Source organism: Pantherophis guttatus, chromosome 7 (assembly GCF_059756535.1).
Source record: "Pantherophis guttatus breed Tessera chromosome 7, ASM5975653v1, whole genome shotgun sequence".
NCBI lineage: Eukaryota > Metazoa > Chordata > Lepidosauria > Squamata > Colubridae > Pantherophis > Pantherophis guttatus.
The window spans coordinates 22,552,744-22,674,639 of NC_142069.1; the positions used below are offsets into that span (position 1 = coordinate 22,552,744).

The following is a 121,896-nucleotide window of genomic DNA, read 5'->3' on the forward strand; positions in this document are numbered from 1 at the left end:
TGTCGAGGGCGCCTGTGGCAGCCCAAGTGCTCTGCCAGCGAAAACGGGCTCCCAAGCTCCCTCTGCAACAGAGGTGGATTTCAGCAGGTTCTGACCAGTTCTGGAGAACTGGTAGCAGAAATTTTGAGTAGTTCAGAGAACCATTCTGAGGTAAATACCACCTCTGACTGGCTCCACCCCCATCTATTCTGATCAGTCCCACCTGATTGGGAGGAAATGGGGATTTTGTAGTAACCTTCCACTGGAGTGGAGAGGGAATGGAGATTTTATAGTATCCTTCCCCTGGAGTGGGGTGGGAATGGAGATTTTACAGTATCCTTTTCCTGCCATGCCCACCAAGCCACACCCACCAAGCCATGCCACTCCACCAAGCCACACCCACAGAACCGGTAATAAAAATTTTTGAATCCCACCACTGCTCTGCAACCCTCTGCCAGTTCTATTTTTGCTGGCACAGGCACCTCGGGCTAGTCTTTTGCTATTTCCAGGACAGCCCCGCGGGCCAGATCTAAGTACCCCGCGGGCCGAATCTGGCCCCCAGGCCTTGAGTTTGACACCCCTGATTCAGAAGGTGAAGACACTACAACCACCTTCTTTTAAATGTGGCATAGAAGTTTTGATATGGAAAAGTGCCAAAGACACAACTGTTTTTGACTTTGTACTTTATGGTGAAAAAAGGAGTAGAGATAAAGAAGCATCATTTTTGACTCAATCATTCAAACTGAGAGCCTGGTCGGTCTAGTGGTTAAGGACCAAACTAGGACACTGTGAGTTCTTGTCCTCCCTTAGGCATGAACGTTGGCTTGGTGACTTTGGGCCAGTCACTCTCAGCCCATGGGATCTGACTCAGGCAAGAAACTGGTGAGTCGATTCCTGTCACGACCAATGGATCAACCACTTGGTTGATCCAAAGAAGTGGCCCTGCACTCGTGGGAAAACATTAGGAAGAAAACATTTGAATCAATCATGCTTACTAAGGGCATAGATTCTATAAGTATTTAAATCACTGACAACATATTGGCCCAGTTGTAAAATTCCATGTTTAAAAGAAGGAAATGCAAGTAAGGGGATATAAGCAATACAGTGCTAATATACAAAATCAATAAAAAAAATTGCCTTCTGCGTTCTCACTTTATTGGGGGACAAGCAAGAACTGTTAACAATACAGGATGAACAAATGAAACAAAACCAAAGACATCAAATGATTATTAGATGAGCAAAAATAAAATAATATTTTTAAAATAACAAAGAACGCAGGGGAGATCAGACAAAAAAAGAACCGAAGTAACATTTACTGACATATGAATCCACTGTTTATAAGAGTTTCTTTTTGAGGAACACTAATTGATATGAATTTCTGTTCAGTAATATTCATGCCCTGCACTCAACAGAAAGTGTTGGCTAGTTTACAAATTTTCCTTGGGAAGCTAATAAGCAGTTATCCAAGCTCATATGACTGATGATTTCAACTACGTGCTGTAAGCCATGAATAGCATGAGAAGAAGCATTGAAGGTTTTTTTTCTAGTTCTGCTGAAATATTTGCAATAGCATTTTCTAGGAAGATAATACCAACAAAGGGAACAAACATCTAATTCCAATGTAAAATCGAAACCTATACTGTGCTAGAGGATTGGCTTTGCATTTGAAGCAGTATTTATGGGATGAAAAGCTGATCTCATAATTGATAGAAACATCAGGAAAAATATAGATCCAAGAGAATAGTAGCAATAGCAATAGCACTTAGACTTATATACTGCTTTACAGTGCTTTACTCTCTAAGCGATTTACAGAGCCAGCACATTGCCCCCAACAATTTGGGTCCTCCTTTTACCCACCTCGGAAGGAGGGAAGGGAAGGGAGCCCAGCTGACAAATACAAAAAAACCACAGTGACAGTGTTTGACCTCGGGGAGCCAGGGTGGGCGTGGCCAGGGTGAGCATGGCCAGCATGACGTCATTCATGTCAGGGGCGCCTGTGGCAGCCCGAGCACTCTGCCAGCGAAAACGGGCTCCCAAGCTTCATTTCTGGGATGGCTTCCTGCAACCCTCTGCCAGCAAAAACAGAGCCTGGGAAGCCACGCACGGCCCTTGCAAGCTCTGTTTTCTCTGACAGGCCAGTCCTTCGCTGTTTCCAGAGCAGCCCTGCAGGCCAGATCTCAGCACCTCGCAGGCCGGATCCGGCCCCTAGGCCTTGAGTTTGATATCCCTGCATTAGAGCTTCAATTTCAAATCAAGGGTAAATTTGAGATTGAGACATCTCCAGAGGAGTGCATTTCATAAGACCTAATGACTAAAGATGACAAACACAATAAGCCTTGAGCTTAATATTGAACATCTATTAGGGGTACTAATGAAATGGATCGTAGTACACCAAAGCAGGGTATCAGCTGATACAAAAAGTATCAGATATATATTGATGGTCGTGCTCATTTGGTTCTATGAGGAAGTTATTTGGTCAATACAGCTTCAGGTTCAAAAGGTTGTTTTTATTATTTACAAATGTATACATGCATACGATAATGAGCAGGATGTCCTGTTACATTTTTACCCTAACTGTATGACTCAGATGTTGAGAGGAGAGAGAAGTCCACGTGTTGTCTCGCTGAGAGATAGATGAGAGAGAGAGAAAAAAAAGGGGAAGATGTCCAAGTGGTTTCTAGGTAAGAGTCCAAAAAGAGAGTTCATTGGCTGATATAGACACATGTGATGTCTGTAAAGACTTAACCCCTTCTAATCTCTGGTGCATCATATGCAGGCAATATCTGACAAAAGGGTCTTAAAAACAGCAGAAGCATCTGTCTTTCAAATAGGAATTGCCTCAATTCTTTTTTAAGGGAGTAGGCTAAAACTGAGTTATTTATCTCTGGCATAAATTATGATTGGTATTATTATGATTTATTGTTTTGTATATTTTAAAAGTTTATGTATGAAAATAGGAGACATAACCCTCTTTGATACAGTATCTATTAGGCTAGTAACAAATAATAAATATTAATAAGTAATATTTTATTATTTTGCGCACTTTTCCTTGGCTCTGAAACATTGCACCATAAGTGTCTGTAAGACTGCAGTTTTACTACCAGGGAATAGAATCTACTCATGGAATTATTCCAAAGCAAATTTATGTAGGACTGAGCTAATTGGGAGCTTTACCAGGTTAGATCAATCTACAGTATAAAGAACTGTGCGCTCTGTGCATTGTAGCCATTCTGCTTTTATTTCTGGATCTCACATTTTTAATAATTATTCATCCAATTATTTAGAGAAGGTTCTTATTCATCTAATGATTTATTTCGCACTCTGTGAAATGCATACAAAGTGTTTATGATTGAAGGAAGAGAATATAATTCCTAGGATTGAGAGGATTGAAATAGTTTGATTTTTCTCTAATGAATGCTCACCTTTCATTTGCTCCATTGTCATTTCAGGTTGAACAGGATTTTTAGATGTTTGAAACAGCCCAAAACTGGTTAAACTGGTTTCCCAAAAGTAAATGTCAGAATAAGTGTACACATTAATGTTCCTTCATTGTTCATTTATTGGATTTTGAAACAGTGCCACTAATACGGCTAGTTTGTTTCAGTAATCTATTCTTTGTATATAGTTAGTTCTGCTAAACATGTTTTCCAGTATGGATTTGCACACTCAGACATTCTTATATACACTTACTTATCTGTGCACATATGCATCATTTTAATTTGGATTTTCCAGCCAACTACATCTGTTTCATTGTTGCAATCACTTTCAAAATACAGTCTGATTTTATGACTGTTGATTTTGATGATTACCAAAAAAACCCTGGATAATAAAAAAGAATGAGCTTTGGTTTGTAACAATAGAGAAAGAGATAGTTTTATTGTACCCATATTTACTGCAAAGAAATTTGGAAGCTTCTTTTTATTTCCTTTTATTCTTTCTGCATTTTTCTTTTTATTTCCTTTTCTTTTCTTACTGCTTTTACTGTTTACCAGTTTGTGTTAGTTTTATGTTCTTCGTAAAACTTTAAAATAAATAGTTTATAGCTATTAATTATGATTAATTATGATTAGTTATTATATATTTATATTTTAATTATACACTTATATTTATGAATTATTATATACTTATTTATATTACTTATATTTAATTAATTAGCCAATTAATTGTGTAGGTTGAGCTGACTGAAACTCTGATACTGCAATGGGGTTTTATGCTATCATTTAATATATAGTGAGAATGAGGGGAAAAAATTTTCCCCTGGAGACTGCTTCTTTGCACTTTCACTTCTTTGAACATTTCTCTTTTAACCAGGAGGAAGACATGATTGAATTAGCTGTATGGGGCATCTGCTGGTCACACATATCATTCCATTAATCTCAATGGCATGTGAAATCACACAAGACTATCCAGATAATAGGCCAACTCTTCTTTTGCTCCATAATCAATCCAAGGGAGGTTTGCTTTGCAGGAAGGGAGAGAGTGGACAGTGAAGAATGCAGGGTGCAATGCAAAAGTTTGAAGTATCCTATATAAAAGGTTGCATAGGGCATCCTTTGAAAGTGAATGCAGGCCTTACAAAAGATGAGAGAAAAAGGGGGATAGGGAAAGAGCTTACCACTTCATGCCAAGATGTGACACGCATACAAAGAAAGGTTGCTAAGGTAATACAGAGAGCCATCTTCCAAAGAGTACTGAACTGTAGGTAATGGAATCCAGGCAGCCAGCTGCCAAAGCATTTTGATGAAGAGCAGACAAGGAAATGCATTTATCTGAAGAGAATGTGGAGGGAGGTAATGACACTTAATGTATAGATTATTGCCACAATTTAATGCATATTTTATTCAACCGTTTTAGTACTGATTGCAGCTAATGGCAGAAGATAGGTATGCTTTGGGGTCTGTTTAAACCAAGCTTCGTAGTTGCCTTTTCACATAAAACTATTCCATTATTTCTTCTGTGGTGTCAAATCGTAATATTCTAGAAGTAATATTCACAGCTGATTAGACTGACCAAATAGTCGTACTTTCCAAAGTGGGAAAGACAAGGAAATGACTTCAAAATAGTGGACAGAATAAGGTTTACAGTCTCCGTATTATTATACTCAATAGACATGTGTCTTTTTTCTTAGAGAGAAGATGTAGAGCAGGGGTACCAATCACGTCGTCACAGCACCATCACGTGACGTATCTGAACTTTTCCCCCCTTCACTAAACCAGGCATGGGCGTGGCCAGCGCCCGACGCATCCGGCCCACAGGCCAGGAGTTTGACAGCCTTGATGTAGAGGAACAATTACAACATGCACTGAGATGATACAATAGGAAAAACTGGTCCATTAGAGAGAACAATACATTATCTACAAGGCTTGATTGTATCTAAAAGTGGTTAAGAAAGTAAAAGTTTGGTGGAATTTATGTCCTTTGTGTGTGAGTGAACTGTTTCTTCCACAACCCCCCTACTGTCTACTCATGAGAAAGTCACAAGACTTCAATCTACAATCTCCTCATGAGGAGCAGCAGTTCAGGGTGCCAATGGGCAATCTTTTGCTTTCTCCTTTTATCACTGCTGGCCGCTATTCACTGCTGCAAAAGCATCTCCACGGTTTTTGAGATGTCTTGTTCACCATAGAACCTCACCCAGAAGCCCTAAGATACTGTATCTCTTGATTATTTGTCTACCATAAAAATATATTAGTCTCTAGCACAGGGGTGCTCTAGTACAGGGGTGTCAAACTCAAGGCTAAGGGCCGGATCCAGCCCACGGGGTGCTTAGATCTGGCCTGCGGGGCCACCCTGGAAACAGCGAAGGACTGGCCCATGGTGCCTCTGCCAGCAAAAATGGAGTTGGAAGGGCCGCATTTTTCCTGGCAGAGGGTTGCAGGAGGCCATCACAGCTGAAAACGAAGCTCGCGAGGGCTGCATGCGGCCCTCCCAGGCTCCATTTTCATTGGCAGAGGGCTGCAGGAGGCAGTTGCAACCATAAACGGAGATCAGGAGCCTGTTTTCTCTGGCAGAGCACTCATGCCACCAAAGGCACCACCAACACGAATGATGTTGAACTGGCCACACTCACCCCAGCCCCCTGAGGTCAAATACAACTCTGATGCAGCCCTCAATGAAATTGAGTTTGACACCCCTGCTCTAGCAGATCACCTGTCCTATTAAGTCTAAAAGCATGAATTCATTAATTAGTATAATTGAGCCAACACACTCACTGAAAATTAGAAATACAAATTACCTCTAAGTTGATGCTAAGAGGGGAATCTTTGTAAAAAAAACTTGATAGTGAAATTGCAAAATAGTGCAATATTATATCATACAATTTATAAAATGCTGATATATAATTTGTGCTCTGTAGTCAAGAAAAAACTGAACACCTACAAAATATGATCTTCATTAAGTATTTTTCCAAGTTGAAAATCAACGTAAAACAAACCAATTTATAGCAGCACTGGTTCAGCATTGAAAGCCAGTGACATTGTTAAATAAACTGGCTGTTGCTGATTAATATAATGGATTTTCTTCTTTCTTCTAATTATTGCTTAAATAATAATACCTGAAGCAATGCTTTATGCAGAAGCTGAAAAATATACAGTATACATCTATTGCTCATATAAAATGAATTATTTATCACTGAGCTCTGAGCAGAATTTTTTGCATGAATCTTCTAGTTTGGATAGGTAAATTTTAGTGGGAAGTTATTCTAGATATGTTTTGAGATATATTGTTTTATAAGTGATGCCACCTCCTAATAGCTATCATTTTCCTGCTCAGTGTTGAGGTGACTTTATATTGATATGATTGCTTTACCATGAATTAATTAGCAATCAAGGAACTTTTCATACTAGCCAAGCTTACCATAACCCAATCCTTTCTATCGCTAAACAAAGATATGCTGGCATAATGCTACTGTGCTCATACTCACTTCTATTCTATGTTTTCTTTTTTCTTTTTCTTTTTTGCTGGCTAGCAAAATTAGTTGGCCATAGGTATGGAGAGCTACAAATTCTGAGAACATTGGTTGATGACATGTGTTTTCTTCTCTCTCTCTTAGGCTATAGCAGGGGTCAATTTCATTGAGGACTGCATCAAGATTGTGTTTGACCTTGGGGGCCAAGGTGGGCATGGCCAGGGTGGGTGTGGCCAGCTCAATGTCACTCATGTCAGGGGCGTCGGTGGTTGGCCTGATTACTCTGTCAGCAAAAACAGACTCCCGAGCTCCATTTCAGGCTGCGACGGCTTCCTGCAACCCTTTGCCAGCAAAAACAATGCTCAAGAAGGCCACCCATGGGCCGGTCCTTCAGTGTTTTCAGGATTGATCTGTGGGCCAGTTTGACATCCCTGGGCTATAAGAACTCTTTATTTTCTATGTTGTTCTATTATATGTCCTTCATGGCATGGGCCCAGGGTACTTGCAGGACCACCTCCTACCGGCCTCCCAGCGCTCACATAGGACTGCCCTCCTCCGGGTGCCATCAGCCAGACAATGTCGGGTGTGGATGCCCAGGATGAGGGTGTTCTCTGTGGCCGCACCGACCCTCTGGAACGAGTTACCCACTGGGCTCCGATGGCCCCTGACCTCCGCTCTTTCCGCAGTGACCTGAAGACATGGATTTTTCAGCAAATCTTCTGATCTGTTTGGGAACTATAGTTTTAATTTGGGGATTTTAATTGGATTTTTGGCATTATTTATTATTTTGTTTTATTGCTGTGAGCTGCCCCGAGTCCTTTGGGAGAAGGGCGGCATATAAATATTATCAAATAAATAAATAAATAAATAAATAAATAATCTGAGCAGTGGTGAGTTGCTTGGAAGTTGGACGGTGCTTAAATGGAATGAATGGATCAATCAATCGATCAATTTTTATTACAGTCATAGACTAGCATTAATGAATAAATAAATATCTCCTTTATGCTAGCATTACTTCACCAAAGCAGTTTACTGGAATCTTCATGAAACAGAATAGGGTTTTGTTAGAATAATTAATCAGTGCAACAACTTATCTCCAGAAGTGGTGAATGCTCCAGCACTGGAAGTTTTTAAGAGATTGGACAACCATTTGTCTGAAACGGTATGGAGCTTCCTGCCTGAGCAGGGGGTTGGGCTAGAAAACCTGCAAGATCCCTTCCAACTCTGTTATTCTGTTATTCTGATTTGTGTGTAGCTCAGAACAGCCTGATGAGGAATATGCCACTGGAAATTAATAAGTTGGCTGCATTCCAAAGGAACAAAACTCAAAATAGGTGAACATACCATGTTTCTTATTAAAAAAAAAAAAAAAACTTAACACATTTTGAGTGCAGTCATAAGAAGCCACAGAAATTCAGAATGAACTCCCTGATCTCTTTCATTCCAAGGCTGGAAGAATAGCTAAGGTAACAGCCTATATTGTCTGCTACCAGCCAGCCAACTTGCAGAATAATTAACAAAAGTATACTGTTGAATAATTTTGAAAATATCTATGATATAAACTATGAAAGCAATTGTTTCCTATACAGTCACTCAGATGCCTTTGCCCTAAAGCAGGGGTGTCAAACACAAGGCCCATAGGCTGCATCCGGCCCACGACATGGTCGGATCTGGCTCATGGGGCCATCCTGGAAAATGAAACGGTCTGGGCTAGTCTACCCAGTGCAGCGTCAGCCCGGTCTACCCAATGTGAAGAGGAAACATCAGGCCAGCGTGGCTTCGGCCTGGTCTACCCAGTGCAAAGACAAAACATGCCAGGGGTTTGGGGAGTGGCGTTAAGATGGCCACACCCACCCAGTTGGCCACACCCATTCAGTTGGCCACACCCGGTCAGCCCCCTGAGGTGAACTACAGCCCTGATGTGGCCCTCAATGAAATTGAATTTGACACCCCTGCCCTAAAGTATATGAATTGAAGTAATATGAAAATTAAAAAATCAGGGTGATCTCCACATTCTTTTCAGTTTTCTCCAGAAAAGCTATGGCAGGCATAGTTGGCTATTTAATCCCAAGCATTTAAATGGCTGACTAACTCACCCAACTAGTCAGCGTACAATGAAAAGGAGTATTGATAAAAAGAAAAAGAACAGCCATGTATAATGAAAAGATAACCCAGGTGTGTAAAATGGTGAAGTGAACCAATTAAATGGAAAGATTGCTTGAAAGTCAAACAATCAAGATGAAGATGAATCCATTTATACACTCCAGAAAGCTTGAATTATGGCGATTGGAGATTTGACAAAACCATGTGAAATCCAGAAAGGAACAAAACAGGGCTGCCCTTTGTTCCCTTTGGTATTTATCTTGGTGTTGGAACTGCCAAATAGGGACATCAGACAAGAAAACAGAGTAAAAGGATTGCAAATTAAAACACTTCAGTATAAACCTCATGCTTCTCCTGATGGCTTGGGTTTGATTTTGCAAAGCCCACTAGAGAATATTGAATATGCTATGAGGAAGATTAAAATATTTGAAGAAATGGTGGGTTTGAAAATAAATAAACAAAAGACGGCAATACTGACCAGGAATATGAATGTGGATGAGCAGAGGAAATTGGAATGTAAAATTGGATTTAAAGTTGTGGGGGGGAAATCCATCCTTCCAGCTTCTTTTGGCTTGCTCAGTATATAACAGAGCAATGTTTCTCAACTTTGGCAACTTGAAGAGGTGTGGACTTCAAGTCCAAGAATTTCCCACCCGAGGACAAGTCCTGTGCTTAGGTGTATTCTATTCTTATCTCCACCACTTTCTCACCAAGTTTTCACTGAGGGATCATCACTGTAAATAATTGCCCCTTTCACCCTTAAGTTACCTAGGCTGAGAGCATCAATGTTTGCACAGTTGCCAAAGGCTCTAACACAGCGATTCTCAACCTGGGGGTCGCGACCCCTTTGGGGGTCGAACGGCCATTTCACAGGGGTCGCCAAAGCCCTCTCTTGCCCCCCCCCCACGCCTTCACTCACCCTCACTCTCTGCTCTGTTGGATCGCCCGCCGTTCGCTTACCCCGCCCACTCCCAATCTATTGCTGCCTCCGGAGTCCCAGCTGATGGCTAGAGGGAAAAAAACTTTAAATTCTTGCCGCGAGGCTTCAAAGAGCTAACTGCAAAGAGGTAAATTCCTGGAGCAAATTTTTTTCCCCCTAGCTATGCTGAAAAAGCAAAATTGAAAGCAGGGTCTTTGCTGCAACGTGACAAAATGAGGCAGAGAGATTTCTTTTTCTTTTTCCTCACCAAAAAAGGTAGGTGCAAAACTGCAAACAATGGGAAATTTAGGGCAAAAGAGGAGGTTCAAGATTTTAAAACACAAAAGAAAAAAAGCTCTATTTAATTAGGGAATTGTAATAATTGAGATAGTATTAATTGTATATTGTGTTGACAGCAGAAATAGTTAAGTTGTGGTTTGGAGGAATATATGGGGGAAATTATTTGGTTTATTATTATTGGTAAATATAATTAATTGATTTGTAAGAAATTGAATTGCATGGAAATAATTGTAATATTCATGTTCATATTGATTAATATACAAAAAAGATAGTTATATAACTAATTGATTTATATTAAAATGTTGAATTTGTATTAAACAACTGTATTACATTGAGGTAGAAATGAGGTAGAAAAGAGGTAAATAAAAGGTGAATAAAAGAAATAATCATTCCAAGTCAGGTACATAAAGTCAGATCAAATCCATGAACTCGGAATAAACTTTGAGTGAACTTCTCTATTCACATTAAGTATATGTGCTGGCTAAAGGCAGCTGGACTCCATTATTGGTAAATATATCTTCTGAGGAGGCCCAGCTGCCATCCATCAGGAAAGCTAAAAGTAGGGTTCTAGTGAATGACTGACTCGGATAAAGAGAAGAAACTAAGCAATTAGTTCCTGGATGTCCCCATAATTACTTGACCTATGGCCCTGTGTCAAACCCACTGATTCTATACATCTTCTTAATAGAATCAAATGTGAACATCTGGACGGATATACATGGGAGACAGAAGGTTACTTATTGTTTAAAGTATAGCCATAATTTCTGCATTTAAACATTACAGCACTTAAAGGACAGTTGTAAAACATAAAGTGATGGGTTAGTAAAAGTTGTAATAGTTTAATTATGAGTAAATGATGGAGTAGTAAAAATGTGTAGCCAAAATAATTTTATTAAATAGTATGTAATGGTTTGATAATTAGTAAAGTGTAATGTAAGTATAATGTAAGTATTTTTAATGTAACCATATATGGAAGCCGGAAAGGCTCATAGAACTCTTTGTCTTGAAAACGTATTTAAATTGTGGAATCATAATTATTCCTTGTTCAGTTTGCAAGAATCAAACAAAGCACTGAACCTTTGCGCAAATAAATGTATCTGTCTGACCCAGGAATGTATTTCAGCTTCTCATTTTCTACAACAACATAATTACATAATTAACCAATGTGAGGATGGATATAAAAATAGATGACAATGCGAAGGGGTATAATATAGAATAGAAGGGAAAAATTGAATTTGATTAAGATTAGAGATGAGGATGAAGGCTCCATGGCATAGGACCCGGGTACCTCCGAGACCGACTTCTGCCACCAATAGCCTCCCACCGACTAGTCCGCTCCCACAGAGAGGGTCTCCTCCGGGTGCCATCAGCCAAGTTATGTCGGCTGGCGACACCCAGGGGGAGGGCCTTCTCTGTGGGAGCCCCAGCCCTGTGGAATGAATTGCCCCCCGAAATACGAAAGATTTCCGACCTCCGGGTGTTTCGCTGCGCTCTGAAGACCCTGTTGTTCCGCCAGGCAGGGCTATTAACATAACGTTTTAAATTGGGGTATTTTAAATTTCTGGGATTTTAATTGGAGCCTAATTATTTAATGATTTTAAATTTTAAATTGTTGTCGTGTTTTTTGTGTTTTTAAATAGGCTGTACACCGCCCTGAGTCCTTCGGGAGAAGGGCGGTATAGAAATAAAATTATTATTATTATTATTAATAATAATAATAATAATAATAATAATAATAATAATAATAATAATAATAATAATATTGGTTTTTTTAAAAAATAGATGAGGAATAAATATGGTAAAAAGGAAATATAGATATTGTAAATTTAATTGAAATGACTAAACACTGTGTTGGAAGAAATATCCTTCTGGGTTCTGCTCCAAGTGGGGAAAAAGACACTGGAAACATGGAGACTGCTTGGAAAGATGGTTTAATGGTGGACAGGATCACATGGCTTGAGTTCCTGAACAGAAAAGGGGCAGATACAGTAAATCCTCGGGTTTTTATGCTCTCTCTGGCTTTGCATTTCTTGGGGCCCCGAAAGAGTATCCTGATTGGTTGTCAGACTCCCAGGGGGTGGGGATCTTAGCTAGCCTTGCTGGCTGATGGTCACATGTGCTTCCCAGGTCACATGCTTCCCAGGTCACGTGTGGTGAGTTTCGGTTGCTAGATGGGGCCCATTGTGTTAGTTTCTGTTGCTATTGTGTTGCAAATGTCCTTTGACAAAGGATTGACTTTCTGCCTCTGGCCCATTAACAAAGGGTGGGGGGCAGGAAGGTGGGAGTTGCTTTGTCTGTAAAATATGCTCCTCCATTTCTCATCCAGGGAAATATAATATTCTGCCTTTTTAATATTTCCCAAAATACTTCATTCTTCTAGGAAAGGGGTGGGTGCTAACCTCCTACAACTGTTTAAATTTGTGAACCGGCCAAATACTCTGTTCAAAGAAAATACGCTGTATGTTTGTATGTGTGTTTCTAATTGTTGCTATTTATTGCTATTTGTTCTCTTTTATTCTTTAAAGTTTAACAATTCATTCTTTATCTTAACATCTTTATATTTGTTTGGGGTTGGCTTTCTTCCCTTTCATCTTTTTTATCGTACAGCAATCTTTCTCCTCAAACCTACCACCTCTGTCTTTTCTTTCCTTCTTACTTTCTCTTCCCCCCCTCTTCTTCTTCTCCCTACTTCCTCTTCCTTTCTTCTTCTCCTCCTCTCCCTCTCTTACCCTCACTCCTACTCTAATTTCCCTTCCCTTCCTTCATCCCTCTCTATTGCTGTATCCTTTTATGCATATGGACTACTCAGAGGGCTGAAAAAGTTATTTTTGACTGGTCCTCGCACTTTTGACCAGTGTGAGGACGAACTTACAACTGTCCTCACAATTTACGCTTTTGCCCTATCTTGTCATCATGTTGAAGAGAAGCAGTTGTGAAATGAGTGACATGGTTGTTAAAAATGCTGCACAGGCATAAATGTGAGGATGGTCATAAGTGTGAGGACCAGTCAAAAGTCCGAGGACCTGTCAGAAATGACTTTTTTCAGCCCTCTGAGTAGTCCCTATACACATAGTCATGGCCACCCGGTCACATGACCAGCTAGCCACGCCCACCCAGTCACATGACCTCCAAGCCACGCCCACAAAATAAGCCACGCCCACAGAACCGGTAGTAAAAATATTTAGAACCCACCCCTGGTTGGGGGTCACCACAACATGAGGATCTGTATTAAAGAGTCGTGGCATTAGGAAGGTTGAGAATCACTGTTCATGGTGTCGCCAATCTTAGTAAGACTTTCTGCACTTAAGAGGCTTATTAAAGAGAACAACTGAATTACAGAAATTGATTTAGCCTTAGCCTCCCTTGAGGAGTCACAGGGTTTTGGCCTATCAAGCTTTGCCACCTGCTGCTCAGGTGTTAAATAATGGGCTCATGAAGTTTTACTGGACAGAAACGTCCTGAAGGATTAAATATTTTACCCCTTTAAGCATTCATTTTATTAATCCTGTTTATAAACGAAATTAAATACATGTGAATTTAGTGTACAGTAGTGTATAAATGAACTAAAAACGCACAACCATACTTAAAATTGAACTATGGGTGTAAACTTTGCCTGAGGGCCAGGCAACCACTTAATTTTCCAGTTCCATAAGAAGCAGAACTACCAACAGTGAGTCAAATCCAGAGCAGATCCCTCGGAGCTGGTCTTTGTTTTGAGGCCTCTCTCACCAATATTACATAAATCCAAAATGGTTCCCTCACTCTTTCTGCTGATCAATGAACTGGTGCTTTACACCAGAAACCCACCTTATAGTGGGCCAGCAATGTCAGGGTAATGGTTAGTCCAGTTTCCACTGCTGGACTAACCCAAACAAAGGAAATCCAAAATAAATAAATAATATTCTACTTGTTAAGAGGCAAGACAACACTTGGCTCTCATTATTCAGAATGCTCCTACAGTACATAGCCCTGCTTAAAATGGTTGTATTTTGTTCTGTAATTAAAACAAAGCAGCATGTTTTGTTTTGCGTTCAGAACAAGAGCTGAAACATGCACATGCTGTTCCAAATATTAGACATTTGAAATGTTTTGAGCTTAAAAAGGGAAAACTATTGATTTTTCTCATTATAGCACTGAGGCAAGGTCGTGGTTGCTGGAGAAGAAAGGGACAGTATAGTTTCTTTCCTACAATTTTGAAGTACAGAATACAGTGGGATAAGACAGGGTCAGCAATATGTGAGCAGGAAATAAAATTGGGGTTGCCATGCCATTCTGATTATGCTGTATATCATGGCAACCTTAAGATATATGGATCTCAAATTCTCCAAATGGCTGGGGAATTCTGCCAGTTGACATCCTCACAATTTAAAGTTGACAAGAATGGGAAACACTGCTGTATACACTGGAGAGACTAGACTTCTAATTTGGACATTTTGCACTAATTGAAGCTCTCAGTGGTTTATCAAGAATACTTCACATCAAGTACCAGCCTTAGCTGAAATGAACTCATTCCACTCCAATAATATGACATGATAAGTTGGGATAAACATGAAATAATCATGCTTCATGCCGCTCAGATAATTATTTAGCTGGTTATTCCAATGCCTATGTTTTGAATCTTAAATAACATGTAGAATTCAGCATGATGCTAAAGATTTCTATTTCTGCAGTAAACCAATTGGTTTGGGCTGGTAAGAGCACCTGGAATGTTGAAATGGTGTCATGAACACTCATGCAAAATGTTTAATACTTACCTTTGGCTTTTTTTCTCAAAAGGTAAGCAGACTTCTATGTTTAATAAAAAAAAAAGAAGGACTGAGCTTCAGCCAACCACCATTTAATTTCTAAGCATCATTGGATGTCTGTCAGGGTTCCAAGTAATACTCCCAATAATGTGAATAAAATAGGAATCATACAGAGTCAGCTACATGAACTCTAAAGGACCCTCTCTATTCACATTATTATAAGAGAGAAAAGTGCTTGTTTGGAGATTATATTAAAAATCAGCTAAACCCCATTAGTGGTAATATATCTTCTAATGAGGCCTAGCTGTCATGGAAGGACAGCCATATGGAAAACCTCTGAAGGGCCTCACTGTCCAAGACACAAAGAAACAAAGAGTTACTCATTACCTCTTTTTACCCAAGGACAGCAATAAATCTCCCATTAGCAACTACAGCACTTAAGGAAAAGTTGTGTAGCTAAAGATAATCTTATAAACTAGAAACTAATGGTTTAGTAATTAGGAAGTATGTCAATTATCATATAACAAGTGTATGTTAACCATATATGGAAAATGTATGAGCTCACCGAATCCTTTGTCTTAGAAATGTATAAAAACAGTGGGATCAGAGCTCTTTCCTTGTTCAAAGTTTCAGGTACAAATCTGGCTCTGAACCTTGCGCAATAAACTGACTCTGGCTGACCCAGGAATGTTGTTCAGTCTCAACTTTTCCACAACACCAATGAAAGAAAATTCCAAGGCTTGAATTTCCTCAAAGTTCCATTTTATTAAAGATGTCATATTGGCACATCTGGGAAAACCCGAATCTGAAAGTTTTCAGGCTTTCCCCACCCAAATGAAAGTTCAAGTTCCTGCCCAACACCCAGTGGTGGGTTTCTACCAGTTCGCCCTGGTTCGGGCGAATCGGTAGCGGTGGCAGTGGAAGGCTCCGCCCACCCGCCTGGACATCATCATGGACACTCTGCGCATGCACAGAAGATTCTGCGTATGCGCAGAAGCGCCGTGTGTGAGCAAAGCAAGTGTGCATGTGCACGCTCACAGTTCTGAACCAATAGCAAAGGTAAGTGAAAACCACTACTGCCAACACCCACATGTCCATCACATGGTCCAATCCAAGCACCGTCCCAACTGGAGATGCCTCCCAGTTCCAGCCATCCAGGTGCAGGTCAAGATGTCCTTGACTCTCTGAGAAAGGAATGTTATTATGACTACATATCACCCATGCTCCATACAATCCCCCCTCCCAGTTTCCCACAGTAGTAAATGTGGCAGGCCTGAAGGCCTAATGAAAAAGATGGCTTCCAGGCCTGACAATGTCTACCTACGAAGAAAATACTTAGAAACAAATATCATAATTGAAGCTGGGATTTGACTTTATTGCACACTAGTTTCCCATTTGATTTTTTAAATTAAACGAATCTCTGTGAAATAACATTAGGGACAAGGAGCCTGGGGGAACAAAGGAAGGCAATCCCACAAAACCACAATGCCTGTATTGAGGTATTAGGGCAGTGGTGGGTTGCCCCCAGTTGGCACCGGTTCTATAGAACTGGTAGTAAAACTGGCGGGAGGCTCTGCCCACTGACCCCAACATCATCAAAACGCTTCTGTGCATGCCCTGCTGCGAACCAGTAGTAAAGGTAAGTAGAACCCACCCCTGCATTAGGACAACACAAGCTTTTGTTTCTTCTCCCCTCTGTGGTCTTCTATGTGCTTTCACAGTCCACTCCAGGAAGTTAAGAGATCATCTGGAGCACATTTTAAAGCTGCCTAGGAAGGTGAAGGGAAAGGAGAATCACTATTTCCAATTCCATAATGGGAGCCACTTTCACTACATCCACCATTGCATGTAATATTATAATTATAAATTGGTACCATGTTTTTAACAGTGTGTATCTTATGTGAGAGCAGCCATTTGTGCACATGTAATTGATAGATTAATAGAGACTCATTTAAATAATCAGTTTCCATTTATTTAAGAGGTTGCTGTTCCTGCATTTGTAATAATATATAATTAAGTTGCTTTCTTCTGTGTAATTATTAAAATTTGAAAAATCAAAGGAGCATCCCCCAGCACACACAGACCAAAATCAGACTCAGCTCTCTGCATTTGCATTCCTTTTTAAAATTATGTATTTATCAGAAAGAATCTTAAGCAGGAATTAGCAACTTAACTATACCCATAATATTACATTGCCTTTGCTTTTATTAATGAAAATGGAAAAGCCACAATGGCTCCAAGCTTCATAATATCAAAGATACATGAGAGAGCATCTACCGTTATGACAGAATCATAAATCATCACACTGAAATCCTGACATATTTTCTCTGTGATGGGACTGTTTTCAAGATGAAACAATTGACAAATTGCTTAGATGGGAATATTATTTCTTGCAAAATATTGTCTTTAGGCATGACAGACTCTCCAGATTTTATTCATCTGCTTCAGAGTGATCTATATGAATACTGTCATTGAGAACCGAGGAATGAATAGTTTTTTTTATATAAGAAAAAGCAGGTGTATCTGCAATTTTTTATAGCAACAGCGATAGCATTTAGTTTTATATACTGCCCCATAGGGCTTTACAGCACTCTCTGGGTGATTTACAATGTAAGCATTATTTGCATATTGCCCCCAACAATCAGGGTCCTCACTTTACCGACCTTGGAAGGATGGAAGACTGAGTCAACCTTGAGCCCCATGAAGATCGAACTCCAGGCTGTGGGCAAAGTTTGTCTGCAATACTGTATTCTAACCACTGTGCCACCAGGACTCTTTGTTCCCCTCAAACTCTAGGCATCTCTTTTATTATCATGCTTCAATTGGTTACTTCATCCACTCCAAACTGGTTTATTTCCAACAACTTTTTAACTTCTGATACAGAGATTGGTTCACTTAGGAGTCATGATTCTTATCAGTATCAGTCTGTATTCCAAGAACTGGGATGGAAAATATAGCTAAACCATGGTCAACTCCCAATGATATCTACCTTCCCAAAAATCCTGTTTACACCTTCCTAATCTTCAGTTTTATCTGGCTTGCAGAGATAAGTTTCAGTTTTCCACCCTGCACTGTGACAATCAGGCACACTTACTTACTTACGCCATAAGAGGGAGGATCAAGGAAAAGGGAGGCAGATAATTTTGTTTTCTAATAGAGCATAATGCCCTACAAAGCCACTTTGATGTAGAAGTTAAGGCATCCGGCTAGAAATGGGAGACTGAAAGTTCTAGTTCCGGCCGGGGCTGAGGCACAAAACCAGTTGAGCAACCTTGAACTTTCTCTCAGGCCTAGAAAAGAAGCAATGGCAAATCAGGTCTGCAAAAAAATTGCCAAGAAAACTGCAGGGACTTGTCCAGGCAGCCTCTAAGAAATGGATGCAATTGAATGGAAGAAATAATAATATCCTACATGCACTGGATACATAATTCCCATTGGCTTTTACAGTAGCACGCAAAACCCAGTTTCCATCCATACCTGACGCAACCTGATGTCTGTGATATGGCATACCACAAGCATGATATAAATAGACCTTTCTCTTTACAGCAGGGATGTCAAACTCCATTTTGTTGAGGGGTGCATCAGTGTTGTGTTTGACCCAGGGGCAGCTGTAGGGGGGCATGGCCAGGGTGTGTGTGGCCAACTTGATGTCATTTGTGTCAGGGGTGCCCAGTGGTGGGATTCAGCCACTTCACACCACTTTGGGAGAATTGGTTGTTAACTTTCTGAGCAGTATGGCAAACTGATTGTTGGAAGAAATCATTAGGGCAGAGAACCGGTTGTTAAATTACTTGAATCCCACCACTGGGGTTGCCTATGGTGGCCCGAGCATTCTGCCAGTGAAAACAGGCTCCCAAGCTCCATTTTCGGCTGCAATGGTCTCCTGCAACCCTCCCGAGCTCTGTTTTCACTGGCAGAGGCATCATGGGCCAGTCCTTCACTGTTTCCAGGACAGCCCTGCAGGCCAGATCTAAGCACTCGGCGGGCTGGATCCAGCCCCTGGGCCTTCAGTTTGACACCCCTGCTTTATAGGTTGCTGATCTTTTCTGAGCAAGGCCAGCCACCAAACAGAGGAAACAAAAGGCTGCTGTTACTTGAAACTACCTAACATACAAAATAGTATGGCCATACACATTGGCAGTTTCCCAACAAAATGTATGATCTGCAGTATGTGATATCGTGTTACTCTGTCCTTGCAAACAAGATCCAGTGAAATAAAGCAAGGTGAGAATAATCACAACTTTACCAAGTCCTAATATATAGGTAGTCCTCGATTTATGACAGTTCATTTAGTGACCATTTGAAGTTAGATAGCACTGAAAAAAATGATTTATGACCATTTTTCACACTTAAGACTGTTGCGGCATTTCCATAATCGTGTGGTCAAGATTCAGAGTCAGCTTGGCAACTGACTCATACTGATGATGGTTGCAGTGTTCTGGGATCATGTGATCCTTTTTTGAGACTTTCTGACAAGCAAAGTCAATGTGGAAGCCAGTTTCACTTAACAAGCGTGTTACTAATTTAAGAACTGCAGTGGTTCACTTAACGACAAGAGGCAAGAATGGCAAGAAAGGTCATAAAATGGGACATAATTCACTTAACAAATATCTCACTTAGCAGCAGAAATTTTGGGCTCAGTTGTGGTCATAGGTTGAGGGCTTCCTGTATACCAAATAGCTTAATCGAGGTAGATCAAATACACAAATGCTTTTATTCATAATCTTTAAGATATTTCTAATGTGTCTCATGCAAGGAAGGATCCTCAGAAAAAATACAGTATGTCATCTAAATATAATACTATATAACTATTTAAAATATCTGAAAATATACAACTGTAGCAAAAAAAAGGTTGTAAATAGGGCAAAATTCACTTAATAACTGTCTCACTTAGCAACAGAAATTTTGGGCTCAATTGTGGTCATAAATTGAGGACTATCTGTATATTGTTTTATTAGACATTACTTCAGGAAGGGAAAGTTAGGAGCTCTGCTTTCTCTGCATTGGTTAATTTTCTACTTATTCTTCTTCATCTTCCCCAGATTAATAGATTTCTTTCAATAGTTTGCTCTAAACATTTTGCTTTTTTCCATCCCTCTCAACTTGCTTTATGTAGTGTATAAAGGCTTCAAGATGGCAGCTAATCTTATTTCAGACTTGACAAGATTATTCCATCTGAGGATAACAGGGTATATTATTAGGGTCAGTGGAGAAAGTCATGTGATATAAACTGCCATCCATTCCACATCCCTCATTCAGATGGCTGAAACCATCTCCCTTTGTCTAATGGTGGGACTGATCCTGCTTCCTTCAGTCTTTTACCAATGAGAATAGATCTTTCAGAGATGAAAGCCCTTCTCTGAAATTGTTCTATGGAAGCAGTCAAATGAATAATAAAAAGGCTGAGGGGATTTTGTTCCCTCTAACTAACTGCAGTTATGAAATTGTCTGAGATTTGTGAGCTAGTTTTGCCAGTGTAGAATTTTGCAAACTATCCATGTCATACAAAAACAGGTGTGATTAAGTGATTGCTATGCACACATGAAGACATACACCAAGGGGATTAGGGAATTCTATATTTGATTTCATGGTGCTGTGCCCATTTTTCATTTTGAGGAATTGAAAAGAGAATATAATGGATAAACAAACACTTAATATTCAGCCCCATAATGTATTTCCTCATTAATAAGGAATGAATATCATGCATCCAGGGTATTAAGTGATACTCTAACTTTTTAATCCATCATGCAATGATGAAGAGATGCAATTATTTCTATTTGAATCAGAAACTGTGTGGTAATACTTCACTTGTCTAATATCAGGACATGGTTTTGAAGACAGATGATAAATCTTGGTGAAGCTAAACAATCTGATCAAATCTGAATTGGAGATTGTTTGGGAGCTTCCATGATTAATTTATGGAATTTGAATCTGTCTTTTCCACCAGTGGATGAAACTGATGCCCTGACTTCCATAATGGAAGACAGGAGGGATGGAAACATTTCAAATACGGTGTTATTTCTGGGTTGCTGAATCAATCATTGTAGCTTACGTCAATGCTATTTCTCTATCTGACCATACCTGACTTAGTTAATGGTCCATTAGTTTTTCTGGCAACCTGGCATTCTGTGCCAAGTCTTTTAGCTTATTGAACCCAATCATGTTCAGCTGTGAATAACTGAGTGTCCAGTACACCTATTCCCAACTCTACCAAATATTATCAATATTATATGCTCTACTTTTCTCCTACCACATCCCTCCACAAAAATATAAATATTTTTTCCTAAAAATAATGGAAAAAGACTCTAGAACAAAAATGAATTTGAGCAAGTTCTAAATTTGTCCTCTGGCGAATTTCTTTCTCTTCCTAATCAGTTTGTCTGTAGAGGCAGCAATCCAACTGGTAGACCCATTTGACAACAGAGTGCTGGACTAGATGGGCCAGGATCTAAACTAGCTGGGCATTGCTTATGTTCTTATGGTAATAATGCCATTTGATTCTGGCCACCCTTTTAATTTCTCACACTGTTCCAGCAATGTTAGGCTGGAAGGCTCTTATTTCTTTTTTGCCAAGATTTTGCCTGCTAGTGACTTTTGTCCAGAAACTGATTATATCTGCTTATTTTGGCTTCTTTGCAGTCACCCCCCCCCCCAGATGGGTTACAGTTCATCTTTATGAATATACTCATGCTAAAATCACAAGAAAGGTATAATATCTATGGATTATGCCCACAGTGGGCACTAAATTTTTAGACATAGATTTTTGTGGCAAGCAAAAAAGGAACAAGACGGGGCGGCGGGAGGGTTTACCCTATAATAAATTCACGAAATTCAGTTCTAGATTTAGTTTCCCAGCGTGTTTGAAGTACTGGAACAAAGGAAAACATGAGTTAAGACAGACAATAGTTGAACAGTTGAAAGAGAGAAACAGGAATAAACAGTTGAACAGAATCCTGCAGTTGTAAAGAATGTCAGCTGTCAGTTTTGTTGAAAAATTTAGGTAAATAATGAAGCAATTACTAGCTGCCAATCTGAATGTTCACATTCATTTAATGTATTTTTAATTTGACCTTTAACATTATAAGAATGAACCCTGATCAGCACTATATTTTTAGGATATTTTCATGTGGGCAGCAGCTAGCAGTATCAGTCAAAATAGATGATATGACTATTTTCAAATATTTTTCTTACTGAGAAAAGAAAGAAGAACTAAAAACAATGAGAGGGTCATGAATATAAAACAATATTGTTTAACTTATAAACAGAGAGAGAGAGATGGAAAAAAACTAAAATTCCACCACCGAGAAAGAATAATCTTTTTTAATAGAAAATTTATGAAAGATTGCAACTAAAAAATAAAAGAATTAAAATAAAAATAGAAGGTGCAGAAAAGAAAAATTAGAAAAAGAAATAGAAAAGAAAGAAAAATAAGAATATGATAAAGAAAAGGAAAATAAATACATCAAGAAATGACTTCCCCTTTCATCACATATAAACAATTTTATTAATGTATCACCCTCTTAAAATACAACAAATGATCTCTTTTCCCCATGTCAGAACTCGAGTCTACAAACAAATCCATAAATCTCCTCATTTCAGTCCTGACAGCAGCAGAAGTCCATTAAAGGTTATCAGAGACCTTTATTTATTTTAACCTTGATCAAATAAATCAACTTTATATTCCATCCTGTTACTTCTAATAATCTTGATTTTGGTTAATTTTGATTTACTTATTCTGTTAATCAGGCTAATTCTGGCTTTTTCAACAAAATATATACAATGTCAACTTGCAAAGCTTTCAAGTTGCCATGAGCAGGAGGGAGGGAGAACTGATAGAGCTGATTGATTTCCCTAGCTGAAGTGCATTCCATACATTCTTCCTGACTGCAATCAGAAGGAGGGTGTTGGATTTCACAGCCAGCCAAAGTGGTTAATTGGAGAATGTGATTTATGACATGGCCAGAGAGGAGGGGAGAGACAGGGTCATAGGGGAACGTAAATCTACGTGGGATTAGTTCTAACTGCATCCGAATATTGCCGAAATGGTGTTCCTAATAAATGACTGTATTTCTTTTGAAGTTCGGCTCATGGCTCATGAATTAATTAGGACATCTTTTGGAAACTTCACATACAAACATATCTACTGTACTAGAGTATTCAATTTCTGTGTTGATAACATTATGCAAAATGAAGAACAAAAGTAAAAAATAAGTAAGCTAAGGCTATTAAGGAATGGGACACTAAAAAAGAAAAATATAGGTAAATCTAATTGTATTAAAATAATTACCTATAGTTCCCCATGCCTTTTTATTTTCATAAACTATCCTTGTTTTTACCACATGCAGATGCCAATTCATGTTTTCATTTCTCTTTTTTGAGAATCTCAATTTTGTTCACTTGTGACATTTCATCCTTTTCTTCCTCTCAATACTTTAATCCTTCTTCTTTTTTTGTTTTATAATATAATCCAGATTCATAATTGTCCAGATGACCAAGCCATCTAAACATGCTTCTTTCACTTTAGTCACTGCCTTTTATATTTAGCCCATATTCAGTCAACACCCATTCAGTCCTCACTTTCTCTCTCTTTTTTAAATCATGCACATTTCTTAAATTACCCATTCCCACCACATATAACGATGTTTATACTGATATACATAACTCTCATTTCCATATAACAAATGGAGCAGAAACACATTCTGATACATAACATTTTGTTTCTTTTCGCAAATATGTATTCCTTGCAACAGATTGCATGCTATTACTTTTCTTTCTACATTTGGTAACTTTAAATGTCTTTATTTATTTTCTCATCTCTACAGGAATTTAAAAGCATAAAAATGCCTATTTACGCTAAATGTTTATTATTTATATATAACTTGCAAATCTTAACTCCATTTTCCCTGTCAATCAAACAACCATGGTTTTTGACATATTAATTTTCAGATATATACACTTTTCTTGCATTAGACAATTTTTCTAGCACTTTTCTGAAATTAATCAGGATTCTCTGTGAATAATGTATCACCTGCATCTTACAATCTTCTAACAAGCAAAATCAATGGGGAAGCCAGATTCACTGAACAACTGTTATTAACTGTGTTATTAACAACTGCAGTGATTCACTTAACAGCTGTGACAAGAAAGGTCATAAAATGAGACAAAATTCACTTAACAGCTATCTTGCTTAGCAACAGAAATTTTGGGCTCAATTGTGGTTGTAAGTCAAGGACTATTTGTACTTCAGTTATATTCAGTTCATTATTGTATTTAATAATCATTCAAGTCTGTGTTTGTGTAAGACCTTCCAGAGTTTGTGTTTATTCAATATAAAATAGAATAGAATGGAATGGAATGGAATGGAATGGAATGGAATGGAATGGAGTGGTGTGGCGTGGCATGGCGTGGCGTGGCATGGCGTGGGATGGGATGGGATCGAATCGAAATAGGATAGGATAGGATAGGATAGGATAGGATAGGATAGGATAGGATAGGATAGGATAGAATAGAATAGAATAGAATAGAATAGAATAGAATAGAATAGAATAGAATAGAATAGAATAGAATAGAATCATGGGACTGGAACCCTCTGCCCAAGGCAGAGGGTTCCTTATACTATCCCAGACAAATGGTTGTCCAATCTTTTCTTGAAAACCTTCAGCGATGGAACACTCACAACTCCGGGAGGCACACTCTTCCATTGATTAATTGTTCTCCTTGTCAGGAAATTTCTCCTTAGTTCCAGGTTGGATATCTCTTTGACAAGCTTCCATCCATTGCTTCCTGCCCTACCCTCATGTGCTTTGAGAATAAGTCAACACTCTCTTCTCTGTGACAGCCCCTCAAATACCAGAAGATAGCTGTGTTATCATACACACCCCTAAACCCAGCTCTTTCTTAGACTAAACATAAGTTCTGCCCCAGCTCCAGATTTCCAAGGATATTGACACACACCAACGGTCCTTATCAAATTTATTAAGTAGCAAGAATAAACAAGACGGGCAAAGGTTGGCAACCAGCCCAGAAAACAAGATATGATAAACCAAAATACTCTGATAATAATACAAGTTGTTTCCAGCAAGAATGCACTAGCTGCGTGCAACTTAAATAGGCTAAGGAAGTAGCCAATTATCCTCAAGCCCTACTCTCGAGTACACCTCCTCCTCCTGAGTAGCCACTTCTGCCTTTTGGCAGCCCTGCGTGCCCGAGCATTGAGGAGAGGCTCCTCCACTTTGCTCTCTCCACTGGAAGGAGCCTCTGGAGGTTCTGAAGGCCCTGGCTGAGTCTCTGCCTTTGGCATCACATCCTCTTCAGCCTCCTCGCTGTCCGACATGAGCGCTGGCTGTGCAGGCGGCTGGCGTGACACCACACCAGCCTCCTCTTCATCGGGATCAGCCACAATCCGCGCAGACCGCTGGCGGGCCACAACAACATACCTAATTTCTTTAACCATTTGTAATGTGCTCCTGGCTACTTTCTTTCGTGACCAGAGACAAACTCACCTGACCAATAACCAGACAAGACTCAGTGAAGGCCTTTTGTTTCATATATTGCAGTAACAGGAAGAGAAGCTTTCAAAGCTCGGCTCTCTTCAACATTTCAACTCAAACCATTCCCTTCTTTATACACCCTTGTCCAGGCTACCATTTCTTTCTCCGTTGGCTCCCCATTGGCTGAGGTACTATGAGGTTTTTTTTTTTTATTATTTATTTATTTATTTATTTATTTATTTATTTATTTGTATTGTTTGTCAAGCATGTATTTTATGACAGATACAAATGTAAACATAATTATAAATACATGAAATGGATACGAATAAAAGAAAACATTAGGACAGGGACGGTGCGCTTATGCTTATTTTGTTGCGAGCAGAGGAGTGGAGGACTCTTCTTGTGAAATATCTCTGAACTCGTTTGATTGTATTAATGTCTGATATGCAGTGCGGGTTCCAGACAGATCAGTTGTATTCAAGAATTGGTCTGGTAAAAATTTTGTAAGGCCTAGTTTGCAGTTCAATATTACTGGAGAAGAAGCTACGCAAGATTAGATTAACAACTCTTAATGCTTTTTTAGCAATGCTGTTACAGTGAGCTCTGGCACTTAGATCATTTGAGATGAGTACTCCAAGGTCTCTTTTCACCTGCCTCCTAAATGCTTCTTGAGATCCTTCCCAAACATACTAAATCATACATCACATGTATATTATAATTATCAGATAATATAATTAATATGTAGTATTCTATTAAGCTTGCACTTTGCTTACTACTATGACTCACTTCTTACGTCTCAGAAAAATCACTATTTCCTCTTGCAGTTATTTTGCAGCTTAAATCCTCACTCTGAAGCCTCTTCTGGTAGTTATGCTATGGGCCTTTGGAGTTGTAGGCACTTTCCTGTTATTCTAATTATTTACTTTGGTAGCTAGGCTGGCTATTTCCTCTTGCAGTTTGGTACTTTCCGAGGACCCTTCACCTATATTCTCTATCACATTCATCCTATGATTTAGCCTCCAGACCCCTTATTATTTCTATTGCTCTTCTCTGCATTCTTTTTAGGGTCTCAGGATCTTTTTCTGCGACCAGAATTGGACACAGTATTCCAAGTGTGGCCTCACAATGCAGTATAAAGCAGTACTATCACTTCTTGTGATCTTGATGCTATCCTTTTGTTGATGTAGCCAATCATACATAATTACGATACAATACAATTCATACCATGTGTATCACTTTATTATTTCTCTAAATTGATGTATAGATATAATAATAATAAACTGTTTTCTCGAATATATGTTTCTCAATTATCTGCTGGAAAACATAAATGTCCTTTGGATAGACACACTCTGTACTTCCCAGATGGTTCTTCTCATTGCCACCTCTCATACCCATTCATCAGAATTTATTTATTTATTTATTTTATTTTATCATTTTATTTTATTTATTTATTTTGTCAATCATATATAAGATAACAGGTAAAAGTATAAACATAATTTGGATACATGAAAAGAGTAAATAAAAAGGAATATTAGGACAGGGACGGTAGGCACGCTGGTGCACTTATGCACGCCCCTTACAGGGGTCTTAGGAATGGGATAGACAGTTTAAGGTTAAAGTTTTGGGGGTTTGGGGAAGAAACTACAGAGTCAGGTAGTGCATTCCAGGCATTGACCACTCTGTTACTGAAGTCATATTTTCTGCAGTCAAGTTTGGAGCGGTGTATCTTGAGTTTGTATCTATTATTTGCTTGTGTATTGTTGTGGTTGAAGCTGAAGTAGTCATTGACAGGTAGGACATTGTGGCAGATAATTTTATGTACTATGCTATATATACTGAACATTTTGCTAGGCACAGTTAACAGACTAACTCCCTTATAATTTTTGCATATATTGGTGCTACAACTTCCTCTCAACCTTTACAACTTCCCTTGTATCATATTTTTTTAAGATATGTACAGGAAAGATTGCCTGGGAAAGTAAAGGAAGGAAGTGTTCATATAAATAGCCGAGGAATGTTCATTGGCAACCTATCTTCTAAATGTGAAGAAGTCTAAGAAGAAAAGTTTCAAAAACCCCGTTTTAATGAATTCAGCATGAACAATGGTTAGAAATTTCTCTTATGATTTCCAGTAGTCTGTATTTCCCTGAAGATTTACCCTAGAATTGCCTTTGGAAGGGTGTATAGTTCTTGTTTCTTTGAGATTGCTCAGCTCTGTGCAGTCTGACAATAGCATTATTTCCATTCTGTCACTGCCATATAAATCTCTAAATATTTATATAATATTTAATATTTATAAATCTCTAAATATAAATAAAATTCCATCATTCCCCCACATTAGTTTCATTCAAAAACATTACTATTAGTAATCCAGTTATTTTGCTGAAGGGTTCTTTATTTAATCCTCTTCATCTATTTCCAGTGTAATGATTTTCCATCAAAAGTGTTCTCCATATTCTCTGCCTCTTTTAATATCAATTGTTTCCTGCTATAGTCTTTTCAAGTACCTTTATTTTTCCATATATATTATATCATATCTTTATCTCAGCTTCTTCTCCCTTTTTTTGCAGCAATCACTTTTTTGCATGTATTGTTCCCTCAGCCACAGCTTCTCCCTTTATCATTTCACCAATCTTCTTTTTTCATATTTCCCATTAGGATAAATCCATAAACTCCACTGGTGCTCTGCAATATAATTCTTTTCACTCTGTTTGAAGCAGCTTCCACGTTCACTTTCCATTTATTCTGTTGGGAAATTAATCCATCTTTTAATAATTTTTCATACATGACTCACATCTTCTCTTCCTGCAGTCATTTGTATTGTTTGTTTCTCTTCTTCCAGATCCTGTTTGCTCCAAATCTGTTCTTATTGTTCTACTACAAAACAAGAGCCTGCCCTACATGCATAATCCTTACTAACAGTGGTAGGATTCAATTTTTTTTACTACCGGTTCTGTGGACGTGACTTGGTGGGTGTGGCATAGTGTGGCTTGGTGGGCGTGGCTTGGTGGGCGTGGCAGGGGAAGGATACTGTAAAATCTCTATTCCTACCCCACTCCAGGGGAAGGATACTGTAAAATCTCCATTCCCACCCCACTCCAGGGGAAGGATACTGTAAAATCTCCATTCCCACCCCACTCCAGGGGAAGGATACTGTAAAATCTCCATTCCCACCCCACTCCAGAGAAAGGATACTGTAAAATCTCCATTCCCATCCCACTCCAAGGGAAGGATACTGTAAAATCTCCATTCCCTCCCCACTCCTGGGTGAAGGATATTGCAAAATCCCCATTCCCTCCCCACCCCACTAACCTGCTTTCCAGTTCCGTTCTCCTGTGCAAGGCAACAAAAGAAGACTGAGCAGATTGGGAGGCAGAGAATAGATGGGGGCGGGGCCAGTCGCCAGTTCTCCGAATTTGCCGGTTCTCCGAACTACTCAAAATTTCCGCTACCAGTTCTCCAGAACTGGTCAGAACCACCTCTGCTCCCTAACCTTTGAATCCTTCAGTAATTCTCTCAGTTTTCATCATAAATAATCAGATCATTTTTATTTATCAATGTCTATTTAGATATCAAATTTAGAAACTGCCCATCTCCCTCATAGAGAGACTCTGGGCACTGTATGACATAATAGCTATATATATAAGTATTATATTAAGAGACAATTAAAACAAGAGTAATGATTGTGCATTTTGATTCATTTATTTTCCATGTAACATGTGAATAAACATATTTTGTTGGGTTGTTGGCATTCTCTAGCCTGGTTTTTTTTTAAAAAAAAACAAATGTTCATTAGCAGGGTAGGTAACATAAGTAGATGTGAGGGAGGGTGGAGTTTGCTGACTGTTTATATGCCATAGCTTGGCTTCCTAGTCTTGATTGAGATGTAATTTCTTCCCTGATTGCTCCTTGATTAGGCCATTATTTTTCCCCAATGGTTCATCTGGGCTGTTTCCTTATTTTCAGGGTGTTGGCTGCTTGGGAGAATGTCCTCAAGAAAATTTCTTTCTTTCCTTACTTACTTTTTGTTTGATCTTTTAGCCATATAGATATCTTCTAAATATTCCAACAAAATAATTCGATTGACCTCTGCAGCTTATCATAGCTTTAATCAATCAAGTAATTTTTACATAATCTTTTTTTACCAAGATAAAGCAGCAGTAGACTAGCTATAGTTGTATCTGTGCTATAAACAACATATATTACAGACAGGGGCAGGCCAAAGTATTATGGTGGTGATGAGGAAATATGGTGGAAGACGGGGAACAGGTTGTTTTCAGGGAGCATGGGACGTTGTGTTTTCTGCTTGAGCATGGGGTTGGAACAGAGGCCCCCAAACTTTTGGGCCCCAGGGACCAACTCTGTGGAAAGAGTTTTTTCCATGGACCGGAGGGAGCGTGGTTTTGCATGCTGCCTAAATCCCACGGATGGGAGTTCGCTTGTTTGTGCAGCTCGGTTTCTGGTATGCTGCAGCCCAGTGCCAATCTAGGACTGGGGGTTGGGGACCCCTGGGATAGAAGCAGGGGTGAAATGCTCCCGGTTTGGACCGGATTGCCCGATCTGGTAGCGATAGTGGTGGGTGGTTCAGAGAACCAGTAGCAAAAATCCCTGCCCCCCACCCCCAGTGCCCAGCTGAGCTGCACGATCATCAGAGGCTTTTTTTTTTAACTTTTAAAAGCATTTTTTCTTCGGCTGAAAAAAATGCTTTTAAAAGTAAAAAAAAAAAAAGCCTCTGATGATCGTGTGGCTCAACTGGGATTGTTAGAGCCTTTTAAAGCATTTTAAAAGGCTCTGACAATCCCAGCTGAGTTGCCTGATCGTCAGAGCCTTCAGTAGAAACAATGCTTTTAAAAGGCTCTGACAATCAGGCAACTCAGCTGGGATCGTTAGAGCCTTTTAAAAGCATTTTTTCTACAACCTCTTCGGGCGAAAATGCTTTTAAAAGTAAAAAAGAAGAAAAAGTTGGCCACGCCCACCCAGTCACATTACATCCCCCCCCCTCCGCTAGCCATGCCCACAGAACCAGTAGTAACAAATTTTACATTTCACCACTGGATAGAAGATCTCCATTCCAAATATCAGGCTTGGGGGTTGAAGGGGATTGGGGAAAACTTGCACTGGTTCTCTTACTGTGGCTAACACCATCCTCTTTTGATTCACATGCATTTTTATAGTTTTTAATAATGATTGTTTTTATATGTATTTACTGGTTTTTTTATATTATTGTACACTACCTAGTCGGTCTCTTGTGAGATGTGAGCTGCATATGATAAATAAAAATCAATCAATCATAATATCAGGGATGGCCAGGCTTCGGCTCTGAATAGCCATATCTGATTCCAGGCTTGGATGCTCTATTCCCCAAAGAAATTTCCCTGTGATCAACTCTTTTGGGAATTGTGCCTTGGACATTGCTGAACTGACTGTGCCTGGCCAATTCAATTTTTATTTTTTTTCCCCAAAAGAGAATTTGAAGAAAATATTCTCTGAAATAAGCACAGTTAATATAAATCTCATTTCAGAAATCTGAATATATGCACTGAGGAACTGACCAAATATTTGTAAATGAACATAGTCTTCCATATACACATATTTATTTCTTAAATAAGAATTAAAATAAACTAACAGCAATCAAATACAGATGAAAGGTCTATGTGTTTGCATTCAGAGGCTGAGCCGCTATCTGTAAAATAATTTAATGTTCCCAGTGAAAGCACAAATATAAAAAAATACAAAACCTGGGAAAATGTATTTTCTTGCTGATAAGAACAGTGGGAATTAATAGCTCCACTTATGAACAAGTGGTAGCTTATTCTATAGATTTCTAGTCAAACATCAAATTTATTTGACAAGTGATTTGTCAGAAAGGGAAATAAAAAGAAGAAATAACTGTTTAAGATATGGCATAAAAATTACATTTTATGATTTGTATTCATGTCAAAATTGAAATATTTGTTGAAAAATAAACGTATAATTATATTCCCAACTACTCTACCATTTATTTTCCAGTTCTTGTTCATAAAGAGTCATGCCTTTTCTTCTATTGCATTAATTGTTTTAATGGCCATGGTAAGTTATAACTAATAACAACCAAAGGAATTGCACAACTGTATCATAGAATTGCATCATGTCACAAAATTATGGAATTGCAAGGGACCCTAAAGATCATCTAGTCCAGTGGTCTCCAACCTTTACGGCTTGGTGGCCTGGCCGGGGGGTGGGGAGGGAAACTGGCCCGTGCAAGCGGCAGGTCAAGTTGTGCTCATGTGCATGTGAACCAGCCGACCAATCACACAAGTTGAGCTGTGCACGCACGTGTGTGCACTGGCCAGCCACCTGCACAGCCCGGTTTCAAACAGGCCATGGCTCAGCAGTGGGTCATGGCCCATGGGTTGGGGGACCCCTAATCTAATCTAACTTTCTGCAAGATACAGAAATACCAGTGAAACATATTTGAAGGTATTGTAGAAAATTAGCACCCATTCTTCTCCTAGAAGAATGAAATATTCTAGGAAATATTAAAAAGGCAAAATATTATACCTCCCTGGATGAGAAAAGGAGAAACATTCTCTTGGAAAGCAGCCCCCACCTTTGTTAATAGCCCCAGAAAGACTGGTGCCAACCTATCTACAAGACAAAAAACTGGGCCAGTCTATCTACAAAACAAAGGACCTTCACCCTTAGGACATGATAGGATTAGCCCACACTCAAGATCCAAATCAGGACAAAGCCATTAAGCCATAATAGGAATTGTCCAAAGCCCCTTCATTATATCACCCAGCAAGATTCAACCAAGCCTGGGACTCAAGACAACCTACAAAGTTACCCCTGCATGGCCCCATGAGAGTCTGACAACCAATCAGAATACATTTCTTTCACAGGAACAGGAAGCAAATTCAAAACCAAAGAGAGTGTATAAAACTCTCTCTCTCTCTCTCTCTCCCCCCTCCCTCCCCCCTCCCTCTCCCTCTCTCCCATGTGCTCAATTGCCCAGGTCAGGACCTCAAACCATGTGGTCCTGTCCAGCATTAAACCATTTTTCCAAACAGTCTCCATGTTCCCAGTGTCTTTCTCCCCACTTGGAACTGAACCCAGATGGACATTTCTTCCAACAGTGGCCATTTACTATTTTCTTAAAAACCCTGAAGGCCACACAACATGGACTTTGTAGTACAAACAACATGGACTTTGTAGTATTGTCATACTTGCCAACTAATATAGTTATTTGGTATTTTAATTTGGGTTATTTTTCTCTTTTTATAAAATGATGTTTAATGGCTTATCAAACCATTGGTAATGTCGAATGGATTCATTGATAGCTTCTAACATTCCTAAACTGAAAAGATAAAAACTGTTTTTGTTCTGCAGGTCAGGATAGGATGGGACCATGTTTGTTTTAATAGGATGTCTGGAATTTGTCTTCTGAGAAGAGAAAGCTTGCTCCCGCTAATTGGTACCTGGTTTGTCTCTCCTGAACTCCAAACAACCTTATGACCTTTTTTCCTCATTAACATCTTAATTTTTATGTCCCTGCTTTCATCAGACCTCATTTAAATGGACACACATGTAACATGTTTGACTACATGTAACTGATTTCCTATACAAAGCAGAGGTTACTTTTGTCTTGTCCAATCAACATTTCTCTTGTAATTTTCTTTGATGTCTTAACTCTAAAAGGGCATGTAAAATGGGTCTTGGGGTTCCCTCTTTGAATGAGGAATCCTATTTAATCAGAACATTCTGAATACAGTAGTGGCCAAAATTGTGGAAACTTTTTGGGAAAAGTGTATTTTTGAGGTTTGATGGCTAATAACACCATTTTTTTTTTTTTTTTTGAGTTTCAAGATAATCATATCGCACTGCTGGAATGGCCTGGGAATAGCCCAGACCTTAACCCAATTGAAAATCTATGGAGCTGACTAAAGAAAAAGGGACGCAGTTGCTCAGTGGCTAAGATGCTGAGCTTGTCAATCGAAAGGTCGGCAGTTCAACAGTTCAACTCCCTAGTGCCATGTAATAGGATGAACTCGTTACTTGTCCCAGCTTCTGCCAACCTAGCAGTTCGAAAGCACGTAAAAAATGCAAGTAGAAAAATGGAAACCACCTTTGGTGGGAAGGTTACAGCATTCTGTGTGCCTTTGGCATTTAGTCATGCCGGCCACATGACCATGGAGATATCTTCGGACACCGCTGGCTCTTCGGCTTTGAAATGGAGATGAGCACCGCCCCTTAGAGTCAGGAACAACTAGCACATATGTGTGAGGGGGAACCTTTACCTTTAAAGAAACTTGTCACTCAGAAGTGACCCAGCAATAAAACCCAGTTAATAGAAACAATCATTCAATCTTGGTTTCACATTATAATAGCTGCAGAACTAAAATATTTGGTTCACTCCATGGGAAGACGTTGTAAGGCTGTAATTCATACTAAAGGCTACCCAATTAAGTATTAACGTGATTAATGACGTGATAATTTTTGTATATCTCGTTTTTTCTATGTGTTTCACTTTTCTTCTTTATACTGTAACTGCTATTCTAATAGCAAATCCTTCATGAACGTTATTGCATTACATTCTTGATTACATTATCTTTTCATTGATATAATTTTATGGTACAACTCCCCAAAAAAGTGGTGTTATTAGCTAGTTTTAGAAAATACACTTTTCCCAAAAAGTTTCCACAATTCTGGCCACTACTGTAAATTGTAATAAAATGATCTTTCTATTTCGGTCTGTTCATTGGAAAACATGCATGAGCCTAGAAGCCATATTTTGGCTCTCACCTCCAGAAGTGGAGAGCCTTTTAAATGTGTAGACAGTCCATTCTACTGTTGTACAGATATTATTGTCAGGATTAAAATTAGGTAACTGCAACTTATTCTCATTATTTCTGATCCTAATGTCAAGTTGCAGTGGAGACCATCTTTCTCCTTAAATAAGAGTGGTGGATATAAATATTATCAAACCAATTCTAATATCATTCCAAAGCTGATAAAAGTCAAACAAAAATATATTTCAGTTTTCTTCTAAAATCAATTTAAATTGGGTCAGTGTGAGACAGGTGGCTGATATATAATCCAGAGCAAAATACATATATTCCTGCAAGCCTGAACAAAGGCCTATATATTTCCTCCTTTCCTCTCTTCCTTCCAGAAAGATCCTTTTGTCTAAATTCATTTCAGCTCGGCTAATCTTTAGCTTGTTTTTATGAACAGTTTTTTTTTTCTTGGCAGCCTCATATCTTGGATGTGCCCACCTCTGAACAGTGCCATCAATCTTTAATTTTTAGCATGAAAGATGGTAAAAGGCATTAAACATTTAGTGAATAATTCTATTAATCATTTAATTCATTTCAACTGAATTTATAATTCAAGGGTTGAGAAGTCTTGGTATGATAGTATGATATTTAATAAATAAAAATACATGTAAACTAAAATGAAATTAAATTTAGCCTTTCTCCCAGCCCCATAAGCTCGGGGGTGAACAGCCTCCAGCTTGCTATTCAGAAGCCAAATGTTCCTACTTTGGAATAAAAAGCAATGCTGATACGTCTCATCATTTCAAATGCTGGATTGTATTTTGGAAGGGGTCTCTTCATGTTTGAAGCCCTGGGGGATTGCCTTTATTGCTTCCCTACAGAAAAATCTCTTCCCCCTTGGCTGAAAAGAAATTTAAATTCAGTAAAGCCTTGGTGAATTAATTCAAGGTGTCTTTTATTATGTGCTTTAGAATGTACTTTCTTGGCCTAATACAAGTGTGTTGTGGGAGAGTAGCCAGATAAAGATCTATTGCTGTGGAGGATGAAAATCGTCTGCCACGCTAGGAAAGATACAGTCCATTTGTATCTCACAGGACATATTGCCTGATTAGGTTTACCAACCAAGCTATACAAAGGTACAATACTTTGTTTCAAAGATAATTTCTGTTAGAATAATATCCTGCAGTGGATAGGCAGCAGGATGCAAATCCTTTAAAGTCCCATGAAAGATAAACACAAAGTCATTTTAAAGAAGAAACATAGGATACAACGGTCAATGCCCGTGCAGATCAAAAGAGAAATGTTAATTTTTAACCATGGTATTATGTAATATGTAACTTACATCATATCTGTATTGGACTGCATAGAGGAAAACTTCACCGTGTTATAATAAACATGGATCGAATAGGTAGAACTAATAAGAATTTGCGTTTTAGGGCATATTTCTTTACTCAAATTATAGCAGCAGCAGATTTTTGATTTAAAATTATTCCAGCAAGTGAACGGTCACTCAAACTCAGCATAATATTAGAATAATGTTATGAACATTAGAATAAACTAGTTTAGAATAAACTAGCCTAATACTTCCTTGCTGTATATTTCACTACCATCAACACAATCTTGCCAGTGAAGAGACTTAAATTCAATAAGGCAGGTGAGAGTAAGGGTCTTTGGAAAGAGATAGATTTAATGTGAAATATTCTCCCTTGGATTGTAATTTTCACTGAGAGGCTGTATGTGAAGTGGCGTAATGGTGTTTTTGTGTGGCTGAAACATCTGTATAATTAGTTAATGATCAATTAAACTACAAATGGATGTCCCTCTGGATTAATGTGAAAATGTTCTATTACTCTTTCATATGCCCCAGGTTCATGCTTAATTTGTAAATACCTCTGTTCCAGAGAAGAAATGGAAAGGATGACTGACTCCCCCTTTCTCCCTTTGCCATTGTTGTTCTTTTGTCTGTGTTTTCTTTGTATTGATCTTTGTTTTCCAAATGTTTTAACAACTGTAAAGCACTCAGAGTTGCTGGGGATCAGGCAACATATAAATTTAATAAATTATTCTTACTTCTGAGAGCCACTTTTGTCTAGTGATTAAGGAACCAAGCTAGAAAACAGGAGACTGAGTTCTAGTCTTGCTTTAGACATGAAAGCCAGTCGGGTGACTTTGGGCCAGTCATTCTCTCTCCGCCAATGACATCAAGCTTGGGTAACATTGTTAAGGATATTGTTGTGTTACCAACCAGCAGAGTAAGTGCACAGAGAAACGGTAGTGAGAGCAATGAATACAATACATACAAACTGGTTTAACAAAGCTTTTACTTTGTAGTGAAAAACAATTGCATAGTCTTTTAGTCAATCCAAGTCTTTAGCCATTCAAATCAGTCCAAAGTTACAGATATCTTCTTACCAGACAACAGCAATTCAACGCTGGTAACAAATCACAATGGTAGCATATCCATCCACGTCTTCACACACGACAGTAACACATGACAGTTCCAGTCAAGCAGCAAGTCAAGCAATGATGAGAGCAAGTCCAACAATGACTATAGCTCGGCTTCCTCCTTATATACAGTTTACACTAGTAATTATCCACTTAAGATAGGTGAAGTCAGCAGTACAATGACTCAACAGTACAATTATGATAATTGCAGTCAGCAGTTAGTCAGCAGTCATTAGTCATTGCAATGACTCAGCAGTACAATTACTTAGCATTACATTTAAAGTTACAGAATACATTTAAAGTGATAGAACACATATATTGCCTGGACAACTTGTTAGATTTACACCATATCCTAACAAACATGCTGGTTGATCAATTGCTATCACAATGAATGGATCAACATTCAGTTGATTCAAAAAAGAAAAGCAGATCTTTTCCTGCATTGGCAGGAAAAATGCTAGGGGAAAAAAATTATTACCACTACTACTATTATTGTTTGTTGCCCAGTCAGCCACTTGTTCAGACTGGGTTTGGAGTTTTATCCACTTATCAAGGCCTTCCCAAGAACCTGGGGATAAGCAGATGTGGGTGTTTGATGGTGTTTAAACATATCGTCTCAGGATGTAAGCTGTTCTGAGTAAAGTTGCCTTTTGGAATTGACTGATGGTGATTTTTTCAATGTCATTATTATTATTATTATTATTATTATTATTGTTGTTGTTGTTGTTGTTTGGTTCATCACATAGTCAACCAGATGTTTAAATTGGATTTGACATTTTTATCAGTTTAAACCTATTGTCACAGGATGTAAGCTGCTCTAAGTAAAACTGCCTTTTGCAATTGACTGATGGTGATATTATTGTTATTTGTGACATATGTGACAAGCTTCTTTGATCCATCTTCCTGAGTCTATCCAAAGTCTACAACACTACAAAAGTTGGTGCATTCAGATCATAATAAGACAAAGTTCCTTAGTATATAAATATATCTAAAGCAAAGTCAATTGCCAGAAACTCATACAAATGACTAGGTTTTTAGTCAGTAAGTGTAGTGGCTCTGAAATATCCAGATAATTAGTACTGTATTTCATGCCATGAAATAGCAAGAAAAGAATGCAGCATATATAGATATTCAGAAATTGGGGTTTGCATAATTTCAGTTTTCTTTAGATCACATTTCATTCCTTCAGCTGAGGCATATCCTAATATGTCAATCTCCTGAAGCTCAAAGTGGCATTTACCTTTGTTTCATTTTCAATCTTCTTTCATGAACAAACTGTCATTAGTCTATCAGAAAGGTTTTCAACAATTGCTTCACAGATATTAACTATATACCACACAATAACAAGAAATCCCACAGGATTGACTAATACCTTTTTGTAAGGGAGCTCTCATATTCCAAATGGAACATTGTAGAGCCTAGAAACATAATGTGTTTTTTAGATTGTAAATAGTGGGATCCTGATACTATTTTACTTCCAAAAATATTTTGTGGCATCTTCATTAGCAAAAAGACATGCATCTTGTACAATTTGCATGAAAAAATTGTGATTATTTCTGGTAAAGGATGGTTTTTCCATACCAAAGCCTTGTTGGCCATCGTCAGTGTAGATAAAAATATCCTTAGTTTCTTTCTTTCGCTCAGTCAATAAGTTGGATAACCAATATGTACTTTCATGTATAACTTCCACCGAAGCACATATATAGCAGATATCTCAGCACTGTGCTGTAGGCACATTGGCTTCATCCATTGCAACTTTCTAAGAATGTTAGTTAATTTGTCCAAACATGTTAAAGAAGAAGCTGTCCTGTTCACCAGTTCTTTCATACCACATTGAGAATATGCAACAGCATTCATAACAAGATTCACAGACTCTCCTTTCTAAAGAATAAGAAGAGCAAATGTAATTTTCACAGCCAAGAAATGGCTCCACAGCCTCTTAAATAACATATAAAAAAATTAACCACATTTTTGTGCTATGGAAATTGTGTTGAAAAATAACCCAAATATGCAATTGGGTATGGTGACCATAAGGAAATCGCTTGCAAATACTACATAAATTTATTACAAATATAGTAAAATCCTATGCTGTTCCATCATTTATAATTATTTCTAATTGCTTAGTACTCACAGCTATTTTTTTCTCCAGAAGCCACAAAATATGTCATTTACCACTGTCCTATTATCCTTTACATTTCATTTGGTTGTATCAGGTCCTCATTATGAGATGCATTCCTGATTTTCTTGTAGTAAACAAAAATAATTTTCAGTTTTGTTATAGTATGAATAGATAGCAATAGCACTTAGACTTATATACCATTTCATGCAGTGGTGGGATTCAAATAATTTAACAGCCGGTTCTCTGCCCTAATGATTTCTTCCAACAACCAGTTCACCAAACTGCTCAGAAAGTTAACAACCAGTTCTCCCAAAGTGGTGCGAACTGGCTGAATCCCGCCACTGATTTCACGGTGCTTTACAGCCCTCTCTAGGTGGTTCACAGAGTCAGCATATTGTCCGCAACCCATCTGGGTCCTCATTTTACCAACCTTGCGAGGATGGAAGGCTGAGTCAACTTTGAACTGGTAAGAATCAAAATGTCGAACTGCTGGCAGCTGGCAGTCAGCAGAAGTAGTCTGCAGTACTGCATTCTAACCACTGCACCACCAGGGCTCTTACATACTACTCAGTACATTAACTTGTTTTGTGGAATGATGTCACAAAGCAACAGCAAGGAATTTCTACTCTGGAACAAGGAATCTTAGTACCTTGTTCACATTTTGCTGATACTTTTCATCACATTTTGCTGTGAGACATAATAAATGGAGTTTATTTGCTGTCATTAGACAACTTGCTCTTTGAGCACTTTCAAATGCTCTGGCTGTGATCATTCTTTATCCAACGTCAGGTTTTTCTGCTTTAAACATTTATCTTGTTATTAATTTGAATTGACAATCAAAGACCAAAATATGTATATCAGAAAAACAGTAATTATAATTATAAATACTTGTTATATATGCATAGTATTGAGATTCTGATAGAGGAGAATATTTGTATCTCATGGTTGAAATGAAGGATCCTTGGTGCTCTCTGAGGTTGGTTGTTTTCTTGCAAATGTTTCATTACCCAAACTAACATTAAATGGCATTAACTAACATTAAACAAAGAACCTCCAAGACAACTCCCACCAACGCTGACAGGGTAAGCCACTAGAATATAAAAGGAGAACAAACCCCACTTCCTACTAATACTGATGATGTTACCTAGTTTGGATAATGAAATGTCTGCAAGACAACAACTAAGCTTAGAGAGCACCAAGGACCCTTCAGTATTGAGATTCCCAGAATTACAACTGAGCATCTAATAATGATACTGTGGTAATTACAATATATTTGATGACTTTTCTTGAAATTTTGGAGACTTCTCAAAAATTTCGGCCCTGGATAGCTCAACAGACTAAGCACTGTAATTTAACACCAGCTGTCTGCAATTAAAGTAAGATCGAATCTCGCCAGGCTCAAGGTTGACTCAGCCTTCCATCCTTTCTAAGGTAGGTAAATTGAGGACTCAGTTTGTGGGGGCAATAAGCTGACTTTATATTAAAAAATATACAAAAGTATGAAGGCTATTGCTTAACGCACTGCAAGCTGCCCTGAGTCTCCGGAGAAGGGTGGCATATAAATCAAATTAAAAAAAAAAAAACTTAGAGAAGTTGCTTTTCTCCTATGACAGCAGGTTAGGAAAAGTTATTGGGATCAGTCACCAAGGGCAATAGCACTTAGACTTATATACTCACAATGCACAATGCCGCCTTGAGTCTTCGGAGAAAGGCGGCATACAAGTTGAACAAATAAATAAATACAGCCCTCTTTAAGCCATTTACAGAGTCAGCATATTGCCCCCAACAATCTGGGTCCTCAATTTGCCAACCTTGGAAGGATGAAAGGCTGAGTCAACCTTGAGCCTGGGGAGACTTGAACTGCCAAATTGCAGGCAGCCAGCAGTCAGCAGAAATAACCTTGCAGTACTGCATTCTAACCATTGTGCCACCTCGGCTCCAAGCTATGTAGAAGTACACTGCAAACACACACGAACATCTGGCTTCTCATGCAATGTTTCTGAATATACTTTCAAGCCACTTCATCTCAAGTCTCATCTGCTTCAAACTTTATATATTAAAATGATTTAATTAATTCCCTGCATGCATTAACATACAGTATGCATCTATAGATTCATTAGGTGTTTGAATTCAAAGTCCAAATCTGAACCATTCCATAACAGCATTTCTCTATGGTGAAATATTTATCCAAATTAACTTTAACTTCTTAAAAGGTACTCTTTTCTCCTAGTAATTTCTTTTTAATCCACTGCACTGGAACTCTCTTTGCAAAGGACCTTCTTCCTTGTCCAGCTTTATATCAATTCATAGTTATACATGCACAATTTGTATATAGGTCAGCTGCATTTATATTCAGAGTTGGGTGGTAACAAGAGTTAAGTCTTACAAATAGAGTCTTGGGACCATCACCTTTTATTGTCTTTTGTTGTGTTTTAGCATATACTTAATGAAGATTTCAGAGGAAATTGTGGTTTAAGAGAGTAAGAGAGTTTTAGTTGCGTAGTTTCCTCTTTTGATTCCTTTCTGCTCCTCTCTTAACTCTTTCCTATTCCAATCTGACTGTAATGCCTGCTGCAATTTCTGCTACTGCACTAAAGTGAAGATACAGTTCACTTGGGTCGAAGACTGAAGTGGTCTCTAATATGAATAGTGGCCATTTGTCTCGGTGGCTGCAGAATATGCATTAATCAGTCCTGAGATAATACATTCACTAGAACTGCAAAGTCATCAGTCCAGGAGAAAAGAAGGCCCAAAGTTAGCAAAGTAAAGAATCATAAAACTAGAAAAGTGGGAACCTGCAGCATGGACTTGGAAAGGACAAAAAATGTAATTTGGGCACAAGTTAGTAGGATTTCATCTTCATAGCATAGGTTTATCCTCTCTGTATCCCAGATTTTTAGTTTGTCTTCTACCTTCATTTCACAAGGTCTCCAATATGAATTTGGCTAAACCTCCTCGGGTCTACACCCAAGGTGTTGGCCTTTAACAGGTTTTAGCTCCTGTAGAAATCCATTGCATATTTTTTTTGTACTGGTTTTCCTTGTGATTTCATTGTGCAAGTATAAAAGTTATTTCCCTTTGAGTGTGGTTAAACTCAGATATTGTGGCTATGCTCTTAACTGTGCTACCCAGCTATAGAAAAAAGAGAAGTGGTTTGTGGGCAAGCTTCCTCTATATTTAAATTACAGTTACGACAGGAAAGGGAATACTTCAAGATTTCTCAGTTGTCTTACCAAATGCTGTCATGTCATTGAATATCATGCAGTGGACCAATGAGGTTCCATGTTGGCATGCCATCCACATTTTTCAGACATGTGAACCCTGGAAAAAGAATCAGGTGGAAGATGCTCCCTAGTGCCAAATTATGTTTCTAAGCATCACACTAATAGTAAATAAGCCAATTCATAACCTTACTATGGTAGTAGTCTGTGATTGAAAGTTGCCCTGTTGAAAGTACCTGACTGGGAAAATGCATCTAACAGTTTTAAAACCACTATTTTGAAATAATACCATGTCTTTTCTTCCTCAAAAATATTAATACATAATATTAATGGATTAATGGAACATCTTCCTCTAAGATATACAAAGAGGGCACAGTGGCTCAGTGGTTAAAAATGCTGAGCTTTTCAGCTGGAAAGCTGATAGCACGAGTTTGAGACTGAAGTGCCGCAAGACAGGGTGAGCTCCCATTACTTGCCCTAGCTCCTGCCCACCTATCAGTTTGAAAGCATGTAAATGCAAGTAGATAAATAGGTACCACTTCAGTGGACAGTTAACAGCATTCTGTGTGCCTTGGCATTTGGTCTTGCTGGCCACATGACCATAGAAATCGCAAACAACTGGACAGGGGAAACCTTTATCTTTAAGATAGATAAAATGTACGGCTCAGCGACAATATCATAGAGGCTGTAATACATACAGGTAGTCCACAACTTATGACCACAAGTGAGCCCAAAATTTCTGTGCTAAGTAAGATAGTTCTTAAATGAGTTTTGCCCCATTTTATGACCTTTCCTGTCATGGTTGTTAAGTGAGTCATTGCAGTTGCTACATTAGCAACACAGTTGTTAAGTGAATCTGGTGTCCCCATTAACTTTGCTTGCAAAAGGTGATCACATGACCATGGGACACTACATCCATCATAAATACGTCCAAACTTTGATCACATGACCATGGGGTACGGCAACAGTAGTAAGTGTGAAAAACAGTAATAAGTCATTTTTTCCAGTGCCATTGTAACTTTGAATGGTCACTAAACAAATGGCTATAAATCGAGGACCACCTGTAACAGAATTTTAATACTGATGTTGATAAAGGGTCCTCACCTTGGAATGGGAAAATATTGCATCAGAATTTACCTCTCAATATCCCTGCCAGAGCCCAAGAACAGACTGTGTCTCTTATTCTAAAAACAAATTCTTAGCTTTTCCTTGCCTACCCAGTGAATCTTTAATACTAGAATAACAGATTAGGGTTGTTTAAAGATTTGGATGAATTTCAGAAGAGGTGCTTTAGAAACTGCAGTGATGTGAACGCAATTCCTGCTTGTGACTCATTATAGTGTCAGGATCATACTGCTGCAGTGAAAAAAGACATGGCTGTTTTAATGTGCCACACATAGATATTATGTTGCTTTTCTTTGCCTATTCTAAACCATCTTTTCCAGATCATTCTGAAACCTTGCACAGTCTTATTATTATGAGTAGAATAGGTAAAAAAAACTATTGATTTCAGGCTTGCATAGAGCTGTTCCCATGAGGTTTAGCACAGTAGAAAGAAAGGTTTGTGGGAAATGATTCGGCACAAAAAACTTGGATCAGTAAGAAAAGAAGTTTATTTATTTAAAATACAATAAAAAAAGGTAGTTTGCAAAGTGCAGTGGGTCTTGGTGGGAAACTTCAACAGGACATTCTAAGCCAAAAGCCACATCCCTGAATTCAAAAGGAAGACATTTTATACACCCTAACACGATGCCCCATTCCCTCCCCTTTGAACCCATTGGATAGGTCCTCCGGGTTACAACTAATCCGAGGCTCCTATTAAGAATACATTAACCCCCTTCCCATCCTTCAATTAAATAGAAGGAAAAAGGAGTGGTTGTTGTAGGAGACAACAGTTCGTATTTCTGAAGATTTTGCTCATTGTGTTTCGTGCCACAAAGACTGCTTGCCAGAACTTAATTTGCAGCCTTTCGGCTGGGAGCTCACGGCTGATAAGATCAGTTACTGCAGTTAACTCCTTGAAGGATTATTGCCTGGACTTTTTGGTGGGTGAATGCAATTCACGATGGCACCCTGAGGGCCTCCTCAGGGTGCCATCGGCCAGACAATGCCGGCTGGCGACCCCCAGGAGGAGAGCCTTCTCTGTGGTGGCACCTACCCCTTGGAACAATCTACCCCCAGAGATACGAGTGATCTCCGACCTCCGGACTTTTCGTCGGGCCCTAAAAACTTATTTTTTTCAGTAAGCCGGTCTGTCCTGATTTTATGGTTGGTTTTAAAATTTGATATGTATTTTAAATTGATAAGTTTTAAATTACGGGCCAAATTTGTTTAATTATTTTAAATTTATTTTTAACTTTATGTATAAATGTTTTTATTTTGGCTGTTCACCGCCCTGAGTCCGAAAGGAGAAGGGCAGTATAGAAGTTTGAAAAATAAATAAATAAATAAATAAATAAATAAATAAATAAATAAATAAATAAATAAATAAATAAATAAATAAATCACATGAGGTAAATAATGAGGGGTTTTTCGTGACCAGGAGTCTGTTTCTTGCTTCTCCTAAGGCTGGGTAAGAACACTATATAATGTTGGAAGAAAAATCTGGTCTGGTTCCAAACCGGGAGAAAGATGCTGAAATAAAATGGAGGCAGGCTGCAGGAAAGAAGGTCTCCATTTATTTGGTAGCCAGAAACTTCATTGACAGCAGCATGTTTCTGGGGTAGCTGACAAAATGGAGTTGAGAGTAGGTAGGTTTTTATACATTATTTGGGGCTTTATGATAGAAATGCCTGTTCTTGTGCAAGAATATGTCCTTTAATAGTTTAAAGGCTGTTGCCAGATTCCTATGGGGTCATGTAAGGTCATGGCTGGCTCTGCAGGCAAAAAAGGAAATGCAAATCCTAGGTATTTTGTTTGTCTGCGTTAATCTTGTCAGCTTTGGCTCCTTGCCTATTGTGTTATTTGGAGTTTCTGGTTGCTCTTTGCTTATGAATAGAGTGGGCCAGTCTTTCTGAATGGATACAAAATCTCTATTCCTAAAGACAAGTTTCTTCATGCTTCTATTTGACGCTATTTTCCTATAGCAGGAAGACCGGGGCTGCTTTCTGCCTCTAAGAAGATGTCTCTCCTATTCTCCTTTGGGAGAAATATTCTATTCTGCCTCTTTTTAATATTAAGAATAAAAAATATTTTATTCTGGGATGTGGTGGTGGGGGCTTTCCTACAGTAGTAACTGAACTAATCTGGAGGTCATCTGTAGCTGTGGCCTTTGATGAGGAGGAAGTCCTTCTGGTTATTAAAGTGATGTGAGATTTTGTCATGTATTTACACTCCAGTATTGAAGGTTACCACTCTTTGTTTTATTTCCTTGGATACAGATATGTATGTTTAGATGATATTTTCCAGTTCAAGTTATTGGGTTGCTCTGCTTTGCTTTTTTTTTTTTTTTTTAATTTGATTTATATGCCGCCCTTCTCCAGAGACTCAGGGCGGCTTACAATGCGTTAAGCAATAGCCTTCATACTTTTGTATATTTATACAAAGTCAGTTTTTTGCCCCCACACACTGGGTCCTCAATTTACCTACCTTAGAAAGGATGGAAGGCTGAGTCAACCTTGAGCCTGGTGAGATTCAAACTTACAGTAATTGCAGACAGCTGGTGTTAATCACAATGCTATCAGTCTGCTGAGCCACCAGGCCACCAGAAGTGCTTGTTTATCACTTTCAAAGTCGTCTGCTCACATTTTGGTGTGGCAGACAGGAGAAGAGGTTTCCAAGCTAGGCTAAAAATGAAGAGGTGGAATCTAGTCAGATGTATCCCATATCTGCTCTGGTGCCAGTGCTAAATAGATGTTTTCCCCACTGTTGATGACATACTAGTGGGAGACTGCAACAAAGCTGTAGCAGAAACCCAATAATTATACTTGTAACAACTGGTACACTCACAAATCCAAACAATACCATGAATATCTGCAGGTCCTATATGTAGATTAAGGATTAGACTTTTTTTGGCAGACTTTTTTTTGTGATGATTCCTAATTAACTAAGGAAGAGAATAGATTCCATAACATGCAAAGTTTGCCTGATTTTATGATTTCTATGTACCTGGAAATGGGTTACAAATTATTATCCCTTATGTCTGTTGGAAGAAATGTCCATCTGGGTTCAGTTCCAGGTAGGGAGAAAGACACTGGAAACATGGAGACTGCTTGGAAGGATGGTTTAATAGTGAAGCAGTTCCACCAAGCACATGTGATTCTGGGTAGTTGACCATATGGAGTGGAGAGAGAGAGAGATACTGTCCCTTGGGCCCTGCCCTAGAGCTTCCTGTTCCTGTGCAAGGGCAGGTATCCCATTGGTTGTTGTAAAGATCATGTGCAAATCCTAGGAGTTTGTCCGAGATAAATCTGGTTGAACTGTGGGCCGATGTAATGTCCCCCAGGTGATTTTGCAATGCAGTGAGCCCTGCTGTTAGATGAGTAGAGGGCTAATCCTATCATGTCCTGAGGGCCATGTCTTAAAAAACATGTTTCTCCTTTTCTCATCCAAGTAAATATAATATTCTGTCTTTTTAATATTTCCTAAAATATTTCATTCTTCTAGGACTGTGAATCTTTTGAATTCTTTTGAAATCAAAGGATTTATTATTCTTGTTGGTCATGATTCATGTTTATGTTACTTTAAATGGAATCTAATCTAATCATAACTAACAATATATTGTAATATTTGATTGTATTTAAATGGATTTCCTCTTAAGAACGGGGTTCGAGCAGAATTCAATTTCAAATATATAATACTGTGCAGAATGTCTTGAAATCCCACTGTTATAGCAGCCCAAGAGCAAAAAAATATAAACATAAAGTACAAGCTATTTGTAGACCAATTATTTCTGGAGTAGCAGCTAAAATAATCTGGGCATAACAGAAAGATAATCATGGTTTGTTTGAATGCAATCAAATCATGTCTACTCTTAGAGATTACATAGGTAGATCCCCCCCCCCAGGACATTTATTTATTTAGCGTATGGTTGGTCACACACAGTATTAAAACACTTCATTTTTACAGGTTAAAAACAATTAAAACAATAAAAAAGCAGTAAGAAAACCTGAAAGGAAAACAGAAATAACATTTCAAAGTTTAATGTCGAGTTTGGAGATCCAGTCAGTAGCTGCCGTTGTTATGCAGAGGAAGTCCCTAGAATCTCCTGGATACCTTCTGTTAGGGCATTCCCTCACTATATGCTGGATAGTCTGTCGAGGGGCCCTGCAATCACATTGTGCTGAAGGTGTCTTTCCCCATTTATACAGGGAGTCAGCACACACCCCATGAGTTGTTCTAATTCTATTATATGTCACCCATATGTGTCGGGGTAGGCTAAATCCTGGAGGTATACTACTAGGACTGATATGCTCGGAGACATCTTGGGGGGAACAGCTATTCCACGCCTCCATCCACTTTTGTGTGGTGTTCTGATGATCGGCCATCAACTTACGCGCTGTCAAGATTGGTGGGTTTCTTGACTTTAATCGGCATCTTAAGAGATCAGGAATGTATCCATGTATGGGTAGAGAGGAATTTAACAGGATCTTACTATACTCCCGAATGAGAGCTTCTTGTCGTCGTAACTGCGGGGGGAGTATGTGACTAAGAACTGGTAACCAGTAACTAGGTGTAGATTTTATGCACCCAGTAATTAGCTTCATTGTATGGTTAAGTTGAACATCAATAAGTCCTGTATGTGAGCTGTTTATCCATACAGGTGCACAGTATTCCGCTGCAGAATAGCAAAGCCCAAGGGCTGCACATCAGAGAGTTGGGGCTGAAGCTCCCCAAGTTGTTCCGCATAGCTTTTGTAGGATGTTATTTCTGCTGTTAACCTTGGCAGCCATATTCTGGATATGTTTCTTAAAGGACAGGGTCCTGTCTAAGGTGACCTCCAGGTATTTTGGTGTTGTCTCGTATGGGAGAAGTTTGTTATTTAGGTATACATTGAGTTCTCTTTTTGCCAATTAGTTGTTGAGGTGAAAACATGATGTAACTGTTTTATTTACACTTGGGATTAACCTCCATTGGTGGAAGTATGTGCTCAAAGTTGTAAGGTCGACTGTAAGTATGCCTTCTGTAGCTTCAATGTCCTTGTCCTCCCCCCAGGACAATTAGCTCCTAGTATGATGTTCCAGATCTTCAAAAAGAGCAGTTATTGCCACTATTCGCTTTGCTGCTGGTACTTTTTTATTTTCTTCCAATTTTTAACCAGCATTAGTAAGGCAGATAAACCATGGTTTATTCCCTAGCATATTATCGATTTAGAGGGGTCATAAACTAACCACATGGACTGGATTGCCACAAAAAGTTAATGCTAAAATGAGGCTAGTTTAGTTTGTGTGCACTGTTTCCGAAAGTGATTTATGTTATTTTATCTGATAATGCAGATGATTTTACAATAATAATTTTATTTAATTTAAATATTATTGCCAGTGATACCAGCAATACCAACATCTCCTTTCTCAGCAATAACAGAAAATCACTAAACCTAGAGTTTAGTACAAGGTAGTGCCTCAGAAAATTGGCCAGTTGGTTCACCATTTTCATTACATTTACACTAAGTATATATATTAAAAAAACAATTTATGGGACGAAGAGAAAAACTCGAGGGCGGGACAAATGAAAAGGGCGGCACCCAAACCGACCAAACAGAAAAGTAGGAACTATTGAGGGGGCAGGTAATAACTAGAAAAATACGAAAGGGGACGTGGCTGAGCTGAACGAAACGGAAGAATTTCGTTCTCCTGAAAAACGCGCCTAAAAACGCAAAACGCTCAGGGGTACTGGAACCCAGAGGAGAAAAGGGGAGGAGTTTGCCTTGGATGATGAGCAGGGAAGGGGCGTGGCGCTGAAGGAGCGGGTTGCGCCTCCGACACTGGAAAGGCTCGCCGTGGGGGCGGGGCCCGAGAGGCCGTTGGCGGCGTTGCTGCGAGCGCGAGCGCTCTCTTCCGAAGTTCCTTCGAGAGCTGTTGGAGGTGGCAACGGCGGGCGCGCGGAGCGACCGTTGAGGGGGCGGGGTTCCCCGCGAACGCCCCGGGGGGAGAGCGGCTGTTGCCCCAAGGGGCGCTTAAGCGCCTGGTGCGGTTGCCACCGACAGCTCTTCCTTCTCCTTCGAACAATGGACGAGTCCCCTGTGGTAGCCGGGCCCTGCCTGGCTGGTCCGGTCGCCATGGGTGGGGAGAACGAAGCTGAAAGCCGGCAAGGCCCTGCGGACCGAGCTAACGGAGAGTCGCGCCTCAACCTCTTGGACACTTGTGGGGTGTGCGGGCAACACATTCAGAGTCGGCGGCCTAAACTGCTTCCTTGCCTTCACTCGCTCTGTCAGCGTTGCCTACCTTCGCCTCATCGCTACCTCATGCTGCCACCTCCCGCAGCCCTTTCGCCGGGCGGCGGCGGTAGTGGCGGCGGCGGCGGCCCCCCCAAAGATCCGCCGCTGCCGCCGCCACCGCCGCTGCTTCAGCCGTCCTCGGCGCCTTCTTCGCCGGTCTCCGCGCCGCCTTCGCCGTTGCACTGTAATCCGGGTAAGAGAGAAAACGACGCGCCTCGGCGGTCCCTTGAATGGGGACGGAGAAGAGTGTTCTGCGGGCTTGAATTCTGGTCGGTGGTTGCCACCCAAAGGAATAAATAGTAATTCTGTGCCGGGAGGGAGGGGAATTAATTGGCTAAAAGAGCAATATTCATAACGCGTAAGTCTTACCCTCCTGTCCCCGAGGCAAGAGATGAGGCACCGGTCTTAACATCTTGGTTCGCGGAGAAGTTCCGGGATGGGAGATAATAAGTCTTGGAGCACAGCCAGAACACAACTTGGATCCTGGTTCCGTGGAAGCCCAGCATTAATGTCCACAAGCGTTTAGGAGTTAGGCATCTGCTTTGTCCAAGTAAGCCGAGTATGCAGAGAGCCGGAATTGGCTTATTCTGTTTGCAGCCGACAGGCAAAGGTTTGCATCCCATGAGTAGGGTTAGTAGGAAAAGCAAACAATAGTCCTGTGATTTTGGGCCATTTCAAGGCTGCGGAGGCAAATCCTTTATCGAAGGTAGAAGCTTTCCGTTCCTCAGCACGGTTGTGCTGTTGGACTGAAAACTTAATGGGATTTGAGAGATGAGATGCTGAGATCGAATTTAAAACTCCGCCTTTTGGAAGGGAAACCATGATTGATGGCAACTTCCCATTGTTTATGCGCTGCATCCTGTGTTTAATATAGGTGTGAGCCAGGAAATTCCAAGGTGGCTTATTTTATGTTGAAGTCAAGTACTTAAGTTCAAGGGAATATTTGAAAAACTATTTATGCTGCTAATTTCTTCTAATGGTAATATCGTTAGAAATCTCCACTGATGAAGATTTAGAGGTTTATTAGAATATACCATATTCACTGTTTCATAGATTGCGGGTGAATGCCCTATTACTTGTAAGAGACCTCCAGTTGTGGGGGATTTCTTGGTAGTTTTATTTGTGTAGGATTCTTTTTCTTTTCTCTTACTTTCACTGGCTTTGCCTCTTTTTGTGTTGCCACAAGAAAAATGCAGTGATTTTCTGAGACACCTGTACAAGATAGATTTTGTATGTGTAACCTTATTACTAGATGACAGGAATGTACATAGCCTTTTTTTTCTTATATATTTGGCTTATAGTAGAAACAAGTGGGAGTTGTGGAGAGAAGACTTGTTGTCCTATGATAAAGTAGAATATCAATTCTTATTTGTATTATAAGTTTATTAAGTTATTACATCATATTGTAATTATATTACTCTTCATAGGCTAAGTATTTATTTTTTGGTATATCACATGATTTATGTATCTGGCTTTAGATACTGAAAATTCTATGTATACCTTTTATGCTTAATATTAGTAAATATGATTAACTTTGCATCTAACACTATCTACATTTTCATTTCAAATATCTACAAATTTAAAAGTTATTGTATTGATTCTTCTATCATGTTTTGCAAATTGTATTTGTCTTTGCATGGATTTGTCATATTCAATCTTAATATATTTGAATTACTGCTACAATATTTAGTTTTTCCAAATATTCATATTTTAAACTTATTGCTGAGCCAATGCATGTGGAATTGTGATGGCATTTTTTACCAGACAGATCTCTAAATAGCTTAGAGTCTAAAATCTTCAGAATGTAGAAAATAATGTAAGTAAATACAGTTAGAAGACCTGCATAGTATCAAGTTAAACACTTCTCAATAAAATGAACCCTGTTTATGCAGATACAGAATCCCTGTAAATTAAGCAAATGTTCTTAAGTCATGCTAACTGTATAATTAAATATTAAACACATCTCTATTTGATAATTAAAATAGAATGTTTGTAAACTGATTTCTTTGTTATGTAGCAAACGTGTTGACAGTCATTACAAGCTTTTAGTGCATACCCTCAACCTTCATAAAATTACCTGAAATCTTGTGAGATTTGGCCAATTTTGCATACAGATATTTTTAATAATTTTATGTGATCAGTTTCATGTTGCTAAGCTTACTTTAGGGATATTTTCTGATCCTGTTATTAAAGGATATCTCTGTATTAAATAGAACATAACATTTAATAAACATAGTCCACTGTAAGCTTTAGAAATATCAAAATCCTTTTCAAAATGTGAAATCATTATGCTCATTATATAATATCTATGAGATACTGATATATATCCTATTCCCTACCCATTAGAAGGTCAAATTCTATTGGATGTGATAGAGAAATTGGACACTTATATCTGGCCAGATCTAACCCTATTCCTTATAAAGTCCCTAGATTATTTTTGCTTCCTTTTTTGATTTTTAAATATATGAGGGCTTGTGGCCTGTGATCTTTATAAAACACCCAGTCCTAGAAACCTTTACAAAATTTATAGTGAAATTCAGCAGCCAAACAAATTATTCTTTTATTAATTTTTAAAGAAAGTATCAAATTAATTTGATTTTTTTTAAAAGTACATGCATACATAAAAATAATATGACATTGACACTTAGCCAGCAAAAGAAAGAAAGAAAAAAAAAAAAGAAAAGGCTACAAAATATTCAAAAAATTTAAACCCAATTCCTGAAAAGTCTTCCTTACACTTTTGTTTAAAAGCAATACTAATTTAGATGGTTAACAGATATCACAAAATCTATTCCCCATGCATGAAAAATCCACAATTCTTGATAATGGTCAGATTCCAAATCTTGGGGATATAACCAAACATAATATATACCTCCTCAACTAGCTATAAGATTGATCTAAACTCATGTTAATCATGATCCTGTGGATTTCAACCCAAAATATAGCAATAAGACAAATCCAAACAGTATGAATGTTTCAGTTTTTAAAATGGATCTTTCCAGCTCAAACCCTTATTGAACAGCCTGTGAAACGTCCAGTATATATGAAATAGCAATTTTGTATTAGTCTTATGTTAACAGCAAAATAATTTTACCTTAAGAATTTCAGAAAAATACCCAACTTAATTTTACTATTCCATGGTAATTAATGTGACATTCATAAACATTCAGATTATATTTTTGCAAAATTAAATTGCTGGTTTGGGAGATTTTTCATATATATTACAAAAAAAAGGTATGATGCAATTACATTAACTTTAATGATGCCCAGCATACCCCTTTTAAATTTTAATTCCTTACAGTGCTCAAAAAATGTTTGTTTTGGAACTTAAAGTGTAGGGAAAAATTGCAGCCCTGGGCACAAAAATACCATCATATTCTTAAAAGAATCAGCACAACAAAGTCATTGCCATAGGATGAACTACTCTGAAAACAAAATATATATTTACAAGCAACTGAGTTTGTATTAGTAATTTCATTACGATCAATATTCAACAGAATATTATCAGCTTTTAACTACCAACTAAATGGTATACCTCATAATTACAGATAGTCACTTAATCTTAATTGGGACTGGGAACTCTGTTACTAAGTTGTTTGGTTAATAAGGAAAACATCATATGACCACACTAATTTATGACTTCAGTTCCCGTCTTTAGTTGTTAAGCACCTTGTTAAGTGTGACATCATGTGACTGTGACTAGTAACTTCCTATCAGCTTCCCCATTGACATAGCTTATTGGAAGCTGGCAGCAAAAGGTGCAAATAGCAATCATATGACTGGGATGCTGCAACTGTCATAAATGTGCGCCAGTTGCCAAATGCCTGAATCGTGATTATGTTACAGTGGGAATTTTGCAATGGCTACAACTTTGAGGACCAGTTACAAGTCTTCGTTTTCAGCACGGTCGTAAATTCAAACAGCTGGTTGGTAAGTGAGGACTAACTTTACAAATGTAAATTAGCCATCATGCATTGCACTACTAAAGGAATACATTTATACAGGTAACCCTCGACAGTTCAAGTAACTATTTGAAGGTATGAGGGCACTGAACAAAGGTACTTAGAATTTATCTTTGAAGTTCCAGTGTCCCCATGTATTTTTGGCAGGTAGCTTGCAGTCACAACCAGTTGCAGTATCCTGCAATGATCTTATTGCCAATCTTCTCTGCCAGCTTCCTACAAGCAGACAATGGGGAAGCCAGCAGGGAAGATCATAACTGCTTGGATAAATTAGATCTTCCCCAATAGCACCCTCCTTCCCCAGCCTTCCTGTGTTGCATGTGTATACCCTGTATTCCCCCCCCCCCGGGCCTTCCTGAGCTCACCTTGCATGTGCCCCCCCCGCCACACACACACAGCCTATACCAGATCTTCCCTTCACCCTGTGTCATCCCAGCACTCCTTACCTGGAACTTCCTTGGCTTTCCATTTAACATGTGTTGGGATTATAACAACAACCAGGATTGTCTGGATTGCCATTGGTAAGCAATGCAGTTATGAGACATCACACTTTATGACCGCATCACTTAGTGATGGCAATCCCAGTTCCAATTCTAGTTGTAACTCGAGTGTGTGTGTGTGCGTGTGTGTGCGTGCAAGCCATGGTATTACCTGCGACAGTTCCAAGTGAAAGGTGGACTTTTAAGATGCAGGATAGGAGTATGATACTTTTGAACTTTGGTGTGGAAGGAGATTCCTGAGAATATTGTGGACAGCCAAGAAGAAATGATGGATCTTTATAAACAAATCAGCCTAGAGATTTTGCCCAGGGTACAAATGACAAATTTGACTATTCTCAAATGGTCTTGTTTTGGATGCATATGAAGACCCAGCTCTCTGGAAAAGCTCTCTACTGCTGGGAAAGATAGAAGGAAAGAACAGGATTACCAAAAAAAAAGATGGATGGACATACCGGTAGTTACAGTACCATTGAGATATTTGAAAGAAGAGGTTAGGGACATATCATCTTGGGAAAAATCTGTGTGGTCTGTAAGAGTTAAAAATGACTTGTTGACACAATGACACATAATTAGCAGAACAAAAAAAAAAAAGATAATGCAAGCAAATAGTATAATGTAATCCAAGAAACTAAAGTGATAAATACATTTATTGTTAATATATGTGACACATGTTTCAAAAATACTGGAACTGAAGTAAAGGGAATTTGTTTTGCAACCTTGGGGCAATAACAGTGATTATGCTGCTTCTAACTGCAGCTATTTTTACTACCCTAGCTATTACCCATCTGCCTTCTGCATCCTTGAAAAGAGAGGAGAAGGTATTAGAATCTTCTTTTCTGCTCCTCTGTACTGTACTGTGAAAATGATCGCAGAATGTTTTATGGTCATTGTATATTTATTACTATTTGTTTCTTTTGTTTCTAAGTTGTGCTATGAGAACTTGTTATCCTGAAAAAAAATCTAAATAAATGAATATAATTAACTAAAGAAATTATAATAAATGACATAAGAATTGCTGGGACTTACCTAAAACATCAGTGCAACTCTCTTCATCGAGTCATTTTCAGATCTTACTGGGATTAAAGCTGGATAAAAATAAGCAGCAGAAAGACAATAGAGATTACATGAAATCAGGCCAGAACATTTTACTGATTAGTGCTTACAAGATTTGCCATGTTTTAGATGTGAGCACAGTCATAGAGCAGTGCGTGTCTGACTGATTCTCACTTACCCAGCCTGCCTACTGGCATTTTTAAAGGTATTCTACTACATATCTTTTTTAAAAGTTCCGTTTTTAAAACTATTTTTGTACTTTCTTCTATTGTCAACATAAAGCATAAATTACAAAACGAGGGGTACAAATAGAGCCAGTTTGGTCTAGTGGTTATGTCCTGTCCCAGTCCACGCAACCATACCCTAGGGCAGTGATGGCTAACCTTTTTGCCATCGCGTGCCAGGAAGGGGGGGCGGGGGGTCACATACGCACGTGCCCACACCCATAATTCTATGCGACCCATCCACCCCCCGCCCACCCCGCTCCTGGCACGCAGTGGCCCGGTAGGCCTGTTTTTCTTTCTCACCTGGCTCCAGGACCTCTCTAGGCGTTTGAGGAGGGCAAAAACAGCCTTCCCCACCCCTCCGGAGATCCTCCGGAGGCCAAAAATGGCCCGTTTGCCAACTTCCAGTCCCATCGGAAGCTGAGCTCGCGTGCCCACTGATATGATTACGCGTGCCACCTTTGGCACACATGCCATAGGTTCGCCATCATGGCCCTAGGGGTTTTAGTTACTTTATTGAGGCACTGCAAGTCCCAGGTTTCACTCACAAGAAACATAAAGTCCCAATAAGTCCAAGCATGATAACCAAAGCCAAGCTCCAAGTCCAGAATCCAAGTGCAAAATCCAAGGCCCAATCATGAGGTCAGCAAAGAACACGTATGTTCGGAATCATGAAAGTAGGAGTCACAAAGTCAGAGCACATGCTCTGCAGAAAACAGACAGTTTGTCTCCAACATTGCTTTTCTCCATGCGCTGGGCTAAGTAGCCACCAGCTAGTGCATCTCTGTTGTGGCTCCGTTGCCTGAGCCTGGGCTATCGACAGATGCAGACTCTGAGAGTGAGGGAGAGCAGTTGGCAAGGCCTCCCACTCCAGGACCCTCCTCTCTGGCAATGCCTCCGGAGGACACCGAAGACCAAATGATAAGCTCATAGCCAAGCACGTCCCCGCAGCCACAGGTGGACAGCGATGAAGAAGTGCTGGCTGGACCCGCGACAGAGGTGCAGGGAGAAGCGTGCACAGCAGAAGGGAAGGCATGCCAGAGATTAGCTGAGTCACTGGACCACACCCCACAGGGTATAAATGTGGGTGTGGTGGCCGGTTCAGTTTGTGACGAGCAAAAACTGGAAATACTCCATGATCTCTGTGTTACTGGACTTTGCTTGCTTTATCGGACTGCATTTGGATTAATCCTTGTATTGTTGACACTCTGCCTGTTTTATCGGAATGCTGGCAGTCTAGTCTTTGTTTTGTGTGAGTAAAGTCTGAATTGGCAGCTAGCCACTGGGTTGCTGCCAGCTTTATCTTCAAAGAATTTTGTCATATGGCTTATTAACTCTGGGCTGTCTATGGGGGTGCGTGTGGGGTATGGGGACAGAACAATCTCATTAGGAGGGTTGAAGCTGTCTCCTTGTAAGTAGCTTGCTGACCTTGGTTACACCTCCCTCCTACCCTGTGTTCCAGCAGAGGAGGCAGTTCCTCATCATTGCTAACTGGCTGTGCAGTGCCTCTTCTCTGCCCTGTGCTTCTGGTTGGTCAGGCAAGCTTCCCATTGCAGCTGTATCTTTTCTGTCTCCTCCTCCTCTTGCCCATCCATTCCTGGTCTTCCTGATGTTCCTCCATGCCCCACTCCAAAGTCCCCGTAGCTGGCTCTTCCTCATCGTACAAGCCGGCATTCAGGGAAGCCATTAAAGGTTAAGGTATCAATCTAGAAAGTAGGAGATCATGAGCACTAGTCCCATCTTAAACATGAAAGCCAGCTGGGTGAACTTGGGCCAGTCATTCTCTTTCAGCCCAACTCACCTCACAGGATTATTGTGAGGAAATAGGATGAGGAAAATGAGTTATTTGTAAAATCATGAGGAAGGTGATATTTGTTGATATCCTGCTCCCTTAACATATTCTACATTAATTTTTGTGTAGTACAACCTACCAGTATATATCTAATCATCTTGAAACCTTTGGAAGACAGAAGAAAGTTAATTGATTAAAATTGCTTGCTTCTTTGTTGTGCTGCTAAGACATCTTCAGTGGAGCAAATAGCTTTTTCATCACCACAGAGAAAAGATAAAGAAATAAAGCTAAAATACTGAAATATATTGAATTTTTAAAGCTATATATGACAAAATATTGACTCAATGCCTACCCTAAAAATACATTTAAGTGTATTTCCTTTATACCACTGCTAGTTTAATATATTTGTCAGTTTAAATGTTTATCTTGAGAAGAAAATTTAAAAAGAAAGAAGAGGTGAGTATAATAAGTGAAGAAAATGATATATTACAAATATTGCACTAGACAAATTTTAATGAAATCCAGTGACTTTTGACAGCAATAGCTATCTGCACAATGTAGCCATTTTCCTGGAAAATGCACTGAACTTATTACTAGTAAAATATACAGTTGTCTGTAGATGCCGATACAAATATTTTGTAGTTAGTAAGGTTATCAGTTCTACTCTCCATGAATGATAGATTAGCATGCAGAAGTATAGGTGACCATCTCAATTTCAATATCTGGCCAGAAACATAAAATAATTAGTCTTGGAAAGGAATATTATTCTGGGTCAACATTATCAAGATAAATGCATCTAAGTGTGCATTGGGGAATGCCGTCCTCTGTGATAGTACAGAAATGTACGGTAAGTATACAGAAATGTATTATTTAGGAGTAGTGCAATGTCAGCCTGTCAGATCTGGGTGCTAAGGAGGTTGTGCTTTGAACTGTTTGTTTCGTTTCCTGACTTTTGATTGTATCTTTAAATTATATGTAGATGGGACTTATCGTTCAATGTGTTCTGATGGTTGATTTGTCAGAATTTCAAGATTTCAGGAATTCCCAAACATTTTTTGAGATTTCACTTGGTCTAAAATGCCAGCAGTTTCCAAGGGGAAATCGGTTGAATTTGTCTGTGTTAAGAGATTAAGGAATTTTCTGAATACCAATTGATGTTTGTGTTCTTCTAATCTTCTATATGTCTATTCTATAAAGTTCAAACCTAAAGTATACATAATCTTTACTAAATTTTGATTGTATTGTTACTGTTATTCAATTAGATTGCTGGAAAATTGATATGATATTGTTGGTTTAAATAATAAATAACATAGAATTTATAAATAGCATCTGTCAGAAGTAAGAGTTCACCTAAAAAAAAGAATTTAATTTTTGGATGTCAAGAAAAAGGGACAAAACATCACACATGTATCTTTATATTGTCACTTTAGGGAAAGAGGATGCAGGATGTGCCAAGTGAAGAAAGAATGGGGGTGGGCAACTTAAGAGATCAATTTATGATCTTGCTGACCTCCCCATTGACTTTTCTTATGGGAAGCCAGCAGGAAAGGTTTCAAATCGTGATCATGTGACCATGATAAGAGCCTGGTGGCGCAGTGGACTAAACTACTGTTAAAGTAGTATTTAGCTGCCAGCTGCCTACAATTACTGTGAGTTCAATTCTCACCAGGCTCAAGGTTGACTCAGCCTTCCATCTTTCCGAGGTAGGTAAAATGAGGGCCCGGTTTGTGGGGCCAATAAGCTGACTTTGTATAAAATAGAACACCGCTTGGGGGGGGGCAAAAAGCCCTACTAAGCAGGTATATACAAAAGTATGAAGGCTATTGCTTAAAAGCATTGTAAGCTGCCCTGAGTCTCTGAAGAAGGGTGGCATATAAATCAAACTCAAGATCTTGACAGGCTTGAACAATGGACCCTATACCACAAAATGAAATTCATTGGGGAAAAAGCAACATTTTATACTTAGGCAGGAAAAATGAAGGTACAAGTACAGATTAGATGAAACCTGGCTGAAAAGCAATAACTAAGAGGGACTTTGGAGACCTAGTGGACAATCACTTAAATATGAGCCAAAAAAGCTAATACAATCCTTGGTGGTTGTCTGGATTATCATTTCATTGAAAGTATACCATGCTAAACAATGAATGGTTGGCATCTACTACAACCTTTTGCAGTCTGACTTGCTGCAGCTATAACTGCAGCATGACACGTGGTACACACCAATAATGTATTCCACTATCATTCTTAGGTTTTGGAGAATTTTGCCTTTAAAACAATGTTTTGAAACCCATATTTGACAAAGCCAATTTGCAGTTGTCAACCAGCATGAATAGTTTATGGGGCCAATTTCTAGAAGAGCCAGATCTGTGGGAAGTTCTCCTGTCCTTATTGTCTGTGTGATCCTATATCCATATAGTTGCTCAGTAGAGAGATCCTTTACAACACTGTTGCTCAGTGAAATGAGAGGCTCACCAATTGAAACTCTAGAGAATAATGGATCAATGTCAAGTTCTGTTGCAGTATCTAGCATGTTGCCAATTTTACCTGCCCATCTGTTAGACAAGGTCTTCCCATTCAATTTTGTGATTAAGTGTCATAGGGGTAACTCATTCGTGTGGAGTGCATACACCAACCAGATCAACTTCCGTTCAAGCTTAACCTCTACCCAGTGCATGGCATCACCTTCACAGCCAGCATTAACATTTGTAGAATCTCCCCCAGTGGCCTTCAGGCCTTCAAGAAGAAATGCCTTTCTTCTTCATGAAATGCACCAGATTATCTGCAATCACTTGAGCAGGTTTTCCTGTTTTTGAGCCTTTCTCTGCAGTTCAATGATAAAGGTATCTTCCACCCAGCTCACTGCCTATAGAATAATGTTCTTCTTTGATGGTACTGGGGAATTGCTGGTCTGAATTCTTTGCTTTCAAGATAACTTTAGTTGCATCTATATGGCCGTTGAAGAAGATGCATTCTATTTCGCCCTTCTTAACATCTTGATCTAGGGACTTCATAATTTTTTTCCTGGGCTTTCTTGACTTTCTTGCTGTCAATTACAAATCTCTTGTCTTCTTTGGTAATCAAGCCAGGATCTATGAAGGCAGCTGTGGTAATAGCAGCAGTGGCATATAGACCAAAACTGTATCTTATGCTCTGCATAGCGACATTTGTTATTTCTAATCTATTGTATTCTGTCTTTTTTTTTTTAAGTAGAGAGCATGTGTGTGTGGTCTAAGGCCTCTTCATAACTTCCATCACATTCCTCTTCATCTTCAGTCGTCTATCCTTCATTTTCATCATACTTCATTTGTCAGTATTAAAATGTCTGGAATACTTCTCGGCTTATATTTAACAAGCCTTTGTCTCATCATCTAGCTGCTTTTGCCTTTTGACTAGTCGTTTCTGCTTGGGCATATTTGGCAGTACGCCATATCTGAGAATGTCTCACAATGTTGGGAGTTCAGACGGCAACAAGTTTCTGCCAACCCGAATTAGGTTGTTCATATGAGTGAATGTTCCCAGACTCGTTCTTTTCTTAAAAGCCATTACAGATCAGTTATCACACTCAAAGAAAACAAGGCCAGCAAGGCTATAAAATATATACCTCAATAATTGTAGAAAGACTAAAAAGGTTCTTAAATCAATTCATTCATTCAGATCAAAATGGATTCCTACCTAAAAGACAAATTAAAGATAATATGAGAATAATTTTAAATACACTGGAGTACTACGAAGCACATCCAGGGAAGCAAATGGTGTTGATTTTTCTAGATGCACAGAAAGCATTTGACAATGTGAACTGGCAGTTTATGCTAGCACAATTAAAAGATAAGGATTTGTGGGAGAGATTTATTAACATTAAGGTGATATAAACAAACAGCAAAGGTGATCGTAAATGGAGATATGACAGAGAAGGTTAATATTAAAAAAGGTACAAGACAAGGATGCCCCTTGTTTCCTCTGTTATTCACATTGACACTGGAAGTATTAAACAGAAATATTAGACAAGACACAGAGATAAAAGGTATGGAAATGAAAAAGGAAAAATATAAACTACAGGCATTTGCAGACGATTTAGTTTTCATTTTGAAAGATCCACAAGAAACAGGGCCTTAAATTAATAAAAAAAAACCGGAGGAATATGGTGAAATGGCAGGATTGAAGATAAAGAGAAAGCTATTAGTTAAAAATCTTACAGACATGCAGAAAAAAGAGTTAATGAAGAGAATAGATATTCAGATTACTAAGAAAGTAAAATATTTAGGGATTCGTATGACAGCAAGATGTGTAACTATTAAGGAAGATAATTACTACAAACTGATGCAACAAATTAAAGCAGATTTGGAGAAATGGAAAAATCTGCATTATTAAGAAGAATAATAATATATGAATATATTACCGAGATTACGATATCTATTTCAAACAATTCCAATAAAATTGGGAAAAAAATACTTTGAGGAACTCAATAAAGTAATATTAAGATATATCAGGCAAGGGAAAAAAGCAAGAATAAGTTTTAAAATGCTGCAGGATTCAAGGAATAGAGACGGCTTTGGGCTACTGAATTGGGAATTGTATTACCAGGCTGCGGAAAGAATGGATTGTATTGAGGCATACAAAACTATTGACTTTGGAAGGACACGTTTTGCAATTGGGCTGGTATGCCTTCTTGTGGTATGGGAAAATAAAATACATGGTTACTTTCAAAGACATTATATTAGGAACTAGCTGGACGCCAGTGCTTCACTACAGAACTATGTGCTCACGCTTGATAAATTGACACTTGCAACCTGAAACTTAAGAATGGATAGAATGTCCCAGCCCGCAGCTTCTATCGGTATTCATATGGCTAGCATCCTGTCAGTGTGTGAGAGAGTTGACGGGTGTTTGGAAACTCAAACAGTATTTGCTGTGTGAGCAAGAAGGAGACAGGAAGGAGGCTGGGTGTGGCTTAGCTCAATTGTACTGTAGTAAAGCTGCTGCCTGCTGTGAAAGTAAAACTGAAAGTGAAACTTCTCTGCTTGTGTTTGGAACAGATTTCAAACACAGGAGGGGGAGTACAATCCCTTAGCATCAGAGTATGTTGTTAATAATATGCTCTGATGGTCATTTTGAAAAATCCTTTCTTAGTGAGCACCTAGAAGCCAAGAGGAACATATATGGCAAATTTCAAATTTGTAGGCTTTACGGTTCTGGAGATTTCATGATTAATGCGTGAGTGGTTTTCGCTTTTATATATATAGATGCATTATTGTTAGTGTGGGAAAAAATTGGAGAACAACGTTATTTGAGGATACCAGTTTGGCTTTCAACAGTGGAAGCACTGATTCACCCAAATGTTATTAACATGGAAAATATTGTTAGATACAAAGGTATTTGGAATGAAAAGGGGGAACTCAAAACTAAACAAGAATTGAGTGGTCAAGGGATTGATATGTCATGGAACTCACAAGTGTAAATACATTCTAAATATGAGAAAGATGTTAAACTATACACGTTTTATAAAGAACTAACAACTAGACAAGATATTAACAGGGACAGAAGAAAAATTGATAAAACGTACAGCTACTTATTGAGTATTAAATTGGAAGATGAACAAGTGAAGGAGACAATGATAGTGTGGGCAAGAAACTTTGCTTATACAATAGAGTTAGACAAATGGCAAAACTGGGACAGGAACTATAAATCAACAATGTCAGCTGCCTATAAAGAAAATTTGTACAAGATGTTTTATAGATGGCATTTTGCACCAGTGAGGTTGGCAAAGATAAGTCGGCTAAATGCTGGAAGTGCCACCAGATACCTGGGTCATATTATATGTGGTGGACGTGCTCAGAAAAAATTGGACAAAAATACATATATGGCTGGAAAAAACGATAAAGCAGCATATTGATTTAAAGCCAGAAATATTCTTGTTGGAGATTTCATCCAAAAAATATAGTAAGGGGAATGCATATCTAATCATCCATATACTAACTGCAGCTAGAATTGTATTTGCACAAAATTGGAAAAGTGAAGAGATCCCCACAGATGAGAATGTGATCAAGAAAATATTAGAATGTGCAAAAATGAACAGATTAACTCTAGCAATTAAGGAAAAAGAACAAACAATATTATATGACAGGGGACTTATTTTATCAATGGTTGGATAACAAAAACGGAAGTTAGAAACAGGGAAACAAAAGAAAAAGTTTAGTGAAATAAAGAAGATATGTTAAGAGAGAGAAGCAAATATTATGTTTAATATTATCATTTTAATATTATAGAATCAATGTTAATGTAATGTATATTGTTGTAAATTTTGATTATTATTTTACAAAGATATTTGTACCCAGATGACACACTGTTTAATTGAAGAGGAAATTGTTATATTAAAAAATAAAAAATTCAAAGAAAAAGAAAACGAGGCCAGCAGTACTAACACTCTCAGACAAAATAACAGTTAACAAAAAGAGAAAGACAGCTAAACCTGTGAAATTAAACAAAATATTAAAAGTTATGATATTTATGTAGTTACTTAGCAAGCACATATAAATTATATTAAAGTAACCAAAATATCTTTACAATCCCCAAGGCATGTCACAACTTTTGAGAACCCCTAATGTTTGGAAATTGAAAGTTGAAAAATTTGACATGCCCTATGTGAGCTCTTGTCTCTTTATGCAACACATAATCTCCAAGAACTGATCATGTTAGGGTCAACATGATTAAAGCTACATAACCCAGCAGAAGACTAGGAGAGGAGTGCTCTTTCATTTTGTTCTCCTGCCTGCCAGCAGCACCAGGCTGCTGAATAGCAATAGCACTTAGACTTAGGTACCACTTCACAGTGCTTTACAGCCCTCTAAGCGGTTTACAGAATCAGTATCTTGCCCCCAACAATCTGGCTCCTCATTTTACCAACCTTGGAAGGATGGAAGGCTGAGTCAAACTTGAGCCAGTGAGAATTGAACTGCCAAACTGCTGGCAGTCGGCAGTCAGCAAAATTAGCCTGCAATACTGCATTCCTACAACACAGATCATTCAGTGACTACCAATCTTGACCACAAGGTGCTGCTCCCAGACATGGAGGATGTCTCCCTTTACATGTTAGTGTATGGCAACAACAATAGGAAAAGAGAACTGCCTTGATCTTTTATTTGTGGGCTTTCTGGTTGCGTTTGAGTTCATTAGAGACTCATTATGTTGTTTCTTAGAAGGAGGGCATTAAGTGTTTGACCTTTATAGTAGTAGACTAGGTCCTTCATTAGACTTTGGTCTTTCTCCTTCAGCTTATTCTTGGTTACAAATCAGTTCAGTTTCTAGGTAATTGCCAAAGTATACTCTTACAAGCTGAGCACCACTTTGCTTGAAGAATCATTGTATCTCAGACTACTTTATCAGAGCAATAAGCAGTGTCAGATGAAGTTAGTTGAATGCTTTTAGATGTCCGAATATTTGCATATTTTATAAAATCATGATTAATTCTCTGTATAACATAATAAAGCAAGTTTCCTTTACTTATAAAACTGCATCTTTTCCACTGATGTTCTTTGTACAATATTTTATACTCTTAACAATGCTGTAAATTCAAATACATTTATATTATTTTTATATACTTAGGTATCTGAGTGTTATCATTTTTAAAGTACTAATCAATTCATAAAAATGCATATGATCTGACTTGCATATGATATGATGTGAGATGCATATGATACGACCTGACTCTAAATTATAAATACATTCCACATGGCTTAATATATGGTCTAAGTTCCTTGAACACCAAAAATAGGGCTATTCTTTTGGTTTAAGGAATTTCTCATTTTAAAATAAAGTTTTACTGCATTGATGTGTGGCTTAGAGAAGAAGCAATGCGATAAGCTGAGGAGAATGTATTTGCTGCTAAGCAATGGTACACTGTTGAATAGGATTAAAAAAAATCCTGAAAAAATGAGTGGGTAATGTCTGATTTGTAAATTTATAATTTACCTCATTCTTTTCTCCCCACTAGTTGGTGTTGTTCGCTGTCCAATTTGTGGCCAGGAATGTGCAGAAAGACACATTATTGACAACATCTTTGTGAAGGATACTACTGAGGTTCCCAGTAGTACAGTGGAGAAATCAAATCAGGTGTGTGTGTCTAGGTGTTTTGGGGATTCCGAAAACTATCAAATATGTGATATTCCATTGACAAATATAAACTAATGTTTGGTGAAAATTCTTTTAGTCATATTTGTGACATGGTTGTGTAGAAAGTGAGAACAGATGGCTAAGACTGTTTTGAAACTTAGAAATTACTATGGTATACAATTTGCACTTTACAAAGAAACAAAAATAAAACAGAAGGAAAGAAATATTACAATTTGTAAATATTTGCTGACTCGACTAAGTCGAAGTATAAAAATGATTTAAGTATTTTTCAGTTTGATAAACCACTTCAGATGCATGTTTTGTGTAAAGACAGGACAGAAAAAGCAAAACTAGACAGGTAAGAGCACTCCTGCATTTCATCCTCAGAAAATGTAAATTGAGATACTGACATTGTATGTTTTACTGACAAATGTTGCCAGATTAAAAATAGACCAGTTTTTAATAAGAAATCAGTTTCTTTGATTTTTTTATATTGGTGGTTTACCTCCTAATAAAGAAACATGAAACTTGGTTGCAGAGGTCAAAGGTCACAGCATTTATCTAAGAAATAGGAGAAGCAACTAGTATCCATAAGAAATTGAAAATACATCAGATGATATTTCTAGTAGGTTATCTGGGGAAATAGCCTTTTAAGAAATAATATAGAATGATAACAATTTGATCATTAGTGTCCTTTTGTAGTAGGATGCCCCTTTTTAGTAGAATGAAAAGGCTGGTGTTAATGATCAATGTATCTTGAACAATGTATCAAAGAGCTTTTTCAGGTTTAAGTTACCTTTTAAAAGGACCAGATGAGAAGAGAAAATATAAGGCATTCTTATATATTTGGTGTAATGATTTAATAAAGCTAAATAGCAATAGTATTTAGACTTACCCTGTTTCCCCCAAAATAAGACATCCCCTGATAATAAGCCCAATCGGGCTTTTGAGCGAATGGCAATAAGGCCAAGCGCTTATTTCAGGGTTCAAAAAAATATAAGACAGGATCTTATTTTCAGGGAAACATGGTACATAGCACTCCGTAGTGCTTTATGGCATTCTCTGAGCAGTTTCCAATGTCTGCATATTGTCCCCAACAATCGGTATCCTCATTTCACCAACCTCGGAAGATGGAAGGCTGAGTCAACCTTGAGCCCATCAGGTTTGAACTCCAGGCTGTGGGCAGAGTCAGACCAAAATACTACATTCTGACCACTGTGCCAAACATTTATATGCTATAAAATATTTAGAATGTTACATATATTTTAGTACTTAAAGAGTAAGCTTAAATTGATAAAAGTGACTTTTTTAAAACGGTAAAAGCAGTAAATTTCTCAATAGCAATACCTTGAAGTTAATATAGAATGAACTTTACCAATTTTTAAAATCTGCTTACAATGCTTATCCACCATTGGAAATTCTGGTTGTAAAATATGCCACCTACACACAGACACACATAGAGTCATATGATGTCATTTTGGACATTTGACAACGGTCACATGAGTGTGATTTGTGATGTTTCTTACCAGTTTCTAGCAAAAAAATGCTCATTCAGAAGAATAGGGTTGCACTTAAGACCACAGTATTTGTTTAACTAAGGGTGATTACACCAAATATTGATTTTATTTAGATTTCTCTTCCATTTATTTATTTTCCATTTTGTTAATTGATAAAAATAAACTATTAACACTTCTATTTCTGAAAGCATTCTTAATTTACAGCATTATTGCACAACTGCCTAACACTTTTGCTCAGTACTGTACATTACTTAACAGCATACATTCAGTCCTGGTTGCTCAAAAACTGCCTAAATTTTGATTTCTCATAATAGTCTCAATGTCACTAAAAGTCATTTGTTTCAAAATATATTTTGTTTCTAATTTTTCAGGTTTGTACAAGCTGTGAAGACAATGCAGAAGCCAATGGCTTTTGTGTGGAGTGTGTAGAGTGGTTGTGCAAGACGTGTATACGGGCTCATCAAAGAGTGAAATTCACAAAAGACCATACAGTTAGACAGAAAGAAGAGGTTTCTCCAGGTAAAGATCCATTTATCTGTTCAGATATTTGTACCTGTACGTATGCTTTGGTTTTATTAAGTTATCTTGCCAGCTCAGAATTAGTTTGAAGGTTAGCTTGCTTGGAAGAACTGGTTTTTGTTTTGTTTTGCTTTGTTTGTATACATTCTGCCTTTATTACTTTTATAAATAACATACCCAACACAACTTCCTCCTATTCTCCCTGCAACAAAAACCCTGAGGTAGATTCCTCTGAGAGAGATTGACTGGCTTAAGGTCACTCAGCTGACTTTCATGGCTAAGGCAAGATTTGAACTTGACCATCTTCTGCTTTCTAACCTGGTGCCTGTCAACTTGCGAAGGTTTTCTGACTCGCTCCTGAGTTGCCATAGGCAGGGGATGGAAAATCGCATCCTGCAACTACAATGAGGAATTTGTACCTCAGTCAAAACAAAACACATCCTAGCCTCCTGAAGTTAAGCCCATCTCCACAGAGACCCGCAACGGCTGGAGGGAGTGACTTCTACGATCCGCAAAATTGCTTTGTTGGGGAATGTGACCCGTGACACACCTTGGGGGGAGATGGGGAAACAAGGTCAGAGGCAAGGCATGAAGTGGATGAAGTCAGAGCTGGCTTTACTTGGTTCGTGCTGACATGGCACTCCTAATAAACAACTGGATTTTTCTAGAAAAATGTCTTGAGCCTCCTGCTTTTATTAGGGCATTGGTTGGAACCCTGACAGCGCCTTACTCACTAGACCAAACTGATTTTAGTTTTAGCTTATTTATTTTCAAAGAAAGGAGAGGGATACATTTCAGTTAAGAATAGATCAGTGTCTGGACACTTCTGATGAGATTGAAATAACCAGTTTGAATTCAAAATAAGTTTTTTCAGGCACAAAATTTGAGGTGTTTGAAATTCACATTAATGCACCTTTAATTAATTGTACTGTTTTTGCCTGACCTTACTCTTTTATGGAATTGGCTTTTGGCATTTCTCTAAGTGTAGCTGATACCTTCATATATTTAGTGGGGACGAGGAAAACTCCAGGATTAGTTTGAGTAGGCCTTGGTAAACTGCCTGATAATGTGGGGAAAGTGGCACTATACAAGTTATTTATTTTTACTTTTTTTCCTAGCAACTTTTCTTAGATTATTTATTCTTTTATTGCTTTTAAAATGACAGAGAAACAGAAAAGATGCATAGAGATAGAAGTATATGCATTGTCAATGAAAAGAGAAAAACACTTTTTAAAAAAGGTGGAAAAAATTGCAACAAAAAGAAAAAGAAAAAATATCATTTTATCTGAAAATAGTTAAAATTCTATATATAGTTATCTAATGCAATTATTAGTTTCTAATACAATTGAATAATTCTAATTATTTCTAATACAATTAAATAATTATCCTATTTGATGATAGTTACTTTGTATTGTGTATAAATGAATTCCATATTCCATGATATTTGTCCATAGAAGATTAGGACTATAGGCAATCCGCTCATAGGCGGCTTGTACAATCAGGTCTTCAATCCATTGGGTGAAAAGAGCCATACATTTATCTTTCCAATAACCCTTCTTAGATTCTTAACCTTCAATTCTAGAACCTTAAACCCATCTTGTAATCTTTTCATGTAGATACATTGTTAAGTGTTGCAACTTGTTTTTGTTTTTCCAAGATACATCTACCTTCTGAACCAATTTGAAAAGGAAGTTCAATTAGGTGGCCAGGCATGATACAACAAGCTTTTCTTACAGTTTTGAAACATTTTTTGCAAAACTGCATAGCGTAACTACTATTTCCATGATTAGGTTTTACCACCAAGGAGTACGTCTAGATCTAGTACCATATTTTCCGGCGTATAAAACGACTGGGCGTATAAGACGACCCCCTACTTTTCCTGTTAAAATATAGGGTTTGGGCTATACTCGCCGTATAAGACTACCCTCTTCCAACGCACACCAAATAAAAATTTAAAAAACATCAGATTTGATTTCAATATGGTAATTTTAATTCAAATGCTTATGACATGCAGGTACTTAGCAGGAAAACTCCCTTATAAACATATAATTGACTTGGCGTGGCCAAGTCAATGTCACTTCTTTGCCCTTTTTTAACCTACAAAACACAACACAACACAACCGGCTCACCCACAATGTAAAAGCAGCTGTGCTAGACCCAAAATGGCCCCTGCAACAAGCAGGAACCTCACACAGCCACAAAAAGCCCAAAAAAACAACTTTCACACTTTACACACACAAAATTCCACATACAGCTTTGTGAGATTTTGTGAGTTTGTGTAGTTAGAGTGAAACACTACAGAAACACACTAAATCTCAGAAAGCTGCACAAATATTATTTTATTATTTTTATTTTTATATGAAAATTTCCACTGATCAGAAAATGATTCTTGCATGCTCTGTGTAATATCACAATAAAATATCAATTCTTAATAATTTGCAGATGTTATAGATATTATAGAATTTAGATGCTAGTCCATAACATTAATTTATATGAATTTTATTGCTCTCTTTCATATAGTAATAATTCTTTTTTTCCTATATGTCACATACACATAGGATGTATAAAAAATTTACCCTAACAAATTGTAAGATAAATTGGGCTTTACAGTGAAAGTGGTCCCCTTACTGTAACCTTCTTATGAACTCATTCAGTGCATTTTGTTCAAGAAGACCGTAGGCTGATTATATACCAAGAGTTTGACAAATATTTTCTCTCGGGTAATTTCTTCTTGAGGCTACACCCAATGTTGGAAGTGGCCAGAATGGAGATAGTCAGATTGAGGACTGCATTAGATTGTAGTGATCTTGCAATGTCAGCATGGATTAAATGGTGGGAATGGATTAGTCCAATAATCGGGGGGGGGGGGATCATCATTTTGTATTTCTTTTTGGCCTGTTTAAAAATTTACTACATAGTAATGTTGATGTAATGGGTTAAGAGACAATGAGAAAATAATGTTTATGTATATTTTTTTCCTGTTTTGAAAAATTAGAATTTCTAATGTGTTTTCAGATTTTATGATCTGAAAAATGTGTATGAAATAAATATTTTATTTTTTTATCCTTTTGTAAAATTGCCCAACACAATGGGATTCCAGGTAGTGCACAAAGAAACTAAACAATGAAAAAACCATAACATTTTAAAAGAGAATATATATTTATGCAATATTAAGTTCAGAAGATAGAAATATTTTGTAGGCCTTGTCTCTGTGGAGATAAACTTTTGCATCTTTTCAAGAACGTAACATATTTAAAGATTGTTTCAGAAACTCATTAAGTAATTTTTCAAATATTTTGAAACAGTAAAGCAAGTATGATTAAAATATGTATGAGAGAGAATATTGAGAACAAAAGAAAAGAAACTTTGCCTTGCTTTTAGACTTTAAAAGGGACAAAATTGTATTAGTTGAGTTAACTTTCAGTTTTAGTCCAGGTCTATAACAGTTCATTCCTATCCATCAGAATTTTCCCCTTTTTTCTTTTTTAACAGAAGCTGTTGGTGTAACCAATCAAAGACCTGTGTTCTGCCCTTATCACAAAAAGGAACAGTTGAAACTCTATTGTGAAACTTGTGACAAATTGACATGTCGGGATTGTCAGTTGCTGGAGCACAAAGAACACAGGTATTAAAATGAATATATTTGACAACTTTGTCAAAAAAAGAGACAAAGTTGGATAAAGAACTAGTAAGAGTCTATTAGAGAATAAGGATTGCAAGATATAGGCTAGCCAGATTTTTTTTTTTAAATTTGTTTTGCTTTGGAGTTAATGCATAATTTGCCATGATTTATAGATATTTTTTTTTCTTTTTTCCTCTCTATTCATTTTGGGCTATGTATTTTTAAAAGACTATATATAAAATACACCTAATGTAAACATGCTGTATATTTCTTTTTTCTTTCTTTCTTTCTTTTGCAGATACCAGTTTATAGAAGAAGCCTTTCAGAATCAAAAAGTAATAATTGACACACTTATTACAAAATTGATGGAAAAAAGCAAGTATATAAAATATACAGGGGAGCAGATTCAAAATAGGTATTGAGTTTTATTTTGCAGTATTAAATATTTTAATATTTCAGTTAGCTTCTTTTTCATGTTTGAAATGAAGTTTTATTCCTAGTAATTGGATTCATTTAATTTTTACCTCTCTAAATTTGACATGTAGAATAATGAGTTTAATATATGCATATGAAAATGCATAAAAGAGAATCAGAGTGAGATAATTTTGAACTTGGAAGACTTTGAATGTAATTATTCCTAAGTATGTTTTAATAATATAAAAATGGCAGTTAATCAGAACAAAGCATAAATCTTTTCCTACGGTGGCCAAGTAAATATCTGCAGATTATTTATAAGCAAGATGACTGCAATGGACACAGTGAAAGAAAAACCGAATCCTTACCCTAAATCATACTACCTAAAATGTAATAATTTTTGCAAAAGTAACTTGGAGCTTGCATGGTCTGATAAAAATCATAATCAGAAGAGAGTATGGAGGAGAGGAGCTGTTGTGTGACTATAAACCTGCCCAGATATTTTTAAAGGAAAAAAGAAAACTGAGGGTTGAATGAAAAGTAATGCCTTTGCCTTCATAATTTTAGTTTAATAGTGGTATTCTAATAAATTAAACAGGAAAATATTCCAGGAAATGGGCTCTTTGCCTATATTTACTTCTTCATACAACCTCTACCATTCACTACACACTTCTCCCAACAATGGACAAACTTCTTAAAGCCATCATGAAAGAACTCCACGCTTTGTCTCTTCAACCAGGTCCTGACAGTCCTTTCCAAATCTTCATTTGAGTCAAAAATAGATGCCCACAAACTATTTTTGGGAAAAGGTAGAAGTCAGATGGCACCAAGTCTGGAGTGTATGGCAGACGGGGTAAGACAATCTGATCCAAGTTCGCAATTGCCTCATGGGTGGCTTGTGATGTGTGAAGCCTACTGTGGTCATGTTACAGAAACATTTCATTCTTGTGCTTCTGAACTCTGCTTAATCATTGTTTCAAAGTTTTGAGTATCAATTATAGTGCTCTGAGTTCATAGTGATGTCTGGTTCCAGATAGTCAATATGGATAACACCATCTGCATCCCAAAAAACTGTAATCATGAGTTTTCCTGTCAAAGCCTAGTTTTTGAATTTTTCTTCCACAGGTGAAACGTAGTGATGATGTTTGTGGATTGATGCTTCATTACTGGGTCATAATGATCAGCCTATTCTATGAAGAAATTCATCAGTTTCATTCTTATAGTATGGCAACAATTGCCAACAAATTTCAATTCTTGAAGGTTTCATTTCTGCTATAAATATGTGAGGAGCATCTTGCACAATCTTTCTGATACTGAAGAGAAGAACATAATGTTCCTATGGAAGGCCAAGCTTGGCAGCAAGTTTTTTTCAAGTGATCTACCAATTGTCCTTAATCAGTTCATCAACATTTCTTGTGTGAAGCTCAGCTGTTGCTGTCACAAGTTGTCTACTTTATTGTTCATGGCACAAATCACCTCTTCCTGATTTACCATCTTTACATTTTTTGGCCAGTGCTCCCATCAACAGTCATCACCATAAACAACCTGGGTTTGGTGATGAATTTCAAATGGAAAGACTCCTTCGACAGTCAAAAATTCAATGTTGTTTAAAGTAACCTGATGAATACTCACTGCAGACTTCCATGTTATAAACATAGTAACATCACCGTTTCTAGTAGCAACTTCATGCCAATTAAAGTGAATAATGCTAAATAATGCATCAGAGCTTCGAATATGTCAGTACTATTCGTGACTTATACCACTGGAGGCATTGCTTTTCATTCTACGCTTGTAAACCCATCAGTGGTAAAATTTAATTTCCTATTCCCCTTTGGTTTATTTTGAAACATTTCCCTGATTATCTATTAGAGATACCTTCCATTTTCCCTTCTAGTTATAATAGTCACCTAACCATGCAGCACTCTTAGGTAAAATTATTTTAATCATGCATGATGGAAATGGGGGCATATTATGTCACAGTAAATGGGTGCAGTAACTTTTGCACATAATAATTTAATACAGTACTACACACATTCTCCTAAGCAAAACGAGAATTGTATGAGTCCATATTCTCTGTGAACCTGTTGCAGCACCTAGCTAGTATTTAAAAAAGAATCTGAGAATAATGAAAGAGCTAAGATGCCAGGGCTGCGTACACTAGGTTTTGACAGTTATTAGTTGCTTTAATATAGAATATTTTCCAGAGTCTTCCAATGTTTTCTTGAAGCTTAAAGAAATTGACTGACATATTAGAATGACTTTTAGCAATTATAAAATCTGTTTGGTTTGTATTTTTATATAGGCACACACACATCGCTTGTATATTTTGGTGTGCATATATATATACATCCTACAAATAGAGAGACATTACTATTTAAATACCTATGTTGAACAAACCACACTGCCATGACATCCCAGATACGTACAGTACGTACATATTGCACTTTGTTAATCATATTCTTGACACCAAGAAAAAATGACAAAACCCATAACATTGTGCTGCATAACTTTTTTTGTGTTTTGAGTTGTTTTGAAATGTGCAAATTGTGTTTAGGGAAGTAGCATTTGAGCAACCTTGGTTGATTTTGAAAAGTAAGCAGTATTCAAACTGGTTAATAATTAGATGGGAAACTAAAAAGATAGACTACATTGGAAATTTGAAAAAGATATTTTAAAGGAGGCAAAGTACTTCATATTGTTGTCAAGAAAATTAAATATATGCAAAAGTCATCAGGAGTTAATCTTGAAGATTTATTCTTAATTATAGCTGCTGTGATATTTTGCACAATATCAAGATCTGAACATCAGCAACATCACAAATTGTGATCACTGTACTGTTATAAATACACTAAATAGTCTTTCTACATTTTATAGAATCCATGAAGTGAATCGGAATCAAAAACTGGTGGAACAAGATGTTAAAGTTGCTATTTTCACATTGATGGTAGAAATAAACAAAAAGGGAAAAGCTCTGCTACATCAGCTTGAGGTAGATTTTATTTTCCCAAGGGACACTATTAAAGTGGTCTTTAGTGCAAAGTACATGATGCTTATATTATGTATGACTAAAAATATCTGGGTATATCATATTTTATTATGGACTACTGCAACGCTCTCTACATGGGGCTCCCCTTGAAGAGCACCCGGAGGCTCCAACTGGTCCAGAATGCGGCCGTGCGGGTAATTACGGGAGCTGCATGGCGCTCCCACATAAACACCGCTCCTGCGCGAGCTGCACTGGCTCCCAGTGGTCTTCCGGGTGCGCTTCAAGGTGTTGGTTACCACCTTTAAAGCGCTCCATGGCATAGGACCTAGTTATCTTTGAGACCGCCTGCTGCTACCGACAACCTCCCATCGACCCGTGCGCTCCCACAGAGAGGGCCTCCTCGGGGTGCCATCAGCCAAACAATGTAGGCTGGTGACCCCCAGGGGGAGGGCCTTCTCTGTGGGGGCACCTACCCTATGGAACCAGCTGCCCCCTGAGATAAGGAGAATCCAAGACCTTGGTGCCTTCCGCCGTGCCCTTAAAGCTTTCTTTTTTCATCAAGCCGGGCTGGCTTAACATATTTTTAAATTTTAAATTTTTAATTGGTTTGTCATTTTAAACTGGGGCCAAATTAATATATATTCTTTTAATTGTTCTTAATGTTTGTATTTTATGTTTTTATCAGGCTGTACACCGCCCTGAGTCCCTTGGGAGAAGGTGCGGTATATAAATTTGAAATAAAATAAATAAAATAAATAAAAAAATAAATAATTAAAATATTTAAAGAATAAACAGTAACAAAATCATACATTTTGGAAGATTTCAGAATTGGTAGATGAGATTGCAATCTTCCCTGCAAGTCTCTTCCCCATTGACTTTCTGGGAAAGCCAGTAGGGAAAGTCACAAGCATTGATCCTCTGATCATGTGGTGTTATAGTCAGTGATAAATGTGAGCCAGTTGCCAAGAATCCAGGTCATGGTCATGAGATCACAGAGGTGTTAAGACAGCTGGAATTTTGAGCGTGGTCATGACCCATCATTCGTTCCGTGCCATTGTAGTTTTAAATAGTCTCTGAATAAATGGTCATAAATTGAGGACTACATGTAATATCATTTTTCCTCTGATAAATGGAATGTTATCTATAAAAACTTAAAATAAAATTGGATAGTCTTTGTTATCCCAGTATTTTTTGTTCAAATAAGTTTTTATTTGTTTTAATACAAAGCAAAATGGAAATAGCCTTTGAATCAAAGATTGCCTAAGTATTAATATAGTAAAGGATTTCAATATTAATGATAAAATGTTCAAGGCTGACTCTGGTCTACTCTCTTGAAGAGATGGAATGTGATTATACACAAAAGTAGAGTAAGTTAGTGGTTTGATCTGCAGAAATGATCATGACCCTGTCTTTCTTAATTGCAGTGTCTAGCTAAGGAACACCGGGCAAAGCTTTTACAACAGCAACAAGAAGTGTCAGGACTTTCTAAACAACTGGAACACGTTATGAACTTTTCTAAATGGGCTGTCTCCAGTGGGAGCAGCACAGCCTTATTGTACAGCAAACGCTTGGTATGGATAAATCGTTAGATCGAATTTGCAATCCTTACACGGTTTTTCAGATTTTTCCAGCTCTTCTTTTTCAGAGATATATTTGCAGCAGTATGGACAAGATAATTTATAATGGAAGCTCATATTTTTAAGATTCTAAATTCTGCTTTAAGTATAACTTACATTAGAAGCATTGAATTTGAAGAAAATGCTGTTCTGGAGAAATGTATAGTAAAAAACTTTGAAATCTCGACTTTGTCGACTTTGTGAAATTGTTCTCATCACAAAAGGTGTTCATATTACTATCATTATGTTGAGGAGGATCATTTTCTTCTATTCTTGATATCCTCAGATGAAATCGACTTTGTTTTTCCTGGTTTTTTAATAACTTAGCTATCTTTTGAGGCAATGGAAAAGAATAATGAAAATGTAAAAATCTGAAGAGGACAAGATTATTACAGTAGTTGTGATGTGTCAAGCAGGGAGCAGGTATGGCTTGGTGCGAACAAAGAGGCAGAGACCAGGTGCTCTCTAAGTCACATTTATACAATGCTGTATAAAGATGGGTTCTCCCATAAGGCTGGAAGAACCCTGAATGCAATTTCAAGCAAGCATAGATAGGCTTCTTAGTTACATAACTGGAACCCTGCTTACAAGAAATAAGGTACAGAAGTTACAAAAGTACTTGTGTACACATCTTGTGGTTATGATCATATGTTTAGCTGTAAGCTTGTGACTACTTTATTGAGGTCTCCACAACTCGGAACGCCTTGCTAAGACCTGAATTTTATTTCTTTCATTTCAACATTAGAATCTTTTTAGACCAATCATCAGAGTTATCAGAATCCTGATCAACAGGATGGTTTCAGTTTACACCAGGATTAGCAGAGAATAAGCTACACAATATAATTAAAAATAGTTTTTGAACAATTTTATAGAAGTTAGAACCCATCATTTTACTGCCATCATAAATTGTATTGTAATTTTATTTTCTGCTTATGTACGTGCATAACAAATACCATTACTTCATTTTAAGACAAAGTATGCACAATTCTGTATGTTTCTGTTTGAGAGGTATACTGATGTTCTTTGCACAAGTGCTCCCTTTGCTCATGTGAAGCAAAGTTAGATTTTCTACTCATTTTCACTCTTAATTTCTGGTCCATTAAAAAAAAGGAACCTTTCTAAAAACTTTGCTATTAGTTGTTTATGTAACATCACAATTATGTTCATTAGAAAACTTGCAGCTTTAGTTTTCTGTGTAGCAAAATGCCAGTGTAGAAACTGTATACGCATACACAAAGGAAGACAGCTGGGGAAAGCTGAGAGATATTCCTATTGTGCCAATCTCTCCTTTCAAATGTTTATATAACTGATATACAGATAGTCCTCAGCTTACATCCATTTGTTCAATAATCATTCAAAATTGTGGCAGTGCTGAAAAAATGGATGTACTGATCCTTGAAGCTTCAGCCATCACAGAAACCTGTAATCACGTAATTATCTGGGCATTTGGGAGAGCCATAGTCACTACCTTCCTTGCTGGCTTCTCACAAATAATGTCAATAGGAAAGCCAACAGGAAAGGTTACAAGTTGCTCCCAAACTTAGCAACACTTTGCCGGAGGGTGGAGCAGCAGGTGTCAGGGTGTCAGCAAGGAGTGGGGCAGAGGGCGGGGCATCAGCAGTGGCAGCCTTCTAACACAGTCCCAGTTTCTCATGTGGCCCCTTGGGAGAATTAACTGTCCACCTCTGATCTTGACAGACTTGAGCATTGAACCCTATCCAATAAGATGAAGTTCAGTGGTGAGAAAAGTAAGGTCCTGCACTTAGGAAAGAAAAACAAAATGCATAGGTATAAAATAGGGGGTACCTGGCTCAATCTTAGTAACTGTGAGAGGGATCTAGGTGTGCTGGTGGATCACTGCTTTAGTATGAGTCACCAATATGTTGTGGTTGCCAAAAAACTCAATGCAGTTCTAGGCTGCATCAACAGAGCGATAGCATCAATATCATGGGAAGTGCCACTTTATACTGCACTGGTGAGACTTACTTGGAATACTGTGAGAGTACAGAGACAGAGTACAGAGAAAAGCAACAAAAATGATAAGGGGTCTCGAGACTAAATCATACAATGATTGGCTAAGGAAATTAGGCATGTTTAGCATAATGAAGAAAACACTCGGAAGATATTGATAGCAGTTTTACTTGAAAGAAACGACTTTCCCCTTCATCACAAGTATAAATGTGTTAGTAACTTGTTGCTATCTTAAAATACAATAGATGATCTCTTCAATCTGTATCTCATCTCTTACCTATAAGCCAATCCTTAAAGCCCTAGTCAGCAAAAATCTATTAAGGTTTACCAGAGATAACAACATATCTACTTTAACCTTGATGAAATAATCCAATTTTATCTTCCTTTAACTTTTAAGAATCTCGATTTTTAATCCCTTCAAATAATGTCTTTTTCATTTTTTCTTTGTGCTGACTTGAGAATTCTGGGTGCTTAAAGTTGCCAAGTTTGAACAAACTTTTTTATATTATCTCTCCTTAAGTCCTCTTTCTTTCATTCTGCTAGGAGATTATACTATCTTCTAATTATTTTCTTACATGATTCCTACTTTGTCTTCCTACAGTTGTTCTGCTTTCACTTCAGTTTCCTCACTACTTTTGTTTCACTCCTTTCTTCCATTATCTCCATTGTTCCTCAACATCCTCTCTTGACACTCTGTCATATGGGCCTATCTCACACTCAGAGCTTTTAGTTCACTATATGATCATAAATAATCAATTTAGGGACACTTAAATCCATTTAGTGTTGTCATGTGTGCACTTGTTTTAATTTATTTATGTGGGTTTATACGCTGCTCCAATCCAATAGAGCTTTGAGCACCATGACCTATGCTTAAATGATATTTTTAAAGCAAACAGGTCTGTTTCAGAGCAATTATTCACCCAAACAACTACCATTGTCATTAATTATTGATTCTCCAAATTAGACTTCTATACTTGCCTTCTCACTCATTCATTTGTGTCTTTTAACAGAATGATTTTTCCTGCATCACATTTATTCAGAATGTTGTATACTTTTTTCCCCCAAAACACATTCCTGATACTTTCATGATCACAATTCATTGGAACATAATATTACTATAACTATCATGCAACAGTCCAAGTATGTAATCTGATTATTCTGGTGCACATGAAAATAGGAACCAATGGATTCCAGAATAATCCAGGTGACCCAGCTTTTCTCTATATTAATTATTCATAATTTTAAACCTAAACTTTCATTTCTCTCTCTGGATTCTTCAGCTGCACTGCATAAAAGTAGATCATTTATTTTGATTTGTTACATCTTTATCTTAGTTTCAAAAATGCCCAGTAGAATTGTTGGAAATCAGAGTGTCTACAAATTTAACAAATAAATAAAATATCTTTTTTTTTCATTCATTAATTCAGGCTCTTTACCTTATATTCCTGTTAACATTCCAAATTGTAGTCTTCCATATTCCTTGATTGTCAATAGATGGTCCCATGAAAATTACTAGGACATTTAATGTAAAGTGACCAATGGGCTATTCCCCATATGTCACCAGTTATGAGTCATGTTCTGTAATGTTCTGTCACACTGAGATAGTTTAATATTAATATAATCTTATTCTTTTTCTAGATTACATACCGATTACGATACCTCCTTAGGGCAAGGTGTGATGCCTTACCAGTATCTAATACTACCATTCAATTTCACTGTGATCCTAGTTTCTGGGCCCAAAATATTTTCAACTTAGGTATGATGAACTCCATTTGGTTTTGTTAATAGAAACTTTATATTATTTAATACGTTTATCACATTAAATAATTGTATTTGATTTATTTTAAGTACTTTTTGAAATAAGTAGAATACACATTTTATTGAACTCAAGATACTCAAGAACTCTTGAGTAACGATACACATTTTTCATTTTGGTTTGCCCTCCGTTCTACCTCTTATCATGGGAAATCCTATATGAAGATAAAATTGTACGTGGCAGTGTGCATTCTTTGTGTGTGTTCTGGTACACTCATCTTGTTTTGCTCTATTTGTAGATGAAACAATGTCTCAGTTGGCTATAGGTTTTGCAGCTATGCATCATTATAATTTAGTGCAGGGCTGTCAAACTCCTGCCCCGCGGGCCAGATGCATCACGCATTGGCCACGCCCACACCTGGTTTAGCGAAGGGGGAAAAGTCCCAATACATCACATGATGCCATTGTGACACCGTGAGTTTGACACCCCTGGTTTAGTGCATCAGTCACAACAGAGTTCCCCAATCTTTTTGACACTGCAGACTGGCAGGGGGAGGGGATGATTCCCTGTGTTCAGTGGGCAAGCACACATGCATATACACCCACCACTCGCGCAAATGGGGATGCACATGTTCGCCCGCCACTTCCGTGGCCTGGTTTCAAAAGGCTCAAGGTCTGGTAGTGGGCCGCAGCCGGGGGTTGGGGACCCCAACTTACAACTATGTATCCCAAAGTATACAACTTTGTCAATTGAAGTGATGTTATATAGGAAAATTGATAATTTAATAGAGTGCCCTATTAATTGGACATTTGCCAAACATATACAGGTAGTCTTCAACTTATGACTACAATGGAGCTCAAAATTCTGTTGCTAAGTGAAATGAATTATTGTTAAATGAATTTTGCCAACATTTTACAACTTTCTTACCACAGTTGTTAAGTGAAATATTGCAGTTAACAGTAACCCGGTTACTGTTAAGTGATCTGGCTTCCCCATCGACTTTTACTTCTCAGAAAGTCGCAAAAGGTGATCACATGACCCCAGGACACTGCAACCGTCATAAATATGAGTCATTGCCAATCTGAATTTTGATTAGTGACCATGGGGATGCTGCAAGGTCGTAAGTGTGAAAAGCGGACATAGTCACTTATTTCAGTGCTGTTGTAACTTCAAACGGTGACTGAATGAACTGTTGTAAGTCGAGGACTACCTGTACCTGGCAGTTTGTAAATGCCTGGCCAATACCTTAATGCATTTATATTGTTTCAAGCAGTTAAATCATGTCTTACAAAGTAATTCTAGATTAACAATGGATGTTTAACACAGAGGGCTGTCAATGATGCCAGAAAGGATAGCTATTATTGTGATAGAGTTATCTGTAATAAAATTGTAACTTATAAATAAAATTATCTTTATTCAGGTTCTTTGGTAATTGAAGATAGTGAACTCCCACCTCATATGCCTAAAAGCCCCGTGACGGAACCAAACATACAGCCACAAAGTGGCTTATCTTCAAATCAACTATCCAAGTTCCCAACGCAGATCAGTTTAGCTCAACTTCGACTTCAGCACATGCAGCAGCAAGTGCTTGCTCAGAGGCAGCAGGCACAGCGGAGGGCAGGTCCCGTGGGTCTCCCAGAACCTAGAATTGCAGGGCCCGTGCACCAGACTCCACCACCACCACCACTACCACCACCTCCACCTCCTCAGGTAAGTTAGGGCAAGTCCAGAGTAGAAAACATTTAGCTATTTTGACTTTATTCAGAGGAAAAGGTAGAGTTAGCAAGGAGGCATTAAAAACATTATTACATAGATTAACATTTTGTGCATTTGACTACACTATATAACTCTATAATTTTTCTCATCCTACGAGCTCAGGGACCCCTCGAGAGTTCCTAAAATATTAATAGATTTAAGTCACTCCCTTTTCAGGCTCCTATGTAACTTTTCCCCTTTAAACAGATTGTGAAACACTTATTTTTTCAGACTGCACTGCTTTATGTTGGAAATGAATACCACCCCCAAAATAATTTATCTTTCATAATTTCTTTCCCCAACATTTAGGAAAATATTTGTTAAAACTAATGACCTGTTAGCTAAGAACGTTGCTTTTGTCTTTCCAGCAGCCACCTCCACGTTTGGTAAACTTTCAGAATCACAATTTCAAATCCATAGGACCAATTCCTCTGGCTCAGCCAGTGAAGTTTCCTCAAAATCAAAGCATACCACATGCATCTGTAAAGCCATCTCCACTGCAAATGGCAATTTTGGCACAACAAGCCATTAAACAGGTACATTCTCCATGTATGATGTATAATATTATATCATACTATCCAAAAAAGAACTTAAAATATGTTATCCAATCTATTTTGCTATCTAGAAGAAAGATAAATTAGTCAGCTCAAAAGTTATATTATTGGAAAAGAGGTACATTTTTGTTTGTTGGTTTGCTTATGTATTTCTTATTTGGAATAATTTTTACACTTTCATTTCAGAGCTACTTTTATCAACTTTAATATTAATAATTAAGCAGAGTGTTATTAATCCTTGTCCACAACATTCCATGCAGCTTTAATATCTCTTGTACATGGATTAGGAAATAAATTATTTCCTCCTCTCCCTTTTTCTAGTGGCAGATCCACAGTGGTCAAGTTTTGGCTACTTCATCGAGTGCTAGCAGTACAACTTCAACTCCCTCCAGTCCCACTATTAATAGTGCTGCTGGAAATGATGGGAAGACTTTTGCTCCATCTATGATTGATCTTAATTCAACAATGGGTGGTTCCTGTATCTTGCCTTCTTTACCAGATGTGAGATAATGCTATATTTTTTTGTCTTTTTTAAAAAGGTTTATTATTCCAGCATGCTGCTTTATTCTAATACAAAACTTGGTGGAGTTATGCCATACAGTTTGGGATTAAAGTATAGCTAGTGCATAAAGTAGTGACTTCTTTTTAGAGCACATTCTAGAAGTGTCTTTAATATTCTAATACTTTTCAGTCAAGTTCCAATGTGTTTATGTTCTTAATGACTTTTCCAGCCAATTAAGAGCTTGCATCTGTATAGCCTTTAAATTTCTTTAAAAGACTTTCTTTAAAAGTCTTCTGTCCCAAACACCTATAACTTTCAACACAAGATTGTCCACTTTGTAATTAAAGAAAACTAATTGCTTTTTGTTGAAAAATAGTGAGATAATGTTTTCCTATCTAGAATCCTTACTGTCTCTCCTTATATTAAGATTGACTGTTCAGGAAGTGTTCCATTGGAAAGTATTGGGAAGAGAGAGGCATTTGCAGAGCACACCCAAACCAAACAATCTTCACGCAAAACTGTGCAGTCTCCTAACTCTTCAGTTCCATCTCCAGGACTTTCTGGTATGGCAGCTATTATCATTTTTAAAACTCTTATTATTACACTGTTAGGCACAAACAAGATCTAAAGCATTGGGAAGGAGAACATTAGTGAAAATACATAATCACATGGAAATAATATATCTAGTGCAGAAATAACGCTTTTGCTGGTTGCCAAATAACTATAGTGAAAAGGAAGTTATAGAAAGATTTGTAGAGCTTTTACAAAAAGACAATATAATAATAACAGAAGAAAAGATAAAGAATTTTAACCGCATATAGAATTAAATGAATATAAAAAGTAGAGATTCGTAGCTTAAGTAGTAAATGGGGGAGGATTATGGCAATCATGAAGGCAATGCTGATTATATTTAAAAAAAAAAAAAAGTATCAGCAGCTAGACCACAACAAAAAAATGAAACTCTTTGAAAAAAATAAAATAATCCTTCATCTTGGCCACTGGAAGTTTTTGTTTTTTGAAACTGAAGAATGGATGATTTGATAATATTTAAAGTGCCGTTTAATATGTATTTCAAATATTAATAGGTATTATGCAAGAATTTCTTTCTAACCTGATGATTTTTTCCCTGACGATTTAGGGTCGGTTACTGTCTCTGGTGTCCATCCTCCAATGCGTTCACCCAGTGCCTCTAGCATAGGAAGTCGAGGCAGGTAAGCAGACCATGTTAGTAAATATGGATTCTGGTAAAAAAGTTACGTAGATTAGCACAATCTTCCTTAAGTTTTACACTTTTGGGATGTGGGGTTATATTTTCAAGAATTTCCGAACCAATATGACCATGAAACAGGAACACCCATCAATAGCCAGCAATGTATATTAATCTGGTAGGGATAAGTATACAAGGTAAAATACACAAACCATAATTTATGCAAAGAAGATATATGATATGAAGATAAATTTTATATTGCTTCTACAAAAAAACAAGAGAAATGTAAGTATTGTTAATTAAAAAGAGCTTAGATGATATTCTTTGGAAAGGTTAGATTTTAAATATTTAAAAATTAGGGCTTAAAAAAAGCAGAAAATATTTTACCTAGATGAAGCAAAAATACATATAGACAATTAAGGAAATTATTATCCTTTTTATCATTTTGTATGATAATACACCCATTTTAATTTTGTAGTTGAAATGTATTCAGTGTAGTTGAAATGTATGCAAAAATATTTAAAACATAATTTCAGTCACACTACTACATTAATCAGGCTTTGTGTTATCAAGATTGAACTATGAACTTTATAGAAAAATTATGGCACAGATTGATTTTTCCCACCTTATACAAGCAATCATTTCTGAAAGCAGTGTTGTGCTCTGATTCAAATAGTACAAAACCTGTTTTAATAATCTATTTGATCTTTTCTTTTTTTCTTACTTCATTTATAGCTCTACTTCTTCTGGTAAACCATCAGGTGCAGATTCAACCCAGAGAGTCCCTGTGGTCATGTTAGAGCCTATCAGAATAAAACAAGAATCTGGTGTACCAAGTGAGAACTATGATTTCCCAGTTGTCACAGTGAAGCAGGAAACAGATGAAGAATCCCGTAATCAAAATGTAATCACAGTTATGAAAAATAATCTTAAATACAAAAGGGCACTAATTTGTTTTATAAATTAGTTGAATTACAATATTTCTGCTAAAGAAATCTTAGAAACAAATGATGTTTATTTGGAGAGTGCAGTATCAATCAATGTTAATTTTATTTATGGCCAAAAGGCCCCAAAGCCACCAGAGGCAGATATGGTGACCCTTTCCCTGCAAGGCTTTTATATAGGAAAACCTTGCCTTTGTTCCTCAAAAATACATAAATGCATGCCCTCTAGAAATTCCAAGAAAGTGCATTTAGCCAGTGTCTGAGAAATAGTCCTTTGTAGACAAGCACCCTGTTCAGTTGGGATTTTACCATTTGTTCATCAAAATCTCTCTATGGAAAGCAGCTTTTTCCTTATTTTAGCAAAAAGTTTTCAGGTTTAGATCAGACAGGACAGAATAGTCATTCAATTACATTCATGTTTCCCATTGCATTTTCAGTTTGTGATTTTAAAACTTTTGTCCTGATTGAGACAGGAAGACTATGTGGTAGGAGGAGTTGATTTTCTTTCCACAGAAGCATTTTATATAAGGCTATGATGAAAAATATTTAATGAAGTCTTGGTGGCTTTTTTAAAAATCTAAGGTATATATGTTGAAATCTTTGATATAATATACTCTTGATAAGGGCATATCTAGCTGAATCAACTGGCTAGATAATATGTATAATTTGTCAAAGAGGCATGATTCTCTGTGTATATATTAACATGTGCAAAGAAGATACTTCATTCTGATGAAATTAGACATTTTTTTGTCTATAGTCCAGATTCCCAAGAGCCATTCTTCCCTCAGTGTTACTGAATAGCAACCTCTCCTCTGAAGCATCAGTGTTGAGAACAGAAGCACCAGACAGTACAGGTGACCAGCCATCCAATGGCAAGGCAACATGGATAGGATCTCCACATGGTGAAGATGGCAGAAAAGATGATGATCCTAACGAGGATTGGTGTGCAGTATGTCAGAATGGAGGAGAACTTTTGTGTTGTGATAAATGTCCCAAAGTGTTCCATCTTTCATGTCATGTTCCTACACTCAGGAATTTTCCAAGGTAAAGTTTAAAGCCATTCTCATCTATGGCATGGACTCAAACATTATTTAAATGATTGTATCTGGTTTTAAAGCTAAACTGGAATCTGCATTATGAGGTTTAGTCTGTGGATGTATAAAACAAGATACCACTGTGGAATGTGTAATTGCAGAAGGTTTTCCAATCTTTAGCTCCTGTCCATATTTATATAGGCTGATAAATGCACCTGGATGCAACAGCTGTATTTGTTCCAATTTTAAAGTATAATAAATAAATCTAGAATAGTGGTTTTGTTTTTTTGTTACAGAATGCTGCTTAAAATCAACTGTCTCAATATTTTTTCCAACTTCAGTTATACAACTAAATAATAGACTTTAAGTATGTATATTATATAAGGAGAACACCTCTTTTGAGTTGGTTATATTTCTGTGGGAACTGTGCTTTCCATTTAATGCTGTTAATCATTAAGAGATGTAAGTCAGTCTCCCAATTAAACCCCAAAGGTATCCATGGTATTGTTTCTGGTGCTTTCTTTCAATAGGTGTGGGCAAGCAAGTGTGTTGGATGGTGTAGAAATATGATAAATAAATTAAATAAGGGCAGCAATTTTAACCAATACTTTGTTTTCTTGTTGTCTAAGGATTACTAAGAAAATAGTTTTGTCAAAGTTAGTTGGGAACGGCCCTTACCAGCTTTTTCTACCATCTAGATAGCTCTCTTTCTCCTGTTTTGAGAAGAGAGAACTATTCACACAGGCCTATGGCAGCAAAGATATGGATTATTGTGGTCTTGGGAGGAGGAGGAGGAGGTGGCAAGTGGAGAGTGGCATATTAAGAACATTCTACTCTTCTGTCTTATTCTTTCCCATAAAACCATAAAGTAATCATTTAGGAAACGAGTCGATCTGACCTTTTGTGTCTTTCAGTTTCATTTGAGAAGAATTTTAATGTTTGAACAATTTGATTCCACTCAAAAGTAATTGTATCTATTTTAAGGATAACTATTTTAATAGCTACCATTTTAGTGGTTGGGGATTCTCTATCTGATTGACAGAAAAACTCAAAATTGAACAACGTAATTTCTTCATCATTGGCTTCATTGTAACCACTGTATTAACTTAACATTCATTGCAAAAGATAGGTGAAAGAATTAGCTTACAAGCATTCAGAATGCAAAAATGGGAGGCTTATGTCAATCTTCTTTTTTCATTTTTTTCTCCCAGTGGCGAATGGATTTGTACATTCTGCCGTGATTTGTCTAAACCCGAAGTAGAATATGATTGTGATGTCTCAAGCCATGTTTCTGAAGAAAAAAGAAAACTGGAAGGTGGTCCAGGCTTGGCACCAATAGATCAGAGGGTAATTTCATTGTATTGTGTTAATTCTACAAACTAATTTTGAAAAAAAAGTGCAAGATAATAAAAATAATGAATTAATTAGTATTGAGAATCTGAGACAAGAATACAGATAGTAATAGCATTGTAACAATAGCAATTAGACTTTTATACTGCTTCACAATGCTTTACAGCCCTCTAAGCGATTTACAGTCAGTATATTGCCCCCAGCAATCTGGGTTCTCATTTTACCAACCTTGGGAGGGCTGAATCAACCTTTAGATGGTCAAGATCAAACTCCAGACTACGGACAGAGTTAGCCTGCAATATGCATTCTAGCCTGCAATACTGCGTCACAGGTTCAACTCTTCTGATTTTCTATTAGCCATGCACATGTACATTTCAAACGTTCAAACTTTTCTTTATTAACTATTATAGAGTGCTGTTGTGATGATTTTACTGTTATCTATTTCAGCACTTTTTTAACAGTGATATCTGGATAAATTGCATATGTACCAATTTAGACTACTCAACACTTAGAATCAGAGCAGTATGTGCCTCTGAAATATTATGTTAATGTAAACCTGAGTTTCTTTTGCTTCAGAAATATACCATCAATAAATATACCATATTTACATAAATACCATAAAATATACAAATAACATATGGGTACGAGATATGAAATATTCAACTTGCTATATCTAATCCTTCATAATTTTATGAAATATGCCTTTATTAGTGAAATATCTGTTGTCTCAGAAGTTCAAATGAGATATTTCACATTTGTGAATATTAAACTAAAAATATTGGTAGGAAAAAATCCATCGAGGGATGAGAAAAAAAGTCAAGGTTTTGAGCAAATTATGTTAAAGATTGCATGTTTATATAGTTTACAATGCTGTTGTAAACTTTCAAGCTGATGTCCTAAATAATTTTAGTTATTTCTGTCCCAATATATAGAAATGTGAAAGATTACTTCTGTACCTTTACTGCCATGAAATGAGCCTTGCTTTTCAAGATCCAGTTCCTCCCACGGTAGGTTATTAATTTTATTACTAATCACTGATATTTGTTTGTACCCATTATTGGTTAAACAAGAAGATTTTTGTATTGTGTTTAAAAATGCACTGACTCCATTCTATAATATTTTGTCTTCTCTTTTAATTATAATCTTTAGTTCTTTCTAGTTGCTTCTAGTAGTCAGCCTTCAAGGTCCCTCTTACCATATTTTTCTCTAATCCATAACATTTTGCCAGGGAAAGAATGTTTTACTCCTAAATTCAGAATATTCATTTATTTTAAGGGGATTTTAAACAAACCACGTATTATTTCCAAACCTTATTTCCAGTCAATCTTTTTTTTTTATATCAAATTTATTTTATATCAAATCTGGCCCCTTAGTCCATTTAAGAACTCTCCAAAACTAATATTCCACTCAAACCTTTTGCAGTTTATTTCCAAATTTAGAATAGAATAGAATAACAGAGTTGAAAGGGACCCTGAAGGTCTTCTAGTCCAACCCCCTGCTCAGGCAGGAAATCCTATACCATTTCAGACAAATGGTTTTCCAATCTCTTAAAGAAATCTCATCCAATTTCTTTAAATTCTTAAACTTACATGAAACTGCTTTTCCTGAGGATTGAAGGAAAATCACCCAGTAATAAAACTTGCCCTACTGTAGGTTCTTAATATCAAAAAAGGGTTTCTTTTTTTATATTAAGGTTTTTGCTGGTTAAAATTGAACGATGACACTTTATTATTTGTTAATAGATAAAAGTCTAAAAGAACAGAAGTATCAGCTTTAAGTCCCATTTTTTAAAAACCCCAGCTGATTTTGAAACTCTTTTTTACTTCTTCCTGATAGTTAACAGAAAATGTAGCAGGAACCACATACCTCTAAACTGCAGCTGTGCAGTTTTAGCCAAATTGTATGCTTTGGAAAAGCTTCTTTTCTTGTCTGCAACCTCCTTAGTAAAATTAGGATGATAGGTACTATATTCTTTTTACAACCCCACTATACCTAGGATTTTTCTGATTTTTGTCTAGTTCTGTGTAGAATGTCATCTTTTATATGTACAATTACAAACAGAAATTGAACAGTAGTAATATTTAAACTGGTTCTCCAACCCCAGACTTTTTTGTATGGTTATTTTATACAGATGTTCATTTCCAATTTAAGAAATCAGCAGTCAGAAAAAGAAGATCTCCATAAATTCTATACTGCAGGTTGTTTAGGAATATTCTCTGTGTCAATCATACAGATTTTTTTCTACATAATTGAAACTGCAGGAAAGTAATATAATTATTTAAAAGATTGTAGTTAGCACATTTTGTCATCTTCTGGTTTTTCATTTGACGCCTTGGTTAGAGACTTCCTCAATCTGTTTAAATTTTTGTTAGGCTCTGTGGTAACTGCTCAAGAAAAACAGTTCTTTTAGCTTCATAAATCTGCAGGATGTCATCTTCTGCTGCTTTTGATAGAAATGGGTCGGGTGATACAGCTGTAGTTCACTTAGGTTTCTTGGTTCTAGTTGACGTATTTAGAATAAAAGAATCAGCTATAGCTGGTTGTACATTACAATAAATATTTTTAATTTACCAGTTTGATGAAATACTGCCATGTAGCAGAAGATCATGCTACTTAAAGGAAAAAAAGAATCAAGGAACAAGAAGGAACAAGTGGTCTTCCGGGTGCGCTTCAAGGTTTTGGTTACCACCTTTAAAGCGCTCCATGGCTTAGGACCCGGGTACTTGCGGGACCGCCTACTACCACCAATAGCCTCCCACCGACCAGTACGCTCCCATAGAGAGGGGCTCCTCCGGGTGCCGTCAGCCAAACAATGCCGACTGGCGGCCCCCAGGGGGAGAGCCTTCTCTGTGGGGGCACCTACTATCTGGAACGAGCTCCCCCCAGAGATACGGAGGATCCCGGATCTGCGCACCTTCCGCCGCGCCTTAAAGACCTTACTATTTCACCAGGCCGGCCTGGCCTAATTTTCCCCCTCTTTTATAAAAGATTTTTAAAATTTTAAATATTTTAAATATTTTAAATATTTTTAGTATTTATATATTCAATTTTAAATTGGTTTTAAAAGTTTGGGGTTTTAAATTTGTCGGGGCCAAAATTATTTAATTTGATTTTATTCTATTTTTTAAATTTTGTATTGTATGTGTTTTTATTGTTTGGCTGTGCACCGCCCTGAGTCCTTCGGGAGTAGGGCGGTATAGAAATCTAATAAATAAATAAAAAATAAATAAATAAATAAAATAAATAATAAGAGAGATCAGCTAACATTTTCAGCCCCAACCAGAAATCCATGGTGCCATCAGCCTTGAAGGTGGCGGTGGCAATACACTCCCAGCCATTGCGTGACCTGGCAATTTTAAATTTTAACTAGCCAGTCTCTAGTCTTCCTTTTGGAAGGATAGTTGTTTAGAGGTGGTGTAGCTGCCATGGCAAAGACTTGGAGGAAATAGATTATTAAGACTCAGACTAGGTGTAGAAGTATGGAATTGAATTTGTATTTATTGCTCTTGTGGATGATCTGTAGCAGGATTGGGATAGGGAAAATATAATCCTCCTGGTCCAACTTGATTTTGATTCTATTACTCATAGTATGTTCCTGGAGTACTGGCAAGGTGCGGCTTTTAAGCCTAATAAAATAAACAAATTCAGTGTATAATCATCTGCAATACAGCTTGCTATTTGTTTTAGAACTACACAGCTGAAAATATATTTTTTCATATATTTTCATTGATGACATAGGAATACATTTCTGTACACCTAATGGCCATCTGGCTAAATATCTGCAATGTTCTTTTTTTTAATTCCAAAAAACAGAAAAACAAACCCAAACTAAACTTCTGAAAATACTTATCTATTTCTTTTTAGGTGCCTGACTACTACAAAATAATTAAGAAGCCAATGGATTTGTCAACAATAAAGAAGAGATTGCAAGCACATCACATAATGTATACAAAGCCAGAAGATGTTATAGCTGATTTCAGGCTAATATTTCAAAATTGTGCTGAATTTAATGAGGTGAAAAAAGAGTATAATATATTCTTATACATATGTTATTAACAAACCATAATTGTTAACTGGCATTGTGAAAGGCTCAACCCTGGATGTGAGTGAGGGTGGATGACAGGTGAGCCACATCTTGGAAAATAGTGATGGTAGCAACAATCTACCAAAATCACAACCCCAAAGAAACATTTGTGGCCAGAGTGTGAATGTCAATCTTCTAACCTACAGTTCGGCTATGATTCCCGCTCTACCCAGGAGTCTAATTTTGGTACCATGATAGATTACAGAACAATGTAATTATCATACACCAGTTCTCTTAAGAAATAATAGATATATCTAATTACAAATTAAAATTTGTTTGTTTGCCATTTCAGTACAAGTAGTCCTCAACTTAAAACCATTTGTTTAGTGACCGTTTGAAGCTGCAAGGACACTGAAAAAAGTAATTATGACCATTTTTCACACTTAGGATAGTTGCAGCATCCTCATGGTCATGTGATCAAAATTCAGATGCTTGGCAACTGGTTCATATTTATGACAGTTGCAACATCCTGGGGTCATTTTGTGACCTAACAAGCAAAGTCAATGGGGAAGCCAGATTCACTTAACAGCCGTTACTAATTTAATAACTGCAGTGAGTCACTTAACAACTGTGGCACGAAAGGTCATAAAATGGGGCAAAACTCATTTAACAATTGTCTCGCTTACCACAGAAATTTTGGACTTAATTGTGGTTGTAAGTTGAGGACTACCTGTACTATAAATATTATAATGAACTATATGAAAGTTACAACATACCTGAAATCCTAAAGAAGTGTTGCCAAAGTCCTTGAAATTTATTTGATTGTTTCCAAAATAAGAATTCACAAACATTTCTAGCAATATTTTATGTAGTTCATTTAGAAACATATTATCCTAACACTATTAAATTTAATTTCTCCCAACAGCCTGATTCTGAAGTAGCTGATGCTGGAATGAAACTAAGTTCTTATTTTGAGGAACTTTTGAAGAAATTTTTTTCAGATAGAAAGTTCTCAGTTCAGCCTTATTGCCATTCTGATAAAACTAGTCCAGCCCCAACAGATGACTCAGATGATGAATTTGTGCAACCCCGGAAAAAACGCCTCAAATGGGAAGAGCACCATTTTTTTAAGTAAGCTGCTTATATGTACTCTTAAGCATTTTTTACTTAAATATTTATCAATTTTTCATTTTCTAAAAATAATTTTTGACATCATTGATTTCTACACATAAGGGACATTTAACTGGAAGTAATGCCTTCCCCTGTTGGCATATATCTATCATGCTTGCTTGGAAATGAATTACACTCTCAGTCCAGGGAAAACTAGGATGTTTTGGGAGGAAAAAAAATTTAAATACAATTAGTTAAATTAGAATTGGAAATTGCTATTTTAAGAAAATGGGGACTTAGAAAAAAATTTAAATTGCCAAAGGATGTGGCTGGCCAAAATTATTATTCTTTACAATTTTACTATACTTAAACATTAGTCATTGGAGGGTAGAAAAGCACATGGTTTGCTATTGTCCTAAGTTTCTGGGAAGTACAATGAAACTGTAGTTTCCCCAGATAATGACTTGTGCCCTAACGCGTGGGGAGATGAATTAAAGTTCTTTGAAAATCTATGCTTTTGTGTCTTTGTGTGATCATATGAAGAGAAATCTGTTGGAAAAGTTAATCCATGATAATGGATGCATGGGTAGATATGGTAGGAGATAGAGAGGGAAAGGAATCAGTGCATATTACTATTGTTGCATTCTAGCCCCTATGTTTGTCCAGAGCCTGGTCTCTGGAGCCTCAGATGCCCTGGACTCTGACTGTTGTGCTGAATGCCCCCAGCCAGCCTGTAATGAAGCTTGTCTCATATATAATTTGATTGTAAATGAGGGGGCTGACCAGGTAGGTATTGTCAAAACATACCATGCAGGTATCACCAAAATGTTTGGTGTAGGAGTGATTTCATCTCAGAAATGTGCCATCATGGGTTTGAAAGGCAAGGATAGGATAAGGGTGGGGTAGTTATCATTCAGTAGGTTGTAGTGACTTTTTACTTCCCCAGATGTAGCTAGATGTAATACACTTTGTGAAATTGAAACCAAGTTCCCAGCAGATGTCACACATGAATCTGTTTTTGTCTCAGGGCAATGGCAAAGTGATCTGAGTATTATCCCACAAAGTTGTGGGATAATTTTTTTTATTATTATTTGATTTATATGCTGCCCTTCTCCGGAGACTCAGGGCGGTTTACAGTGCGTTAAGCAATAGCCTTCATACTTTTGTATATTTATACAAAGTCACCTTATTGCCCCCACAAACTGGGTTCTCAATTTACCTACCTTAGAAAGGATGGAAGGCTGAGTCAACCTTGAGCCTGGCGAGATTCAATCTTACTTTAATTGCAGACAGCTGGTGTTAAATTACAGAGCTCTGTCTGTTGAGCTATCCAGGCTCCTATTGGATATTGGATCAGTCCTTGATCCTAGAGTTCTCAGTAACTGTTTCCCAATGCAGAAAGGTTGTGCCTGCTTGCATGGCCTGTCCAAAATAATTGATGAACTGATTGGATCGTGCCTTTGTGGACTCTCTGTGATTATGGCTGCCTGGTTTACAGAGAATTTTTGGGAGATAAGCAAAGGAAGTGATACATAACTCACCATTAGAGGCAAAGACAAAGGACAAATCTGACCAAGTAAAGTTAAGAGCAAAGAAGCATGCTTTATCACTCTTACTGTATCTGAAGATGGTGGTCCTGTTTTGGATAACAGGTCCCTTCTGAATAAGGAAGAGACCAAAGATGAACGCTTTCAGGACCCCTGGCAGGACAAAATCTATCAAACTGGCAAGTTGAAATAGCTTGATTTTTGGCCCCTTGAAGTGGGATGAGTTGTCATTGTTGATATGGAAACACTTTCTCAGAGTTTGTATATTATCAAGAGGTGCTCCTGGACTCTCAGTTGCAGCTGAAGGAACGGGGTAGCCATGACTAGGAGGTCTTTGCACAAATTAATTTTGTGTGTCAATTGCACCCATTTCTGGATCAGGAAGCCTGTTCCTAAGCTGATATAGAAAGCAATTTATCCATTTCAAACCATAGGATAATTAGGATCTAGGAAGGGAAATGAAGCATTATTTTCCTATCTTAACTAATTTTTCTCATTTGAATTTATTTCTTTTCCTCTTGGAACTCAAATCTCATTCTTCACATTCGTATTTTCATTTCAGGTAACTGCAGAAGTAAATTTAAACTTTACTATGTTACTTGTTTAAATTAATTCTAGAATATTACTTCTCTAGAAGAACACCAATCCTGAGCATCCAAACTCCATTAGCAGAGATTCATCAGAAGGTTTCAGTATATATAGCTTAATAGATTATCCTGACGTTCTTCTGCTATTTTCTACAATCATATAAAAATAATTAAGAAAATATGAAAGAAACAACCAAGAAGCCATTACACAGCTAACTCAAATACTGAAATATAGAGATCTTAAGCAGTTAGTAAATCTCAAGATAAAAGCTATTAATTAGCTACCTCTCAAGGAATGATTTTTTTCATTTGTCCATCAGTGGAATTAAACAGCATATTCAACTTCATGTAATGGAATAAGGAAAGATGCAATACTTGACAATAAACATGACTTTATGCTAGGCATGTGTTTAAAAATCTATGTAAGGTTCACTTTATTTAGCTGATCAATACAGAAATTTGCATTTGTTTCAGATAATGGAAACAAAGTTACTAAAACTAAAACAGTAGGATAGTTTTTATAACAAATTGAGAAAAATGTGATCATTGCAAAAAAAAACTGTTGTAAGCAAAAACGGAGACTGATCCAAGAAATATTTAAGTAGTGGGTTATTTAATACAATGCAAGTTTCTGCTCTGTAGCTCAATATGCACAAAATTCCAGAGATGGGAAGATTTGAAGGAGTAATTTATATATATACCCCAGGAAGGGGAAGGAAAGGGGGGGGGGGAGAATTGTCACAGATATGCAGATTAATGTAGAAAACTCCCATTTCATGAAGGTGTGAACAAAATATATGCACATGCTGGCTAAAACTATTGTGGTTTCCTGTTTTTGTTATTTGGCCCTGACTATGTGATGCACTTGAAACTCTGGTGACAGTTTTTAAACTTGATTTAAACATAGAGTTACTTTAATGATTATACTGATTATGTATTGGAGAGAGTTGTTTAATCTTGAAAACACATTTTCAGAATTGTTACAGGCCACACAAGTTTCAAGCAACCAATGTCCTCTTCTTCCAAGAATTAACGATCACTTTCTTTGCTGAAAAGTTTTTTAAAAAACAACAGATTTTAGTTATTTTTCATGAGTCAAGTCATTTGTTGCAATGAAACTTTACAATGTTAACTAATATTTTAAGTCTAAACTTAAAAAGGTGACACTTTTAAATTATCCTGATGGTCAACTGTTCTGAAGCAATAATTCATGAAGACTTGCATCAGAATATTCTTCCCTTTCATTTTTTAACTGCAATGCTATAAAAATATATCTCATTCCTCATAAGCCACTTTACACCATGATACCTTCTCATGGTTGCCATTACATACGGCACCCCCCCTTGGGTTCAAACAAATATTTCCCTCCTCGAGTCAGTTCAAAGTCAGTTCTTACGCCATCTAATGGGAGTCCCCCCCTGTGAGTAATGCTGCAATCCGCTTGGAATTCGGCACACCATCTCTCGCTACTGTTCTGTGGAAGTTGCTATTGGCTACTGGCTGACCCTGTGGGTCAGACTTCCAGACTACTATTTAGGGCAGTGCTTATGACAGGACGATTTCCACAGTTCTTGGGCCCGCAATATTCACACCGAACTTATGAAGATAGGTATTCCCCCTATTAAAGCCCTTATGCTTGGCCCAGATGCAGCCAGATCGCTGATATTCCAGCGGTTGGATGATATTGAAAGACAACAGAAACTGGCACTTGACCCGGGGGTATGTTCTCCATTTTCTCTCGGTATTATTCCCTGAATGCACCCCCCCCCCGCCCCAAATATCTCTCTATGCTATCCTTTGTTAAATACAGGTTGGCCTTTCTAAAGGCACGTTTTAATGTGATCCCCTCGAATGTCCTAGGTAGCAGGTGCTCGGGGTGTGTGAAATCCACTCACTGTTCATGTGACGGCCGATCTCCAGAATCATTGGCTCACATCGTATTTACATGCCCCATTATCGGGAGGTAAGGTCAGAACTTATCTCTCCCATCTGCCAAAGATTTCCTGGATTATCTGAAAATCTTAGTCTTCACTTCTTACTCCAAGATACTGATTCTAAGATTACACTAAAGGTAGCAAAATTTTTTGCTGCAGTCTTGGAATGTAAGAGCTGGGGGAAGGGATGGGCTGGACCCATTGACTGAGGTCAGCTTTATTGATCGTCAGCGGTTGAGTTAGCTGGTGGTTGTATAAAGTGCCGATGTGTGGATTTTATGTAAATTGCAATAAAGTATTTTCTACCTATGTACAATTTTAATCGACTATAGTCCATATAGATTGGAGCAAAAAAAATTTAAAATACATGAACTGTGAGTTTGACGGAGTGGTTTTCACCATTATCTTGTCACTGTTTTGCACTTTAGTCTGGTCGTGTGCCAGCTATGTGTCTTGGATGTTTTGGTTAAAGTCTGCTGCTGCTGCTCCCTTCTCATGGTTGTATTTGTAGCATTCTTCATAAGATAGCTTGATTATGATAGCAATAGCACTTAGATTTATATACTGTTCCATAATATCCCCAACAATCTGGGTCCTCATTTTACTGACCTTGGAAGGACGGATGCTGAGTCCTTCCAGAGGATCATTGGTTGCCCTATCCTCTCTTTGGAAGAGCTTTATAGCTCCCGCTGCCTTAAGAAAGTTCAAAACATTCTTTAAAAATCCATCTCATCCTGGGCACCCTTTTTTTTTTAACTATTACCATCTGGCAGACGGTACAGGATAATACATACAAAGACAAATAGGCTGAAAAACAGCTTCTATCCCAGGGTGAAACCATATTGAATTCTACTCTATAGTGCAATATTAATGCAATATCAGGGGTTTTCAATTCAATTGTATAGAATGTGAAGGATGTGTGTTTGTGTTTTATTTTTATAGTTATAATGTACACTGAAGATGGCATTTAATTTCATTGTACGAGGTGCAATGACAATAAAGTAAACTAAACTAAACTTGAGCCGGTTAGGATCAAACTCCTGGCTGTGGGCAGAGTTAGCCTGCAATACTGCATTCTAATCATTGTGCCACTGCAGCTCCTAGGGTATGATTGGTGTACCTCAGTTGCTAGTCCTCTGATGAATCAGATTTAAGACTTTATAATGTGTGATTTAACTGAGTAGAAATTAAATTTAGATGTCACCATCTCAAAATGTTATTATAAACATAATCTTTATACCTCCATTGATGTTCCCTATTGGGCCAATCAGATGAATTAGAGTTTCATTAAAGTTTGTTTAAGAGACAGTTCAACCTCAAATTAGAAATCTCGCCTATGTTTTGGCATTAGAGCCTGCTACATAATATTAGAGATGGGGCCATGAAAGTATTTTTTTCTGTCCTGAAACTCCCTTACCTCTGTTAGAGCTATATGCATTATTAGGGTCCATAGATGCAATGCAACTTTTCATTGCAGTCCTCCATTAATTTAAAAAGAATATTTTCAGTAACTTATATAATGTACTATTTTATTAATACAAATCCCACTCTCTACAAGTAATATTCTGCAGGTACTACTTGAGTTAAAACAGTCATGGAGCCTGCCCATTACTGTCAAAAGTTGGGATAAATATTAAATGAACCACATCATTAATCACCCCCCCCCCTCCCAGCTCTACTTTCCCCAATGCATTTATTAAATAAACGTGTGGGTCGTTAAGTAGTGACTCAGGTGGAACAGACTGTCAGACACCTAGTACAGACACAGACTACCTGCATTGGACCTCCCAAGGCTTCTCACCTTCTGAGATACTCCATGCTCTGCTTCCTGACCCTTGGGCATTCCTATCCCAGTGTGTCACAATCGCACACTTATCTTTTGAAAATACTCAGAGCTCAGGAAGTCAAGAGTAGAGAAGGCCACTTCATTGCTGGGCCACGTGGCACAACTAATAAGAAATCCTGCATCGCTTAGTTCCAGTACCAGTGGTGGTCATAAGATGAGAACTGCCTATATCTGCATTTGCTTTTGAATATGGATCTTCATTATCAAGTTGTTAGCCATTTGTTTTAGGGGTCATGCCGTAGTTGACTTCAGATATACAAAAGTTGAAATTCTTTGTAAGGGTCTTTTTTAAAAAATACTTTCACTTCCTAAAATAAAGTTGGCAAGGCTTTATATTTGGTAATGGAACCGAATTTTGTGTGTGGGGGGGTTCCTTTGGGACCCTTCTATTCAGAAGCAAGATGAATTACCCACCTGGAGTGATCTCCCTTTGGTCTCTATTGGTAGAGTGAACGCAGAGATAGCACACACAATACAAACCAAGGCAAAAAGGCACAGTGCCCCCAAGAAAGAAGCATTCATAAGTACCTACAATTAGATAATGTATTAGTGCCATGCTGCCATGCAATTCTGACAATTCATCTGTAAATCCTTTCTGGCCTATTTATTTTATGGATTGAACCATCTTTCAATAGAATTAACTTTCCAGACATGAACTGAACCTATGTGGAGGAAGTTAGCATGGAATTGCAATGCCAGACTTTTCTTATACACACAACAGAGGTGGAGAGTTATCTATGCATACAATTAATGAAAGTTTATTTATGGGGGGAGGAGGGTTGTGGAGAGAAGGAAACTTGCTATTACAATGTTGCACATACATGTAGGAATGAATTATAGCTTTAAAAAGGGTTCGGTTAGGAAAATACAAGGCTAGTGCTTTAATTTAAGTAAAATATTACATGATTCATTTCCTCCACACAAAGCTCTATGGGACTGCAAAGTCTCCTCTAGCTAAAGAAAGGAAAAGTTTCAACATCTTTTTTCATTTCTTTGAAATGATATTGCACCTGGTTTTTAATTATGTTGTAGGCATTAAGCATTGTGCTAGAGTAGAAAAGGAGATTATACATTTTCAGAAAGTAATATTAAATTTATAATGGCCGTTTCATTTATCACAGCTCAAGCTTTTGTGAACTACATCATATTGCATCAGTTGAAATTATTAAGAGTAGTTCACTGTCTTATGAATTCATTTATTTCTCTTATTAATTCAACGACCTATAGAAATTCATCACTTTTAGTTCTGTTGATTTCATTGGAAGAATTCAAGGATTTCATTTTTCTCCACTAAAATAAAGGTGAGCTAGAATCACTTTCCTATTAGTGAGTTAATATCAAGTTTTTTATTAAGAAACTAAACTTTATAATAAAACATACAATGGTTTTTTTAATCAGCCAATGTATTTAACCTTTTTCTCCTAACTTCTCGCAGAATTGTTACATTTATTCATATTGTACCTTCTAAGCGTCAATAAATGAATGGTGCTGTTTTGAGCAATGCTTGTAATTAAGATTTTTAAAGAAACTTGTCCTTTCATTTTTAAATGTTTATCATCTTTTTCCTTTATTTGTACCATAGCCAAAACAGGATTCTGCATTTTGAATACATTAGTATCAATTTAGCTTCCCTGGTGTCCCCTTTCCTCCAAACTTTCTGAAAAGAAATAATTAACTTAAAACAGCCAAAATCTTACAAATGTGAATCTTTAAACATCAAACAATCTATATATTATACTAAAAATATTTGCCCGGAATCTGTTCCTTATATATGCAGTGAAATTCTTAAAAAAAAAGATGTCTTACTTGTGCTATAAAAGGTGCTACCATAGCACCTATACGACATAGGGAGCCACTGGTCCCTAATCCTATGGCTCTCATGGTGGTAGGATAAACCTATAAGATAGTAGTAAAAATGAGCATAATCTCTGTGACAGAAAAAGTATTGGATGAAGCAGAGGGCAGTATGGCATCAATTTGTCTTTAAAAAAACAGTACTGATGATTCCAAATATGAGGTCCAGAGAGAAACAAATATAACTAAACCTTTTACAAAATGTACAGAATTTAGGTTATTTTATGCCTAGAGGTAATCCCAGAGTTTTGTTGAAGTTAGTTTCCTGGGACCAAAATATTATCAATTCTCTAAATTTGATTCCAGTGCAGCACTTGAGTACAAAACATTAGCCCTCATTTTTAAGAACAGATTCATAAAATTAGCAATGTTTAGAAAGATAATGTATTTTTTAAAATAAATTTTTAAAAATTTCAATACAGTAATTTTTTTAAAAGTCTTGTTTGAAAACAAGCATAAAGCTCCTACTAAGTTATAGGTGTTAGCATATGGTTCCTGTCTAGTCTGGCTCAGGTTGAAGTGCCATACTATTTTATGTGGAAATAAATAATAAACTTGGTGAGATTTCTGGGTAAACTGGCCAAAGAGTACCCTGTTGAGCAGAAAAGTTATAAAAAGTTATTCATAAACATAATTTAGGTAGTTTTTCACTTTGCAATTCAAGAAATCAGGAGGACCTTACCTCTGCTGTGTAAATATAGATAGTATTGAAATTTGCAGCTACAAAAGCACGCAGCATAAAGAGGAAACCAATAAGACCAGTACTAGAAATAAAATAAAATAAAAGATATGAAGAAAATAATGTAATAATATAATAACAACGTCCAATAGTTTACCAATGTGTCCCACTGATGTGATCTTGGAATGTTATTTTGGAATGGCTATTTTACATCAATTACAGGTAAATAACCAGTGAATTTGGGGTTTTCATGAGCTGTAAGCCATAATCATCAAAATTATGACAAATCAAGGCTTGAACTATCTCGCTTTGCATGTAATGAGTCTATCTCATATATTAGTTTCACCTTTTAAGTTGCATTACTGAAATAAATGAACTTTTGCACGATATTCTAATTTTTTGAGTTTCACCTGTATACCTGATGATTTCTATCAGATGCAAAGATCTGCTGACTTTCATCATATAATATGTTAACACATAAAAACTGAAAAATCAATACATTTCAGGCAGGAAATCTGTCAATTTCTTTTTTTCTTTTGTTCGCAGAGAGGGTCATTGTAAATTTATACAGTAGGGTAGGCATCAGATAGGATAAAGAAACCTTGGCAATCAATTACTCTGTCCAGACTGGCATTCAAAAACAATTCCCTTTATTGCTACAAGCTATACTAATGTGAAGATCAACATAATTATCCATGTACATAATGTCTGTTTTTTGGGAGAAACTCTCAGTTTATACTAAACCAAACATCTGCTTCTGTCAGTTGCTCTAACTGTTATGGATTGACAATCCAGATAGGAAAGAGAGAAACTTTACCAATGTTGGTGTAATCAACTACAACTTTCCAGCAAGTTTGCACCAGAGAGAAACACAGACCAGCCCTTATTTATTTTAGAGATATACAGCTATGGTCAGTACATTTTTGTTACTTCCATGTTCCTTTTCTTTTGTCATCAAACAGTTGTTCATAGGGTATCTGAGTAGGGATCTTGTATTTTGCATTCTATAAAACATTTTTCCCCAAGCAATGCTCTCAAAATATGTTAGATTTCATCTTCCATAATTTCAAGTCAGTGTACTGGGGAAAGCTACTGTAAGAACCCACACAATTATTATACACTGCTGCAACTATTTTTCACACATAACCCACACACATTTTTGAAAATGAAGTTAGAAAACACAAGGGGCCCCTGAATCAGAACAAGACCGGTTTTGTCTTGGAGCTCCTGGGAAACTCACAAATAGTCCTCTTTCACTGAAACATCTAATATGTTTTCTCTGAACATATCAAGAGGTTATCAAGTCATTATGTTTGTGTGGTAGCAAGTTATTGTAAAACTATACATTTCTGCCTTCATCTTTTGGATATTCCCAAATGCATAATTCCTGCCTGCAATAAATGTTCTATTAAGCCAAACTATTTTAAATTCTAAGCACTCAATGAATCACCATGTCCATTTCCCAAATTATGGTTGACCACACCAGAGGCTAGAAGATGTTGCAAGCATTGGAATCCAAGCCATTTCATCATCATCTGGTCCCACCCAAGACACTTACATTGTGGTGCATATATTGAGGAGAAGAAAGAAAACAGCAGTGCATCCCATTGTTATTGTTAAGCTCACTCGTCTTCCCAGGAAATTGATGCCAAGAATATTTAAGGGATTTACTATTTTTTTAAAAAAAGGAAAAGGAGAAAAAGATGTCACCTTGTAAAATTCAATTAATTAACTGAATCATTACTACATAATTATCACACACGCACACATATGCATACACCCCCTACAATTACTTGAAAACTACAAATGGGGACTTTGTAACAGAACGTTTTCTGAATAGTTTTATCCCAGAGCTATAATTGCACTCAACAATGAACTGAAGGGCCACCATCAATGAGCTGTTGGACAGCATTACTTGGTCTGTTGTGTGGATGTTTGAGTGGTTTAGGGGTGGGGAATTGTGGTGGGTGGGAGTGTGTTTGGGGATTGTTATGTGTGTTGGACCTGGTCTTTGGGTGTTAAGTGAATTTTGTTGTATGGGTATACTGTGTATACACGTACAATGACAAGTTATTAACTCCCAACAGCATCTAGTTCAACGTTTCTCAACCTTAGCAACTTGAAACCGTATGAACTTCAAGAGCTGAAATTAGTGAGATTAAGGGCTGTTCTTACATTCCTAAATAAATACATCAATGAAAGCAGCTGACAACAGCAAGTAAACTGGTTTTCATACAGAATTCCTAATGTTACACAACAGTCTGTATCTGTCTGAAAATCTCTCTCTGTGTATGTGTGTATCTAGTTGTGGAAGGTTGCTTTGGAGTCTCTTTCCTGTTCTCCATGCTTATTTTAAATAAAGGCAGAAGGGGGGAAATTACATGCAATTTCTCCTACTGTGCTGATGAACATGATCTGGTAATCAGATGGTGCAAAGGTATGGCAGAGACAAGGGCTCTGAAACTCATCCTGAGTATGGCCCAGCTCTGCCTCTTCAGCTGATCCTCCTGTTGAACAAATCAGATCCTTCTCCAGTAATTCTGCACTGGCCAGAATGACACCATAATAAGCAAAAGAAATCCCAAGCCTGTCATAGAAAACAAAAGGGGTTAGCAATGGGAAACAATCATTCTTTAGCATATTCTCTAAAGATAATAAGGTACATCTACAGGGTACATTTGATAGTCCCAAATAGAACAAGAAAGGGCTTTATGGCAGCATTCAAACTAATTAACAGCACACCAAACTGTTAAGGGATTGGTAAATATTATTAATTACCCATACAACTTCCAGTATGCAAGGATGAAGAAAATGTTTGCTACTGAATTAAGCAATTCAAATAATCCTTTTGTCTACTTGGACTAAATAGTTCAACTTCTCATAATTTAAATTGATTCAAAATTTTGCACTGATCCTAATTCCAGAGGAGAAGAGCAATAAAATAACTGCAAATATGTTACCTCTTCTTGTTTTTTTGCCCATTTTAAGGTGTCAAGTGAATTAGGTACAGATCAAATTTTAACTGGCTAGAACAGAGGTCTTCAAACTTGGCAGCTTTAAGACTTGTGGACTTCAATCAGTTGAAGTCCACAAGTCTTAAAGCTGCCAAGTTTGAAGACCTCTGGGCTAGAAGATCCAAATTACATATCTGCCTATGTTACATAGTCACTTATCTGTGTATTTCTGCTTATAAACCTACATTTTAAGATATAGAAGAAAACATCACAGCTAATGCTGAAACCACTGGGTTTCAATTGTATTTTTATTGCACAAGCTGGAATATATGTTTCTATTGTCAAGACTAAATTGGCATATGAATGTGACACTGCAGACTGAGTTTTATTCATTCATTGAATTTTATTCTAATTCCCTCAATTGCTTAAATAATGAAGAAACTCAATGCATGACACTAACTCCAAGAACATTAAGAGATTTCATATACATAATGCAGGGTACGGATCAAGTGAATATGTGCATTCATCCATATGTTTGAACAGTTCAGTACATTGTGTCAGGTAAATCAAGATGGATTGACTAATCTAAATAGTCATGTAATTTTCTTGCCTATTTTGCTTTTATTTTATTTTATTTTTTTAAATAAATTGTTCCATTCAGTCATGTACAATTATCAGACACTGCCTAGACGAGTCTCTGCCATTTTCTTGGCAAGGTTTTTCAGAAATGGTTTGTCATTGCCTCCTTAAGGTTCAAAGGTTCTGGATGGGTAGAAACAGGCTCAGACTCAACCCCTCCAAGATTGAGTGGCTGTGGATGCTGGCATCTCCTGATCTAGTTGCCCCATCACTTCAGATGGGAGGGGAGTCGCTGACTCCCTCTGGAAGGGTTCGTAATCTCGGCGTCCTCCTTTATTCTCGGCTATCCTTGGTGGATCATCTGACGGCCGTGACAAGGGGGGCTTTTGCACAGGTTCGCCTGGTGCGCCAGTTACGCCCTTTCCTAGACAGGGATGCCCTCCGTACAGTCACTCATGCTCTCATTATTTCTCGGTTGGATTACTGCAATGCCCTCTACATGGGGCTGCCCTTGGGGTGCATCCGGAGGCTCCAGCTGGTCCAGAATGCGGCCGCGCAGGTTGTTACAGGAGCTTCCCGTTATTCCCGTGTAACACCTCTCCTGCACGAGCTGCACTGGCTGCCGGTTGCCCTTCGGATCCGCTTCAAGGTGCTGGTTCTCACTATAAAGCCATACATGGCATGGGCCCGGGGTACTTGCAGGACCTCCTCCTACCGGCCTCCCACCGCCCTGTGCGGTCACATAGGGCTGCCCTCCTCCGAGTGCCATCGGCCAGACAATGTCGGCTGGTGGCCCCCAGGATGAGGGCGTTCTCGGTGGCCGCACCAACCCTCTGGAATGGGTTACCCATCGGGCTCCGGACAGCCCCTGACCTCTGCATTTTCCGCACCGACCTGATTTTATTCTGTTTGGGGTTTTATATTGGCTGTTTTTAGGATTTCTTATTATTACATGTTTTTATTCTGTGCGCCGCCCCGAGTCCTACGGGAGAAGGGCGGCATATAAATTTAATAAAATAAATAAATAAAGAGAAGACAAGTCCAAGGTCACCTATCTGGCTTTGTGCCTAAAATGAGACTAGGAATTATGGTTTCTATTCTGATGCCTTAACCACTGCACAAAACTATCTCTTTTATTCTGGTATTCATTTTTAAATTGAAGGAAAGAATAAAACAAAATATATTAACTGCATCTAAGAATGCATATGGAAACTTTGTGATCTGGTGCTATTCAGATGTGCTTGGAGCAATAATTCCCAAAACTCCTGGTCAGTATGCCATGAGTGTAAACAACAGCTAGCGCCAAATTTTGTTGGTTAGAGTTTATATTTCAATGTGTCAAATGGATGGAACCATGAAGAATGCCTGGCTGGAGAAGGCCAAGCAGAGCATCCTACACAGAATCAAATGAATAAATGTAAGCTAAATTACTATAATAATTGCTTGGTATTCTGATTAGCTTCTGAATAGTAATTTTTATTCTTAAATTAATCAGAGTTGGGAGCTATAATAAATTTAAAAACAAAAGAAATCTAAATTTTCCCTTTAACATTCATTAAGTTTACTTTGTGCACTGCAGTTTGAAAGAAGAAAAGCATATGAATTTACCATATAATCCATATTTGCAAAGATGTCCGTAAATATTTGGGATCAAATAGATCTTTGAATCTACCTCGTTTTTCCTAGAAATATGTTAAAGGAACAGTCAGAAATGCACAGGATATATGCTGCTCAAATGCTGAAGACACATCCCAAGCTTTGAATCCTTTTGTGAATTATAATCTAACTTTTCAGTTCAGTAACTCCTGGTAGCCCCAGCAAACATAGGCAAAATAAAATTCAGAAACATCTGGAAGGCCATATATTGGACACCCGGGAGTTGACTACAATCTTCACTTTGTTTCATTAGGGATTGCACAATAATACTATTGTATCATACATTGTGCCAACAATGGCATATATAAGAAAAGAAGAGTTGTACCAATAATGGCTTCTTGTCTTTTGTAATATCCAGTAAGTTAAATTCCATTGATGTGAACAGATACCGTATTTTTCGGAGTATAAGACGCACCTACCTTTTTTGGTGAGGAAAAGAAGAAAAAGAAATCTCCCTCTGCCTCTGAGCAATTTTACCTCGTTGCAGCAAACAGCAAACAGCCTGCTTTACTTTCATTTTCATTTTCAACATAGCTTGATTAGCACAAGGGGAAAAAAAATCTGCTCCAGCAATTTACCTCTTTGCAGCAAGCAGCAGAGCCCTGTGCAAAACAGCCGAGATCAAATCAGCTGAGAGTCGGGAGGCCGATCCAATCAACTTGTGCTAATTAGCCTGTGCTGAAGCTATAAGGAGCTGTTTTTTCTTGCTGTTTGCTTGCAAGGAGGTAACTGCTGCGAGGCAGAGGCCAAAGGGTGGGGGCCAGTGGGTGGGCAGGGCTACATTTGGTGTATAAGACGCACCTAAATTTTCTTTCCTTTTTAGGGGGGGGGGAAAGGTGCGTCTTATACTCCAAAAAATACAGTAGTTAAGCATCATTGTTGTACTTTATGGACTGTAATTACTTTATTTAAGGAGACTTTACCTTTTAGGCAGTGGTGGGATTCCAAAAATTTTACTACCGGTTCTATGGGTGTGGCTTGGTGGGCATGACATGGCTTGGTGGGCATGGCAGGGGAAGGATACTGTAAAATCTCCATTCCCTTCCCACTCCAGGGGAAGGATACTGCAAAATCCCCATTTCCTCCCAATCAGTTGGGACTCGGGAGGCAGAGAATAGATGGAGGCGGGGCCAGTCAGAGGTGGTATTTAGCGGTTCTCCGAACTACTCAAAATTTCCGCTACCGGTTCTCCAGAACTGATTAGAACCTGATGAACTCTGCTTTTAGGTGATCAAGTCTGCCATCATAGTTTAACACAGTGTTTCTCAACTGTGGTAGTTTGAAGATGTGTGGAGTATGGTGGCTAAGGAATTCTGGGAGTTAAAGTCCACACATCTTCAAACTGCCAAGAATGGATGGATAGTCAGCAGATGGATAAATTAATAATGGGAGTCAGTCCTGCACCTCATGGTTTCAGGAAGAAGGTTAACAAAAATATTGAAAAACTTACTTCAACAGTTTCTACCAACTTTCCTTCAGGCATAACAGAACGGTTCATTTTAGCAATCCACTTGAGAGTAGCAAGGGCCGCTTTATCATTTCCACAAGATACATTATATCGAGCAGACTCGGGGATAAACTGCAAAATACAAATGAGTTAGATAAACAAGCACTAGTTTTTCCAGTGTACCATCAATCTTATAGTCTTTTATTTATTTATTTATTTATTTGAATTTCTATACCGCCCTTCTCCTTTCGGACTCAGGGCGGTGAACAGCCAGATAAAAAACATCTATACAAACATCACAGTTAAAAAATAAAGTTAAAATAATTTATAAATTTGGCCCATAATTTAAAACTTGTCAATTTAAAATAAATATTAAAATTTTAAAACTAACCCTAAAATCAGGACAGACCGGCTAACTGAAAAAAATAAGTTTTTAGGGCCCGACGAAAAATCCGGAGGTCGGAGATCACTCGTATCTCTGGGGGTAGATTGTTCCATAGGGTAGGTGCCATAAAGACTGGATTCAATGTAGTATCTCTTTTAGCATTATAGCATTCAGATCAATATGATGGGTCACCGCAGAGCAATTCATGGAATGCTTTCTGTCCACCCAAGCCATTTTTGGAAAGTCTATCAGATAGTAATAGAATGTGCTAATCCGCAAATTACAACTATAGCTAGAAACAATTCCAATAAACCCAAAAGATAAATGAATACTGGTGCTTATATGTGCAATTACAAGTCTACACATTTGTGTGAATAAAATGGGTGTCCAAACAGAATGGAAGCATAAACATTTTGTGTGACTTAGCCCAGAGAATAATGTAAAATGGACTGTTTCTTAGCCAGAAATTTACTGGGATACAATTAACATTCTTGGCTTTGAAGCCACATCTTGGTTCCTTGGTTCCCATTTAACTATAAGGGACCTTTCCCTCACTTGCATGTTAAGTCAGCATCAGAGCAACTTTGCAATACATGTGAATTCTTGCATCACCCAATAATGGACTTAGCTTTTCTCAAATTCCCAATGTTAAAGTTTTAGGCAAATTCTTCTAATTGCAGAAAATAAACAATTTTCCTGCTTAAATCAAATCATCAGGGTACTTCCTCAAGCAATGAAATGTCCCCCAACATGCAAACAAACAACCCCTTGAAGCGTTTATGGGAATGGTGGTGGAATGTGGTCAGGCATATGGGAATATGCAGTCTGCCTTTTCTCTTAAGATCCAATACGGTAGAATATACCAGTTATGAAATTGCCTGGACAACAATTACTTGCCTCAGAATATTGGCCCTCAATCCATTAAGAGGCAATGTTTGATTTGCAGTATGCATACAGGATTGAGTTTACAACTGATTTTGAATCATCCAATTTACAACAGCTAATTTGTAAGCAACAGTTAATTTTCCCAGGTTAGAAACTGGGAAATTGTAAGTCCTAGTCCTGCCTTAGGGACAAAGCCAGCTGGGTGATCTTGGGCCAGTCACTTTTTCTCACCCCTAGAAAGCAGGCAATGGAAAACCACTGCCAAGAAACCTGCAGAAGCTGGTCCAGGCAATCACCAGGAGTCAAGACTGATTTGAGGATAAAAATAATTTATGGCAACATTTTTTGTTATGACAGTTGTCTTCACAATTTGCAGGAGTTCCATATAAGACAGCTTGGAAAACTTTGGAGCATTTCAATGCTTTTATTTACATAATTTATAATCAGTCTTCTGTCACATCAGATCTTGTTCTAGAAACATCTTTGGATTTGGGAAAAGCCCACAGACATGTTTACTGGAAAACAATGATTAGAAATAACTTTATTTCCTTTTACTTTAGAATACATTTTTCTTTGTTTTGTTTATTTGTTATTTCTGACTGTTGGTAGTGCTTGGAAATTCATTTCTTTAACTTTTTATTAGAAACAAGATATTCCTACATTATTTCATCAGTTGGTTGGAAAATTACTAAGAAAAAATCAATCTGAAAGAGTTTTTTTTTTTCATATGAAAGGATTGGGGTATAAAATCTGTTTCTGTATCCAAATAAGTTTCAGATATGAAGTTACCTTTGCTCTCTATTTTATGATAGGTTCATCCTCTTTAAGAGTTTCAAGCTAAGCATGTACAACAATGCTCTCTGTATCACAAACTAAATCTATTGAATTTGACAGATGAGTGTGGTTGAGCATTTTGCATGGTATAAGCTGATAAAAATGTTGTTAATTTGCCAGCATCAATGAATTCCTTTATAAACAAGAAATGTCTACATACATACATACCCACACACCCTTCCACCTAACTCTCTCTGTATGCAAAACTAAGTTTGAAGTCTTTCAGACCTTAAATACGAGGAGAAGTAGAATGCCTGGAATAGAAGCAATTCGGATCAGCCACCGCCAGCCAAGAGTTGGGTTAACAACCGAAGCCAATCCAATAATTAATAAGGAACCTGACAACCAAAATACCTGTGAAATGGAAAAACAAAGGATAGATTAGGAGACAATGAGGTTCTCTACATCTTTACATTCTTTCAACATCCACATCTTTGTTCAAACTGAGTTGCTGCATAAAACACGATAAAAATATTGAGTTAAGCATTCCCACATCTGATTTTTGGGATGTCAGTACAGATCTTGATAAACTAAGCAAAATGGTCCTGAAGCTTGAATGTCAGCTCTCAATCTTTCTCAGAATGTAATGTATGAACACTTCAATAGGGAATACATTTCTGCAGCTGCAGAAGTAAGAATAGAATGTAGGCATTTCACAGACTGAAGTCTAAATTTGTACAGAACTAAAACACATGGATTTTCCCAATTATATTTAACGAGTTTATTTAATGATAGTTCATCCCACTTGCTCGTGTTGAATTGAAATCAATAAATCAATTATTCATCATAAGTAAAATTAATACTGAAAAAACGGAGTAAACATTTCCAATTCCTTTGACTGGGACAGAAAAAACTGTCTCAGGTATAATGGACTTTCAATAGAACCCTAGGCAGTATCAACAACCACTTTTGAGAGTTCCTGTTGTTCAAAAGTAGATGGTCAAAATCCCGTGACATATGGAGATGTCTGAGAAAGTTCTGTGGATCCCAGATTTCATTTACTTCAGACTATGTTTTCCATACAGGTAGTCTTCAGTTTACAGCCACAACTGAACCCAAAATTTCTGATGCTAAGCAAGGCAGTTGTTAAGCGAGTTTTGCCTAATTTTATGGCCTTTTCTTGCCGCAGTTGTTAAATGAATCACTACAATGTTGAATGAACCATGAGATCATTAAGCAAATCTGGCCTCCCACATTCACTTTGCTCGCCAGAAGCTGATTGGGAAGGTCACAAACGGTGATCACATAGTGCAACTGTCATAAATACATGTCAGTTGTAAGCTCCCAAATTTTGATCACGTGACAATGGGGATGTTGCAGTGGTGGCAAGTGTGGAAAAGAGTCACTTTTTTCAGTGCCATTGTAACTTCAAACGGTCACTAAACAAATGGTTGTAAGTTGAGGACTACCTATACTTTTCTATCCTGAAAAACTTTTAAGGCAGCTTAAGAAACCTGAAACCATTACAATTCAGTAGTGATACCTCCCACCAACCCCCTCTAAAAATAACAAGAGCCAAGGTGGTGCAGTGGTTAGAGTACAGTACTGCAGGCTACTTCTTCTGACTGACTGCTGACTGCAATTTGGCAGTTCGAATCTGACCAGGCTCAAGATTGACTCAGCCTTCCATCCTTCCGAGGTGGGTAAAATGAGGACCCGCCCGGATTGTTGGGGGCAATATTCTGAATCTGTAAACCACTTAGAGAGGGCTGTGAAGCACTGTGAAGCAATACGTAAGTCTAAGTGCTATTGCTATTTATTTTGAGCTGAGCTCCATCCCATATTTTTTTTCTTGGCAAACTCTCTGTCTCATTTTCTCTTCCCCCACACTCTCTCCAACTTTAGGGACTTTTACTTCTTCTACTTTGCTTCCATAAAATGATGTAGGCAATATTCACACATCACCATAAAGTAGAGCAGCATGAGTATCAGATATGGATGACTCTGTTTTATCTTGTCTTAAAGGAGCAGCTGATTTACTCCCCATTCAGAGGGGATGATCGGGTGGGGGGAGGGAAGCATGCTTCTTTTGGAGGTGCCATCACTTGACATTCTCATCAGTTGAGACCACTTATACCTTTATCCCCTACACATTCATATTCCTTGGAAAACTGTTCAAGCTGTTAGCTATCTCTCCAACATCTAGCAACAAATGCTGTCATTGTAATTGTCCATTGGATGAAGAGGCACTTTATCTGTTCTGAATCTCTTATTATTCAGTTTCATTGACCATGACAACTTGGATATAAGAAAAATGGGGGGGAAATTATCCACGTATAATTGCACAGATTTTTGCCTCTTATTAACCTTTTTTCCTACTTAAAAACTCTAAATGTTGATACATTTCTTAGCAAATAGATTTCTGGCTTACCTGTGATAATGGCAAAACATAACCCCGGTATTTTGTGGGCAAAAATTCTGTTTTTATTATAAGCCTAAAAAAAAAAAGTAAGGAAAGAAGGTAAGAAGATTAAGGAAAGAGAAAGAAATGTATTAATTGGGTTCAAATACTTCCAGGTTGGTTTTAATAATGGTTTGTTGAAGTAGCCATAATGGCTGGATTTACACAAAGTACTCAATCAATCTAACCTCACCTCACCTAACCTCACCTCACCTAAACCAAACCAAACCAAACCAAACCAAACAAACCCAACCCAACCCAACCCAACCCTTCACTGGCTTTTTTTTATTGCAACACCCATCAATTCTATCTGAATTGTTTTATTTTAGGCTTAAACCTAGAATTTAAACCTAGATAGAGTAAGAATATAACATAATTTGCCCTTGAAGATTATAGATGTTATATGTAATCTGCTGTTTGAACAAATCCCAAACTTCTGGATTTCTGATCCCATGGTAAAATATGCATGCATTAAAAACATCAGAAAGTCTACAACATCACATGATAATGCTGATGTTTGTCCTACTATTGCTTGCACTATGACATTACCCTTGTGAATGACCTGACACGCCACATCCTACGAGGGCTCGGAGAAAGACAAACCAGATGTACGAAGGAGAAAACGATGTCAGCAAAGAGAAATAGGCTGCCCATGCAAAAGAGATCATTAAAACCTGGGAGACAATATATAGACAGGAAGACATTGACTTCAAAGCAACATTCAGCACTGTAGGATATTTATCTCAAGTTTTCCTTGTAGATAAATTCTGAACATTTACAACTAGTAAAAAAAAAAAAACTTAATTAACCGTGCAATTAAATACATATTTCTTGAATGTGTGTCACTATATTGCATATAGGTTCCAGATAAAATGCATAAAATATAAAGTTCACCTACTTTACTGAACTTAAGTTTAATTAAAATTAAATTGATAATTTTTTATTATTTTTTATCCTGCCTTTATAAATAAATAACTCAAGATATTGAACATGCCTATGAGAGAGTGTAACTGGCCCAAAGTCACCCAGCCAGCTTTTACATGGCAAAGAAATGAATATAAATCTAAAAGATACAGTACAGAAGTGGGTTTCAGCAGGTTCTGACCAGTTCTGGAGAACCGGTAGCAGAATTTTGAGTAGTTCAGAGAATCGGTAGTAAAAATTCTGACTGGCCCTGCCCCCATCTATTCTCTGCCTCCCAAGTCCCAGCTGATTGGGAGGAAATGGGGATTTTGCAGTAACCTTCCCCTGGAGTGGGGTGGGAATGGAGATTTTACAGTATCCTTCCCCTGCCATGCCCACCAAGCCACACCCACAGAACCAGTAGTAAAAAATTTTGAAACCCACCACTGGTACAGTACTATCAACTCTTAGACATGGAAGAAAACAAAACAAGTGAAAGAAACAAGAATGAAAGTACAACTGCTGGAAGAGAAGGTGGGGGGTGAGAAGAAGAGAAAGGAAATAAAGAAATGTTCCAACAGAATAAATGAGGAGAACACCATGAAAAATAATATGGAAACTCTAAGGAACAAAGTGAAAGGAGTTCAGTTACAAAATGCCCCAGAAGTCTATGTAGTTTTGCTGGCAGGAAGAATAAAAAAAGATATTTAGTGGAATGATGAAGTTGTAGATAAGAAAAATATGCATATAAAAGAGTGCTTGCTCCAAAAAAAAAGAGAGAGAGAGAAATGTTGAATGATGTATTTATAAAGAAATATTTGCGAATATTTCAAAAGTAGTGAAATAGAGCAAGGCGAGAGTGAATGCAGAAAGATCCAAAGGAAAATAAATAGGTTTGAAGAGCTTTTTCTTGTGGATCATTGAAGCTTTTGTCCTTCGCTTTTGTAAGTGAACCTTTAAAGCATAAGATGGCGCCATCTTTAAATTTTAAGTGTTTTCAGCAGGCAAGAATGTCCACTGCTTCAGATGTTGATTTGTTGTATATGTACAATATATGCACAAATAAATGTATTTGTGCGTATAGATGAGTGTAGCAAAAAAATGTATGCATTTGAATATGGTGAGGGGAACTAAGGAGAAGCGAATGAATGCTTCATTCAGCATAAAAGAAAATTGCCTCAGCTTGTAAAAAAATGTTCTTGCTTATGCTTTCTTTAGCACATAGGAAGTCATTGTAAGGGGAGGAACCCATCATATATAGTATGTATGCATAAGGTTAAGAAAATAGAGAAGTGAAAAGCTATAAAATTGAGCAAAACAGGAAAACTGCTAGAGCATATACTTTTACATTATTGGCCTACGATAAAAAGATCATTCTATTTTGTAACCAAAATTTGTGGCCAAATTTGAAAAAAACTTTATATTGACTTATTTGATATATGAGAAAGTATAAAAAGTGAAATAATCTGAGTTCGGCATGCTTCCCTGTGGAGTTCATGCAACAGCTGTTGATTTTCTATATCAAGAAAAGATATGTTCTTCCTTACAAGGTTAATGCTGATGCCATATAAGTAGAGCAATATGAGAACTTTCAGTGAGAACATGATGAGTTGGACATCCTTGAAGGATGCGCTGCGGCAGAGATCAATGACCAGAAGGCAAGCTCTGGCCCATGAAATCTTTCTGGAGAAAGGAGAGATTGTGAGATTACCCACATGTACTCTGGACAGCTCCTACTCCTAAATAATCTGCAGAACTGAGGTTTGTGCAGTTGGTTCATGAATGGAGAGGATGGAAGTCAAATGATTCCATTTAAGTTATAATATAGCCTATATCAGTGATGGCTTAACCTTTTCCGGAACAAGTGCCCAAAGAGCTTGCAAATACTGAACTTTGGGGGTTCAGGCGCGCATGTGCCTGAACCCCCAAAATGCAATGTGTGCGCAGACACCGTGCACATGCTCTGCCCCATGCATGTGTGTGTGCCCCCGCATGCCCCCACACATGCGCGTGTGCACATGCTCCATCCCCATGCATGCACGGCAGAGACCCGATGACCAGCTGGCTGGTGGGAGGTGCATCCGCATGCGCGGCAGACCTGAACTGGGGCGACGGCTCGCATGGGGTGCTGCGTATAACCTGTGGCACGCATGCCATAGGTTCACCATCACGGGCCTATATGGACTAAAAGCTGAACTAAAAAGTGATTGTATTTTAATTGTTTTTTAACTGTTAAGAATCTTTGAATCAACAAGTTTTGTAACATTCATCAGGTGAATTTTGTCCAATCTTTGGAGAAAAATTACTTTTTAAAAGAAAAATTAGGTAGAGCGAATAAACAGCAAAAGCATGATTAGAATCTTGATTTTATAAAGTTATAAATGGGTTAAGAGTCCAGAGGGAATTATTTTTTGCATCCCCTCTTTATTATTTTTTTACAGATCAATCAAGCTGGCAAACATAATCAACACAGTTTCCTCAAGTAATTTTGAAATTAATTACAAGAAATCTTCTGATGCAAAAATGCTGTTGTTTAGAAAGAATTTATAAGATAAAAATTGGACTTTAGAAAGAACCAGAAAAAAATAAAGATTCTAAGAAAAAAGAAGAACAATTAATTTTGACTCACTAATACAAATATTTTAACTTTTAAAGAATATTTCTGAACAGTGGACTCAGAAGTTAATCTTAAAAGTGTCTGACATCATATGTAAACTGGTTTTAAATGAGGATATAGCAGAGGAACAGCTTCTACTGGATAAGACTTAGGCTGAACTACCTGAAGTCTTAATTAAAAGGGAGATACAAATAATAAATCAATAAATTGGTTTGCATAATTTTCTTATTTGGGTGTTTACAAAAGAGACTTGCTGAAGTAATAAAGGATTATTTGAAGAGAGACAAAGAAAAAAACGAACAAAAATCAAGTTCCAGATATTTAAAACAATTAAAGAGCAAGATTGTTAAAATCAAAGGAAAGGTTTATTTGATCAAGTTTAATATATATATGCTGTTGTTTCTGATAATCTTTAAAGGACTTTTGTTGACCATGGCCAAATGAAGAGGCTTTAAGAATTTGTTTATATGAGATGAGATGTAGGAAGAAGATATCGTTTATTGTACTTTTCAAAGGAAGTAGTAAGTTACTGAATTTGTACTTGCTATGATGAAGGCAGAAGTGATGTCTTCATACAGGTAGTCCTCAATTTACGGCCACAATTGACCCTCAAATTATTGTTTGCTAAGCAAGATAGTTGTTAAATGAGTATTTTACAATCTTTTTTGCCACAGTTGTTAAGTTAGTAACACAATTGTTAAGTGGATTTGGTTTCCTTTGATTTGACTTTGTGGATTTGACTTTACTTGTCCAAAAACTGATCACATGACCCCAGGACACTGCAACCATCATAAATATGATCCAGTTGCCAAGAGCCCAAATTTTGATCACATGACCATGGGGATGGTTATAAGTATGAAAAAAAGGGTTTTAAAACATTATTTTCAGTGTCATTATAACTTTGAACAGTCACTAAATGAATGGTTGTAAGTTGAGGACTACCTGTATAATTTTTCTGTGCTATATCTTTTTTTCTGCATTTTCTGTTTTTTCATTTTTTAAATACTTTTTCAGTTTGTATTAGTTTTTTAAAGTTTATAACTGAACACTATAATAAAATTATTATAAAAAGTAAGCAGTAAAAGAAAAGCACTTACCTTACAACGACCAAATTTATCTGCTAGCATCCCAAATGTTACGCTAGCCACCATGTAGCCAAAAAATACCATCTGAAAGAAAGTCATCATGAACTGTTCCAAGCAAGATACACAAATGTTTTGATACACAAATGAATGAGAAACTAACATTAAAATACATTTAGCTCTGTCTTCCATCTGAATCTCTACTTGTACCACCCCAAATTTTTATTTGGCCAACTATTAATGCCCTTAAAATAATATGGAAATCATTATGGGAGTGACCAGAATTCTACAATTGGTGTCATTAAAACAAAGAAAATGATAGTTTCCAAACAGAAGGATAGAATAGAATAACAGAATTGGAAGGGACCTTGGAGGTCTTCTAGTCCAACCCCCTGCTTAGGCAGGAAACCCTACACCACTTCAGACAAACGGTTATCCAACATCTTCTTAAAAATTTCCAGTGTTGGAGCATTCACAATTTCTGCAGGCAAGTTGTTCCACTTATTAATTGTTCTAACTGTCAGAAAATTTCTCCTTAGTTCTAAGTTGCTATGAACTTAGGAACATGATCTAGTACAGGGTCTTCTTAAATGTCAAGAGCCCATCTTCAGACCCCCTTATCCAATTACTGATCCCTCAGGTCTCCACTGAGGTTGAAGCTTTCAGTTTCAACAGCTGAAGGTCAGTTAAAGGCTCTCTTTACCGTTTAGCATATTCACTAATGAAAATTATTATAGCCATACAGTAATTTGAAAAGCAAGTCCAGGTGGCTATTTTAGAATATTTTAAAAAATGAAAGGAGTGGAAAGAATCATTACAAATATTCTTAGCTGAGCAGATGAATATATATATGGCTATTTATTTGGGAGACCTGGTTTGGTTTGATTTTGGAGCCAAGATTGACCCAAGACATTTATGCTAAGACATCCATGACTGGTCAAAGGATTTTTGGAATCTGAATAAGAAAGTTCTATAAGCACAGGGAAAAAAATGGAATAATGATGAAGCAAATAATGCTGATGTTTTAATGTGACCAGAATCATTTGCCTGAGGAATGTGATTTATATTGTCTCATAATTGTCCTGATACCTTCTCCCCCAATGTTAGCCCAATGACCATGTGACTATAGAAATTCTACTCACTGTTGTCACTAAAGCCACTTGCCAATTTTTAAGCTGCCATTCACATCGGATGACAGGACCTACTACAGCAATCAGCATGATTTCCATAGCTTCTACCACCTTTGGGGATGAACATATGAAACAATATTTAAAAAATATATAGTTTTCAACATACCCAAGACACAAAGAGGTATAAGATGTTTTACAGATGGCACTTTGCACCAGCGAGGTTGGCAAAGATGTTTAAAGATAATTCAGCTAAATGTTGGAAATGCCACCAGATACATGGGTCTTATGTGGTGGACATGTGTAGAAGCAAAAAAATACTGGAAAAAAATACATACATGGCTGGAAAAGATGACAAAGCAACACATTGATTTAAAACCAGAAATATTTTTGTTGGGGATTTTATCTGAAACTTATAGTAAAGGGAATGCATATTTAATTACTCATGTATTAATTGCAACTAGAATTGTATTTGCACAAAACTGGAAAAGTGAAGAGAACCCAACTGAAGAGAATGTGATTAGGAAAATATTAGAATGTGTAGAAATGAATAGATTAACGCTTGCAATTAAAGAGAAAGAACAAACTGAATATTATATGACATGGGAATTATTTTATCGATGGTTAGAGAATAAAAATGGAAGTTAGAAACAAAAGAAGGAGATTAGTGAAATGTAGAAAATGTGTTTAGATAGAGATGTAAACAATATGATGACTGTTATTATTATGACTATTAGGATTATTATTTATTTATTTATTTATTTATTTATTTATTTATTTATTTATTACATGTATTTATATGCCGCCATTCTCCCGAAGGACTCAGGGCGGCGAACGTAAGTTAAGAAACAAGTACAATAAAATCCCATTTTAAACCAAATAACTAATTATGTTTAATATTATTATTATATTCTTATCAGAAGATATGTAAAGAGGGAAAAATGAACATATTTATTATGCTCAATATTACTACTGTAAGATCAGGGAATTATTATCAATGTAATGAATACTGTTGAAAATTTTGATGGTTATTGCACAGAGATATTTGTACCCAGACGACACACTGTTGAATGGAAGATGGAATGTTTATATTAAAAAAATAAAATAAACAAATAAATAAATAGATACTCCAATCCTTGGCCATGTCTCTATCTTCAATCCCTGCCCTTCACCCTGCTTGTCACAGCTGCCTGATGGATCCCATACTTCCTTATTGAAGACGTCGGAACCACATTTTTATACATTAGAATACTGCCTGAACATTAGTTAGCACTTAGAATAACTGGAAGCAGCCTAGATTTTTAGAGAGTAGAGGAGATGTGAAAGGGTGAAAATTGAGAGCTTTTCTGCAAATAACTTTCTGACTCATACTTCAGAATGTCCCAGAATATCCTTAAAGGAAGTGTTAAGAAGACAGAGAAAAGCAGCCAATTGGAAGTGTTAATACAATAAATTTCATCAAAACATAGTGTTATGCTAAAATGTACTGCATCTTTCAATCATATCTGTGGAGATTCTCAGTCATCCAGGTCAAAGTTGTCTGAAAAGTGCTTTCTTTCTTCAAAAGACAACTGGACTGGTTTTTTTTTTTTTTTTCCTTAAGGAAGAAGAAATAGAAAATGTTTTGCTTTTCATCCAAAAAGCTACATCAGTCCCCCGCCATCAGAACTGATGAAGCTTCTTGGATAAGAAGCAAAACATTTTCTATTTCAAGGAAAAAGCAGCCTTTTGAAGAAAAGAAAAAGCACCTTTGAGATCTTTCAATCATCGTCACACCATGTGATGGAAAAGAAATTGTATGTGATTTTCAAAAGGGTGGAGGGCTGTATGAATGTCTTGACCTTCACCATGGAAATCTCTCCAGCCTACCCATCCCTCCACAAGGTTTTTAGGTCTCCATTACATCTCAGAGACAATTCCTACATAACGTTTCCAGTTCCAGAATTGCGGACAACCAATGAGGCGGGAAAGACAGTAATAAAAGAAAAGAGCAACAAATTCTCTGGTACCATGGAACAATGGACCATGTACAATACAATGGAATTTGAAAGAAATTCAAATGCTTCTCAGCAACCAATAAAACTGAGGCCACTTTTGCAAAGAGGAAAAGTTTTAGGAAATGATGATGAATTTCAGTGCAATATTAATAAAAAAAACTTACACCAGTGCTACCCATGATCATAAAGAGTGCAATGTGGAATCTCCCAAAACCAATTGTTTCCACAGCTTCTTCTACTGTAAAGGTCTTTTGCTCTAGAATATTAAATAGAATAGTAATAGATGTAATAAATAGAATACATTAGCATTTATTCATTCTTCCTAAACATAGAAAACATTACAAAAACACAGAAGGGGAAGAATACAGATTTCCCTGAAATGTGCACTAATATGCACATATAAAAATAATTAATGTTACTATTATCCACAAATCTACAATTAAATGTCCTGTTTCCCTTATCTCCATTAGCACTCCAAAAGCTCAATGGCCTGTTGCAAGGCCTGTTATCTTCTTTCTGATAACTATTTATTATGGACAAAAGAAGAATCTTATGTAAGAATGGTTGAAACCAGAAAATGATTTCAAATAGAGAATTATGAGAGGGAGAAAAGACCGTCCACCAATAAGATGTTATAAGTTTGGGTAAGTCACATTTTGTTGATAAGTGTCAGGAATACATTATGTACCTACAACCCAAAACTGCTCCATATGCATAATATTAAAGGTAAAGGTTCCCCTTGCACATATCATTCCTGGCTCTAGGGGGCGGTTCTCATCTCCATTTTAAAGCCGAAGAGCCAGCACTGTTCAAAGACATCTTCATGGTCATGTGGCCAGCATGACTAAACGCCAAAGGCTCATGAAACGCTGTTACCTTCCCACCAAAGGTGGTCCCTATTTTTCTATTTGCATTTTTTTGTATGCTTTCGAACTGCTAGGTTGGCAGAAGCTGGGACAAGTAACAGGAGTTCACCCCGTTACACGGCATTAGGGATTCGAACCGCTGAATTGCCGATCTTTCGATTGACAAGCTCAGCGTCTAACCCCTTATGCATAATATTAAAGGATGCCTACATTTTGTTGGCCATTTCACAACTTTTCAGTTGAGGGGAGAGAGAATTTAGAATTTTCAAAAGTTGTAATTCTGTAAGAAATCATTAAGACTTTGAGGGAATTTTGGTCAAGAACTCACAACTGAGAGAGAAGATGACCACCAAACTAGATTACCTTTCTTCGGCTCCTGTTCCTGAGTTCCCATTTCCTCAACAGTTACAGCATTTGTTCCTTGTTGGTGCTTGACTGACATCTTCCAATTTGCATTAATTTACTTGGAGTTTTTGTATGTAGAAACTCTTAATTCAGTTGAAAACTACACAGAAGATATAAAGGAATTTTCTTAAAGTTGTGGGCTCGGAGAATGGTAAATTAAGAACAATACTACATATGGTACTTTGTTCCCTGAGATTATTTTGCACCTGAATTTCTCCTGCTCACTTATTTTTCATCGGCTACTGTTGGAAAAAGAATTACTTTAAAAAAAAAGTTCCCAAATGTTCCCCCATCTCTGATATAAAAGACTGTTTCTTTAAGGGCTATCGGCTGCTACTCCTCGGTTGAAGAACAGAACCATCTGATCAATACTAAGCTCTGCTTAAACTGGACACTGCTTTGTAAATTATGCCCAATTCATTCAATCCAGTTTTAAATCTAAGTAAATACGTCCCCTGGCTTTATACAAAACAAACTGTAAATTCTATAAAATGGCTAGCCCTCATTTCAGATGGCGATAGTTATGATAATGAATGCTAACTGCAAAATAATTATTACTGAAGAGATGGATAATTATAACAGTATGAGAGAACCTTGCAATACTTAGCAAATATATGAATTCCTTAGTGGTCAGAATTATCATGCAGGGTAATTCTATATCTTAATACAGAAGAACACTTGGGTTCCACAGGAATTAGTCACAGGAAAATGTGTACACATTTACAACTTTATTACATTTTTATTTATCACACCATCCCCACTTGATCTCCATAGCCATCCTTGTAGGTAGATTAGACTGAGAAATGAAACCCAATAAACTCTGCGGCTGATTTGTATTTCCAGACCAATACTTTTTCACAATCTGACATTACATCCCCTTCCCCTAACCTCATGCCCTCCAGGTCGTAGCTGCAGGTAATGAGAGTTGTAACCAAACACATCTGGAGAACATTGGGTTGCCACCACACTAATATTATAAAAATAATTACTAAATGCAGTTAAGTAAATTAAGTTCTTATAATGAGGGGAAAAAAAATTGGAGGCCTAACTTGTTTCATACCTCCACATTGAATATCTTTCTTACCTTTTGTCAAACAATTAGTTAAGTCTTGCTCTCCCCTTGCCTTTTCAAATATGTAGCTCATCTGTGCTTGCTATAATCATGCAATATACCTGGGTTTACCACTTTCCTTCATGGCTGAAGGTGTACAGTTCCCATTATAACACCTTTGCCTCTTCAGATTTCAGGTTTAAGACCTTCCTAGTAATTATTTCCCTCCGCTTAGAGAGCAGGTGGCCAAATCAGGAATTTCTTAACAAGTGTGTAATTGTATGCTCTTTTGCTGTAGGTTTACTTTTTTTTTCTTTTAAAGCAAGTTGGGGTTTCTATTTCAGTCCCATATATCACTGCTGCCCTTGCATTCTCACAAAAGG

At 37.4% G+C, this 121,896-nt stretch overlaps 2 protein-coding genes across 5 annotated transcripts; one reads left to right on the forward strand and one right to left on the reverse strand.

Moving 5' to 3' along the window:
- Nucleotides 1-47,931: 47,931 nt before the first annotated feature.
- On the forward strand, nt 47,932-92,389 carry TRIM24 (tripartite motif containing 24). Of its 3 annotated transcripts, none has more exons than XM_087873758.1 (19): nt 47,932-47,968; nt 64,878-64,996; nt 66,885-67,032; nt 70,525-70,657; nt 70,953-71,069; nt 73,943-74,057; nt 75,479-75,625; nt 79,280-79,397; nt 80,818-81,107; nt 81,521-81,688; nt 82,028-82,207; nt 82,636-82,771; nt 83,347-83,419; nt 84,151-84,319; nt 85,117-85,403; nt 86,605-86,740; nt 87,676-87,750; nt 90,608-90,757; nt 91,693-92,389. In XM_087873758.1, exons 1-19 carry the CDS (start codon nt 47,947-47,949, stop codon nt 91,900-91,902), a joined length of 2,793 nt encoding a protein of 930 aa, XP_087729884.1. In that variant the 5' UTR covers nt 47,932-47,946; the 3' UTR covers nt 91,903-92,389. The 3 variants fall into 3 exon arrangements, with proteins under 3 accessions (XP_087729884.1, XP_087729882.1, XP_087729883.1); XM_087873756.1 differs by lacking the exon at nt 47,932-47,968 and adding an exon at nt 48,727-49,552; XM_087873757.1 differs by lacking the exon at nt 47,932-47,968 and adding an exon at nt 48,727-49,552 and having other exon boundaries at nt 81,524-81,688.
- Nucleotides 92,390-94,941: 2,552 nt separating this feature from the next.
- SVOPL (SVOP like) lies at nt 94,942-121,665 on the reverse strand. Of its 2 annotated transcripts, XM_034403026.3 has the most exons (16): nt 121,547-121,665; nt 120,421-120,562; nt 119,356-119,447; nt 117,210-117,308; nt 116,083-116,154; nt 112,015-112,139; nt 111,436-111,499; nt 109,293-109,418; nt 106,964-107,092; nt 105,466-105,539; nt 102,706-102,911; nt 101,883-101,994; nt 100,328-100,409; nt 99,598-99,687; nt 98,206-98,319; nt 94,942-95,059 (listed from the first exon to the last, which is right to left on the reverse strand). In XM_034403026.3, the coding sequence occupies exons 2-16, from the start codon at nt 120,497-120,499 to the stop codon at nt 95,048-95,050; spliced, it is 1,476 nt and encodes a 491-aa protein (XP_034258917.2). In that variant the 5' UTR covers nt 120,500-120,562; nt 121,547-121,665; the 3' UTR covers nt 94,942-95,047. The 2 variants fall into 2 exon arrangements, with proteins under 2 accessions (XP_034258917.2, XP_034258918.2); XM_034403027.3 differs by lacking the exon at nt 99,598-99,687.
- Between the last annotated feature and the right edge of the window lie 231 nt (nt 121,666-121,896).

Excerpts from the sequence above, each read along its gene's own strand:
- TRIM24 (XM_087873756.1), top strand. The coding sequence starts at position 49,150 with ATGGACGAGTCCCCTGTGGTAGCCGGGCCCTGCCTGGCTGGTCCGGTC. Across the intron at positions 74,058-75,478 it reads CTCTGCTACATCAGCTTGAG|TGTCTAGCTAAGGAACACCG; the intron begins GTAGATTTTATT and ends TCTTAATTGCAG. Across the intron at positions 85,404-86,604 it reads ACACTCAGGAATTTTCCAAG|TGGCGAATGGATTTGTACAT; the intron begins GTAAAGTTTAAA and ends TTTTTCTCCCAG.
- SVOPL (XM_034403026.3), bottom strand. The coding sequence starts at position 120,499 with ATGTCAGTCAAGCACCAACAAGGAACAAATGCTGTAACTGTTGAGGAA. Across the intron at positions 117,309-119,355 it reads TGATCATGGGTAGCACTGGT|GTGGTAGAAGCTATGGAAAT; the intron begins GTAAGTTTTTTT and ends TCATCCCCAAAG. Across the intron at positions 100,410-101,882 it reads CTCAATATATGCACCACAAT|TACTGGTCTTATTGGTTTCC; the intron begins GTAAGTGTCTTG and ends TTTTATTTCTAG.